Source organism: Equus quagga, chromosome 6, assembly GCF_021613505.1.
Source record: "Equus quagga isolate Etosha38 chromosome 6, UCLA_HA_Equagga_1.0, whole genome shotgun sequence".
Classification (NCBI taxonomy): domain Eukaryota; kingdom Metazoa; phylum Chordata; class Mammalia; order Perissodactyla; family Equidae; genus Equus; species Equus quagga.
The window spans coordinates 44,977,470-45,121,648 of NC_060272.1; positions in this window are offsets into that span (position 1 = coordinate 44,977,470).

Consider the following 144,179-nt stretch of genomic DNA (forward strand, 5'->3'; position numbering starts at 1 on the left):
AAGCAAAGAAATGCTATATTTTTTTATTTTTTTGTCCAAATAGGTAAAACTTCTCTAAATTATGTTTTATAAACAGTTGGTAGTATCTTAAATAATGCATTGAAAGGGCAAGATCCTGAAAACAATTTGGAGGAATGTTGCAAGAGAAAAGTGAAAGATAATAAATGTCCACTATAGGAAATAACATTTAAGAAAAAATAACAGAAATTGGGTTACTTTTTCTTCAGGGCTTGGGTAATAAAATAGATGAATAGATAAAATAACGTTTTCTTTTTCAAGGACAGAAAATACTAATCAAATACTCTGTATAGTTTTTAAACTTTTATATCAATGTAAAAAAAGTCCCCTTATCTTTCAGAATTCCTGGGCTTGGTCTCTTGTTCACTGTTTACTCACCCACTGAAAAATTAACTTTAAAGACTTTAGTTAGGTGTCTCTTGTCTTCCAGATTATGTGGTAAATGCAGGCAATGAGCAAAAACAGATGAGTGCCTGCTCTTACAAATCTTAGATTCTAGTACAGAAGACAGACATTAATTATATAATCACACCACTATATTCACAATTAAAATTGAACTAAGTGACATTTTAAAAAAAAGGAAAAGATTCCGTGAGTTTATGTAAAAAACAAAATTAACCTAGCCTTGGAAGTAGGAGTACAGAAGATAATTTCATTCTGAGAAGGTGAACCATGAACTCTTACAAAGATAGAACATGAGCAAAGACTGTTTCCTGCAAATGGATGAGCAAGTTAAAATGGTCTCTTATTAGGAAGGAATGAGATATAAATAAGGGACGGAAAGAAAGCCAAGATAATGATAACTGCCTGTGGGAACCTGTGGCATGGGATGGGGATGCAGAGGTAAGTAGGACCAGGGCAGTCAATGGAGGATTTAGTAGGGCATGTTAAGTTGCTTTGGTTTCATCCGAAGAACAACAGGTACATATTAGGCTGATCATTTGACATGATTATATTTGCTATTTTTAAAGATTTTATTTTTCCTTTTTCTTTCCAAAGCGCCCCCAGTACATAGATGTGTATTTTTAGTTGTGGGTCCTTCTAGTTGTGGCATGTGGGATGCCGCCTCAGCCTGGCTTGACGAGCAGTGCCATGTCTGCGCCCAGGTTCCAAACATGCAAAGCCCTGGGCCACCAAAGTGGAGCGAGTGAACTTAACCACTCGGCCACGGGGCTGGCCCCTGTATTTGCTATTTTTAAGAAGCAAATTCTGGCTATCAAATGCAGAATAGCCTGGAGAGAGGCAAATTGGTTAGGGGCCATTGCAATGATTCAAATGAGACCAGCTTAGACCAGAGTGGTGCACATACAGATGAAGTGTGAATTATTTGAGTGAGATATATGAAGTAAAATCAACAGGATGGTGTCACAGAGTAGACATGGAAGATATGGAAGAGGGAAGAGTCAAGAATATCTTCTAAGTGTCTAGCTTGAGAAGTTGGATGGTTAATAATATTGTTCTCTGAAACAATACCCTGAACATGGAATAGATTGTGGATGATATAATGAGTGCTTGTGTGTGCGTGTCTGGGGGTGTGTGTTTGTAGAAAATGACTTCAAGTTTTAGGCATGTTGAGTTTGACATTATTTTGACATGTTAAAAAGGGGATGTAGAGTGGACAGAGAGATATATGAGTTTGGATCTCAGATCTGTGCTAGGGCTATAAATTTGGCAGTAATTATCATATACATAGATGGTAATTATAAACTCTGGGTGTGGAGGAGACTGCTTTGGCCATTAGGAAGACCAAAAGTATGGGCTGGGTATCTGCAGACCCAGCACTGAGCTAACCAGGTAATCAGACCATAGAGAATGAGTGAGTCACAAAGTGGACATAGACAGCATTGGCAGATAGCTATGAGAAAATCTAGGAGAGAGTAGTCTCATGGACATTGTCAGAAGGCACTGTTTCAATAAGGAAAGTTTAGTAATCAGTATCAAATTCTGATAGGGATATAAATAAGGTGAGGACTGAAACATTTCCATTGGATTTGGTATCATACTAATTGGTGTTGAATATAGGAAAAGCTGTTCCAGTGGAATGCTATCATCATACACAACATCATCTGGCTTTAGTCAACAATGAAAGATAGAAAACAGTAGGGCAAGGTACTGCATTTTTAACAGAAAATAATTATTAAATGAGAGAACAAAAAAATACCAAATAAAAATACCAAATAAAATACCAAAATAAAAAAATACCAAATAAAACTTAAAAATATGAGATCAATGGAAAAAAACACAACATAAAAAGACCCAGAAGAATTGCTTTTCAGGTAGCCTTTCAGAGAATACACTGTATCAACATGAGCAAAATATGTAATAGACGAAATTCTTTGATTGATCATAGTCTGGCAGACAGCAAGAGAATGAATGAGATTGATTGCTTATAAGCCTAGGAAGCAATCAGTCCAAATGAGAAGAGATAGCAAATGGGTTACCAGAGAAATGTCTTAAACTAATGAAATGGAGTCTGAGAAAAAGCTAACAAAATATTAAGATTACCCACCTTAAAAAAAACGAGGAAAAATATTTGGATATTAGAGCAAAATGTATGTACAAAAGAAATACACAAGAGGAAAACAAAACAAAAACTGAAAAAGCTATGTTCAAAATATGAAGCAAACTATAAACGGTCCTGATCTGACAAATTCATAGAACGTAAGAAGGAGAACTTCACACCAGAAACGTTCTCATTTTCGTGGCGAAGCTGTCGTGACTTTGGAAGCAGAAAAAAGGAAATATAATCACAGACCAAACATGGTTCCCTTGGGTTTGGTGCAAAGGGTATTTGCGTAATAATGCAAATCTATTGATGTTTTCAACATTTAGGATCTACCTATAAACAGAGCATGGAGAAGTAAATACTACTAAATTACACAGAGAGAAAGGAAAAACAAAAGCAAAATAAGAGAAGAAAAGAGGAAGGAAGGTTTGAGGAGGAAACTGTAGAGGAGCTAAATACTCAAATAACCAAGGGGAGAGAGATTTAGAGAATGCTCCTGACATTTGTTGGAACAAAAAAAGAGAGATGTTAAGTATAATATCAAGTTTACAAAGTCAAGCAAAATGTAACTAAAACAGGGAGGGTTTTCTGCCTTACCACAATATATGTGGTACTGGAAAAAAAAAAAAAAAAACCAGCAACAACATTTGTTCTGTAAGATTGCACCCTTTAAGAATAAGGTATGAAGGAAAGAAATAGCATAACGAGAAGTCAAAATCATGTAAGTTTCTAAACTGAACACAGACAAGAACAATTAGACCTTGGGAGATGACCCAGGCTGGACGCTTCCTCAGGGTATGCTAAAAATGGATAAAAACAGTACATTGGGAATACTTGTTCACGGTGAAGAGACATGAAGATGGAAGAGGAGTTTTGGACACAACAAGAGCAACCTGCCAGGATTTGAGGAAGATGGGAGCGGTCTACCTCCAGGGGTCAAAATTAATTTTCTTAAAACTAGAGCTGAAAGTGCTTCCTGCCAGTATAGCGGAGACTGGAGCACTTTTTTCTCTTGTTATGGTTCTCCTCCTGCTTTTCTACCTCCCCCTTCCTATGGAGAAAAAATAAGTATGAACAATTTCCATATTAACACTAACCTTATTCCCCTAAGTACCAACATCATATGAAACAATGGATATTGCAGAAACACGTTGCAGCAGCTTACGTTATAATATAGCTGTCAACATTCTAGGAGGAGGCAGAAAAGAGAATTAGGGTATTGTATGTTATATAAATTAGCATGCATTTTAGCAGGAAGCCAATAGAGATTATTTAATGTAGTAAATAATAGGTAAAATTAAGGAACATGTTATTTAATTAAATCAAGGGAACTAAACCACAAAGATGAGTTAAGAGTAGCTGCCTCTGGGAATTGGGGCTGGGCTATAGATGGCTGCATTTCATTTAGCTCTTCTGTTCTATTTTGTATTTTAATCATTACGTTATTTTGATTAATAATGCAAATCTATTAATAATAGATTGTTATTAATCTACATTAATAATAATAGATTATTATAATCAATAAAAACAAAAAGCATGAACATTACTTCATTGAACAACAAGGCTTTTAATCTCTAATGCGAAGAATCACTATTTGTCTCTGCTCTTGGCCTACTACTTCAACAAACTGGTTATTCTAACTAGTCTAATTAAACTTAGCTATGAAGTGGAAGAGTGTATTGATTAGGAATCATCTGTGCCAAACTTTTCTCTAGCTTGCTTTCGTCTCCGTCCTCAGTGAGCCAGTGATGCAACAGACAAGATTCCAGATTTTTGTCTACCTGAAGGAGAAAGCCTTGGTTTACCCAACTCTAACTTTTTTCAAGGGCTCTTGAGCAAGGACTTAACATGTTTTAGCTTTGCCTATAAAATGAGGTAATTACCTTGCAATATTATTGGAAATATAAAATTATATATAAATTTAAAGCACCCAGTTATAGTAAAGTTAAATAAATGTTAATTATCTTCATTTAAATAATTTTAAAATGTTTTAATTACATTCAGAAACCCTAAGCAAATTTAAAATTGTTTTAGACCTCTTAGCGTAGCAAAATGCTCCTTAGTAAACATTCTAATGCACAATTGCCACGGGCATATAGAGGTTTTAAGATAACTTAGCTTTCTGGTTCCCTCAAAATTGTTCTTTCTGACTTTACATCATGCAGTCTAAGTACTTTGTGCACTTCATGCTCAGGGTCCTAAGAAATTACAGTGTATTCTTCCTTTCAATATTATCCACTTTGAAATAAACAAGTCAGTTATGAGTGAAAGTGCCTCTTTAATAACAGTTTGTCAGCTATTCACTGTTCAGTCAATAAAGGGAGACTGAGTTTGGTAGTAAAACGTTTTTGTTAACAGTACTTCTGATTTTTAAGTGTTTCCTTTTCATAATATTGGCCTTAGCTGGAGAAAAGGGCATGTATTTTGGGAGCATCATATTTCTTCCTGTCCCACAGTTAATGAGGCACATGAAGCATTGACTGGGACTTGATCATGCATACAGAGCAGACAGCCAAGAGCAGGCACATTCTTCTCTCGCAAGGCAGCCATCTGCAGCCCATCCCAGCAGGTTTTCCTTCAGGGCTATGAGCAAAAGGCAAGAATACAGATTGTTTCTCATTCAACATCATTCTAGCACAGCAGAGGCAAGATTCAAGAGGGAAAACTTAAATAAACATGTACAGATGTCTTTTTCCAGGTTATTTTCCATTTTCACAAATCTTGATTTTAAGTCACATAATTAAGGGGAAAAAATTCTCCAATGAAACTAAGTGCATTTTCATACATTAAAGAAACAGGATCATATGTGGACAGGTGCACATCTGCCAGGTCTTGATTTTAATCATTTCCTTGATAGACGTTTCTGGACAAACAGACTCAGCCATGACCAGATGTAGCATGTCTCTGTTAATAATCTGAGCTAATTGAGTCTCCTTTTTGCCATTTGTCAATTATCTATGGATCCAGATTGAAAGTTGTTCTTTCTTCTTTTTTTTCCCACCAGAAGGTTAGAGAAGCATAAACCAAGAGATCAAGAAGGATAAGGAATGTCATTATGATGTGACCACAACTGGGAGTAGAAGAGAAAACAATTCAATAAACTTCCCTTGGAAAGTTTCACACAGATTGTGGATGGCTTTTAAAAGTGTTTCTCCTCTTGATTAAGGGAAAGAGAGGGGAGGAAGGGGATGAAAATAGTAAATGGAACGTAGTCACGGCTGGAGTATAGATTTTCATTGCTCTGAGTGAGTGCTTGTTAGAGATTTTCACCACATCTGATAATCATTTTCTCAGTAGGCTGTCAAAAATTAGGAGATTACATTTCTCATAATCAAGTCTCTATTTATCAAGCATACTACTTAAGAATTTCATTGTTATTGATAACTAGTACACGTTATTCCTTTACAAAACTTGCCAAAAACGATGCATTCTTGCTTAAGAAATGAATCATTCAAGAGCAAGTAACAGAGTTTCAGTTATCAGCTGATTAAAATCATTCAGCAGTGAAAGAAGCAAGTATTGGTGACATTATAGTCTTGAATGAAATGCAGTTGAAATTTTAATATGAACTCGCAGACAAAAAGGAGCAGCATCTTTTCTTTATAGTGGGTTCATCAAACCCAAACTGAACAAATCTCTGAAGGTCAAGTCTATTAGCAGGGAGGTTAGTGATTCAAACTTGGGAGATGTCAATGTACTTGAGGATTACGTACCAGCATTATTGTTCAAAGAAAGTTAACAGTTTTGAAAAGACAATAGTACGCCTGAGTGTTACACATTATGAATTTATAAATTGTTGAATTATATTCATTCAACTGTGTAAAGAGCGAGTTTGCTCCTTAGTCTAAAATGTTTTTCTTTTGGTGATCCTCTTGACATGTGAATGCAGTGGTTCTACGTGTAGAGACACATGCTAATTTTAACTCGATAGAAACGATAAAAATAAGGATTTTCAATAGCAAAATCAAATTAACATGAAAATAGTTAAAATACTGTAAAATGAGAAATGATGAAATGTGCACTGAATTTCTACTTATTTTTTTCCAAATCTGACTCCAGAATTGAAGTATGAGCTCCTCAGGAGCAGAAATAACTAAGTAGTTTTCATCTTTGAATTTCTAGTTCCAAGCACAGCGCCTGACACATACTGGTTGCTAAAATAAAACAACAAAAAAACAGTTTTCTTGGGTAAATTGAATGTATCAGTAGCAAATGTGGACAATGACGGTCTTAGTTTTCTCCTTCCCACTTGGGGAATGAGTAACGCAAAGGTACAAAGAGCAGAAAATTAACTACTATCCTATTCTGAATTCTTTCCTTAGCCTGGATTTATATTTTCTTGAAGGAGATATTCAACTTTAATTTGTGCCACAAAGATAAAATGAAAGCAGAAGCTGTTGCCCATATGTTCTTTAAATGATAGAAAAAATAATACTTGGAGCAAGACAGAATCCCCACAGAGTATATCATTGGTAGTTACAAATTCAATATTCTTTTCTCTTTGGTTTAGACACAGGAACTCCTTGTTTTAAAGAATAATCATTTCTCTGCCATTTTCTTAGAATTTCTTCCCTCCCTTCCCACTTCGTTTCTCCAACCTACTTACTTGCCCTTCTTTTATTCTTTCGTCTCCTTCTTTGCACATTTACACATTTACATGGAGTTGGCAAGAATTTGTTTGAGAGACATCTTTTCAAATTCATTAAGCAAATACATATTTTGGATGTAAGAAGACTATACCATTCATGACAAAGTGGAAAATGATTTTATTCAGGCTATTGCATTAGGGAGAGCACCCCAGATGCTTGGATGCCTAAAAGATCAGAGTGTATCAGTGTGGTGGTTTTGCTTTAGACTCTTATAGGAACCAGTGGCAAGTTATAGGTGGAGTGATTTTACAATTAAGATTGTTTTTTTAAATGGGGAATCAGAGTCAGTCAGGAAATGTTTATCTCTATGTTAAGGAAATTGACAAAGACCACCCAAATAAGAAAAAGTAAAGGTTATTTATTCACAGCTTGCATTGCAAGTCAGTTAGCCACTATCACTTGCATTTGGCAGTGACTCAAAGGTCGATAGGGTAATGGTAAAGCTTTACCATGGAAGAAAGGGAAGGCTTGACGTATGTCCTGTCAGAGGCTATTGGCATGGGAATGCTGTAGGCAAGATAACTAGAAGTGGGGCATCCTATGTGACTCATTAAGGCTGCATATTTGGCTTTCTCTGGTCAGTCCTACAATGAAAGTGGAGCAACATTTAGGGAAAGTGTCATTTATTAACCAAGTTCTGGCTGTGTGTGACTGATTGTTATAGGGGTTATTTTTGGCTTCCTTGACTGATTGTTAGAGACAGTCTGACTTTCCACCAATCTGATTCATAGATAGTAAGTTGGCTTCCTGGGCTCATTGATGCAGAGTGCTGGTCAGAGATCTATTTTATATGTAGTCTGACCATTGTCTGTTTCAGATATTCAGTCACACAGTGTCTAGCTAGTTTCAGCAAGGGAGGACAAAGAGTTAAGCTAATCATTTATGAGACAAAAAATGAAAATGTGGAAGGTCTGTGTCTCACCTTATCATAGGTAAACAAAGGGGTCATCTGTGAGTTTCATCTAAGTCGTATAGGGAAAGATGATTCTTTCGCTAAGCCATTTTCTGGAAGAGAAAAGAATGAGAGATTTCACAAAACAAAAGTTGGTGGGACTAACCATCACTGTTTACTGCGGGCACAGGATTCAGGGAAAGGTCATCATTGTTAAAGGCAACGTATTTTTAACCTAACAGGATAAAAGAAATTTAAGAACTGTCACAGAGCAAGATGAGTTTAATCACTCTTGATTGTATTTGACAAAAGGGACTTTATGAAAATGGGGAGAAAGAATAACAACCATCAAAAATGTGTGTGCGGTTATGAAAATAGAGGACAGTGTTTTTAGCAGCTCTCAGCTCTCTGCCTCAGTGCTCTTCCTACTATATCAAGTGCATAAAGGAAGATGAGAAAGTTTGACATCTGAATATAGAGTAACAAACCTCAGAAACATGATTTCCAGTGGGAGACTTGACTATGTCTGTGGACTGGACCAGTCATCGAAACAAGCTAGAAAGTTAAACCAGAGAAAGATGTTCTAAGCAAAGCTTCCAAAATAAAGGAATCACCAAAAACTAATTTACTCCAAAAATTTTTATCTCCACATCACATCTCACTGTAAATCTCTAGTCCAGCATTTCTTACAATGAACTTTCTCTTTTTATATATTAGATTCAGCATGCTTAGAAAATATGCTAAAATAATATTAGCCTCCCAAAAAGGGTTACTGTGAGGATTGAGCAGCAAATATATAAGAATCACTTCTAGTTGTTGCACAAAGTAATGTTGAATAAATATTACTTTTATTATTTTTTCATGAGTTTCTCAGCAGTGTAGGAAAAAAATGAACTTCTGGGGAAAACTATGCATTTTTCAGAGCATACACCCCCAGGGGTTATCAATTCTGATCCTATGGGGACCTCGCTCTTTTGTTGCCTTTGAGATATTTTAGAACTCTGTAAATTGTAAATAACTGATAGCATTGCAGTATAATTATTGTCTCTAAACATGCAAATAAGTTCTATCAGTGAGGAGTTCAGCTGACTTCCCTCACCCACTGTGGAAGAAGCTGTATTTTTTAAAAATTTTAAAGTGTATTGAAATATTCCCGATCTATAAATATGTCTGTTTTTCAGATTCTCCTTTGATCTGGTTCTAACATCTTACTGATCAATAATAATGAGTTAAATAAAAATTTTAAGACATGTACATTTTATACCTGGGTGAGTGCAATGATTTTAATCTTTTTTGAAATTATGCTTTAACAAAAGTTTATTTTTAAAAGCAATACACTCTCAGATATCAAATTAAATAAATACTGCTTTAATTTTGAAATAGGGAAACTTTCTCATATTAACTGATATGATTGACCTTACCTTTGCAATTTGCTTTATATTTCTTTTTTTATTCCCATCTTTAAATTTTGTATGACTTTTTGAAAAGTAAACTGTATTTTCTTGGTGTTTGTGTGTGTGTGTATAAGTATAAACAGAGCCTCAAGGACCTGTAGAAATATAACAAAAAAATCGATCATTCATGTCATTGGAATCCCAAGAGAAGAGAGGATAGGGCTGAAAAAATACTCAAAGGCATAATGGCTAAAAGCTTTCTCAATTTGGTAAAACATATAGCCCTACATATTCAAGGACTTGTGCAAATCCCATACAGGATAAACCTAAAGAAATCTATGTCAAGACACATCATAGTCAAGCTAATGAAAACTAAAGACAGAGAAAATCTTGAATGCAAAAAAGAGAAATGACACCTTATCTACAGGAGAAAAACAATTTTAACGTACATGCAGTCACCTGGATGCATGTCCAGAGAATCATGCTAACTGAAAAATGTCAACCCCAAAAGCTTCCATACTGTATTATTTTATTTATATAACATTCTTGAGATGACAACATTATAGGAATGGAGAACAGATTAGTGGTTGCCAGGGGTTAAGGAAGAGCGTGAACAGTTGGCTAAATAAGAACAACATGAGGGACCCTTGGGTGGTGGACAATTTCTGTATGTTGTCTGTATCAATATTAATATCCTGCTTGTGATATTATATTACAGTTGTCCCTCAGTATCTGGGGCGGGAAGAGGGAGGATGGGTTGGCTCCAGGATCGCCCCAGATATCAAAATCTGCGAATGCTTAAGTTCCTTATTCAGCCCTCCATATCCAAAGGTTCCACATTAGTGGATCAACCAACGATAAATTGTAAATATAGTACACCATTCACAGTTGGCGGAATCCACAGATGAGCAACCTGCAGATACAGAGGAACAACTATATAGTTTTGCAGTATATTACCATTGGGGGAAACCAAGTAAAGGGTACTTGGGAACTCACCATACTACCTTACAACTGCATGTGAATCGAAAGTTATTTCAAAATAAAACGTTTAACAGAAAAGGAGAAATATAACGGAGACTTACTTGTATTTATCTTATTTCATGAAATGCCTTTTCCTTCTCAAAACATCCCCTTTGCCATAAGACCTAAAGTAGTCATTCTTAACCTTGGATACAGATTAGCAGCCCTGATTAAGTATTTTAAAAAAATGATATTGGGGTTCTATTTCAAAGCAATTAAATCATTATTTCTGATGCTGACGCTACATAATTTTTTTGTTTCTTGTTTGGTTGATTGATTTTTACTTTTTATCATGGGTAATTTCAAATATAAGGTAAAAAGAACAGTGTAACAACAAAAAAATCCCCATGCACTAACCACTCAGCTTCAAAAGCAGTTATTTTGTCCGTCTTGTTTTATTTATGTGCTCTACGATATAGTCTTCTTCTTTATTATTTTCCCTTCCTTTGTTACTTTTTCTTTTTTTTTAATCGGGGGTGAATTATGGTAAATTAAATAGTGGATATCTTTCCATTTCACGCAAATACTTCAGTACTCATTTATGATAAATGGATACTCTATTTTTAGCATCCATTATCTCATATAGATACAATAAAATAGAGCAAAAAAACAGAAAAATTTTTCCTTGTGATGAGAATGCCTAGGATTTACTCTCTTAACAACTTTTATGTATATCATAAAGCAGTGTGAACTATCATCATATCATCATGTTGTACATTACATCCCTAGCGCTAATTTATCTTATAACTGGAAGTTTGTACCTTTGACCACATTTCCCCTAACTCCCTCCCCTAACTCTGGTAACCACAAATCTGATTCCTTTTTCTATAAGTTTTTATTTTTTTTTAATTTCACACATAAGCGAGATTATACAGTATTTGTCTTTCTCTGTTTGACTTATTTCACTTAGCAGAATGTCCTCAAGTTCCATCCATGTTGTTGAAAATGGCAGGATTCCCTCATTTTATTATGGCTGAATAATATTCCATTATATATATATACATATATATATATACCACAACTTCTTTATCCATTCATTCATTTATGGACACTTGCGTTGTTCCCATGTCTTGGCTATTGTAAATAATGCAGCTAGGAACATGGAGGTGCAGATAGCTTTTCAAGTTAGTATTATCATTTCCTTTGGATATATTCCCAGAAGTGGCATTGCTAGATCATATGGAAATTCTATTTTTAATTTTTTGACAGTCTTTCATAGTGTTTTCCATGGTGGCTGTACCATTTTTCAATCCCACCAACAGCACACAAGGCTTCCATTTTCTCCACATCCTCGCCAGCACTTGTTGTCTCTTGTGTTTTTGTTGATAGCCATTCCCACAGGCATGAGGTAATATCTCATCCTGGTTTTGATTTCCATTTCACTAACAATTAATGATGTTGAGCACGTTTTCATGAACCTGTTGGTTTTTTGTATATCTTTTTTGGAGTAATACCTATTCAAATCCTTTGTCCATTTTATAATTGGATTACTGTTTTGTTTTGGTTTTTTTTGCTATTGAGCTGTATGAATTCTTTACATGTTTTGGATATTAATCCTTATCAGATATTGATTTGCAAATATTTTTTCCCCATTCCACTGGTTTGTTGATTGTTTCTTTTGCTGTGTGGAAGCTTTTTCGTTTGACATAGTCTCACTTGTTTATTTTTGATTTTTGTTGTTTGTGCTTAAGGTATCATATCCAAAAATTTATTACCAAGACTCATGTCAAGGAGCTTTTTTTCCTATGTTTTCTTCTAGGAGTTGCATGGTTTCAGGTCTTATATTTAAGTCTTTAATCCATTTTGAGTTAATTTTTCTGAGTAGTATAAGATAGAGATCTAGTTTCATTTCTTAACATGTGAATATCCAATTTTCCCAGCACCATATATTGAAGAGACTGTCTTTTCTCCATTGAGTATTCTTGGCTCCCTTGTCAAATATTAGTTGACTGTATCTGCTTGGTTCTATTTCTGGGCTAGGTACTCTTGGTTCACACACTGGCCCTGTGCACAGAGGGCAAGGGGAGGCCAAAGAAAGAGGCAGACCACTCCAGATTGGTAGGTGACAGGTTTAACAAGCAAGGGAAATAACTTATGAGCCTTGTTTTGAGTGGCTGAAAGATGAGTAGATCTCTGTACCTGCCTGCCAGAGCCTTAAAAGTTTACATAGAGGCCTTACCTGGGTTCATCACATACACAGTCCAAATAGTCTCATCACGCCATTACTGTCTCAAGGCTGTATCCTTGGAGCAGCTTCTGGGAGTGCAGAAGGCAAGTGGAATGCATAGTGAAAGGACAGAGGAGGGGGTGAGAACCCTCCAACTACCGGGGTCCAGCTCATGGGTCAAACTGGTGGTCATGTCTTCTTGATGACCTCCCCCAACAGAAACTTTTCTTTTTCATGATGCTCATACTGTTATAATGCCTAATAAAATGAACAGTAATTCCATAATATTATAAAATACCCACTCAGTAATGTTCCCAATTGTCTCAGATGTGTTTCTTAAAAATATTTAATCAAATGAGAATTTCAATGAAATCTACATATTTCATTCTCTTTTTAATTACTTTAAGTCTCAGGGTCAATATCATGATGACTCTGTCTTTAAACTTTTTTAATCACTTTGTATATTTGAATTAGGAAACAAATTAAGTTCATACACTGTAATTGGCTAGTACTTTTTTTTAGGACTTTATAGGTCCCACAAAGTCTTTTATCCTTATAATTTTGTTTGTTTTCAAGAAACAAAGTTGAGTATTCTGTAAAGTTTCCCAGTCTGGATTTTGTTTATCACATCCCTGTGTTGTCATTTATCATGTATCTCTGTCCTTCATATTTCCTATCAATTTGAAGACTTAATTCAAATAAGATTTGGCTTTTTTTGGTGAAACTCCTTCAGTAATGCTGTTGTACATTTCCATAGGGAGTGATAAAAATCTTTTGCGTGGTGTTAGCAAAAAAAGTTTATCTGTGCCTATTTTCATTATTTTTAAAAAGGCTTGAAAATGGTAGTATTTCATTCCTTCTTCATTTATTAACTGGTAAATGGCTATAAAGAAAAATCTTCCTCTCATCAACTAGTTGGTACTGCTGAAGAAAACTAACTATAACTTTATTTGCCACTTCCCAGAATAATAGAGTTTGTTTCCAGATATCACTCAATGAGATTTTGTTTGCTGTTTTTGAATGCCTTTATAACGTCATCAGTTCAAGTATTTTATGTGTTTGAATCTGACATTTTTTTATCCCTATCGATGCTTAAATATACCAAACTTTTTTCCATGATAACCTATTCAATTTGGCTCCAGCATCCTTTTGACATGACCCTTGTAATGTTCCCTAGTCTTCTTGCTTTTGATATGAGGTTATTCCTAAGTTATTTTATATACTTCCTGCCCATGCCTGAAATCCAAGAATCCCTGGGATTTTATGTGAGAAATGATATTTAGAGGCAGGAGGTGGGTTTTAGTGGGCTTATTCCTTTTGGGTTGGTCAGTGCTTCTAGGTGACTTCAATGAATAGAACTAGGAAATATATATTAAGTTTTAAAACACATGACAAGCTCAAATGTAAAATTTAAATTTAAATTTAAATTAAGAATGATATGTATAATCAGTATCTTTTTCTTTCCACATTTAATAGACACAACATAATTGCTCATTTGTTATCTCAGGAAAATAATTCCATGCTACTACTAGCAATGTGATACCAAAATCAGTTTTAACCCTCCTGCCCCAACCATTAGGGTAATCTCACCAGGAATCCAAGTCTAATTATTGTATTTTAAAGTCACTTGAAGTAATTGCTTTCTTTGTGGTTATTCCAGCAACTTAATATATTTGTTAAACTTTTCTTTTATAAAGAGATTACTTTTATATTCTTTAATTTTCTGTTGAAGCTTAGTTGTGTGATTTAAAGACAAATTTGTCAAATAAAGCACATTCAAAGAAGTCAGGTTTTTATATTAAAGACTTTATTTAGGTACACATGTATACATACACACACTATAGTTTCAAAATGAATTTCTACTCAGATGCCTGTGTGGATAATAAATATTAGGTAAAAAACAACAATAAGCCAGAACCATCTCACTAATGACTCTTTTAAAGAACATATAATGTTACTTAATGGATCTTATCAAATATGTGATGTGCAAATTGTCACAATCCCTTCAAAAGCTATAGTAACCCAATGAAGCAATTTTATGCTTTACCAGGGAATCTGATTATTAGCTACTGGCTAATTTCATTTCTCATCTTAGATTATATTAGGATTTAAATATTTCTTCTAAATACAACAGAATTTTCAATTGATATATTAGAACTTTGGGTTAGCCATCTGTCTCTCATGAATACTAGAATATTTTAAGTAAAAATATACTTCTTTTTCCTATAAAAAAAGTTTTCTATTTAAAAATAGGCTATTTCTTTTAGATCTCTTGGGGGATATGTGTCCTGGAAAAATAATGTGAATTTCTCCTGATACCCAAAATTTTATTTTAAATATGAAAAGTTGTTCAAGTTAGAATTAATTAATAGTCTGGATTTTCATTTTTTTATAATTTTTAACAGGATCACTGTTTCCTTAGCGGTTTCAATTCTTTTTTTTATATAATTAGAAACAGTTGAAGGAGAAACTAGTGATCTCTGAAATTTTAAAAAATGAATGTGCAGTACCAGAGGAGAGCTTCTCATTTCTGGAGTTGTACACCCTTGTACTGACACTACAATACTTACCATAACTATAAGTTAAAATGTAAGCAGCCCTGAAGATGTAAAATATTTTAAGCTATAGATTATAGGTGAAGAGTATGAAATACTATCACTGCCTTCCCCATTTAGGCAACACTAGAAGAAGAAAATTAATGCAGTATCTCAATATAATTTACTTATTAGGTCTAATAGAAAGATCGCTTATGGAGGGACAGAAAATCTTGAAAATCCAAAAATCTGCAAAATTTCAAGGTTATCTAATCAACATGATTTAAAATTTATCCCTGAACTAAGCAATCTATTGGCAAACTGGAAATGTAGAATTATGTTAGATTGAGAATCAAAAAGTTAGGTAGTGACACTTGTAATGAGTTGCATTTATTAAAGAATATAAGAAGGCCATGAACAGATATATTACAATGATACTTTATAATATATTATTGTTTAATTTATCAGTATGTTTGCAAAAACGAATTCTGTCTGGTCTTGGTATATGAGTTCCCATCCAAGGACACAGTTTTCTAACCAAGTCAACAAAGCTGAATACTAGAGTCTCCTGGAAACTATATGTAAATAAATTTTACATAAATATTTGTATATGCATATAAATAAATAATTGGTAGAAATAAAACTCTAAGCTACATAGTTTTAAATCCATAAAACATCCAAAGCTGATAGCTTGCAATGCCTAGAGATGGGTTTTTAATATAATTAAATATTCTATGCAATAGGTAAAGCACAGATAAGAAATACTATTTTACAGTAAAATACAGTCTCACACTAATAAAAAGAAAGGATTCTTTTGATATGTTTCTGATTTACAGAAAATCAAAAGAGATACAATTTTATCATAAAAGCTGCAATGTAAAATTATATAAGATAATGCTGCAAAACTACTATCTAAATTATAATTTTTTATGTATTTGATTTAGAAAATCTTCAAGTATTATTTTACCTATTTCTATGTAGATTTTTAGATAGATAGCTATCTTTTAGATTATAGAAAAATCCATGCCATGGACTAAGAACATGACCTTAATCAAGAAGTTTCACCACATGGTTCCCTGAAGAAGCTTGGATACTGAGAGAGAACACTCTCCGAGTTCAGCTTGTTCACCGTCTCAAAGGGATCGAAGTTAGCATTTAGCTGAATGTAGAGCAAGAATAGACAGACCGCTATGCTGCTCTTCTGTTCAACAGCCTCATCACAAAGGACAAGTTCAACTTAGTGCAGGGTTTTGTGCTTGTCAGAATAGAAATCTACAAAAACATAGACAAATGTCATCATGAAAGCAGATACAGAACCTGTAACCTTCATAGACAGGGCTTTGGAAAAAAGAAGTCATAGGTTACTGCCTTTTGACATCTCCCCACAAACTGGCCATGAAAGCTGTTTCCATGGTGATTTTACATTGAGCTATGACCTCTAAGTCTCTTAGCTATCCAGATTCATCTTCCATTTAATACAACCTTCAAGATACATGTTATTGTGCATAATGTGATATTTGGTTGACAGAGTTTTATTAAACTCATTTTGATTATCCAAGTTAAATAAATGGGGGCTAAAAATAGTTTGGTTGATTTCAGTGTTAAAAAAAAAACTGATAAGGAATCGACCAATAGTTTCTGGCTTAGCTCATGCAAAGTGACAGTGAGACCCTGAGAATGTCAAGTTGCCTATCTGGAATCAGGTTCCTGTTCCATTAACACACGTTTTTGTATGTCTGGAACCAGTCTTCCAGATCAAATATTACAAAATGTTATAACATTATGAATAATTTTTCACTAGTATTTGTTAAGTACATGTTTGTTGACTTAAATTTCCTTGAATAACAGCAACTCACATGCTGAAATATTTGATAATAATAGTTATCAAACAGCAATTTTGTCACTTGAATTAGAACGAAGAAATAGGCCATAACATAGAAAGATACAGTGATTTAAACCCTATCATCATGTGTCTCTGAGAAAGTTGAAAGCTAATCAAATGCAATTTTAATATGAAAGGATGTGTCTGAGGCCAAAGCTAAAATAATAACAGAGAATAAAATAATCAAAATGGAAATAGAACAACAATTAGATAACTACAAAATAGCATGGTTTCTGACAATGTAGATGAGATGACCCAGTCGAATGGCTGTATTAAATCTAAGATAATAGAGGTCAGAAAGTCATTTTATAGGGTTTTGAAGAGTAGAGATTTTCACATTGTATTTGAAATTGAAGCGTAGAATTGAATTTTATGAGTTCATTTACTCGCTTGTACTTTCTGATAAAATGTTCCCTTACAAACCATTTAACACCATTAATTATACATTCTCTGCAATGACATCTAAGATCATTATAGAATTTTCACTAAAGGGGAAAATTCCAATATGAGAATTCCCTTGGATTTTGTTGGGTAAAGGGAGGACACTGGAATCTGAAAATGAACAAAACCAATAGTGTAACTTCCACGTTGCATTAGAAATTGTTTGAAAACATGTCTATAAACTGTTTTACCCAAGATTGTCACACTGGAGCACCCTACAACTGTCTTGTAAGGCAGGAGATGTAATCTCAGGGTGAGTTTCATTATTCACATACATCCATTGAATTATGCAAGAGAGTTTATTTCCCCAGGATGTAGTCATTTTGAAAATGCAGCTGGTGTTACCCCAAAATGTAGTAGGTGATCACATACATAAAGCTTGGCTGAAGAGAAATCCCTTTGCCATTGCCCTTCCTTGGGCATGACCTTTAGTGGACTTTAGCAAATCCAAATGGGCTAAGGTTTTGTTTTGGTTTTCACTTCTTGTTTTCGGTTTGCAGAGAGGTATAGAGTGGTGGCGATACTCCAAACTTTAATGGGCATATGAACCACCTGTGGATCTTGTTAAGTGCAGATAATTCAGCATTTCTATCAAGTTCCGAAGTGGTGCCAAAGCTGCTGATCTGTGGACCACAGTTTGAATAGCAAAGATTTAGAAACAGGCAACCACTGTGAGCACTGCTCCACTCCCATACACCCGGGTGAGAACAGAGAAAAATAGAGGTAGTTGCTGAAAGAGTAAACATGCTGGGCAAAATGTATAGCTTTTGCAGACCCTAGGTGAAAAAAAGTTCACTAGAGATTGTCACTGGAAAAGAGTGATATTAGCTTTTGTAGCTTTCAGCAAAGTGAATATGAATTTCACTTTCATGAAATTAAAGCTAAACATCAACAAAAACAGCGATAACAATATGCGTGATGTGAATGGAGAGCAAAGACGATTAGTGCACCAGGAGGGTCGAATTCTGAGCGCCTGTCTTCTGAGAGTGAATGTAGCGTTTTCTAGCTAGCAGTGTGAATTTCAGAAAAGCACACAAAATAAGCCAACAAACAAACAAAAGAGGTAATAAATAAAACCCAACGGTGTTGTGGAAACTCTGTCTGCTTTTCTCTCTACTAATAATTGTTACTTCAGTTTGCAGTACAAAGGCAGGTTTTTCCTCAAAGTCAGTGCAGTGGGAGCTCATCTCAGACACCACAGGGAAAAATAGAAAGAGAATGTGAAAAGTTTACCAGGTGTAACTGAATGCGAAAAATTTACCAGGTGTAACAACCTCTGGCTTGCTCTGTCAGAAATATACTGAGGAGAATTTCCTCGTATGCTTTATAACTTCCTCTTTGGCCACAACCTTGACCCAGAATAATCACTAAAAAGACTGTATTAGGGCATAGTAATGCTGTCCACGGTAAATCTGCCTGGCCCTGCCCGTGTCCTCAGGTGTCTGTCTAACTTTCTTTCAAACTCATTCCACTTGGAAATGAAAAAATAAATATATGACAATGTTACTTCCTGCATTATATCTAGTGCAAAATAATGTTACTGAATTTATCTTTTTATAGTAAGAGATTGTTTCATACAGAGATTGTTTCATTCAAGTTTCATCCAGACCTCTCAAAAATTTTGAGTATTAATAGTAGGTGTTTTCAAATAAGCTGTTTTGTATGCATTTTATATTAAGTTTGAAGGGTTTATATGCTCCATATGGATTAGTTCTTATAATACATTTTTTCCTACAAGTCTTTAGCATTTCTTTTTTGAACATTTAAAAGAATTACAGTAAAATCTTACCAATTTTTTTTGGTAATTATTAATATTAGTGTTCCTGTGGTAGTGATTTTTAAAATATAGACGAACAAATTATAAGAACAATCACAAATGTGACAGTCATGTAGCTTTTAAGCTCATTCAACAAATAATTTTATTTGATTACAAAAAATTACAAACTATTTCTTGTATTTCTTTTTACACAGAAACAACAGAAAACTCTGTACATGGGTATTCATATTATAACAAGCAAGCACGCCACACTGCATTCAGATTATGTGTAATCCAAGCCTGCCATCTACTGACGATCCAGCAAGAGAAAGCTCCCCAATGACAAGAAATGAATGCATCAGTTTGTAATTGCTATTTAAATTTTAAGTGGGATAAAGTAGTATTGTATACTTTGACCAGTTTTCAGTTCACAATGCTAAGAAAACCTTAGCTTAGTAGTCTAAGAGCAATTAATAGTCAAAGGTTAAAGGTGGTATGAGTAACATGTCCAAATACTCTTGGAATCAGTTTTCTGATCATTAGCACTGCACTAAATCATTCCTGAGAAAATGTGATCCCTAATAAGAAGAAACAATTTAAAGTTTCTTAACTATATGATAATATGCAATGAAAAAACTTGTAATAGAGATTATAAAATCTTAAATTTATATAAAGCCAATGCTTAATATGTTATGGAAAAAACTGGACAATAAAATGATGCATATTGGACAATATATATATAATTAGCATATATGATAATCTTTCTGTTTAAAAAGAATGATGGTGAAATTTATTGGAGACTAAACTAAGACATGATGTGATTCTGTTTGTATAAAACATTTTTCAATATATCTTTAAAAATTAAAATAGACATAATATTCATATCTATGCCACTACCATCTACATATACTTAAACATGCACAGAAAATTATATCTTGAAAAACACATGCTAAATTACTGATGGCGGCTACCAGGAGGATGTGAGAAAGAGAGAAACATTTTTATATTAAGGCATTATTGAAGATTAAAATACATTTCAAAATAAATGTCATATGGCCAACTATGTTGTACTTTATTTTCTTTTGTGTTGTTAAATTTAGCAGTTAATTATAATTTCTTACATGTTTTAAATATTTACTTTTTTCATTGAGCATCTTAATTATAGATGAATTATGAGTTACCAGTTATGAGACATAATTGTCTTTCAGGTTTTTAGTTTTTGTTTTACTTTAGTCTGATCTTTAAATGACAATCTTTGAGATGATAACACTTCTTTAGAAATGCATACAAATGTGAAGAGCAAGTGGCATAGAACAAATCTTTCCTTAAAAGTGTGAGGCAAATTCTAAAAGGTTCAACAACCAAAGACAGAAAATCAACAAAATGTCAATCTCTAATAATTCCTTAGTCATTTGCTGTTATTACAATACTTCGATATGAAAAACAGGCACAGGTTAAGAGTTTTCATTGTTATTGTCATTTTTATGTTGAACGTAAATGAGTGATGTGAAAATGGGCCATGATTTAAAATAGAAAATTTTAAGAATTAGAGGACTTATTAACTAGTTGTCAAGACCCTAATTTTATAAGAAATATAAATCCAGTCTGTATGTTAAAGAAAAGACAATTTCATCTTAAATTTATCCTATATATCACTTTGTATAGTCAGTTTCATGTAACAACAGATTTAATAATTAGTCTTGCAAGTAAGTAATAAATCCAATAAATAGCATTTCTAAATTATCCAGCTACCTTCCAAAATAACAAAAAATACAACAAACAGTATTTGTACAGGAAAGATCAGGAATATATTTTTTGTCCTTAAAATAACTTTTGCCACTCATTGACTTCACATAGAACGCAGGATCAGGCCTTAGGACAACAAGAAGGAGACAGAATAACATAGCAAAGAATATATTGCTGTAGACTCCATGGCAGTTTGTAGCTTGTAAAACTTCTGTAGTAAACTTCATGCTAAAGAGAAACCCATCTGTACCTCATGGAATTAATTAGCAATTGATTTACAGTAGCAATAAATGCATACTTGCTCTTATGATTCTGAAGAGTATTCTTCAGGGACTAAGTATGAAATATAAGTGAAAAGATCCCAATGAAAACAGCTAACTCAATTGTTTTTAGCTTTCAATTTGAAATTCTTAATGATAACGTTAATAACATAGGAAAACGCCTAAGTTAAATAAGACATAATGCTCTGAGTTCACTAAATGCCCATAACATGGATTTATAGTGTAATTTTTCATAAGATACAGATAAGGAACAGAAGTGGGTAAACTGACAAGTTTAACTGATTGCACCAAGTAAAAATACAAAAAATATATTTGCTGCCGAAGCATGCAAGAGTTAAGAAGTATACGTTTTATTTTAAATCAAATTATGACAAAAGACAACAGTGAAACAAGGTTCAATGCCATAGCACTTTGCTGAGTTCAAATTTCATGTCAAGTAAACTCAGGCCAGAGGTGAGGAATACTTTATCTTTGCGATCTATTTTTTCTATTATTTTGAAAAGACAATGCTTTCTAAAGTCAGTTGAATTGAACAAAGATAGAAATAATATATGCTTCTCATTTTTCAGAGCTACTTTGGAGAGTAAGAAATAGATGACTTCTTGGGATAAGGCAACTTTCATAGATATTTTAAGCATACAATTTTGGAACATACAAGAAAGTATTTTGTGGAAATTTAATATCAATTAGAGCAGAAGCCACAATTGGCTGTGGTACACAATTGCTAACATTTGCTAACATTTGCATAAGTTTCTAAAACTTTTTAGCTTTAGTTGCTCGTAAGATGATAATTCTCCAGCAACGGTTGGTTAGGTCACTAACATAGATAATGCATGTAGCATGATGCTCAATGAATGTATTCCTGCTCAATAAAACAGCTCTTCTTTTGGCTTCAGAGTTGATATTTCTAGCAGTCAATTACATTTTTCTCATTCAACATAAAAGTATGCAGGCAACTCAGGCATCTCAGAGAAATATGGCTAACACAAAACATTATTATCAGTAGTCACATTAATATTTATTATAGATTCAAAGTGAAAGTAATGAATTTTAAACTGCAGGGCCCCACCCTAGGAGGAAATGGAATACCATGTTTGTAGAGGTCATATGTTTTTACAAAATGTGCTTCTAAGATAATTTTGCATTCTTTGGTTTAAAGTATATAAACAAAATTTGTATATTTTGTATATAATTATAAGCTTAAAGCTCACAAAACTAGAACCTGCTTTAGGATAAAATGTAGAGCAAAACCTTGTTGAACTACTGATTTTTTTCCTTTTCAGATAAAGTCATAGATTCAAGGGTTTCAAAGATGGCTAAAGAATCATATATGTAAACCATACTTTAAGACTAAATCTCTTTAAAAATAGCTCAATGAGTATAGTCACACTGCTCATAAACTTCTATCAGATGAAAATTGATAATAGGTAAGTTGTAGACACACTCTTTATTCTTTTAAATAGCAAACTGGATAACCAGCTACCAGTTGATTACTGAAGAATAAATAAAATTATGTGAAAAAATCATTCCAGTTATTTCTGCCATCTTTTTTATTTTTGAGGAAGATTAGCCCTGAGCTAACATCTGCTGCCAATCCTCCTCTTTTTGCTAAGGAAGACTGACCGTGAACTAACATCCATGCCCGTCTTCCTCTACTTTATATGTGGGACACCTGCCATAGCATGGCTTGCCAAGCAGCGCCACCTCCCCACCTGGGATCTGAACTGGTGAACCTCAGGCCACCGAAGCGAACGTGTGCACTTAACTGCTGTGCCACTGGGCTGGCCCATATTTCTGCCATCTTAATAACCAGATCTGACAAATACAGCACTTACATGTTTACAAGCAAATGTTGAAGAATTCCATTCAATGTATTTGGTGGCTTAATATCCTGCTTCAGCAAAAAGAGTACAATGTCGATATTAATGGTTAAAATGTGCTTATTACACGCATGCATTGTGAGTATTTTATTGTTTTTCATAGAACTAAAATATTGATCAATTAAGTTTATCCATTCACTGTATTCACTCATTAATAATTTATTGAGCATGTACTTTGTTCACAATTCTACACTAGAATCTGTGGGGAAAAAACAAAATTATCTGGTTCTAAGTGGCCTGCAATTTAGTTGCAAAAATAAAACATGAGTGATTCTACAATTAAACATAATAATTTTCTATTTTCTCAAGAAGCAGCAGAAATAGAACCTCCATGGAAATAAGTTGTATGCTAAATATTCAGACAGTATTAAAACCTCAAACCCTATTCTACTGCTCTTCTTTCCACTCTGTGACTATGCGATAAATATTTAAAGCTGATAAAAATTAAAAACAGTCAGATACCTTATTATTCTATTTTAATATTTTTAAGAGAACTGTGTGCTTTGACTAGAATGATTCTTTCCTCTTATCTAGTGTTTTAGGAAGGGTAAGTAGGTAGAAAAGATAAGGAAGGGCATTGACAAACCTAGGTCTGAAAGTTATAACATAGACCCTGATAGAGTGGCTCAACTAAAGAAGACATTTATCTTTTAATTTAACTGCAAGTCTGGAGACAGGCATTTCTAGGTCTGGTGCACCCATTCAAGGGTATCCTCATGGTACATGACTCCATCTTTTCGACTTTTATCCTCATGTTTGCATCCTCCAGGCTGCGGGATGGCTACCTCACCTCCAGCTTCATGTCCCCATTTTAGCCAGGAAGAAGAAAGAAGGGCCACATGCCTTTTCATTGCAAGCATTTGACTTTTTATTTAGAAGGAAAGACACTATCAGCAAATGAATGCTTACCATTTAATCGCCCAACTATCTCACAAGCTACATCTAGCTGGAAAGTGGCTAAAAGAAAAGGATTTAACTTTGCACACTCTACAGCAGAGGAAAGCAAGGTAGAGGGTAATCTGGTTTCACTGGTGAATGAGCTTAATTAGAGTGTATTTCACAACGAGTATACAAAGTCCAGTGAAAAAGAATACACGGGTCTCATGTTTTTTTTCGCCAAAAACATTGATAAAACTTGCCACTAGCTCATCTGAAAAGCCATTCCATAGAAAGGTGGTGTGCTCGCAGAGGCAGCCTCTTTTCACACGCTCTACTTTATCATCATCATTACTTTTGTATATATTCTTTGATTCCTTTATCCTGCACATTTTCAGAGAAAAATCTCAATGCAAGCCATAATAGCTTTCAAATTGTTTGAGATAGTTTCTGTTACAAATATTTCTTTGTAATGGATTGCTGCCTTATGTGGTAGTTACGGAAAATGGATGTGCAAAATGGTTTTCGTATGGCGAGGGCTCCAGAGTGAACCCAAATTTTCTGAGCAGTTACAATGTAGCTTGTCTAACTAACAATGAAAACTCCAAAAGAACATACTGAAAGATCAGATAGCAGTTTAAAATGTTGGTCAGTAACGACCTTGTAACCATTTAAGCTGTGTGCTAGCTCCAGGGAATCTGGTTTATCCTGGGTAGTTAATTTATTTAAAATGTCTTAGGTTGAAATCAGATCTTAATATATTTAAAAAATTTTAGTCCATGAATGATCATTATTATTTTATAGTCTGCACCATCTTTGGTGCTAGTTTTCTTGATTACTAAACATTACAGCTAACATTTAAATCGTGCAAATGTTATGCCAGGCATTATTCTATATGCATTACTTATATAAACTCATTCAATCTTCATAACATTCTGTGAAGTAGTAAACATTATTTTCCCCATTTTATAAATTAGGGAAATAAAGCACAGGGAAGTTAAGTAAATTTCCCAAAGTCACATAGCAAGTGGTAGGCTGGGACTGAAACTGAGGAAGCTCCAAAATTAAGCTCACAGCTCCTCTACAAGTTTGCTTATCTATAACGTGAAATACAATATTTTTTAGAAAACAGAAAATATTTTTGTTAATGCTTTATTAATTGCTTTTATCTGGACTGTATGGATGACACTTTTATTTAGATGTTTATCTTATGTATAGAAGGAAGACTTTGTAACAGTTTGTCTAAATGTCTGGAATTTAGGAAATGCTTAGATTGTCTCCTTAAATATTTACCGGCCACATGTATATCCCATATTTATGATATTCCTAATTTATAAATAAGTAAATGGTTTTTCTCAATGGGAAACAAGGGTAAGCAAGTTGGGCATCTTGCTATTCTTTTGCGAATCTCTTTGTGAAACTTTAATAAACTGCAGTAGAACCGCCGTATAGTAAATTTAATACAGTGGGAGAGAATAAAACAACATCTGCCACAAAAATATCCATCACTAGTTCCATATTCTCAATGGCTTCTGCAAGCTGGTAATAAGGAGATATAAATGATTTGACTCTGCCAATTTCTAGTTGTGCAGCCAGTGTAAAATATAGGGATTATAAAATGTTCCTCTGTCACATATTTTGGTGGCGATTGGAGTATCTAGTGAAATATGGGATTTTATTCTTAGCACTTTAAGTTAATAACAATAACTGTAAAACTAATATTGTTCTTTCCAGTAATTGCCATCATCCATCATACTGCCGAGTAATGCAGGCACAAATATGTGCCACTTTGTTTCAGTGCAGGCTCCTGGGCAAAACCACGATATTATTACTGAGTCTTTTCTACTTAACACATTATTCAAAGAAATTATATAGTAATGAAATCATATATTTAAAGGGAAGCACAAAACTAAGTGTGTAATAATGGTTTTACGTTTTATAGCAATCTTGCCACCTACTCTCTGACCTGGTATTCTGAGGGTATCAAGTTGTTATAAATATAGTAGAACTCCTTGCAAAATAGTAGGTAATGATAAAGCTTTATCCAAATTATAGTTTCTTAACACATACAATATTTTTCAAAAGAGAAAAAGAAAAATACAGACCGTGAAATAGGCTGTTTTGCCCAGTGCCCAGCAGTCTTACTCCCAAAGCAAAGATATTTAAAAAAATCTAAGTGAAATTATTTTGAATCTAAAACTACATCATTTTTCTATTCTTTTTAAATGACCAGATAGAATTCTGAGTAAAACGAGAAATGAAATAAACAAAAGCATGCTTCTTTTTCCTGACTTAATATTTATGTTTATAGTAACTTTCTAAATGAAACTGGCTTTTTCTTTTCTCTCCAAGTTCTGCTTCTATCCCAGTAGGGGACTGCATTAGTAACAGGTGACTTATTATTAATGTGCACTTTAAAAATAGCTCACCAGTCATATCAAATGCCAACTCCAATATTCATCCTAATTTTTCAAAGTATCTTGGATGTTAAGTCTCATTCCACAATTACTTAAAGGTGAAAGGGCAGGTTGCTATGGAAAAGTCATTAAATTTTCTCACAAAAGACCAGTTGAGGAAGTTTAAGCACAAAGAGAAATTAATATAAGGAGTAGGGGTAATGAAACCAATGGTCACTCAGGATTGGCCTCAGGAAATAGCTGGATGGAAGATCAGAGGTTGTGGGCAACTCAGGGATTCTTTTCTCGCTGGCTCTCTTCTCTGCTTCCTTTAGTGCATCTGCTTTTCCTTATTTTAGTAAATTGGTTTGTACCACATAGGAGAAAATAGTCTCTGATGGTGCTCAAGTTCGTAGTTAATCCCCAAAGGGAACCAAGCCAATTCTAAATTCTTGGGGAAGGAAGTGGTAGGCCTACCTTGGGATGTGCTCCCCACTCCTGGCACATTAATGCTAGGCAGAGTGGCTAGTAGTACACTCAGAGTGTATTGAGTACTCTAGTCTGTGTCTCTGAGATCCGTCCTTTGAGGCCCCAACTTTAGGCTCTGTGGATTTAGAAGTCCTGGATCTCAGAAGTGAAGTTTCCCATTAAACTGTGCAGGGTACGGTAGAATATGCCACCTCAAAACATGTCACATTGGCATAAAAATTTTTCTGAACTAAAGGCACATGTAAAACAGCAGATGTAAGCAGGGCATTCTAATCTACATCTACCCTCTTCTTCCTAAAAACAGGAGATAAAAACTCCAAAGTGAAAGATGCCCTCCCTGTACAGAGAAAACAAAATTCCTAGATGTGGAGTGATAGCTGAGAGAATTCTGTACAAAATAATTGTGCAATATTTGTAACTACCCACCCAGGGGATATCCCTTGTTCCCCTCGCTCTGCGGGCCAGTGGGACTTGCATTCCTGGGTCCCATGAGACTAATAATCTGAGAGACAGTTCTTGGCCAGTTACTACCTGCAGAGCATTGCACAGAAAACAAACTGAAACACACCTCACTCCTACTGTGAACAGGCCTATTTCCTTACCCTGGAGCTCCAGCCTGAACTGCAGGCTTCTGGTTTCCTCCACATCTATGGGCTTACTGACCTGCTCTCGGGGAATGGAGGCTAGTGGACATCACTTTGGTGCTCTCCCTCTACCTCTCTCTTTTCACCAGTATCTTCCAGAAAGGAGCTTATACCTTCATCTGTCACTTGAATTTTTGTGGCTACTGCCAGGGGTAGCCTGGCGCTGGCGGTTAGTGGGGCCTGCGTTCCTGGGTCCCACAGAACTGTAACAAATGGAGAGATAGTTCTTGGCTGGCCAATATCCCCAGGGCACAACAAGAGGCAACAGAGGTACCCAGGATTTCTCTGAAAGAGGCCTATTAACTTATCTTCATAGCTGCAGCCTGAGGACCAGGCTTCTATTTAAACACACATCTAAAGGCTACTGTCATCCTCTCTAGAGACCTCAGAGGTTAGAGCTGTGTTTTCTGTCTCCTTCTACTGCAATCCAGAGCACCACTGTCTCCAGGAGAGATGCTTGTACACATGTCTAGTGCCTTGGTTTTTACGTCTGGTGCCCTGATTTATGTGGCTGCTGCCAAGAGGATGCGCCTTATTTGCGTAGCTCTGGTCGCCATTGGTGGCTATTCTGGAGTACCACTGGAGCTTCAGATCAAACAGAGAGACAAGTCTTGGCTGGCTACCACCTCCAACGCATAGTGAAGATGGCACACTAAAACATACCTCCAATCTTTCTGTGCAAAAGGTCTATTTGTTTGTCCTGGAGCTTTGGCCTGAGGTGCAGACTTCTAGTTTGGCACACAGTTAAAGACCCCTTGAGGCATTTTCCAAAGACGCAAACTGGTGGGCCCCATCTTTGTGCTCTCCCTCTGCCTCATTCCAGGTTGCCAGTATCTCCCAGAAAGAAGCTTGTACACTCATCTGGCACTCTAAGTACTGTGACTGCTTGCCAGGGGACAAGTGTACATCACTGGCTCTGGGGGCCAGGGAGACTTATACTCATGGTCAAAATAATGGTCATAAAGATGCTCACTGATCTCCAGAGAAGAATGGAGGAACACAGTGAGAACTTCAACAGAGAAACAGAAAATATAAGAAATTACCAAATAGAAGTCACAAAACTGAAAACTAGAATAACTCCACTGAAAAGTACACTAGAGGGGTTCAACAGCAGACTAGATGAAGCAGAAGAAAGGGTCAGTGAACTTTGAAGTCAGGGAAGTGGAATTCACCCATTCACAGTAACAGAAAGAAAAAGAATTTTAAAAGGGGGAGATAGCTTAGGGGACTTATGGACAGCATCAAGCAGACCAACATTTCCACTTTGGGCGTCCCAGAAGGAGAAGAGAGAGAGAAAGAGGCAAAAAACTTACTTGAAGATTTAATGGCTGAAAACTTCCCTAACCAGAGGAAGGAAATAAACATTAAGATCCAGGAATCCCAGAGAGTTCCAAATAAGAGAAATCCAAGAGACCCACACAAAGAAATATTATAACCAAAATGTCAAAGGCAAAGAAAGAGTCTTAAAAGCAGCAAGAGAAAAGCCACTTGTTACATACAAAGGAATCATCATTGGACCATCAGCAGATTTTTCTGCAGACACTTTGAGGCCAAAAGGGGGTGGCATGATATAGACAAAGAGCTAAAAGAAAAAACCTTACAACCAGTAATACTCGACCCAGGAAAGAGGTGGTTCAGAACTGAGGGAGAGATAAAGAGTTTTCCAGAAAGCAAAAGCTAAAGGAGTTCATCACCACTAGACTGAGCTTACAGGAAGTGTTACAGGGACTTTTTAAAGCTGACATAAAGTGTGCTAATTAGTAACAAGAAAACATATGAAAGTATAAATCTCATTAGCAAAGGCAAATATATAGCAAAATTCTAGATCTAATTTTCTAAAGGTGGTAGATTAATCACCTAGAAAGCTTGTATGAAGGCTAAAAGACAAAAGTAGTAAAAATAACTATAACTGCAATAATTTGTTAAGGGATGCACAAAATAAAAAGACGTAAACTGTGAAATCTAAAATAAAAAATGTGGGAGGAAGAGTAAAAATGGAAAGCTTTAGAATGGGTTCAAACTTAAGTTATTATCAACTTAAAATAAATGTTGTAAGTTGCTGCATGTAAGCTCCATGGTAACCACAAAGAAAAGCCTGTAGAAGGCACACAAAAGATACAGAGAAAGGAATCATACCACTAAAGAAAGTCATCAAACCACAAAGGAAGAGACCAAGAGAGGAAGAAAGGAACTACAATTAGCCAGAAAACAATTAACAAAATGGCAATAAGTACATAATTATCAACAATTACTTTAAATATTAATGAACTAAATTCTCCAGTCAAAAGAAATAACTGGTTGAATGAATAAAGAAACAAAACCCATCTATATGCCACCTACAAGAGACTCATTTCAGATGTAAAGACACACATAGACTGAACGTGAAGATATGTGAAAACGTATTCCAGGCAAATGGAACCCAACAGAAATCTAGAGTAGCTGTAATTATATCAGACAAAATAGACTTTAAAACCCACACATATATGGTCAACTAATTTACAACAAAGAAGCCAAGAATATAAAATAGGGAAAGGACAGTCTCTTCAATAAATGATGTTGGGAAAACTGAACAGACATGCAAAAGAATGAAACTGAGCCACTATCTGATAGCATACATAAAAGTCAACTCAAAACGGATTATACACTTGAACATACAACCTGAAAAAATAAAAATCCTAGAAGGAAAACATATGGGGTAAGCTCTGTGACCTTGGTCTTAGTAATGATTTTTTTGGTTTTGACACCAAAAATAAAGGCAACAAAAGCAAAAATCAAGTTAGACTATATCGAACTAAAAGTCTTCTGCACAGCAGAGAAAACCATCAGCAAAATGAAAAGGCAACCTACCAAATGGAAGAAAATCTTGCTAATTATGTATCTGATAAGGGGTTAATGTCCAAAATGTATAAAGAACTCATAAAACAGCAGAAAAGAACTAAAACAATGAAATTAAAAAATCGAGAGAAGATCTGATTAGACATTTTTCCAAAAAGTATACAGATGGCCAACAGGTACAAGAAAAGGTACTCAACATTACTCAGTATCAGGGCAATGCAAATCAAAACCATAGTGAGATAGCACCTCATGCCCATTAGAATGGCTGTTATCAAAAAGACAAGAAATAAGTGTTGGAGAGGACGTGGAGAAAAGGAAACCCTTGTGTACTCTTGGTGGAAATGTAAATTGGTACAGCCACTATGGAAAACTGTATGGAGATTCCTCAAAAATTAAAAGTAGAACTACCATATGATCCAGCAATTCAGCTTCTAGGTATTTATCTGAAGAAAACAAAAATATTAACTTGAAAAGATACGTGCACCCCCCCAACCATGTTCATTGCAGCATTATTTACAATAGCCAAGATAGAAAAACAACCAAAGTATCCACCAATGGATGAATGAATAAAGAAAATGTGGTATATATACACACATACACAATGGAATATTATTCAGCCATAAAAAAGAAATCTTGGCATTTATGAAAAAAAGGATGAACCTTGAGGGCATTATGCTAAGTGAAACAAGTCAGAGAAAGACAAATACCATGACCTCAATTATATCTGTTATCTTAAAACATACAAAACACAAACCAAAAAATATGAGCTCATAGATAGAACAGATTGGTGACTACCCAAAGTGGGAAGTGGGGCATGGGTGAAGGGGATAAAAGCTACAAGATATTTCAGTTAAGTTAAGTTAAGATAAGGAGATCATGGGGATGGTCAATAAAACCGCATAGCATATTTTAAAGTTGCTAAGAGAGTAACTAGTAAAAGTGCCCATCACAAGAAAAAAGATTTTGTAACCATGTATAGTGATGGATGTTTACTTGACTTACTGTGGTGATCATTTCATAATATATACAAATATCGAATCATTATGTTGTATTTATTAAACTAATATAATGTTTGATATATATCAATCCTATCTCAATAAATTAAAAAACTAGGTTAGAATCAAAATTAAAAACATAATTTCAATATCTAAAATAAAATAGTGTCTAAAATGTGTATTTTCAAATCTCAATTGTGTTTCAAGATGCATGCGTGTAATTGGTCAAGTGATTTCATTTTTCTTTCCTTGTTTTTCTCATTTATAAAATAAAGAAAAAAATAGGCCTCACTAAAGAAAGGTGAGATAATTATAAAAATCACTTACATTAACTGCAAAGTGCAAGAAGTCAAGGAAAGTAATGACTTTATTATTATTTTAACTAAGAATATTGCTTTGGGAAAACTCACTTCTAAAACAACGTTAGATGGGGGAAGGAGCAGTTATCAAAATCGAATTAAAAAACCTCATAACGTCTACAAAACTCAATGAAATGTTTCTACATGTTATGTACATGCATTTATACAAAATTCTTGATTTTTCTTAAAGTAGCTTAATCACATTTCTAATATGTGAAAGTAAGGTAAATAATGCAGTGAGAAAATATATACTGTATATCATGATGTGTACGTTCATTAAGAGATATGTGTGCATATATTATACAGTTTGATGACATATTTGCCCCTTCATCTCTTTATGGCATGTATCTATGTTTAAGAAAGAGGAAGAAATCTAAGGATATATGCATCCATTTAAAGGTGTATTAGTCTGTTAGGGCTATAGAACAAAACAACAGAGTGGGTGGCTTAAACAATAGAAATTTGTTTTCTCATAGTTCTGGAGCCTTAAAGTCCAATATCAAAATGCCAGCAGGATTGATCTCTGGTAAGGCATCTCTGCCTGGCTTGCAAATGGCCACCTTCTTGCTATATCCTCACATGGGCTTTCCCTGTGAGCACTCAGAGAGAGAGAGAGAGAGAGTTCTCTGGTATCTCTTCTTGTTCTTGTAATAACACCAGTCCTCTAGAGTTAGGACCCCTCCCTTATGACCTCATTTAACCTTAAACACCTCCTTAAAAGCTCTATCTTGGGGGCTGGCCTGGTGGCGCAGGGGTTAAGTTCACACATTCCGCTTCAGTGGTCTGGGGTTTGCTGGTTCAGATCCTGGGTACAGACATGGCACCGTTTGGCAAGCCATGCTGTGGTAGGAGTCCCACATATAAAGTAGAGGAAGATGGTCATGGATGTTAGCTCAGGGCCAGTCTTCCTCAGCAAAAAGAGGAGGATTGGCAGATGTTAGCTCAGTGCTAATGTTCCTCAAAAAAAAAAAAGAGAAAAGCTCTATCTCGAAATATAGTCACAGTGTGAGTTAGGGCTTTAATATATGATTTTTGGGGGTATACAAACGGAAACCACCTTAGGCCTTAAATAAGCTTTAAAAGGAAATAGAGCAAGGCAGCTTTCCAAATTGTAGTATGAAGCATCAAGTTATTTATCAAATACATCATAAAAAATGAAGGTACACACTTCTAAACCCCAATAGAATTAATCAGCCTATTTATTTGTTAATGACATGCATGAGCACGTAGTTTAGGACCTTATAAAGAGTAGTATGACCCAGCCATCTTGCCCCATCTCGTGAAAGTGGGTTGTGTGCATCTCTTTCCAAATCTGTTTTCAGCGACTTCATGTTGAAAGCCTGAAACCAGCACAGTAGCTTAAATAACACAGAAATTTGGAAAAAGCTACAAATCAGGGCTCCCTCAGCATAGCCCTAGTCAGAGAATATGGAGCTGAGGAATTTAAGAACACGTATTTGTAAAAAGAAAATGTACTAATCAAAAACATAAAGTGTTTATTCCATAAAAACAGAATGAAAGGTGATCTAATGGAAGTGGTTAGGGATTTTTTTTTCCTCTAGGGAGTTCTTCTTTATGATAGGACAAACTTTGCAAAAGAGGAAACTTTTTAAGAAGTCAATATTCCCCCAAAATTGCACCTTAGTAATAAAATTTTTCACTGCCAAGTGCAACCCATAGACAGTCAGCATGCCAAACTACCCTATCAGAATACATCTTTTTAAAATCAAATTTCATGTTTTTACTCTTTTTTTTTTTTAAAGATTGGCACCTGAGCTAACAACTGTTGCCAATCTTCTTTTTTTTTCCTGCTTTATCTCCCCAAACCTCCCCCGTACATAGTTGTATATCTTAGTTGCAGGTCCTTCTAGTTGTGGCATGTGGGATGCTGCCTCACCGTCATGGCCTGATGAGCAGTGCCATATCCACGCCAAGGATCCGAACCAGCTAAACCCTGGGCTGCTGCAGCGGAGCGCGTGAACTTAACTACTTGGCCACGGGGCCGGCCCCCTAGAATACATTTTAAGACCATTTGTTCATTTAGTCACAAAATACTGAATCAGGTAAGGTCATATGCTTTGCATACACTAGACATATAAACCTGGAAGAGTCTCTTTCCTTAAGGAGTTTAAAGTCTAGTGGTAAAACAGACATATAAACAAATCAGCATGAAACCACAAATGTAGAAAAGTGTTATTTAAGATCTTGAAAATATGCTGTGGTGGAAAATGACAAGGGCAGATGGAATTGGAAAGAATGTTTGGAGAAGACCTCTTTGAGAAGATGATATTTAAACGGAGGTTTGGAGGATGAAAAGAAGCAGACTTTATGAAGAGCCACAGAAAATTCAGTCCTAGCAGACAGAACAGTGTGAAAGGGCGCTAAACAGGACAGTTCTGGGCATTTTTTATGAACTGAAAGCAGGGTATTTTGGCTGCCGCAGAGGTTCTGACTCAAATGCCTATTGGGGCCAGTTAGGTAAATGAGTTAAGTAGAAGAGTATATTGAGTTATATTCTTTTTACCAAGATATACTTCATTTGCATATTAATGTAATCTTAATTGTATTCTTCCCGAAAGGATGCTCTCTGATTGCATATTAAACACATAGGAATATTTTTCACTAACACAAAGAAATATGCTCTGTCCTAATTTTGAGATACACTAGTCTTCTGGGTCCATCTTTTGTCTTCTCCCTCAACTTTGCAGTACTAAGGACAACAGGGCAAGTTCTATAATAAATGACAAATGACAGTGGATCTTAGTATCAATGTAACAATAAGGGGGGGTGTTTCTGGTGAATTGAGATTACACACCTCTCATAAAGATCAGAGTCACTATACAACCCAAGTGATATTGCCATTAATTAGGAAGGGTCCAGATTAGCTAGAGGTTATGATTTTTAAAGAAGAGATTGGATCTCTATTTTTACATGCAATCTCCACATTTTGCAATATTGGGAATAACTTAAATTAGTAAAAACCAAACAGCATTGTAATTACTATGATCACTAAATAACAATTAAACAAGACCTGAGGAGGGCCTGGGATTTTTCCCCACTTGCAATCTAACAGGTTAGCCTTTTACAGTTTCATCAATGCTGCAAGACACGAGACCCCTATGTGAGGGACAAAGGACAGTTTATTGCTCACATCAGAACATCAGTCAGATTATTAGCATCTGTGTTGGCTCCCCCAGTCTTACTTCCCACTGACTGATGCAAAGGGGCCAGCCAACACTAGCATATACAGTGGACTGCATTACAGGAAAGAAACCTTTATCTTAGAAAACCTAAATCTTTTATAAGGGGCAGAAATCAAGTCTGCCATTTTGCTCTGAGTGTAGATGTCATCTTTATTTTCCAAGGCTTTGAGTAAACACATCGCTCTAGAGGGAGGCTATGTCTCTCTATATTACAAGGCTGTTCACTATATGGACATGCTTGAAAAGATTGCCTAAAACAATGGACAGTCATCACCTCTGCTTGCAAGTTGTGTGAAAACACAGAATTGTCTCTCAACATCTATAGGCCTCTAATTTTCAACCTCTGAGCTAAACAAAACAAGTGAAGGGGAGAGACATTTAAAATAATTTTTTCTAAAGATAGGCAAGAGGTAGATTGTATAGCAGCTTACAGGCCATCAAAAAGAGGGTCCTTTTGTATTAAGTTTAATAAGAATCTATTGTTGGATATTGAGAAGAAGAATGGTATGAGCCACTTTATATTTTCAAGAGAGCATTTTTGTAGTTAAATGGATAATCGACTTGACAGGAACCAAATTGACAGGGGTGGGCCATTTGGGAAAGAGAGCTCTAGATGTCTAGACATGATTTGATGGTTAGAGTGGTCTAAGTGCAGTTGGAGAAAAGTAGGCTGATTTTTGATATCATCTAGAGGTGGGATCTATAGACTTGATTGAGGAATGAGGAGGATAATGGAGATAAAATAATTAAAAGAGACTCACAGTATTGACTTTGAAAATCCAGGACAGTATTTAAACTTACTTATATTTATTTGAAAAGGAAAAATAGTGAAGTGATATGTTGTAGGGGATAAACGAGTTAAGTTTTGGATATGCCATCTTTCAGATGCCTACTAAACATTCATAGACAGAAACAAAGTGGGTACTTGAATATATAATTTGGATATTCAGAGAAGAGTTTTCTATAACACATATCATTTTGGGAGTGGTTGGCATATAGATGGCATTTAAATGATTAATTTTGAATGAAATCATATACGGAGAGAATGGTGAGAAAAAAGAACACAAGGACTGATTTCTGAAAAAAAACCCACCAGTAATGTGGAAAAAAGGGAACCCTTGTGCACTGTTGGTGGGAATGTAAATTGGTGCAGCCACTAAGGAAAACAGTATGGAAATTCCTCAAAATATTGAAAATAGAACTACCATGTGATATAGCAATTCCACTTCTGTATATTTATCTGAAGAAAACAATAACACCAACTTGAAAAGATATATGCACTCACCTCTTCATTGCAGCATTATTTACAATAACCAAGATACGGAAACAACCAGTTTCCATTGGTGGATGAATGGATAAAGAACATGTGGTATATATGTATACAATGGAATATTATTCAGCCATAAAAAAGAAGGAAATCTTGCCATTTGTGACAACATGGATGGACCTTGTGGGCATTATGCTACGTGAAATAAGTCAGAGAAAGACAAATAGCATATGATCTCACTTATATGTGTTACCTTAAAACAAACAAATAAAAATAACAACAAACAAAACCAGCTCATGGATACAGAGAACGGATTGGTAGTTGCCAGAGGCATGAGTGGGGTGGGCAAAACGGGTGAAGGGAGTCAAAAAGTACAAACTTCCATTTATAAAATAAGTACTGGGGGTGTAATATACAGCATGGTGACTATAGTTAATAATACTGTATTGCATATTTGAAAGTTGCTATGAGAGCAGATCTTAAAAGTTCTCATCACAAGAAAAAAAATTTTTTAATTATGTATGGTAATGGCTATTGACTAGACTAATTCCAGCAATCATATTCTTTATGTATGTAGTGGTGAATTAATTCCAATTTGAAGTTACTGTGCCGCTTTCTGTACTTCCAGATTACACAGAATGAAAAAGTTCTGTGCAAGCAAAAGTAAGTCCTGAATGTAATGCATATGATTATTAACCAAATTAAAACAACAAGATTAAAAAAGAAAATGGGAAGGCTAAATCTTACCATATCTGCTTATGATATTTCCAAAAAAAATTAAAAGTAACTTTGAGACTTATTTAATTATTCAGTGTCTTTTTCTTTATTTTATGTTACTTTGATTTGAAAAGTCTATCGTGAGAGAGTCATTTGGTTGAATGAAATTCCATGCAAGTACATGTCAATTTTTGATCTTTTGTACTGAAAATATCTTAAAACTCTGTGGACTTGTCAGAAGGAAAATAGCTACATTATTGAGAAATTCTAATACATTTTATTCTGTTAAAGCTCTGAATTTCCATATGTTTACTCTTGACAAAACATTTTGTGAGAAAACAGTATAACTTATAAAAGACAATTATATGAATGGTATCCTACTATGCAGAATATTGATAACATAAATAAAATATGCACTATATTTTCAGCATATTTTAATTTGTGCAGCTTTAAAAGTTTTTTGCAAGTTGACAATACTATAGACATTTTTAGAGACATGATTGTCCAATTTTCATTTTTAAACTCAACCTTATTATTCAATGTTACTGTGCTGTATTTTATGGAATATATGTGAAATGTCCCATGTAAGAAATTGCACTATTTGCAGAGAGAGCACATTTACTTCAAAACAATTAGGTCTGATTTGAAGTATCCAAACATGTAAATCCATATCTATGTAGAAATGACTTAAACTCCCTTTCTAAGAATTTTAATATTCTAAAAGCAAATGCCCAAACTCTAAGATGCTTAGTCTGTATGGTACGTTTCCTTTTGGAAACAGTTAAGTTAAAAAAAATAGATATATTAGCAACAAAAAATTTCTAAACTATTTATTCAAAGTATACCGTGTTTCTATTAAGTCTTCCAGAATTTTCATGTTGGATGCATATCTATAATCTTCCTACTATGGACCCAAGATGCACTTACTAAAATACTAATAGCTTAGAAAATGCACAACTAGAATACAATACTACCATCAAGGAACAAGTAATCTCATACGATGGCTAAAACAGTGAAAGACTGCAAATGAAATGTAATAAAACATTTACAAGGCAGGTGGGATATCCCCAGAGGATTCACTATCCAGACTCTACTTCTGAAAGTTTGTAACAACTGAAATATCCCTAAGCCAGTCTTCTCTGCGATTTCTAGTTCAGGTACATTTTGTTGTGTTACATGATCCCGGATACCAGTCATTGCTTTTGTCTACGTGGACCTAGATTACAGGAACTCACCATTAGAAATCCTGTGTTATACTTACTGTAAAGTGAGGCTGGTGGGAGTTACTATTTTAATGACACATTATTCAATAACAATTTAGAATTTAAAGTCAGATGAAATAAAGAACATCCATTTATTTAATAAACATTAGTACCTTTTATCACTATAATATTTATTCATATAATAGTGAATAGTGCACATGTAAACCTTAGATGTCTACAGCATTGTCCATGGTACTTGTTTTTCATCATAACATAAAGAATATTTCCTAGAATTATGTAATGATAATGTTTAATGTTTTAAATTCATGGAAAACAGCTAGTGTGTAGGAGACAAATAGAGAAAAAGGAAAAAAAATCAACTATTTTTTGACAATGAAATGATTGGAGAAAAGTAGAGAATGCAATTTTTCATTCATGGATAAATGGAAAGAAGCAGATCGTATTGAAGAAATGCGAGGGAACACTTTAAGTGCAATAATGGTCCGTGCTCAGTGTTCAGGGTGTAGGCCGCAGAGCGCTCATTAGAACTGATGAGGCCTGGCCTTTCCAAGCATTCAACATCAGGATGAGAACTCTGCTCTTAGCTTTAAAAGATGACGAAGTTGTAGAATTTAATTGTTGGTGGTACACTTCCCCTTTAAAAATATGGAACAAAACATTTGCTCAGGACACATACAAAACTACTACCTAGACTATTTACAGACATTTAAACGTCTACCAGCGACATCTTCTTTTTGGCTCTTATATTTTTAACTTTTGTTTTTGTACTTTTAAATCCGGTGATTTATCTGCTTAATTCTTGACAGTACTTGACTTGACAAATGTCCAATGTCAGAAAAAAGAGATTCTTTTGTGTTATGTGCTTTTTTCTAGTTAAGTATAAATGACAATGTATAATCCTTCAGTTCTAGTGATTGACAGATTTGTTAAGGTGTGTGTCTCAGTGTGTGGAAGAGGGATTATCATTTGTTTCTACAAAGGTAAGCCTGTCATTTAACTAGGTCAGTAAACAGGCAGCTTGTATGTGAGTTACCCAAATTGTCCAACTTTAGTAGGTAAAAAAATTCCAGCCTCGAAACGACAGAGCCTGTGGATCCATCATGAAGACAGCTGAAAAGAATGAATTGGCCACGTTGTGCTTCCGTTTGGCAGCTGCATCTAGAAATACACGTAGTTACATTTGTTTCAGAGAGAAAAAGGTTCATTTAATTCTTGTAAAGAATGACAACTTTTGTTGCGTATTTTCACTTTCCAACTTTCTTTTAGAACACTAAGTCCTTCAGATACAAAAATGAAAGGACTCTGAATCAAAAAAATTAATGAGCATGAAGAATTAAATCTATCAGTGAGATATTATGAACCGCTTTATATGGGAAGAAAGGGAGTCATATGTGCTTTCAAATTCCTTCATAGTCAAAAATTGCCACTCCGGTCTCAATTCTGAGTTATTGGGGCAATAATGCATGTCTTTTCTACTTAATGAATACAGGACTGAAGATTATGTGTAACCAATTAAGTCATGAAGAAATTACATAGTAGAGGAAACAGAAATACCTTCTTTTTTTTAAGCCAGCAACTGACTAAAGATTTCTTTTTATTTTTTATCTTGTGCAAATATTTGTGAAGGTCAAGTTATCAATCAAACGTGGCATTCATTTTAAATCCTATAATAAAATCATAGTCTTTCTGTGAGGCACATAATTAGTTAGGGGCACTGTAAAACAGCACTGTTTCTTTTTAATGTTTTATATGGTACATAATATAATAAAAACTTGAATATATTCCTTAAAAAAAATTGTCTCTCTGTTTTTCACATGTATGAATCCATAAGCTAAAGGAAAATAAAGTTTGTTTTGTATTGATGTCCTTTCCTCTCTTCTTTTTGACACCATTGCATTCTGGTCAGCTCTAAGTACATTCTGTGGAGGGATTAATTTTATATCTCTGGGTCAATAGAAAGCTTTCTGGTTCAAATGTTTATTTCACAGTTACTTTATTCAAGACAGGCAGTGTATTCTGTGATGCCCATAGCAATGGAAAGTGGAGAGAGTGTTAGAGAAAAAAACATTGCAAAGGTGAAAGTGGCTTGTCTCTAGACTAGTAATTATACAATTAATCATATGAAGGCATTGTCACTATCCTAGGGATTCATGGCACTGTCTTAGCTTAGAAGAGAGGTTAGGATGAGTATAATCATTGGCATTAAAATCAGTGCTGCCTAGTGAGAACCAGTAAATATACTAAAAAAATAATTCTTAACTTTGGGTTTGGTGTAATAATGTACATATTAAGAAGCATTGTATTTGACTTGTGAATCTCTAAAAGAATTGCCTTATTCACCATAGTTTCCCCCACTATTTATTACAGTTAAAACCATATAACATAGGCTTAATGTCTATTTGTTTAATTAATTAATTGGAATATTAGACAATATTCAAATAGACAAAATTTTCAAAGATCTGCTACATTTAAAAATTATTATATAGTTCACAATATTAATGCCTGATAAAACAGGCAATAATGAGAAATAGAAGAGAATTGACTTTTTAATGGTTTCTTTACAGAAATTATTCATTACAGGTCACCATGGGAACATTAAATAAAATGCTAAAAGGATGCTTAACTATTTATTGCACATGGGATAATCTATCCTTTGGATACGATTTCTTCTCATCATTCATAACTCTGTTTAATTCCAAAACGAGAGTAACACAAAATATGTACATTTGGCAAAAACAAGTCATTATCAAATCTAAGTACCATCCCTAGAATGCTTTAAAATGATAAAGAATACATCACCTCCAGCATTTTCCTTAACTACAGGTAATCACATTAATCCATGACTTTTTATACTTCACTTGCTTATTTTTTAAATTTTATTATGCTAATTATAACTTTTAATAATTTTTGTTTAATTATTTTTGAGGTAACACTGGTTTATAACATTACATAAATTTCAGGTGTACATCATATTTCAACTTCTGTGTAACTACATCGTGTTCACTACTCCATGTCTAATTGCCATCCATCACTATACCCATTTGCTTTTTTACCCTTTTTGTCCTTCCCCCTCCCTCCTTCTCCTCTGGTAACTACCAATCTATTTTTTGTGTCTATGTGTTTGTTGCTGCTTTTTTGTCTTCCACATGTGAGTGAAATAACATGGTAATTGTTTTTCTCCATCTGACTTATTTCACTTAGCGTTAGGCCCTCAAGGTCCATCCATGTCGTCACAAATGGCAAGATTTCATCTTTTTTATGGCTGAGTAGTATTCTAGTGTATATATATATATATATATATATATATATATATATATATATACACACACACCCCATACCTTCTTTATCCATTCACCCACTGATGGACACTTAGGTTGTCTCCAAGTCTTGGCTATTGCCAATAATGCTACAGTGAACATCAGGGTGCATATATCTTTTTGAATTAGTGTTTTTTGGATAAATACCTAGAAATGGAATAGCTGGATCATATGGTAGTCCTGTCTTTAATTTTTTGAGAACTCTCCATACTGTTTTCCATAGTGGCTGCACCAGTTTACATTCACACTAGCAGTGTATGAGGGTCCCCTTTTCTACATATCCTCTCCAACACTCATTATTCCTTGTCTTTTTAATAACAGCCATTCTGATGGATTTGAGGTGATATCTCATTGTGGTTTTGATTTGCATTTCCCTGATAATTAGTGATGTTGAATATCTTTTCATGTACCTGTTGACTACCTATCTAACTTCTTTGGAAAACGTCTGTTCAGATCCTCTGCCCATTTTTCAATTGCCTTGTTATTTTGTTCTTGAGTTGTATGAGTTTTTTTGTATATTTTGGATATTAACCCCTTATCAGATATATGATTTGCAAATATTTTCTCCCAGTTGGTGGGTAGTATTTTCATTTTGTTAATGGTTTCCTTTGCCTTGCAGAAGCTTTTTAGTTTGACGTAGTCCCATTTGTTTATTTTTTCTTTTGTTTCCCTTGCCCGAGGAAACATGATATTCAAAAACACACTGCTAAGACCAATGTCAAAGAGCATATTGCCTATGTTTTCTTCTAGGAGTTTTATAGTTTCCAGCCTTAGACACTCAGACATTCAAGTCTTTAATCCATTTTGAGTTAAGTTTTGTGTATGGTGTAAGATAATGGTCTACTGTCATTCTTTTGCACATGGCTGTCCAGTTTTCCCAACGCCATTTGTTTAAGAGACTTTCTCTTTTCCTTTCTTCCTTTATCCATTGTATGTTCTCAGCTCCCTTGTTGAAAATTAGCTCTCCATAGACGTATGGGTTTATTTCTGGGCTCTCAGTTGTGTTCCGTTGATCTGTGTGTCTGTTTTTGTGCCAGTATCATGCTGTTCTGATTGTTTCATTATTATTTTACACACGTCTTGACAAAACTCATGTGCACTACAAACTTTTACATACATGCATGTGGCAGCATTTTTCATTATTTGTTTTGATCCCTGTTAATAATCATTAATGTTTTAGGTATTTAACAATCACAGATGAAATATTTTTATAAGTTAAATAGAGCCATACCCTTTCTCACACACAAAATTATTTGCTTTCTTTTAATCCTTCTAAAACTTTCTAATTATAGTATTAGATTTTTTCCACCAATTTAATTCATGGATTTACTTTTCATCTTTATCTCTAAGATTTACTTAGGGAGACTGATATATAGTGCAATAGATAGTAGGACAAATTTTATAAAAGATACTAGATCAACTAGACTTTTGGTGGTGAACACAACGTAGTCTACACAGAAGTCGAAATATAATGAGGTACACTTGAAATTTATATAATGTAATAAACCAGTGTTACCTCAATAAAAAAAAATTTGAAAAGTCTAGACAGACTGTGTATAATTTAAAAAACAATTTTGAATATACTCAAGAACATTTGACACTTTGTACATGAGAAAATAAAATTATTTCCTACATGTAAACAGAAATTCAAACTTGAGTAGTTTCCAAGTGCTGTGATCAGCTATATCTGAACAATCTGGGAAATTTTTAAAAATCTAATTCCTGGATTGCGCCTCTGATTTAGTAGGCTGAGGTAGATCAGGGCTTCTACAAGTTTTAACAGCCCTTAAGTGGTCTCATTCCCGATCAGCTTTCCAAAATATTGTGCTATTTATTCTAATAATTTCCTTCAAATTAAAATTCTATATAACTTTAAAATGTTTTGTTAAATTTCATCAAATTTGTTTTTGTATGCTTTTCTTGTTGTTTTATTGGTAATCTTATCTTGAACAAAGAGAGGCATGTGATTGTAACAGATTTTTTTAAAAAGTTGCTACTGATTTGATCAAATAGTCCTGCAAAGTGTGAAGTGTAGGCTCTCAAGTAGGTGGGAAGAATAATGCCTCTCTCTTAGAACAGTATACACTGAATGACTCATGTGAGATTCTACTCACCACCTGTGAAAATGTTTCAAAGCCAATAATCACTTTGTTTACTAAATTGTAAAAAAAATAAAAGATATTACTTCTTCATACACTTATTTTTACATATACACAACTGGGTCTAGTTGGGTTCTCCCTAGAAGTGTTTTCCATCTGAAAAAAAAGAAAAATAATTGCAAAGGAGTGGGGTGTCTGCTATACTCAATTAAATAGATCAATATCTTCTGTCTTGATTCATCGTCACTGACTTTAAAAGAAAATTAATTCATAGATTAATAATTCTTGATTAATAAAACAATCTGAGGTAAGTGTGTATATAGGGATTAGAGGGAAATAAGAATCACTGTTATATTTGTTTTGACTGCACAACGTAATAGGGAATACTCCATTTTTAAAATCAATGATGGAAGTTAGAACCAAGTAATCTGCTTTTGTGAACTTGGGAAAGCGATTTAATCTTTTGTAGCCTAGTTTTCTAGAACTATATAATGTGGATCTTAATAATATCCTTAAGGGAAACTAAGTGAAGCTTACATGAGACAACATACAGATATTATCCAGAATGGGTCCTGGTGTTTCACCATTATCATCATCAATCTCCTGTGTCATCTGTATCTAAGACAAAACCCGCCAATGTAACCAGAGGAAAGGCATTTTGTAGCTCCATAGGAATGCTTCCTGTGTTATGAGTTTGTTTGCTACACGTCATCAATGTCAATCTTTCGGTTAGAATATGCTTTAACATTCTGTGACTATTGTTATGTCATTGGGGAGCAGAATTTACAATTATGTTTCCATATCTTTATCAAATATTGCCAAGCAGTAATATTTGCTTAATGAATATTTAATTATCTAAAACTTGTGGCAATAATTTGACATTGCACATATCATCATGCACAAAGATGTCTTTAAATAAAGATCTTGAATTATAATGTATTCGATATAGATGTATTTAGAGTTTATGATTTTTCCTTCATAGAAAAAGCCAGATTGCTGTATATTTTGCCATTAGATTGCCATATATTTATTTTATAACTTAATGTGTATTCATTAAGTAAATCTAATTGAAATTAAATTTTTCATGTTATTTCCAAGAAATAGTGATTTATAAACTTATGATTAACATCAGAACTGATTTCATCACAATATTCCATAATTAGAAGTAAGTAGATTACGTGATAGGGAATTATATTTCAGCTTTGAATCAAATATGAGATTTGACTCATTCTCTATCCTAACAGTACTTTATTTCTTGTTCTCTATATCTCAGTGGCTAAAAGTGAGATATTCAACTTTGTATGTTATCAAAGAAACTGCAAATTAATTCTTTAGACCATTGCCATTGAAAAAATATTAAAATGTGAAATAAAGGTTATTACTGTGACAAAAACGAGCTCTGAACATTGATAGCCATTTGGGTTTAATATTGTTAAATGAGGCCACATTACTGCTATAATAGTTTACTGTCTAATAAGCTGGAATATCTCATCAGGAATATTATAACAAGATGTGCTTTAAAGAGTCTGTTGGAAAACAATAGCTTGATATAGTTCATTTAACGTTCAGTATGATCACTCTCATTTGCCTTTTCTAGATTGTCTATTTCTGCAAGGGTAGCAATGAAAGCGAAACATCATGTCCTTATCAGTCTCGGGCACGCTGACTTAGTCAGGGTTTTGATTAGTCCCCAAAGAAAGTATGTTTTACTGAAAGATATCATGATTACCAAGAAAAGGAAGCAGGACAGCAAATGAAGTTGGGAGAAATTGCTCAACTACAGAATCGAAATAGAAATCCTATTAATTCAGTGACCTTTCAGCGTCTGTTAAGCATTGGTCATCAAAGTACTTGATATGTTGTAATTATAGTTTCAGTGTCCATTCTCAAGGCTTATGTAAATCGAAATCTATCATTTGGATATATCATTATTTTCAAAATTACAGAGGATCTTTTAAAATAAAATGTACCATTTGATTTTATATATTCTTATATATAATTACATATTTTTTACCTACCATTTCATTTAGAACAAATAATAGCAAATAACTTTAAATGTTTTCCCTTTAAATTTGGATATCAGGTTTTTTCAGAACAAAAGTATATTCACTGTAAAAAGTATGCTTTTTATGTAAAATTCTGTATGTAGGAATACAACTCTGAGTCAATTTTAGAATGTTTCAGAATATTACAGATTTCTGTGCAATACTAATTAGGAAAAAAATTAAAATCTCAATGTCACTTAATTATGACAGTGCCATAGATTTCATAAAAGGAATCTTTTCATTGAAGAGTGATATGCAATTTCACTGACTCATGGTATACCTATTTAAGATTTATATTCCATTACCTCTTCCAGGTTACTTTACATAAAATCCTGCATATTATAGCAGTGTGCAAATTAAAGTTTCCGGAAATCTAATACATAGTGTATTTCTATTTTCAAGGATGAACAAAACCTATGCATTAAAAATACATGCTCTTCCACTGAAATTTTAAGAGGTTTTTCTTTTCTGATGTGTTTTATCATTCCCCAATGTGCAGTGAAGATGTTTGGCTTGAGACTAATAATATCCCTTGCATTTTCAAGGCTGCTTTAAAACTTCTTAGTGTGAAATCTTCATATTTTGTTGATACATCCCTGGAAGAATGCCAGATCTGCATAAATGAACCAAATTAATCATTCCTCACTCATTGAATCTGACTTAAAACTACTCATTCAGTAATATTTGTTGAGTGCCTACTACGTGCCAGTCGTGCTTAACACTGGAGAGTCAGGATGAGAAGAAACAGAGTCTTTTGCTCTTATGCATCTTAGAGCCATCAGTAAGGAGACAGTGATAAAAACAGCACAGTCACGAATCAGTGATGCAGACTGAGAAAAGAAAAGCAAAAATATAATTCGATGAGATAGTATTATAAAATTTTTAAACAAGTTTCTGAGGAAGTGATGCTTGAGCTGATATCTAAAGGATGAACAGCATTTAACTAGGTGAAGTGTCAATGGGCAATGTGCCATGGGAATCATTACAGAAGGAAAAATTAGGACAAAATCCTGTGGTGTGAGGGAGCATGGTACACTTGGGCTATTGAAAGAAGTCTGTGTGTCCTGGGAGGAAAAGAAGTGGAGGGAGAACTTCGACGCAGATCTTTTGACAAGGGCAGTTATCAAGGTGAAATGAGGAATGAGGTGACTCCAGAGCAGAATTTGTAGCTGTGCATTCGAAGGTCTAGTATTACTTTCATTCTTCTCATGCAATTGAAGAGACATGAGTGTATTTGAATGTCCATGGGACAGAGAGTGTAGAGAGACTGATGGAATGCATTAAAAAAGATAAATATGATTGCTAAGATAAATTTTCCAGGAAGAAGGTAAAGAACAGAATCCAAAGGGCAGATGGAGGCCATGAAAGGATCGATTCCTCTTTCAGAGCAGCAGGGATGGGAGCCTGGGGGATTCATTTCTACAGTTCTTCCATGACATTGGGCACCACACCTAATGACTTGAGGTCCTGGCTCAGTCGTCCTGGGGTGACACCAGTGTAGCCTGTGAAATCCCTGCTCACCTGAACTGGGGGTTGGTAAAAAAAGAGATTGCTTTGTTTATTGCTTCGTTTTACAACTTGTTTAGATATTTTCTATAGAGATAAATGTTTTCATTCCCAAGAATACTAACTCACTAACTTGTAATTGTGTCTAGCATTTCATGGAAGGACATTTCCAAGGAATTAAGACCTAATAAGATGCTACAATAAGATACTCAGTATTTCAAAAAGAAAGCGTCTATTTGTAAAAATGGTCATTCCCCCCTGAACTAAAAATTTTAGTCACATCTCCTCTTTCTTCCTGAAATTATTAAATATCTGAGGTAATGACCAGTTCTGCTTCTTTGGCAGTTTTGATTTATGCTAAGGTACTAAAAATTATGTTCTTTCGGGCAATGTCACTGAAACATAATGCTGCTTGAAATGTATATGTAAAATCAGATTTAATTATATTTATATATTTTGTTGTTGTTGTCCAAAGTTCAGGGTATAATTAAAAATTAGAAGTAAGAATGACACAAATATTAGGAAATATTTAAATTACAGGATAGCAACTGTCTTAATAATATTTTCAAAGTTATACTTTCTAGTAATTGCAGATAGTTATGATACTGATCATTTTATAGTTTATCCTCTAATAATAGTGATATAAAATTCATAATAAAATTCAAAATATATTTGTTTCTCAGTAAAGTGAAAAAGCTTTCATTCTAAATTAGTATTATATCAGAAAATTTTATTTTCTCTTTTAAACTTTGTCATTATAACATAGGAGTTATTTCATTTCTCCATTATACAAACATCATTATACAACCAGCCAGCTTTCACAGGAGCCAGCAATACAATTTTTATGCATTTTTACAGTAAACTTTTAAAACTTTATCAGAGAATATCAAATTTTGAGCAACTCTAACCAAAGACTCTCTTACCCAGATTTGTAATTGAGACATAGAATTAAGACCAGTTAAAATATTGATTTTCAACTGACATTTTAAAATACTGTATTTACATTGTTTTAATGTTTCCTCCTGGATTAACTGATCCCCTGCAGGCTGGCCTCTCAGAAGACTGGCCTCTTCTACTACTCTGTTGAAAGAGGTTCTTGCCCAAGACTAGATAATTGATCCTAATGAAATGCAAGACTTGGATACCAGGGCCTTGATCATATCATGGAGGGGTTTTTGCTTCCCTAGCAACAACTGCTGCACTGGCTTACTACATCCTATAGCTGTCCCAAAGTGTTTGTATTTCAGACCCTCCGTAATGCCAAAGGAAGGCTGAGTGCTACCCCCAACCACAAAAACTAAGCTGGCAGTGAGTTACAGTATGGCATACCAACTCATGATCATACCAAGGTAGGGGAAAGGACTTCCCTAGACATGTAGCTTCAAACCTCCTCAGCTCCTGTAGTCTGATAACAAGGTTTTTCAGCTTGCCGTGAGCCACCCCAAAGTGGAATAGCTAATGGTGCGGGGATCATATACCTGCTACTCATCCTGTTTCCTCAGTGAGTGATGCCCCAGCAGATCTTCTATATGTGCTGCCTCTCCATGTGTCTCATATGATCCATAGTCTCCATAAGTCATCTTTCAACTCAACCAAGATATTTAAATATGCTCCATCAAGCAAAATCTGGGCAAGAATATAAAGAGGGTTAAAATAGTGTATTTGTGCTGAAAGGTGAAAAACACCTTCTACTGAAAAATTAAGAAAGTTTGCTGAGTGGCAGAAAGCCACCTTCACACCGATAAGGTCAAGCATGACTTTAGCGGAGACCTACAATTCTTGTCACAGATTTACGTATGACTTCAGAAAGGGGAAATGAGACATGCGTTTCTTTGAAAACAGCATGCAATAGGCAATGTCAAGAAATACTCAAAGGGTGTTCTCGTCCTCATCCTTGCTTACACAAACCAGATAATTCCCCTTTTCTGGAAGTGAGGTGTTAAACAGGACATATGATTTGCCATCATTCAACCGTACGGGGATGGATGAAACATCACCAGTTTGCTTCCCTCTGTCTCTTGCCTGCCTTTTCTACCCAGGCTTAGAAAAGCAAATGCTTCCTTTCCTTACCTCCTTTGCAGCTAAATCTTGCCTGAGAAACAATTAGGGTCAATAAGATACTTCAGGACATCTGAGTACCTCTGGAAGATTTCATTTTCTCAGGTAAAGGATCAGATGCCTTGGCTCCATTCTTACCACTTTATTCCGATCCTTAGGATGCATGTGTTGTCTGCAGCTTGACATGATCATGTTATCATAAAGGAAAGGCAAAGGAATTCATTGATTCTGATTTTGCATAACTGGAGAACTAATTCAAGAATTCTGCTTCTTTTCAATTTCTTGTGGGAGCGAGGATAGCACTCCTATATTTTGAATTCACTGTTGTTTGTGTTTTCCATCTCTTGCTGTTAACTTGTGTTCCAAATGATACACTTCTAAGTGTTAAATTTTGTACTTTTTTTTATTATCTTTCAACTTGATGAAAGGCTTTATAGGTGTTCTTGACAATTTACATTTTATCCCTTTGTCAGTTTCTTTTGCGGCACATATTTTACTGTTGAATTATAAGGATGTCCACTAAAATCTTTCAAGTTAATCTTTAAAATTAATGTTTATGATGTATGCATATACATAGTTTCACATATATATACACATATATATAAAATGAAATATATATAATGTTTTATTCTGAAACTTAGCTAAAACCAAATGTCAAAGATAGATTTTAGACACTTTGACCACAAGTAAGGTTACAAAATCATTTGTATCTTAAGAGGTCAAGAATCTAATGGAAATTGCCTTACAACTGCTACTTAGAGCTTTTATAACCATATCCCAAATTACATGGAGTAGTTATATAAGCCGGTTTTTCTATGGTGACCTTACAGACATCAACTCATTAAAATTGAATCCACTGGACTATCTGAGGCAATTGTTATTTTTCCAAGAAGTCCATTTTCCTCACTCTGTGTATGAATTCATAAGGAATTGATATGTCAACATTTTTATACTTTTATTGGCTTTAAAGTTTGGCTCTGCTCACCAGCAATTCAGATAGTGCTAAATTGGGCTGTTGTCAATATGAATGGTAGGGCATTTGATATTTCTACAAGAAATGTGTCTTGAAAAATGTAAGTATTAAGTCATGCTTTCTTTCCTATTTGTGTAGAAGCAAACAGAAACCTTACTAATAAACTTATTCAGAATATGATTCTGAACTGGTAGATTTATCATCAGGACTAAAAGCACAGTAGCTGCCAAAGACAAATTTCTGTGTGAGAAAATATAACTATAACCCAAACTCATTCCTAATTCAACAAAAATTTACTGAGCTCCAAACCTGTATCAAATACTATGACTCCCTTCAAAACCTCTATTGTCTGTTGGAGGATAGGGAAAAGGAAATAAGCCATTGTACATTCTCTAGCAGGATAGATGATGCTTTGGGAACACATAAGAGGAACACTGAATCCAGTTTTGGAAATGGAGACTAGAAGAGGTAGGAGGTAGATAGATGAAAGGAGTGAAAGGGATGAATAGATACCAGGGTGAGGAAACAAAAAGGTGTAACGCATTCTGACAACTGCACACTATTTAGTTGAAAATATTCCCTTCACTAGGCGAAAGGAAGACGATGATAGATGAAGAACGGTTCAGGAAAAATTCATAAAAGGCTTTGTATATTATGCTAAGAGACTGGACAGTATTTGTAGGGCGATGGAGGACTATTAAAATGTTTTAAGAAGGAGAATGACAGGATCAGGTTTATATTTTGAAATGTCTGGTCACAGTACAAAGCTTGAATTTTAGGTGGGGTGAAATTGGAGAGAATTGACTAGAGGCAGGGGCACCAGTTAAGAGGTTGTTACATCAATTCTGGTAATAGGTAGTGGTCTCCTAAATTAAGTGAGTATCAAAATAAAGATTTGTGAATGGATTTGAAAGCTAAAGAGAAAGCAAAATACCTGAACACTTGCATTTTCTCTGTGATATAGATCACAAGTTAAAGATGATGGGAGAGAATAGACTAGACAGACTGAAAAATAGATGTGTAGGAGAATGGAGTGATAATTGGGTAGCCTGGAGTTCTAATTCCTGTCATAAAATGTGACTTTTCAGATGGGACTTTCCAGGACCTTTGCCCCTAAATACTAACTGATATTAAAATGTCATTGTTTTGGTATTTGTTTTCAAAAGTGTCAATTTGGAAACCTACCTGGTGTCAGGCATTCAGCCTTTCATGTACATTTTCCCATTTAGACCTCTTAGAAAGTCAGTGTTTTAGGAGTTATTTTTCCATAAAGCAGAGTCGTTCCAAAATCTGGTATATTTAGCATGTGCCAGAGGAGGAACTTACCTACCATTTTCTGATTCTAAATCCTTTGTGTTTGTAAAAACTTTCTAGTTACTAAAATAAGTTTCCACTGATCTTGGAGGACTCTAATTTTCATACTTATCAATATCTTTCACTGGATAACATGTCAAGGAATTTTTCATTAAGTGAGAAATCTGTGTGGGAACCTCTAAAATCCATAAATAAAACACAAATCTGGAAATCTCTGTGGTAAGTTTGACAGTAGCATATGGTTCATAATAATTTTTAAATGAATTATAGCAAGGCAACAGTGCTATAACACCATTCAGGTATTGGTTGGGTGCTATACATTTAATTTTCAAAGTGTTACTAAAATACTCAATTTTTCTTTGAAACAACAAGAAAGGAGATTACGAGACTACTGTTTCTTTTCTACTTCTGTAAAATGATCAAAATTTTACTTAACATTCATTCTTTAATTCACCATACTCTGAATGTGGTAGACAAGGTTTCTATACAAGTGAAGACTTCTGATTTTCTTTCCAGTGTAGACAGACACATTGGCAATTTCACATATGGTAAAAGTACCTCTTGGTGGTGGTGGTGCTGGTGGGAAAGGGGTTGGGGGCTTTCAATACCAATGTTCAGGGACTGCATAGTTAAAAACCAAACAAAACCTGGGCAAAAGATGCCTTCCTTATTAGTATCATTTTTATTATCCAGGTTCATTATGCTAATGACTAAGTCCATTAGCAGTAATTTACCATCTAACTAACCCAGCAGGTGAGTTCAATTTTGACTCGTGTCCTGTTAGTGTTGTAGAATGTTGAAAGGAGATAGGTGGGGAGAAACAGTCATAGGAGGTGAAGCACTGTCTTGACAGCATCATGGTTTTATAATCCTAAATCCAGGCAACTGCTCTAAGATGGCACTTGAAACCTTCTCTTTCCATCTACTTGGTACCATTTGTAGTTAAGATAATTAAAGATGTTAGTGCAATTTCAGCATAGTATCTTGTCCACTGGCCAATTCCTTCTACCCTCTCAAACTGAATAGTTATCCTAGAAAATAAAGTTCTTGAGATTTAAAACTTTGGGTTCTAGATTGGATATGTAGCCATTAGATCTGGTAAGGGCTGATGTTAAACAAACACAAAGTAAATATGCTAATTCTAACATGGCAGGATTTTAGGCCATGGGACCAAAAACTTGCCATACTGGCTTCCAAGAGCACCTGGTATATCTGGCCCTAATTTTTTAAAGCATCTATGTGTCTTGCAACCAAATCATAATTTTGAACCATCCTAAAATTAGAGGGAACTTAATATTCATAAAATAAACCTCATTCCCACATAGATGGCCCATTCACAAAATTCCTAAAATATATTCAACTATTGTCTGAGCAACGTTGGCCAAGGGAACTATTACAAAATGATTATCTTAATTAAGAAATATTGCTAACAATTAGAAATATGATCCTCCTACAAAGCAAACATTTCTGTCTCTGGGTTTCCCAAAATTTATCTTGAGTTTTTTAAATTAAATCTATCTAAAATTCTAGCATATGCAGACGTGAAATTTTTCCTCTTTCCTCATGGAAATAAGGGAAATAAAATTAAATCAGTTTGAATTGAATTGGAGATTACACTTGAAGATAATATACTAATTATATCCATGAGTACAAATTTTGCTCATATAAGATTTTCAGTTTCTGACGCAATATAATATAGTGTATAAGAATTTGGGCTTGGGACTCAACCTTATTTTCATATATTAATTTTGTCCTTTACTACCTGTGACCTTGGAAATTACTTAAATTCTTGCTTCTACAGCCTCTTTATCTTAAAAGAACATTAATACCTACCTCAGAAGTCAATTTATGCATTAATGTATATAACGTGTCTGTAATTTTATTCAAATTAAAACTAAAATATCTTAAAATATGAATAAAACATGATACATATGCATTAATGACAAATGCATATTTACATTTTCCACCTAGTTCATTTGAGGACGGGTTCCAGTGCCAAAATTATTCCATATTCATGAATCCATTGTAAACTATGATCTTGTTGGCTACCAGTCAAAAGTGATTATCCCCCAAAATTGAGAAACATCCAGATTAAACATAAAAAACTAAGAAACATGTATCATGAAGAACTAGAAGGTGAAAAACATTTTTATACATTTATATAATAAATGTGTAATAAAATGGAATAAAAATTATAAAATTCAACAAGACCTTCTAAGGTAAAATGTGTGTTACTTTATTTTTGTTATAAATGATGTTTGGAACTTGGCCAACTATTGTAGTGAATAAACTGGGATGTAGTTATAAAATTTCTTGTATATTGAAACCTGTTTTCTTTTTTTCTTTCTTTTTTTTTATTTTATAAGAAAGGTGTCTTTATTACTTGATCTTTTCTTTTTTTAAAATTTTTTTTTCGGATGTACATCATATTTCGAATCCTGTGTACATTACATCATGTTCACCACTCAAACACTAATTATAGCGCATCCCCTCACATGTGAGCCTAATCACCCCTTTTGCCCTCCCCCTCCCCCCTTTCCCAATGGTAACCAGCAGTCCAATCTCCAATGCTTTTGGTTTTTTTTTGTCGTTTTTATCTTCTACTTATGAGTGAGATCATATGGTATTTGACTTTCTCCCTCTGACTTATTTCAGTCAGCATAATACCCTCAAGGTCTATCCATGTTGTCACAAATGGCCAGATTTCGTCATTTCTTATGGCTGAGTAGCAGTCCATTGTGTATAAAAACCTGTTTTCACAATGACATTGCATCTAAACTGCACGCTCTCTATATAGGAACTCATCTCTTAGTTTTACTTTCATTTATATAAATGAACACTTGAAAATACAGTTGTTCTGTTCAAGTTAAAAAGAAATTAGAGACTGTAGGAAAGATTAGGTGTGCATATATAATCAATAAGATGTAAACCTTCCAACTTTTAAACTATTGCCTGCAAATTACCAGTACAATGTTTGAAAATCATTTTTCTATAGTTTTAAAATGCTGCAATGTCATCAATTGATAAGAGGGTAACTGATAAAATATGTTGAATTAACTATAAGGTTTGGGGCTAATATTTGATTCTAGCTCAAACTCACACACACAGAACTTCAGTCCAAAGAGAATAGGATAGTTTTGGGTTTTGTACTTGTGTTTTTGTTTTTCTCCCTCATTCTTTGGATTGTTGGCATAGCCTCCCTATCTAGGTCAAGATACTTTAAAACCACAGCATTGATCTCCTGATTTCAATGTTGTCTTATCTTTTCAACACACAAGATTACTTGACTTTTTAGGTCTTTCACTCTATGTCTTTTTTCTCCTCTTTCTTGTTCTGTTTAGTTTTATTTATGAAGCTATTTTTCTCTTGCTTAACTGATGCATGATGAACTATCTGCTGAATTTGATTCTTTTCACACCAATACATGAATAGAAGGATGTGTGTATTCCCACATATGCATAAGAATATCATATGCCTGCTGACATTTGGAGAAATATGGGATAGCTTCCTTGAAGGAAATATTTATATATAAGATTTATTTATGAATTTAGAATAATATATCTTCAAAAAAAGATGTTCCTTGTTTTTGAATTCTGCAAGATGGTATTTTAAGAAAGATACTATGAGATTTCTCTTGTTGAAATACTAATGAAGATGGGAGTAGATCAATGTAATTAGATGACCCAGAATGGAATAAAAATTATTAAAAAAAGGAATCTTGGAACATCAGGAAGGAAAAAGGAACAATGAAAAGAGCAGAAATGTGAGTACATAAAATGTACTATTTTCTTCCATATGAGTTTATAAATCATATGTGATAATTGAAACAAAAATTATAGCTCCATCTGATACACAAGACAGTAAAGTTTAACAGTGAAGGAAACAGGAGCTGACATCAGCAACATGGCGTAGTGAGCAGTTTTCTTTGTTTCTCCCCCTTCAAACTACAACTAATTGGACATTCATCGGTCAACTAAGGATATCCACACAGCATCTCAGGACACCTGAGAGACCCGTAATGCTATGCATCGGAAGGTGGATGGACTTCCCCCCAGGAGGAGGTGGAGATAGGTGAAAACTCTCCAACCTCCGGACAGCCTAGTACCTGCAAGCAACTTTCTACTGGCTGACACACTCATAGCATTACCACAGCACCAAGGGCAGGCATCCATGCTCATTGGCAGCTTGATGGTGGAAACAGGTGACTACACCCCTACCTGAGCCCCCTGCAATTGCTCCATACCCCAGTGGGAAAATCCACAGTCCCACAGCAGCCAAAGGGAAAGCCTCTACTCAGTATTAGCAGAGAGGCCCTTCCCAGCATTCAGAACGCTGGGAGGACCCAGGAACAAAAGGAGCTTGGCCCAAGCAGCAACCCACCAGCTGGCCACTTCTAACACTCAAAGTCCTGCTGTGGCCCGAGGGGGCAAAAGAGACCCAGAGAGACCATGTGAGTGGGTGGTGGCAGGTTGGAGTCCCAGCGAGGCTGCTCTGCAGTCCAGGGGGAAAATCCACAATCCCACAGCAACCACAGGGAAAGCCTCTGCACAGAGTTAGTGGAGAGGCCCTGCCTGGCAATCACAAGGCTGGAAAGGCCTGGGGCAGAAGTAGCACAGCTGGGTGAGCTAACCACAGGCTGAAGTAGATACCCATAGCTCTGCTGTGGGCCATAGTGGACAAGTGAGGTCTTGCAGGCCCTGACAGTGGCAAAGTTATGAGTCTACATGAACCTGCTTCTGGACACTGAAAGCCCATAACACCACTGCAGACCCTAAGGAGACAGCATGTCTAGGCTGTCTGTGACAGTAGGCACCAGCAACCTGAGGCCCCCTTGTGATTGCCCCCACAGCTGATGAGAGACCAGGGCCACTGTGATCACGAAGTGAGGCCCAAGTCTGGTTAGTAACAGCTGACAGGGATCCTGGTCAGTGCCGATTACACAGCTGCTGCCCCCCTCCCAGAAGAAGCAAGTGGAAGCAGTAACTAAACTCTATCTATATGTGGAGGCATAAATCCATGCCATCAAGCAGTATGAAAAAATATATTAAATCTCCAGAACAGATGGAAAATGACAAGTACCCAGAAAACAACCCCAAAGACACTGAAATCTATAACCTAAATGACAATGAATTCAAAATAGCAATCATTAAAAAACTCAAGAGATAAAAGAGAATACAGATAGACAACTCAACGAGTTCAGGAGCTATGTCACAAAAGAGCTTGATACTATAAAGAAGAACCAATCAGAAATGTTGGAGATGAAGAACACAATGGGGGAGATTAAGAAAAATCTGGACTCTCTGGACAGTAGGGTTGATAATACAGAAGACAGAATTAGCAATTTGGAAGATAGGAATATAGAAATGCTGCAGATAGAGGAAGAGAAAGAACTAAGACTAAAGAGAAATGAAGAAACTCTCCGAGAAATATCTGACTCAATTAGGAAATGCAACATAACGATTATAGGTATAGCAGAGGGGGAAGAGAAGGAAAAGGGGGCAGAAAGTCTCTTCAAAGAAATAACAGCTGAGAACTTCCCAAACCTGGGGAGAGAGATGGAATTCCAGGTGACAGAAGCTAATAGATCTCCAAACTTTATCAATGTAAGAAGACCAACTCCAAGGCATATAGTAGTGAAGCTTGAAAAAGTCAATGACAAAGAGAAAATACTAAGGGCAGCAAGGCAGCATTTCTCAGCATATACCCTACAGGCTAGAAGAGAGTGGAATGATATATTCAAAATTCTGAAGGACAAAAACTTGCAGCCAAGAATACTCTATCCAGTGAGAATATCCTTCAAATATGATGGAGAAATAAAAACTTTCCTAGATAAACAAAAGTTAAGGGAGTTCATCGCCACAAGACCTTCCCTACAAGAAATGCTCAGGAATACCCTCATATCTGAAAAAACAAAAAAAGGAAAAGGGTTACAAAACCCAGAGAAAAGGAGATAAGTAGAAAGACAAAATCAGAAAGTTGCAGCTCTCCATCAGAACAGGTTAGCAAAGGCTAAGTATAACATTAAAGATAAAAGGAAGGCAAACACCAAGAATAAATATAATCTCGTCATTTTACCCACAAACTCACAACACAAGAAGGAAAAAAAAATCTGACAAAACAACCTAGAAGGGTAAGAGGAAAGGGATGGAATGGCTTAATCTAAGGAAATAAGAGGCTATCAGAAAATGGACTATATTATCTATGAGACTTTTTATACAAACCACATGGTAACCACTAAATAAATATCAACAATAAAGGCACAAATTACAAATAAGAAGAAAGCCGATATAGAAAACTACCTACCTGAATTGGTAATTCAAATGTCATGGGACAAGAAACAAAGGAAATGCAAGAGAACTGGAAAACAAGTGATAGAATGGCAGCATTAGGGCCCCACACTTCAGTAATCACTCTAAATGTAAATGGATTGAACTCTCTGATCAAAAGACACAGAGTAGCAGGATGGATTAAAGAACAAAACTCAACAATATGCTGCCTCCAAGAAACACACCTCAGCCCCAAAGACAAACACAGACTCAGGGTGAAGGGATGGAAGACAATACTCCAAGCTAATAATGAACATAAGAAAGCAGGTGTTACCACACTTATATCAGACAAAGCAGACTTCAAAGCAAAACAGATAAAGAGACACAAAGAGGGGCAGTTTATAATGATAAAAGGAACACTCCACCAAGAACACATAACACTTATACACGCACCCAACACAGGAGCACCAAAATATGTAAAGCAACTATTAGCAAAACTAAAAGGAGACATTAACAACAATACAATAATAGTAGGGGACCTCAACACCCCACTAACACCAATGGACAGATCGTCCAGACAGAAAGTCAACAAGGAAATTATAGAATTGAATAAAAAACTAGACCAGATGGACTTAATATATATATATAGAACACTCCATCCAAGAACAGCAGGTTACACATTCTTCTCAAGTGCACATGGAACATTCTCAAGGATAGACCATATCTTGGGAAACAAAGGAAGCCTTGACAAATTCAAGTGGGTTGAAATAATATCAAGCATCTTTTCTGACCATAATGCTATGAAACTAGAAATCAACTACAAGAATAAAGCTGGGAAAGGGGCAAACATGTGGAGACTAAACAGCATGCTACTGAACAAACAGTGGATCATTGAAGAAATTAAAGAAGAAATCAAATATTATTTGGAGACAAATGAAAATGAAAACACACCATACCAACTCATTTGGGACCCAGCAAAAGCAGTCCTAAGAGGGAAATTCATTGCAATACAGGCTCACCTCAATAAACAAGAAAAATCTCAGATAAGCAATCTCAAATGACACCTAACAGAATTAAAAAAAGAAGAACAAACAAAGCCCAAATTCAGTAGAAAGAAGGAAATAATAAAAATTAGAGCAGAAATAAATGAAATTGAAACAAAAGAGACAGTAGAAAGGATCAATGAAACAAAGAGTTGGTTCGTTGAAAAAATAAAATTGACAAACCCTTAGCAAGGCTCACTAAGAAAAAAAGAGAGAAGACTCAAATAAATAAAATTAGAAATGAGAGAGGAGAAATCACAACAGATATCACAGAAATACAAAAGATCATAAGAGAATACTATGAAAAACTACATGCCAACAAATTGGACAACCTACAAGAACTGGATAAATTCTTAGACTCTTACAACCTCCCAAAACTTGGGCAGGAAGAAATAGAGAATCTGAATAGACCAATCACATGTAAAGAAATTGAAACTGTAATCAAAAACCTCCCCAAAAATAAAAGTCCAGGACCAGACGGCTTCTCTGGAGAATTCTAGCAAACATTTAAAGAAGAATTAGTACCTATCCTTCTCAAACTATTCCAGAAAATTGAGGAAAATGGAGCACTCCCTAACACATTCTATGAAGCCAACATCACCCTGATCCCAAAACAAGACAAGGACAACACAAAGAAGGAAAACTACAGGCCAATATCATTGATGAACATAGATGCAAAAATCCTCAACAAAATTTTGGCAAACTGAATATAACAATACATTACAAAGATTATACACCATGACCAAGTGGGATTTATACCGGGGACACAGGTATGGTTCAACATCTGCAAGTCAATCAATGTGATACGCTACATTAACAAAATGAGAAATAAAAACTGCATGATCATCTCACTAAATGCAGAGAAATCATTCGACAGGATCCAACATGTACTTATGATAAAAACTCTCAATAAAATGGGTATAGAAGGAAAGCAGATCAACATAATAAAGGCCATATGTGACAAATTCACAGCCAACATCATACTCAATGGGCAAAAAGTGAAAGCCATCCCTCTGAGAACAGGAACAAGACAAGAGTGTCACTCTCACCACTCTTATTCAACATAGTACCGGAGGTTTTGGCCAGAGCAATTCAGCAGGAAAAAGAAATAAAAGGAATCCAAATAGGCAATGAAGAAGTGAAACTCTCACTGTTTGCAGATGACATGATCTTATATATATAGAAAACCCCAAAGAATCCACTGGAAAACTATTAGAAATAATCAACAACTACAGCAAAGTTGCAGGGTATAAAATCAACATACATAAATCAGTAGCATTTCTGTACTCTAACAATGAACTAACAGAAAAAGAACTCAAGAACTCAATCCCATTCACAATCGCAACAAAAAGAATAAAATACCTTGGGGTAAATTTAACCAAGGAAGTGAAAGACCTCTATAACGAAAACTACAAGACTTTCCTGAAAGAAATTGATGACAACATAAAGAGATGGAAAGACATTCCATGCACATGGATTGGAAGAATAAACATAGTTAAAATGTCCATACTAGCTAATGCAATCTACAGATTCAATGCTATCCCATCAGAATGCCAATGACATTCTTTATGGAAGTAGAACAGAGAATCCTAAAATTCATATGGGGGCAAAAAAAGACCCAGAATTGCTAAAGCAATCCTGAGAAAAAAGAACAAAGCTGCAGGCATCACAATCCCTGACTTCAAAACATACTACAAAGCTACGGTAATCAAAACAGCACGGTACTGGTACAAAAATAGGTGCACAGATCAATGGAACAGAAATGAAAGCCCAGAAATAAACCCACACATCCACGGACAGCTAATCTTTGACAAATGAGCTGAGGGCCTACAATGGAGAAAAGAAAGTCTCTTCAACAAACGGTGCTGGGAAAACTGGACAGCCACATGTAAAAGAAGGAAAATTGACCATTCTTTTTCACCATTCACAAAAATAAACTCAAAATGGATCAAAGACCTAAAGATTAGACCTGAAACCATAGGCTTCTAGGAGAAAAGATAGGCAGTACACTCTTTGACATCAGTATCAAAAGGATCTTTTTGGACATCATGTCTTCTCAGACAAGGGAAACAATAGAAAGAATAAAGAAATGGGACTTCATCAGACTAAAGAGCTTCTTCAAGGCAAGGGAAAACAGGATTGAAACAAGAAAACAGCCCACTAATTGGGAAAAAATATTTACAAGTTATATATCCAACAAAGGGTTAATCTCCATAATATATAAAGAACTCACACAACTCAACAACAAAAAATCAAACAACCAGATCAAAAAATGAGTAGGGGACATGAATAGACATTTCTCCAAAGAAGATATATGGATGGCCAACAGACACATGAAAAGATGCTCATCATCACTAATCATCAGGGAAAGGCAAATCAAAACTACACTAAGATATCACCTTATGCCTGTTAGAATGGCAAAAATAAACAAAACAAAAAGTGACAAAAGTTGGCGAGGTTGTGAAGAAAAAGGAACCCTCATACACTGTTGGTGGGAATGCAAACTGGTGCAGCCACTATGGAAAGAAGTATGGAGATTTCTCAAAAAGTTAAAAATAGAAATACCATATGACCCAGCCATCCCACTACTGGCTATCTATCCAAAGAATTTGAAATCAGCAATTCCAAAAGTCCCTTGCACCCCTATGTTCATTGCAGCATTATTTACAATAGCCAAGATGTGGAAGCAACCTAAGTATCCATCAACTGATGACTGGATAAAGAAGATATGGTGTGTATATATATACAATGGAATACTACTCAGCCATAAAAAAGGATAAAATTGTCCCATTCACAACAACATGGATGGACCTTGAGGGTATTATGTTAAGTGAAATAAGCCAGATAGAGAAAGATGAACTCTGTATGACTCCACTCATAGGTGAAAGTTTAACATGTAGACAAAGAGAACCGATTGGTGGTTACGAGGGGAAAGGGGGTTGGGGGGGTGGGCACAAAGGGTGAAGTGGTGCACCTACAACATGACTAACAATAACGTACAACTGAAATTTCACAAGGTTGTAAACTATCATAACTGTAATAAAAAGTAAAAAGAAAAAAATGAAGGAAACAAATCTAAATGGAACTAACTTTTCCACAAATTACTCAAAGTGGCAAAATAAATATGTATATCGTAATATCCAGAGCAATCGTTATGAAAGCTATACAGAAATATATTCAAAACCACAATAAATAAATGAATATAGAATCCTGAAAAAAAAAGTTCAAGTAACCTTCATGAAAACAAGACAGGAGAAACACAGTTATGAGAACCAGAGGAAACAAATTTTTAAAAAGGTAGACTTAAACATTAGCATAGCAAAAGTTATTTTAAAATTACATGGTCTAAATATACCAATCAGGAGACAGAGATTAGGAGAGTGGATTAAAAAAAAAAACACCAGGGGCTGGCCCCGTGGCCTAGTGGTTAAGTTCGCTCGCTCCGCTGCAGGCAGCCCAGTGTTTTGTTGGTTCAAATCCTGAGCACGGACATGGCACTGCTCATCAAACCATGCTGAGGCAGCGTCCCACATGCTACAACTAGAAGGACCCACAACGAAGAATATACAACTATGTCCCGGGGGGTTTTGGGGAGAAAAAGGAAAAAATAAAAAAAATCTTTAAAAAACAAAAAATAACAAAAACAAAAAACACCACCTAAGTATAAGATGCTTACAAGAATCACACTTCAAATTGAATGGTAGATATAGCTTAAAAGATGGAAAAACATAACTTCCAAATATTAATCATACAAAGCAAGAATGACTATATTAATATCTAATAAAATAGACCATAGCACAAAGAAGATTATTATAGATGAAGAGGGACATAACATAATGATAAAAAGATCAGTCCACCAGAAAGTCAAAGGAATCCTAAACGTGTACATATAGTAAAACAGATCCCCAAAACACATGAAGCAAATGTTGACAGAACTGAAAGGAGAAACAGACAAATCCACAATTAACACTGGGGACATCAACAACCCTCTGGCAGCAACTGATAAAACTACTAGACAGAAAATCAGTGAGCAAATAGAAGAGTTAAATAACATAATCAACCAACAGGATCTAATTGTCATATATAGGACACACAGCTCAATAACAATAGAATGTACATTTTTCTCATGTGCTGATGTGTTATGGATTGAATTGTGTCCCTCTAAAAAAGGTTTGTTGAAGTCTTAACTCCCAGTACCTCAGAATGTGATCTTATTGGGTAACAGGGTGATTGCAGATTCAATTAGTTAAGACAAGGTCAGACTGGGGTAGGATGGGTCCCTAATTCAGCATGACTGATGTCCTTATAAAAGGACATGAAACACAGATAGAAACACAGTCAGAATGCTATGTGAAGATGGACGATTGGAGTGATACATCTACAAGCCAAGGAAGGCCAAAGATTGCCAAGAAACCACTAGAAGCTGGGAAGAGGCAAGGAAGGATTCCCCGAGAGGTTTCAGGAGCAGTATAGCCCTGCCAAATAGGATTTTGGAATTCCAGCGTCTAGAGCTGTGAGACAATAATACATTTCTGCTGCTTTAAGCCGATCAGTTTGTGGTAGTTTGTTACAGCAGCTCTAGGAAGCAAATTCACCACGAAGCATTCAAAGAGATAAACCACATCGTGAGCTCTAAAGCAAACCTCATTAAACACATTTAAAAGTATTTAAATCATACAGCGTGTGTTCTCTGACCATAATGAAATCGCACCAGCAATGAATAGAAAGACAACGGAAAATTTTTAAACACTGGAATTAAAGAACAGACTTTTCAATAACCCATCGGCAAAAGGTGGTGTTAAAGGAAGTTAAAAACAAATCTGAATGAAAATGAAAACATGAAATTCATTAAAGCAGTGCTGAGAGGAATCTATGTCGTTAAAGGCTTACACTAGAAATGAGAAGAGGTCTCAATTCAATAACTTGAGTTTATCTTTAAAAAATTAAAAAAGAGTATAATAAACCCAAAGTAAGCAGAAGAAAGAAAAAAATAAAGAGCAGAATTCAAGGAAATTGAAAATAAGAAAGCAGTAGAGAAAAATCAAGTAAACAAAAATGTGAATCTTCAAAATAAAATTTAAAAGTTGATAAACTTCAAGCAAGAATGACAAACTTACACAGTGAAAAGACACAAATCACCAATATAAGGAATGAAACAAGCATATCACTATAGATTCTGTAGCTATTAGGAGGAAGATAAGAGGACACGATGAATGGCTTTGCACTCATAAATTTGAAAATTTGAAGAAATGGACCACTTCCTCTAAGACCATAAAACAACACTCAACCAAAATAAAAACAGAAAATGCAGGGCCAGCCCCATGGCCAAGTCTTAAGTCGCATACTCCGCTTTGGGAGCCCAGGGTTTCACCAGTTCGGATCCCGGGTGCGGACATGGCACTGCTCATCAGGCCATGCTGAGGTGGCATCCCACATAGCACGACCAGAAGGACCCACAACTAGAATATACCACTATGTACTACAGATGTTAGCTTAGGTGTCAATCTTAAAAAAAAAAAAAGATAATGTGACTAGTCTTACAACCATTTAAAGAATGAATTTGTAATTTAAAAGCTCTCTGAAAAAGAAATCTCCAGGCTGAATTCACTAGAGAATTCTACCAGGTATTTAGCAAAAAATTAACAACAATTTTGTGCATCCTATTCAAGAAGATATAATAGGAAGGACCACGTCACAATTCTTTTTATGAGGCCAATATTACACTCATGCCAAAACTAGACAAAGAGTGAAAAATACAAAATTGAGGACTAATATCTCTCACAAACTTAGACACAAAAATCCTCAACAAAATATTAGTGGACTAAATCCAACAATGTATAAAAAGCACCATACACCAGGGGCTGGTCCCGTGGCCGAGTGGTTGAGTTCGCGCGCTCCGCTGCAGGCGGCCCAGTGTTTCGTTGGTTCGAGTCCTGGGCGCGGACATGGCACTGCTCATCGGACCACGCTGAGGCAGCGTCCCACATGCCACAGCTGGAGAGACCCACAACGAAATATACAACTATGTACCGGGGGGCTTTGGGGAGAAAAAGGAGAAAAATAAAAAAATCTTTAAAAAAAAAAAAAAGCACCATACACCAATGACAAATTGTGATTTATCCCAGGTATGCAGGGTTGGTTTAACATAAGAAAATTAATCAATGTAATTTATCATATTGACACCCTAAAAAGAAAAATTAAATGATCATATTAATTGATGCAGGAAATCATTTGACAAAATACAACACCCACTCATGAAAAAGCTCTCAGAAAAGTAGGAATAAAGGGGGATTACCTATGCTTCATAAAGGGCATCCATCAAAACCTTCAGGTAAAATAATACTTAATGGTGAAAGACAACATTTTCTCTCCAAGACTGAGAACAAGGCAAGGATATCAACTCTCACCACCACTCTTTGTCAACTAAGTTCTGGACATTCTAATCACTTCAATAAAGCAAAGGGGAAAAACGCATGCAGATATAAAATGGAGAAATAAAACTATGTTTATTTGCAAATGATATGGTTGTATACATAGATAATCACAGGAAATGTACAAAAATAAACTCAGAGACTGAATAAGTGACCTCAGGAAGGTCACAGGATATAAGAGTACACACAAAAGTCAACCACATTAGGGACCAGCCCGGTGACGTAGTGGTTAAGTTCGCAAGCTCCGCTACTGTGGCCTGGAGTCCAGGGTTCAGATCCCGGGCATGCATCTACACACTATTTCTCAGGCCATGCTGTGCTGGCATCCCACTTACAAATAGAGGAAATTGGCATGGATGTTAGCTCAAGGCCTCACCAAAAAAAAAAAAAAATCAATCACATTACTGTATTACTATATATAAATGTATATGTATATATATCATATGTTACATAAACCATATATAATTATATATTGCAATACTATATATCATAATGAGCATGGCAAAACTGAAAATAACTACATGACACCATTTACACTTACTCTAAAGAAAATTAAATACTTAGGTATACACAAGAAGTGTACAGTTTTGGTATGCTGAAAGTTACAAAATATTGTTGAAAGAAATCAAAGAATACCTCAATAAAGGTAAAGATATATTGTGCTCATGGATTGGAAGACTTAACATAGGAAAGATGTTCATTTTCCACAAATTAATCTGTATTTTTTTAATAAAATTTTTTTATAAAAGCCCCAGCAAAGATTTTTGTAGTCATTGCCAAGCTTATGCCAAAATCTATATAGAAAGGCATTAAGTCCTAGAATAGCTCAAAGGACCCTGACAGAGAAGAACAGAGTGGGAAGAATCACTCTGTCTGATACTGGACTAATCGAGACAGCGTGGCATTAGTGGAGGGACAGACATATGGACTGACAGAATAGATTACCTAGAAATAGATCCACACGAACATGTTCCACTGATGTTTTTTGACAAATTTGCAGAAGAAATTCAAAGGTGAAGGCATCATTTTTTCAACAAACGTTTTGTTGGACTAATTGGATACCATGGTGGGCATGCAACTTGACATAAAATTCATATCTTCTACAAAAAATTAATTCAGAATGGGCTACAGACTTAAATGTAAAATGCAAAATTAAATGAATTTTAGAAATAAAAATTTTGGTAATACCTTCTGGATCTAGGGCTAGGCAAGTGGTCTTAGACTTGACATCAAAATATGATCCATAAAAGGAAAAGTAATTTGATAAAGTAGAACTCATAAAAACTAAAAACTTTTTTTCTATGAAGCCCTACGTGAAGAGAATGAAAAGACAAGATACAGAGTTAGAGAATATGTTTGTAAATCACATATCTGAAAAGGATTAGCTCTAGAATATATAAAAACATTTCAAAACTCAACAGTAAAACAACAAAAGAGAACTGACTAAAAAATATTCAAATGACAAAAGTGACATTTCATTTAAGATGATATACAAATGGTGAATTAAGCACATGAAAAAATGTTCAGACGTACTAGCTATCAAGAAATGCATATCAAAAACAAAATGAGATATCATCACAAGCCTATTAGGATGGCTAAAGTAACAACAACAGCAAAAAGTGACACCACCAAATGCTTGTGAGAATGAGGAGAATCTGGATCATTGGTACGGTGTTAGTGGAAATGTAAAATCATACTGCCTCTCTGGAAGACAGTTTGTCAGATTCACATAAAGCTAAAGATGTAATTACCATGTAACCCAGCAATTGCACTCCTTGAAATTCACCCCAAAGAAATAAAAACTTATGTTTACAAAAAATCCTGTACAAAATGTTCATAGTAGCTTTATTTGTAATAGCCTAAAATTGGGGGGAAAAAGATGTTCTTCAACAGGTGAATGGTTAAACAAACTAGTACATCCATACCATAGAACACTGCTCAGCAATAAAAAGGAACAAACCGTTGACAGACACAACTTTGATGAATCTCCAGGGAATTACCTTGACCGAAAAAGTCAATCTCTAAAGGTTACAAAATGTATGTTTCCATTTATGTAACATTCTTGAATTGACAAAATCATAAAACTGGAGAAGAGAGTAATAATTACCAGTGCTTAGGGAAAGAGGGTAGCAGAGAAGGGAGTGAGGTGATACCAGTGTGTTTATACAAGCATGACAGGAGGAATCCTGGCGGTGTTGGAACTATGCAGTATCTTGACTGTTGTGCTAGATACAAAAATTTACACAGGTGACAAATGTGTATGGAATTTATACACACACACGTGTATGCAAAAACACATAAGAATACGTAGAATTAGAAAGATGTGAATAAGATGAGTGGATTGCATCAACGGTAATATCCTTCTTGTAATATTATAACTACAGTTTTGCAAAATGTTACCATTAGAAAAAGTATATGAGGGATCTCTCTGTATTATTTCTTGCAACTGTATGTGAATCTACAATTATTTTAATAGTTTTTGAAGTTTTTTAGATTATGAGCCTCAGGTAGGCAAACAAATTAGCAAGGGGCAAAATAAATTTAAAAGGTCCTGCAGAATTAGATGGGATATAATATACTTCAGGCAAATTCTAATAGCTCAAATAAAGCAGAGAATAAATAGAATTTATTTAAGAAAATTACATAAATGCAGGCCTTTGTATGATTCGTTTAAACCAAATTCATATTTCTATTTAACTATAGGTATTTTTTCTTACATATAATTTGCCTTAATAGCTTGCACATACAGTAAATACAGTCATTCCTATCACCTGCAAATGGAGCAATATAGCTTATATATTCAATAAATCTTGAATAAACTGTAATTAAATATATGGCAAATTGTATTTGTAATAGGAGATATTAATGTGACTAACGTCTTCAACCAAAAGAATAGGTTTTTCTACTCTATTTTGTTTGTTACATTTTTAGTTTACTATATAATCCTGAATATTTTTTATCTGAGAACAAAAATAGGTCAGGAAAACACAAACTCTCTTAAAAATATATGAATGATGAATACTACATAATTCTGGTAAAGGATATTCTACAACATCATACCATGAATTTAACTAAAAATATGTATGGTAAAATATAATAGATTTTTAAATTTTATGATTAAATGTGTTGTTGAAATAGAAGTGTTATTATGTAAACCTTTGTTAAGAAAGAAGAAGAAATAAGAAAATATAAAGCTACCACCTCATCTTTACAGTAAGAAACACAGGAATTATAAACCAGAAAACAATGAAATTATTTACTAACAAGGGATGGGGTAACAGAGTGGAGGGGACATAAGAAAGAATGACACTTCTCTGAGTCTAGCTTTTTTTGTTGCATCATTTTATGCCAGATATTAAGGAATTTTCTTAAAAAAAGTGTCTGGCAAATATCTAAAGGACACAGGGAACAGTTAGAAGAGTCTTTCACTAGCCAAATCTGGGAAACATCAGAACACCATAGTAATTTTGGACAGTAATAAAGTAGAAACCACTCAAAGTAAGAATTCATGACTCCAAATTAATGATAGACACATAGACAGACAGATCAGTAAATAAAGAAGGAAGAGTGTGAGCTTATAGAGTGATGATTGATGACTTCTAAATGTAGTGAGAATGCTGCAATTGGAAAATCATCTTTTTGTAAATATCACAGTATACACCAGTAGAGGCGAGAGTCATCAATGGTTGCTAAATCCAGAGGGAAGGATGAGCGGCAGGATATTTGTATGATCTGAAAGTGTCTCTGCACAGAGAGCATATTAGTTGTAGGAAAAATGCTATCCAATGCATACTAGACTACCTGGTCAAAATAAATTTCACCAATGAGGGTCAAAATATATATCGTATACCTTCCTTCAATGCTCTCGTTTCCTTCAATTCTTCAAACTTCAGTGAGCATGATTATTAACAATATTATTTGACAATATCACATTCCTTTGGTGGTCTTTGGTGCACTTGGGATTATGTTCAAATTCCTTACTATGGTTTACAAGATATTTCAGGACCTGGAATATTTCTCGACTGCTTCAGATTGATTTTCTACACTGGCATATCTCGCAATCACTAATGAACTTCTTTTAAGTTTCTAGAATGTATAATGTTCACTCTACATTTTCTCCTATAGCATTCCCTCTGCCAACAAAAATTGTCTCCATACTCTGTTGGCGCTAGAGAGACCATGAGCCTAGAATTCCTTTTTATTCCATTTCCCTGTTTATAGCTTCTCCATAATTATACATATATGTTTTCCCTGGTATATGTTTTCATTGCCTCCTCTAGACCCCATAGGTGAGAGAGGGATTCCCACCCTAGGACACGTGGATGTCTGAACACACAACATCCAAGACTGGACAGATGAGGTTGACAGAAGTTTATTAGTCACACGTACTCACAGCTCAGGGGCAGAGATGACTGCACTCCATGTAGAACCACACAGGGGCTGTCCTCGAGAACAGAGTAAACAACCAGGAGCTGCGTGAGGCAGGCTTTGTAGTATCAAGAGGTGGAGATGCCCTTTGATTTCCATGGAAGAATGTGATTGGGTTGTTTGAATAATTCTGCAGGCTGGCGGGAACCTGAAATCTGCTACTCAGGAATAAGTGGGAACTGCCTGCACCTGGTTCATGTGATGAATGCTGTTTGACCAGGGAAACTTATCCATGGGAGCAGACAGGGAGGGGAACTTGTGGTTAGGCATTCAAGTCCTCCCCATTTTACCAGATGTAAAGGCAGAACAGCATGTTACTTACTCAACTAAAAGTTTGTAAATTTTAATTTTCCTTTCTCCCCAGACCATGCTATTCCTTTGAAAATGCCACCCCTAATCAACTCAGCCATCCTCTGGGCTCCTAAAACACCTGTGGCCCAACCTATGCATTATGAAAACAGTACTTTGTACTTTGTGTTTTCGAAACACAAAAGCAAAATTTATATTGAATTTATTTGTACTTTCAAATCAACTTGTAATTTATTTACCACAATGTTTTCCAATACATATTTATGAGTTATTATTTAGCACAGGCTGCCTATAATATTTGATATATATGTAAGATGCAGTAGTATTATAACCACCCAGGGTTTCATTTGCTAAAGCTTCCTGATGATACTAACTTGTCTAGAGAGTAAATAAAGGGAGAAATTCAAGATGTCTAAATCTCTCAGAATATTAAGCTTGAATCAATGATTGGAGAGCATCCAACCATCCACTCATCTACCAAAAAAAGAGCAGTTTGTTCACACTTGGAAAAGAACAGAATCCATTTAAGGGATTGACAGGTACAGACTCAGAATTCTGTTTTAGTATAGGCATTAAAAAACCATATACAAAAAAATCCTGATGAAAAAATAATAGCAAAATACAATACACTTTGATTTGAGTACAAGTAGTCCCATATTAAAAAATAAGGCAATAGTGGGGTACTGACTATAGGAACAGATTGTTATTGAGAAACCCATATTCTGTCGAGCACTTAAAAGGAGATAAAATATTTGTTTCAATGTTATAAGCAACATTTTTGCTTTCCTTTGTTTATAAATGATTTAATTACATTTTCATCTTTTACAATAGTAGTTTCATAATACTTATTAAATTGTATAATATGTCACAGTATGTTTATCATTGCAACAGGTATGTACTTCATATGTCAAAAATTTATTGCAGTCCTTTCTATTATAATTAGCAGACTACTGCTTTTTTTTCAAGAAAGAGTCAAATGGATTTTGTTTTACCATCATTTGAAATATTCAATCAACTATACTACTGCATAGAAATTTTGAGTTTGAGTTAAAACTAGTAGCTGTGTATTATTTATGACTTTGAAACTTCTGAAGTGAAATGTACAGTTTCTCACATTATGATCACTTTTTAATAAAGACTTGAAACACTTTTGATTTGTGCTTTGAGGAAAAACAATTTAAATATATTTTTTGATGAGTGTACTGACATTTCAAAGATGACATCTTAGGAAAGACTTTTCTTTCAAGTAATTTTTTAAATGACATATTTATATCTTCCACTTGAATGTGTCTCTGAAATGATCTCAAAATGTATTGAAATTAGGCCAAGACTATGATCATAACCTGACCAATCGTCTCCTGAAAAAATATCCAGAGCTCTCTTGCTCATTCACTAATATTTCATAATAATTATTTAAAGTGCTTATGATCTGAACATCGTATTCTGTTAAATGTTGAGGATAGAGTGGCAAATAAGGCAGGTATGACTAATTTTCTAACAAATTAAAATCACTTGAAATATTAAAGAAAACTTTCTTAGGAAGATCTCAATCTGCTTTGAAAAATTTATTTTACATGGAGAAGCCACAATATTAAAAGAAAGAAAGGAAAATAGCTATAGGAATCCAATGCCAGTCAGTAGGAGATGAGTTGCATAGATTCAAATATTCAGAGAATTATGGGACATAGATCCCACATAAATACGCAACTTTATTCTTCCCACTATTAGTATTAATTTATATTCTTTAAAGTAAATAACGTAAAATAATTTAATTTAGGGTAGGTTATTTTATGTTATTAGCACCTTGCGATATTTTACTAGAAACACTTTAAAAATGAGAAGAATCCACCAAATTTTGAATAATAAGCTTTATTTACTCATACTGCCATTATGATGGAGATTATGCCATCAAATTTTGCATAATATTTCCAATATTAAGCTAAGATTATAGTTGCTCTGATACTCAGCAAAATACAGGAAATTTCAAGGAATGTGCAGTATTTTAAATTTCCCAAGTGAGGCCAGTCAGCAGAAAACACACTAAACCAACAAAAGCAACAAAAAATAAATAATAGCCAATAAAACCAAAAACACACCAGCAGATGTCTTTAAAAGAGAACATGTTAGAAAATAAGCAGCCAGTATTCAAAAATACCATCTATTTCTGCTTAGATGGGGCTTTTAACAGTCGTGGAAGTTCCTCTGGAAATGGTACAACTAATCCTACAGGGATAACACTGGAAATGGTGTAGTTGGTGGGTCACAGAGAAACGATCCAATCATCTGGCCAACTTCAGGGACTATTTTTGTTTTGTTTTTTAAAGATTGGCACCTGAGCTAACAACTGTTGCCAATCTTCTTCTTTTTTTTCTTTTCTTTCTGCTTTTTCTCCCCCAATCCCCCCCAGAACATAGTTGTATATTTTAGTTGTGGGTCCTTCTAGTTGTGGTACATTGGATGCCACCTCAACATTGCCTGATGAGTGGTGCCATGTCCTCGCCCAGGATCCAAACCAGAGAAACCCTGGGCTGCGGTAGCCGAGCGAGCAAACTAAACCAGTGGGCCATGGGGCTGCCCCTCAGGGACTATTGAAAGTAATTATCGGAATGTGGTTATAGCATTATTTTTTACGCAATTACATAGGGATACTTTAGTTTAGCTTGAAGTTACTTTTTCGTTCTTTCAGTGTGGCCTAATTCACTAAAACAGATGAATTCAGAAGACAAAGAAAGTAATAGAAAAGTGCAAATGTAATTCACCAGGTTGCGATAATATTTTGGCAGGCTAAATTTCACTCCCACAGTGATTTGAATGAAGAGCTCTAAGAGAAATTGTCTGGGTGCGAAACAACCCCAAACAAATTTTGTGAATGTATTAGTCAAGCAACATACTTGCAAAATGAAATTGACAAATTCAACGCACACCTATTCCCCAAGTATATTGGAAAGTAGAGTCTGTGAGTCAGCTTTAAATGACTTATGAGATAGGGATTCCATCTATGTTTCCTATATTTTCCATTCTATGAAATATTTTAAGGCAATTCCACAAATGCAACAGATCTATACTGTATTTTTCTCAATATGTGAATCTTACGGTTGTTTTAACTACTCTTAAATATAATTGCTCTGGAGAAGCTCACAACAGCTCTTTTACAGAATAATATTTAAACAGGTCCTAAAAGAAGGATATTGTGAGGTGGTTTCACCATTAAGATATTTTCACAATGTGTAAAATATAGGTGAAAGTGTGGTTAGCAAAATCACCCGCTCTTTTACATAGCAAACGTGGCTCTTCATTCGCACCCCCATTCTGGATATGGATCACTAGGAATTAACAAACCCACTCCCCGTATCTGCAACATACACATTCCTCTATCCCTCCAACAACTCACTGATGTAATGCAATACGGTTAGGCAGCTACCCCCATCTGAGCAACACAAACAATGAGACTGGGGGACTTTTCTGCACTATGCAGAATCCAACCAAGATCTTCCTTCTCAGGGGTTGTCAGAAACAAATGGAAAAACCAAGGTTCTGTCCCCAAATAATAAAGAAACACTGACATCAAAGAAGTGACAGCTCCTGGAATAGGCCCCTTCCCAACACATGCTGTGACCAAAAACACATCTGAACTCGAATGCTGTGACCCAGAAAAGTGTAGCTCAAATGGCCTGTCATTCCTATCACCCTAAATAGGTCCCCCCCGGGCTGATATTTATTCAGTCAGCACTGTTCATTTTGAAAATTCCAGCAATGAGGAAATTTGGGTAAGAAGAGATGTGGCGACTACCAACAGACACAGAGCAATTCTAAAGCACAAGCTGGCCAAGAGGCCACTGGGCAACAGTCTGGACTCAATTAGGAACTCTCTGGGTAAATGAAAGGTAGAACTCTATATTACTTATAGCTGTAAGACAGGAAGCCACCAGGCAGGGCCAAACAGGGTCTTGCACCATGGGGCAGAGTAACAGCAAGCCGGAACTGTAGGGAGCAGCTTATAAATAGGAAGTAGGGTGAGGTTAGCTAGGTTTTGCTAGCTCCCTGTAGTTTGTCTAATTTGAATAATTATACTTGCTCAGGGGCCTATGGTGCTGTCCCTTGTTGCCTGGCACCTGGCCCGGGGGTAATCAAGGTGGGCACATAGTGACCCTGGGGTTTGAGAGTCCTATCAGAGAAGTGGTTGAGTGTGAGCTTCCCAGTTGTTGGAGAAGGGGAAATGACCAGCTTTCAGCCAGGGTCTCAAAACTTTTTTTTAATTCCAGAGAAAACCCAATCTCTTGGAATCTCGGGAAATTTACAGGGGCAAGCATGGACTTCCTGGGATGAGAAACACCTGGGTACCCAAGGTACCACAGGCTTCTCGTCTTAGACTCGTTCTTAAGGAATCTGACTCACACCACCTATCAAGCAAACCCCAATACTGGTAAACAATTCTCTTCCCTCCCCTCAGAGTCACAGTGCTGCACGGCCTTGCCCCAGAGACCCTGCCAAGTGCAGGGGAATGGGCTCTGCACCAAAGGCTGTGCCAGGGAGGGGCTGTCCAAGGCTGGAACTGGGGAGTGAACTGCCCATGCGCAGGCCACAAATCTATATCCTTCCAGGAGCCAGAATGGACATATACTTGCAGTGATTTTATAGTCTCTCCTCAAGGAAAGACTTGGTGTTCCTTTATAATCAATGAGTTCTGTGTTTACAAACTGGCTGGGATCTGTAAACTGAGGAGGGATTGGGCACAGCAAACTTCTGTAGGCTTGGAGAAAGCCCTGGGGCACACTATGGAATGACACACACAGGTTTTTCACTTAGGTGAAAACTTACAAGCTGTAAGGTGAATCTAACCTTTTATAGAATCATCTCCGACAGGTGTAGCTACAATCAAGTTGAGTTGAAGGCATGTGGTGAGGGCACTATAAGACTTTTGCTACAAGGACTTGCTTAGACCCATTGTAATGTAGGACAAAAGTAACAAATAAATGAGTTGACAGGTGAATTTCTTTGTCCTTTATGAGATATTTGTATCCTTACACAGACATGGTTTTTATGACATAATTTTCACTGATGAATGTCTTTTCAGATCCTCTCCCCTCTGCATAAGTGATAATATGATGGGTGGTTTCTCTGGTAGCCTTATTTGAATCTCTAATTGTCCTGGAACTTTCTCAGCACTGCTAATGCATCTCCTTCATTTATTCACAGTTAGTAGTTGCTTTTATTAATGTTATTGAGGAAGTGGTTTGGGAGGCCAGGTTTCCATCTGTTGTTACAGGTATTGGTGGGGAAGGAACCAGAAGGATTGAGATATTGTTACAAAGTATGTATAAACTTTCCTCAGACCTCGGGAAGATAACAAGCTACGTTCATTTATGAAACATATGCCAAAATAGTAAACTATGAGATTTTTAATGTCAGTTTAATGGCCTTAAATTTTATAGTAACCCTAGGTTTTCTCACAGTACCTGAGATGAGAGATGCTCGAGAAGTGCATACTGGATAAATGAATGAATAATATCCAGCTTTCTTTACACCCTTAGCTAACCCTGTCTTTCAACATTCCATTCGCCCAAACCCTTGCAAACTGCACTACCAAGTCTCCTGAGAACATCAGTGCTCCAAACTCCATTTCTCCACATTCATTGTCCTTTACCATTTTCAAATTCTTCCTGTTGAAAATTTCTTTGTTTTTGAAGGCTTTGATTAATTTTTTTCACAGAGTCTTCAGAGTCTTCTTTCCCTACCATAAACCTCCACCACATACTATACATCTTTCATGGAACTGATGGAGATGTTGTACCTTTAAATTATAGCTCTTTTTATATGTATTTGACATTGCCTATGTTTTTCTCTTGTTTTGCTTTTTGGTGGGACTCTTTTGGAGAATCTGTAGAGTATAAAAAGGATGATGGTAGTAAGTTTGGGAAATATTTTATAAATATAAAAATGTTATTTCTTTGACTATGGTGAGCAGGCTGTTATGCAACAAATCATTTGCTAAACACTGGGGATGCAACAGTAAGTCATACACAACCATTGTTCCCATGAAGCATACTCTAATGAGATAGACATATATGAAATGTACAATAACTCAAGCACTGGAGAGACAGTACTAAGTTTTATAAGTGAAAAGTATGAGGCATCATAAAAATTTATAAATGGAGACAAAGAAAGACTTCCTGATGAAGAGTCATTTAAATTAATGCTGAAAAACTGAGTAAAAATTGTTGTCTCAATCAATTCAGGCTGCTATAACAGAATAACACAACTGGTGCCTTATAAACATCAAAAATTGACTTCTCACAGTTCTGGAATGTGGGACATCTAAGATCAAGGATCTGGCAGATTCAGTGTCTAGTGAGGACTGGCTTCTTTATAAACAGCCATATTCTTATTGTAACCTCACAGATGAAGAGGCAAGGGAGCTGTCTAAGGTACAATTCCTATCATGAGGGCTCTTCCTCATGACCTAATCACCTGCCAAGGGCCCCACCTCCTAACACAATTACATTAGGCATTAGGTTTCAACATATGAATTTTAGGGAGACACAAACCTTCAGACCATAGCAATTGCCAAGCAAAGGATTTTGTTGTTGAAGTTATTTTGTTTTGTATGGGACAGTGATGGCTGAGTATGTTAATATAACATTTGGGAAGATGGAACTTAGCTCCTTGGAAGAAAAGGTAGAAGAAATTCTGGCTGGGGCATCGTGAGCTTAGGAGCGTTGGGGGGAAGCTAATCCATGGCTCCGTTGTGTAAAGGATTTTGGACGATGCTACAGATATTTCACATTCTAAGGTAATTATTTGTAAATTTTATCTAGAAATATGTCTATCACAACATTAGTACCATTGCAAAAATTAGGAAAAAAATTTCTAAAATTGAAAAATAAATGATTCAATGTATGTTACATAATATGATAAAATATTACATTGCTGCTAATATTGTTTATAAAATATTGAATGACACAAGCACTAAAGTTTAGTTGAAAAAACACTAAGAGACAAGCGTGTACACTATATAAACTTACATAGTGTAAGTTTAACTACATAGCAATCATATATGTATAGGGAAGCACACAGAGAAAAAAGGAAGTAGGTAGAACAATAAACACTGAATATTTTGAACTCATTTCATTTTTTATTTTCTTCTGTAGACTTTTTGTTTTCTAAGGTGAGTAATAAAAGTAATATTCTTATACTTTGTATTTTAGAGAGAACTTCCTGCATGTTTGTTAATATCACAATCAAGTATTTTTGGAATGCACTATTCAACATATTTCCTAAGTAACTAAGACATCATGATGATCATATAGAGCCCTGGCCCTCAAGAAGATTCACTTTATCAGAGTACATGATTAATTCACATATAATTCATACGACAGGTACAAATGCATAAAGTAATTTCAAGAGGGCACTGAGAGGGAAGAGAAATATCGAAGTTTAGTAAAAGTACACTCAATAAATATAGAGAATATTAAAGAAGTAAAGAACTCAGAAGTAGGCTGAACACTCCCATGTTTTAAACAAGGAAACTAAGTCCTGGGATGGTTAAATTATTTGTACAAATCATAGTGGAGTGAGGAATAAAGTCACACTAGAAATAGTAGGGTCTTTGTTTTATTTAAGGGCCCTAGGGTATTTGGCTAATACACCAGAACTGGAATTAAATTGCACATGTGGAATTTGCTCTGACCAATCATCTTATTTTCTGTTTCAGGTGATGCCAGGTCTAGAAATATTAGTAAATAGATGTCTTATTTCCCCATATGTGTCTTCTTTAACTCTACTACACTACACCAACAAAATCATATTATTGCACAAAATAAACTTACAAAAGGCATATGCTGCCTTCCACACTAATTCCCATCATTTTAGGAGTTAAGAACACAAGTTATGTCTACATGTCAACTAGAGTGCAGCAAAAGCATCAATTCTTTTGGCTATCTTCATTATGTTTTTTTTCTTTTTTCAAGATTGGCACCTGAGCTAACATCTGTCGTCAATCTTTTTCTTCTTCTTCTTCTTCTCCCCAAAGTCCCCCAGTACATAGTTGTATATTCTAGTTGTGCTGTGTGGGGCGCCACCTCAGCATGGCTTGATGAGCTGTGCTAGGTCCGTGCCCAGGGTCCCAACCAGCAAAGCCCCGGATCACAGAAGCAGAAAGCACAAGTTAACCACTGGGCCACGGGGCCGGCCCCTGGCTATCTTCATTATTGATAGCTGCTGTTGGGACTGAATCAATATTAATACAATCTACATCAACCATTAAAACAGCTTAAATGAGGAGATCGGTCATGCTGTGGAACAAACTTAATTTGCACATGTGACCATAGCATTAGACTAAATCTGTTAACTTTTAAAAACTAATAAATATTATATTTTCAATGTACATGTTTCTTTCTAGAGCTGCATAATCTTTTCATTGTTCTTTTTGTCCTGCCTCAAGGTTTTCTTCCTTTTAGGTGCAGGAAGATCAAAGACTGAGATAATATATTTAAAGTAAAATTTCCTTTTTTTTAACCCTTTCAAAGAATATTTAATTTCTTTGTTAGTGTTCAGCAAATTTTCTTACATGATTGCTGCAATGTCAAATGAAAAATTAATTTTACAAAGCCTATATAAGCATTTAATTATAAATTTTATATAATTAAATTAAATGATTATATGAATTAAAATATATTAAATAATTCTCATTTGAATAAATGTTTCTACTGACACACTGTGAGCAGAATTTTTAAGTGCTATTGTTGAAATTAGGAACCGTATTGCTAGTGCTGATTGCATAAAACTTTTCTTTTTCAAAAGTTTATGTACGGCCAGTAAAGTTCAGATCAACTTCCTAACAGAGCATGTTTAGGTCCTCTCCCCCTTACATAATTCCTTACTTCCACCTGTGTCTCCCCATTATTAAACCCCTCACTTATCCCTGCCTTTGGGAAACAGATTATTTTCTCTGGATAGACTGCCTAATAGTTTTTAAGAGCCCGATGATATCTTTGTCATAACCAATCACAAGATGTTGAGTTTAGAGTCAAATAAACTGACAATATAATGCAATGTGAAAAGTGACTTGACAGAAGCAAAGCTTCAGGGCCAAGGAAGAATAAGAAATACTCCCTAACGCGAAGAGTAGGGGATTAGTAACAGCTTTCTGAAGGAAAGGTCCTTCAATACAAGTCTTAAAGGCTAAGTAGAAGCTAAATAGGCAGCAGCTATTCAGGCAGGAAGAGCAAGCAGCAAGTTCAAGGGTGGAATTATGAGGCAGCATCTCTATATTTGTGACTAATAGAACTTCCTTCCATTTACTGAACTAAAATTGCTCTCCTCTTAGTCTCTGCTAATTGTTTTGAGTCTACTTCTTTCGGGCCTTAAAGACTTCAATTGATTTATTTTGTCAACTCCCTTGCTGAAATCCGGTTAAATCTGTCTCCTCGCATTTCCTTAATATAAGAGTATATAAATTCTGCTGGTGATGAAAATGAGTCTAGTATAATTCGAACCAGGGCTAATTTATTAGGATATGCTAATGATAAAAGAATAGGTAAACAGAATTTGTTTAATAAATATGAGAAGTAAATATATAGTAAAATAAATGAGAGAAGATTATAGTGCATAAAGGGGCAAGAAAATGTATAGTGTAAGACTCCGGCATGAAGCCCAATGGCATATTTACATTTTTGTCAAGTTCAAGAATGCTTACAATTCTGAAGGATATGGTTTACTGAAAGAAATGGGAAAAGTTGAAAATATTTAGGTGATGCAGCCACTGAAGCCACAGATAATTAAGGGGTGATCTAGGAACACATACAATCTCATAAGGCTAGAGGGTGGCGCGTCTGGCCTGAAGTCAGCACCCAAAGAATTTACTTAGCGAGGTGAGAAAGAGAGAAGCAGAAAGCCTGATGGATGCGAGGCTGCTGAGTGACGCCAGGAGCACGTGTGCCCCAGAGTGCCGGTTACAGCACTGCGGTAAAGAGTAGATCGGCAAAAATGTAGAAGCCATGGAATCAGAAGTCTGAAGGAAGTCTCCCGACTCAGAAAGCAGAATTTGGAGGCAGAGAAGTAGAGCAAAACACAGAAAAATGGAGGGAGTTAGGGGACACGTGATTGTATAGCGCATGAACCCTTTGAGTATTATGGACATCGTACTACAGCACAAGACAAGCTTCTTCTCAAAAAGGCTTAATTCCATAATATATATATATATATGTATATATATATATACATATATATATATATATATCAGTGATGGGTCATGAGGGCAACATGCTAATGTACTACATTTAGATTAATGTATACCTTTGAACAGAGAAGCTGAGATGCAGTGTAATGAAACCATATGTAAGGGAAAAAAGTTATTTTGAGTTAAAATACACTATCCCTGAAAAGAGCATTTCCTCCTGTGGCTCCTTGGTAGAATTGGTTTTGAGAGAATGTTATCTCTTTCCATTGAGAAATAAAGGAGAGAATTATATCTTAAAATATATAGAATCTTAAAAGAATTGAAGTAGAGAAATATGTCTGGAAAAAAATAATTGGCAGTTAAAAAGGTATTGATAACATGACTGTCTTCTCTTTGTAGCTGTTATAGCAGGCCTCAGCAGCCCGAGACAATCATTTATATTTCCTTATTCTTTTCAACTAATAGCTGGAGTCTGCATTTACCAAACTTGTCAAGAAGTCCACATTGTCCTTCATGAGGCTTACTTATCCCCAAATTGTTCTAGAAATTCAGGGTTATTCAATCCAAAGGGTAAGTCCTTTCAAAGCCAGGAAGATTGGAATTGATAGGATCAACATTAATAGCACTGTTATTATTGCCACATAGCATTGACATTAAAAATTGGAGGCCTGGCCCCGTGGCACAGCAGTTAAGTGCACACGTTCCGCTTTGGCGGCCCGGGGTTCACTGGTTCGGATCCTGGGTGCAAACATGGCACCGCTTGGCAAGCCGTGCTGTGGTAGGTGTCCCATGTATAAAGTAGAGGAAGATGGGCATGGATATTAGCTCAGGGCCAGTCTTCCTCAGCAAAAAGAGGGGGATTAGCAGCAGTTAGCTCAGTGCTAATCTTACTCAAAAAAAAAAAAAAATTGGTCACACAGTTCATTGGAAACTTATCTGATGCTCTGTTGAGCCTTCTCTGTTCTAGGCTTTAAGGCTCCAAAATGGTATTTCCTAGTATGATTTCAAGACTATAGCAACTTTAGTTTACATATACTCACCTATCATTCTCAAGATACAAACATGGACTGTTGGAACTTCCAACTCCAGGCACTGTCCCCCACCCCACCCACCCCTGCACCCAAACTAAGAAAAACAAAACAGGATTTTTGATAAGCTTGGGTTACCATGCCAGAATCCTGCTGCCATTATGTTGAATTACCCTGTGCATCCCTTTATGACAATGATTCTCAGTGGGTACTCTTCTAATTCACAGAATAATATTTACCTCCAAAAGGGAAGTTGTACTGGTTTATTTTCTGGAGGACAATTCTTGAGACCTCTTTTTAATTTTTATCATCTGCTCATTAGAAATCAATGCAAGTATTTTGGCGGAGAGAATTTTTTTCAGGCCACATCTGTTCCTGTGCTCTTTTCCCCTTGCTTATTATAAATGAGTAAAATGGAACATTGAACATCAGGACCGATCGGGCATAATCATATAATCAATTTAATTTTTGGTCACAGAGTGGTTTTTTTTTTTTAACTCATAAAGGAAAAATGAAAATAATTCTTCCCCTTTCTCGATAGGAAACTGGAGCAGGTCCCATAATGTTTTGGTCTCGTTCAGTTAGCCAAAATTCCTATGGTCACTGCAAATTACAGAGCACATAGTCAATTGAATAATTAAAAGTCTGGTCCAAGATCTTTAATCAGCACTTCAGTCTTCAATCAATAAGAAGTTTTCTTCTCTCCCCTAGTCAGGCTTATTGCATGTGGGAGCCAGACTTCACAGAATGTATGGGGTTGCTTCTCATTTTTCACTCACTTCTTCTCCACCTGCTAACTGTTGTCTCTGACTCTTCTGGGTGTGATAGACAGTAGAGAAAGAGGAGAAGAGGAGAGGGGAAATTTGTACCTGGCTCGCTCTGTGAGCTAGGTAGATGCTTAATACGGACTTTTTCTCTTGGGTGATTTTGTGGGTCCTCTGAGACATCCACCCTGTGTTCCTCTGGTTGCACATCCCTTGCTGAAGGCTCTGCCTCTGCTTTGGATGCTTTGGTCCCCCTCATTCTCTGGTTTTCCAGTGTTTACTTACATATAGACTTTTCTGCTGTGGTGCATTATGCCAGAGCAACTCTATCCTGATACTTGCAGAGGCTTCTATGTTAAAAATCACATAACATTAACGCATTCTTACACACATATGCATCACTAATAAAAAGCATGATTAATAAAAAGGTTGATTCTTCTCATAATGTAGAATCTGTTCTGAGATTACAGGATATCAGTTCTTCAGGTCACAGAAACAATGCCATATTTGTGAAGTTCTGCCTGACTTGGCTCTTTGTTGCAAAGACTGGATTCTCTAAGTCCTGCCCCATACATTTAACTTGCTCAGTCTGTGTTTGATTCCTAGTTGGATCCTCAAATCTTATAAGGGCCACAAGCCCCAATTTTTTTCCAGTTGCTTTGTCACTCCACTCCCTCCTCTCTTTACGCTCTTCCCCCAGTCCAGCAGTTCTTAATTCTCACTACACACTGGGATTGCCAGGGGAGATGTTTAAAACTACTGCAGCTCACGTTCCCTCCGCTCCATGGATGTACTTAATAGTGCTGAGGAGGAGCCTGACTTAAATATATTTCTAGATGCTCTTGTGATCCCATGTGCATCCAAGGTATTAACTACTGCTCTGCTCAGTCCCCATGGTTCCTGGTTTTATTCCGACTCAGCATTTGCTTTCCTGCTTCATAGTGAGCACCACCTGCTTTTCGCAAACAAATTAACCCCAAGCCGTATTTCTCAAAAATTTCAGATTAGTAGAAATCAGGCTATCTATCAATCTATGTCTCTATTGAGAGAGAATTGTGTGATTACAATAATAACAATTTTGAAAAATAACCAGATTCAAATCATTGCTCTATATTCCCCTCATTCCCCCTCATTTAAGTATTTATTAAACTAATTCCTTTCCATATGTTATGAGCCAAATTGTGGCCCCCTAGCCCCCCAAATTCATATGTCAACCTGCTAATTTCCATTTCCTCAGAATGTGACTGTATTTGGAGGTAAGGTCTTTAAAGAGGTAATTAAGGTTAAATGAGGTCACTGAGTGGGCCCTAATTCAATATGACTGGTGTCCTGATGAAAAGAAGTGATTAAGACAGACACACACAGGGGAAAACCATGTGAAGACGCTAAAGGAAGATGGCCATTTGCAAGTCAAGGAGAGAGGCCGTAGAGTGCAACTTACCCTGCAAACTCTGGATCTTGGACTTTGAACCTCCAGAACTGTGAGAAAATAAATTTCTGTTGTTTAAGCCATTCAGTCTGTAGTGCTTTGTGATGGCAGTCCTAACAAATTAATACACCATACATCTCAAATACCACTGATCTAATTCAGGCCTTAATAATTTCCAACCAAGACTATTGCATTCACCTCCCAATTATAATAGTAGCATGCATGCTTCCAATCCATTCTCTAAAATGCAGTCAGAGCAATCTGTCTAAAATAGAACTGAGATTATGCCATCCCTATTAAACTTTTCAAATGACCTATCTCCCTGTACATATATTGCTATCTTGACTTTTAAATTTATTTTCTAATACCCAAATGTTTCTATTTCCATATACCTAGATCTTTTTTCTTTTCTCCACTCAATTTATCTTAAGCCTTCTACAAATAATAATCCCTTCAATAGTTTAAAATTTAAACTTATTTAAGATTCATCTCAGGAAAACTTCATAGAACATCTCTAATCACTCTATATAATGATCCTAGTTGAGTCAATATATTTGCTGTGGTACTAAAATATCCTGTGCATAAATCAACTGTTACATGTATTTCATTATATTAAAGTGATACGTTTATATGTCTATCTTTACTTAAAGAGTATAAAATTCTTAAGAGATCAACTATTTCTTATTCTTCTTTATAGTTCCAAGTTCTAATGCAGTATTTAAAGTGAAATCACTTAATATTTGTTGAAGAAACACTGCACATGCTTGTATGGGTCTATGTTCACTAAATAATAGCACAGATTACCAACATCCTTGACCTCTGAAAGATAATGCAACCTCAAGGCGACTGCTTAAAAATTTGAATTAAAGTTTATTTTGACAGCATATGTCCTTTATTGACAATTTCTTTAAAGGACAGTTTATTCTTTTTAATAGATCTTGAGTTCATCAAAAGAAATAAGATCATGGATGTATCTTGCACGGTGTGTGAACCCTGTAAAACTGTCTGAAAAGTTTAGCGTGTCCTGCTTTCGGTTAAGTGCTCTTAGTGAACAGAAGGTCTACAGTTTTCTTCCAGTTGTCAGGTTTTTTGACTCAAAAATTTTACAAACTGTACATTATGTATACAGTTCTTATATTTACATCAAGCCAACAGTAACTAGCGATATAAACCACACTATCTTGAATCTTCCTTTGATTTTTCAGTTCTCCTCTTTCACTGAGGAGTACTGTCTTCAAAAAAAAAAAACATAACAAAACTACATCAGCACAATCCTTTTGAAAGCATTTTTTGTGAGGGAGTTTTAGTGAGAATGCTGCTTATTACAACAGGCTCCCATGATGCTTCCCATATGAAAAATGTCTTGTATGAACCCCACTATTCAGCAAATATTTGTTTCCTAGAGACCAGGCACTTTGCTTTATATCAAAAATATGTTGGTAAATAAGACAGAGTTTCTGCTCTTTTGAAACCAAAATTCTAGAGAAAAGGAGACATGCAAACAAGTAACAACATCTAAGAGGAAAATACACAAACATTTGAAGTAAGAAGAGATAGTGACTGAACAATACCCTCTATTGGGTAGCAAAGAGAGTACCTCGAAGCAGATGACATTTAAGCTGAGACCTGAATAGCAAGAAGGAGATAGACATATAAATGTTAGAGAAAGATCACTATATGGAGCCGCTAGTAAAAACTCACTAACATGGAAAGGAATTGACACATCCCGGAACCAGAGAAAAGACTAGAATGTCTGGAGCTTGGTGGGAAGAGGAAAGAGTAGCAGATAATGAAATCTTGGAGGTTGACTGAGAGAGGGTCAGACTGGACATTGTAGACCTTGGTAAACAGTTTAGAAGTCATTGTAAATGAAATGGAAAACCAAGAGATGATTTTCAATAAGAGGCAATGACAAGATCTGATTTCTACTTTTAATAGAACTCATTGGTTTTTCTGTGAATAATAGGTTTTATACAAGCAATAGTAGAAGGAAAGAGAACATTGAGGAAGCAATTGAAGCATATCTAGTTAGAGGTGACAGTGATTTGAAATTGAATGGCAGATGTGGAAAATAAGTGGTTTGATTCAAGACATATTTTATAAGTGGCACTGATTGAACTTGCTGATGAATAGGGCATGTGATATAAGGTGAAGAAAGGAATCAAGAAACACTCCTAGATTTTGCATGGGCATCTGGGTGATTTCTGATGCCATTTAACAAGATGTGAAAGACTGGGCCAGGAGTAGGTCTACTTGAAGTGTAGACATCCGAGTGAAAATGTAAAGCAGCCCTTTGCACATATGGGCCTTGAACTTAGTGGAGATATACAGATGGCATACAAACCAAAAAGCCTGATCCTTTAGAAAAACATGTTCATAGAGAAGAAAAGGAATGGGTGACAGAGTTATGAATTATTCCAAAGTTTAAAGGTCAAGAAAAAGGGAAGGAACTAGCCAAGGACAGTGGGATGGAGCAAAGAGTGAGGTTGGGGAGTGTGGTGTCACTAAAAAATAGAGAAAATTATGTTTAAATAATGAGAAATTGATCACCTGTGTAAGGCCAATAAAAAGAAGGCAACATGGGATTTAGAAACATTGAGGTCACGTGTCTCCTTCTCTTTAAGAAAAATATTTTTAAAAAGGGCTGTTTTTCTCAGATCTGATTAAAAAATTAGAAAAAATATTCTCATACTGAGAGGAAGCAATTCCCTTGTAGCTAAAACTGCTCAAGCATACAGATGGTATGTTGTAAAATACTTTACTTAGAGCTCATAAAAAAAGTCATAAAGTTAGTCCTAGTGAAGGAAAGAAGCAACTTGATAAGGGGTTTAATCAAAAGAAACAGACTTGTTCTCTATCCTAAAGGGCACATTTTCTCTGTTTGGCCATCCTTCAATTCATTGTAAAAGATAGCTTTCATGTTTTTCATTGAGACTGTCTTTAAGCATTGAATATTTTTAACTTCTAAGATTATATTTCTTTTTTAAATTAATAAATGTTATTTTTTAGAGCAGTTTTAGGTTCACAACAAAATTGAGTGGGAAGTACAGAGAGTTCACATATATCCCTTGTCCCCACACACGCACAACCTCCCCCACTATCAATATCCCACACTATAGTAGTACTTGTTACAGTCGGTGAACCTACACTGACACATCATTATCAACCATAGTCCACAGTTTACATAAGTAACCACGGTTGGTGTTGTAGATTCCATGAGTATTCACAAATATATGAAGACATGCATCCATCATTGTAGTATCATACAGAATGGTTTCACTGCCCTAACACTCTGCTGGGCTCTATCTTTTCATCTCTCTCTCACCCCTAACCCCTGGCAACTGCTGATCTTTTTACTGTCTCCATATTTCACCTCTTCCAGGACGTCACATAATTGGAAACATACAATATGTAGCCTTTTCAGATTGGCTTCTTTCACTTAGTATTATGCATTTAAATTTATTCCATGTCTTTTCATGGCTTGATAGCTCATTTCTTTTTAGTGCTGGATCATATTCCATTGCCTGGAGGTACTAAAGTATATTTATTAATTCAACTATTAAAAGACATCTTGGTTATTTCCAAGTTTTGACAATTGTAAATATAGCTGATATAAACATTTCATGTAGGTTTTTGTGTGGACAAAAGTTTTCAATCCATATGGGTAAATACCAAGGAAAGCAATTGTTTATATTTATTTTTTAAAAAATAATTGTTATTTGTGAAAATTCTATAAGATCAATTGTGTTTGTTCCTACCACCCAGCATTATGTTGTGGTCACAAAAGACGTAATTTTTCATTTAAGTTTTTAATGACATTACCAAATAGGTAATTTTATTTTCTCTTTCTTTTTTCTCAGAAGAGCAATGCAATGTGAAACTGGTTTTATTTTATCCCATGGTTGTTACAATTAACTATACCCATTTTGCAGAAATTGAAAATGACATTAAATCAAAATAAGGATTCTTTGACATTGTCAAAATCCTTTTAACCCAAAGGGGCCTTACAGCTTTACCTGCTACTCCAGCAAAAGTTCTCTTGGCAAAATGGCGAGTATGGAATCCCAATTGGAGAGGGAGAAAGTTATCTGAGAAAGTATTGTCCTTAGATAACTTAAGCAAATTTTCTCTGAAAGGGGAAAGAAAGAGTGTAGAATATAACTTTTTTCTTCTAAAGAGAAGAGATACCAGAAAACAGTATTTGTTTTTATAGCTACATGTTAGGAAAAACTTTTTTTCATGCGAGCTTAGACAAACTTCATTAACAATGAGCAGTATGTAAAAATATGTTTTTTCTTTACCAATATGTAAAAGTATGTTTTTCTTTTCCATTTTGACTACCAGAAGAATTTAAAGCCCAATTTGAGCCTCATGTGTGCCAACTGTATGCAACATTATTTCCCCCATAATTGTGATAAAATTTCTAAGAAATTATTCTTTAATTCATGTTCTTTTCTGACTATCATTCATTTTCACTTATATTTTATCATTTTGTATTATGTGCTTCTGTTATATGCCATTCCACCCATGTGAGAAAAGATAGAGTATAAATAAATAAAGACACCTTGAAATGTGCTCCTTTCTAACAGGTAATGAGATAGTAATACAGGAGGCATCCAGAGGTCATTTCAGGGGCTGCTCATCTAGAAGTTGCTCCCTATTGTAATTCACTGAAAAGGATGGTCTCACACCAGCCCCTTCTCAACTGTATCTTCTGAAATATAACTGGGGGCTGAAAGGGTTCCCATTTCTTTCCTTCATGCTTTTGTCCTGCCAGTCATCCCCAGTCTAAACACATAACAGATTAGATGAAGGCTTAAAAGTTTCTTTTATTGAGGGTCCATCTGTATCTCAACACAGAATAGAATATATGGAGACCAGAGATAATTTTTTCAAGCTCTGTAGTTTTCTTTTATTAAAAATGTGGTACAGATCTACCTCTTAAAAATAAGGGGAATCCACGTGGGTACTTCTTTTGTTCAATCCCCCTCTCTCTCCCTTTTCTCTTCCTGCAAGGGCAAATAAGTTGATATAACTCCCCAGGGCTGGCTTGGTGGCGTATTGGCAAGTTTGCACACTACACTTCAGCAGCTCAGGGTTGGCAGGTTCAGATCTAGGTCACGGACCTACACACTGCCAATCAAGCCATGCTGTGGTGACATCCCATATACAAAATAGAGGAAGACTGGCACAGATGTTAGCTCAGTGACAATCTTCCTCACCAAAAATAAAACGATACAACTGTCTTAGTTTAGCTTTGACTGTGACCCCTCAGAAACAATAGATCTAGAATTACTGTGCTAAGCAATCTTTGACTCTTTCTTGGCCTTTCATATATCTAAGATGTACAGTGTTAAGTATTAATGGTACTATTTTGACCATTCATCATGGTGAATAAATATATAGATGAGTAAATATACATCTCCATATATATCTCAAATGATTTATATTTGTCATTATTCAAGCCAGTAGGTGGGTAGCTAGACCAACTATGCTTTATTATTTGAGGATTCCCATACAAGTGTCTCTATCTAGCCCTCCAGAATAAGTAACTCAACATGGCGTTCTTCTGCTTAAAATATTTCTGCTGTATACATTGCTTTTAGGAGAAAGACAAACTCTTTCACTTGTTTAACAAGGATACCCTTAAGCATCTTTATCCTGCTTATTCTTCCTACCTTTGCTCTTACTACTAGATTTGTTACAAATTACAGGATATACCTATATTCAATTAACTTCTGGTCCTTTAATGGGCTATGCTCTATCTCAGCTCAGACTTTGAATATGCACTTAACTTGGACTACTAATTGCTTGTCCTTGACATCTCAGCCACATCATCTTTTTACATAGGAAGCCTTTTCTTAACATATCTCTTCATCACTACTCACCCCTAATCTGATTAGCTACCCAAACTTCATGCATATCCGTGTCACAGCACTTAACACCCTTTTAAATCTAACACCTTTTTAAATCTACCTTTTACTTGAACATATTTTCACTTCCATCACATTTTGAGGGGTAAATCTTGTTTAGTTTATGGCTGTATCTCCACAACATCCAACAACCAGAAAATAAACATTAAATGGCTTCACAAAAATGTATCGAACTCAACATTTATTGAGATAAATATATGTGCAGAACAGAGGTGAGTAAATTTAGTGGTCCATTCCAGACATATTGCTAAAGAAAATAGATGTATGATTTGGGGAAAAAGCTCTTTCTAACCAACATCCTCTCTCTCTCGGAGGCTGAAATGATTTCTTTTTTTCTGTTGCCTACATTTCTACCAATCTAAAAAATCTATTACTAATTCATTTAGATAAGAGTAGCACACTCCTTCAACATCTGAATCCCTACAGAATGATTAGGTTGAGTACTCATTCAATGTCTGTTTTCAATTGCTTTCCTCCTGTTGTTTTTCTTATTATAAAGAGATTAGCAAGCCTAATGCTGCTCAATATTATGATATAAACTGAAATCTATAGTAATTTCAAGATGAAATTCTAGAAAACTATTTGTTGCTGGGATTCAATATGTTTAGAGATATTAAATATTTAGTGTAAAAAAATCTCATTGGCATATTTTTCTACTTAATAAAATATGTACAGATAGAGATTTTTTCCTTGGGACAAAATAAAGTCAATTTTATCACAAAATAACCTTTGTAAAAAATTGACCAAACTTGAAATATATTTATTTATCCTAAATTAACACTCATGAAAAAATAATTGCTACCAAGTTTCTAACCATTCATTGAAGGCAGCCACAGGGCAACGTGCCTGATGTTTATCCCCACCACTCCACTAAAATGGCTCCATCAAGGATACATTTAACTTTCACATTGCAAGAGCCGTTGATCATATCTTAATCTTTATGTCACTGAAGTAGTCACTCACATTTGAACCAGAATTCTAGAGTGAACACGGGCAGGAGGAAAGTGATGAAAGCACATTTTGAGGCACATAATACTGCAGCAAGAGTTTGACTTTGCGATCTTTCCAATTGGAAACTTTGAGAGGCTAGAAGAGTGCAACATGTTGTCAGGCCTGAGTCCCTACCTCATGTATTTCAAAAGGTTGTATAAGTCAGCCAGCCTGGTAATCCTCAATCCCTACTATATAAAAACCACAGAAAAGTAGAGCATGGATTTACCAAATTCATAGACCCCAGTATAAATAACTTCTATTTTTGGACCTTAGCTCAAACAATTTCAATAATGTTGAATCATCTACTCCAGCTTAAGTAGCACTTAACTGTATCCGGTGTGTCCATTTACACAATGGACTAATTAGTAGAAATCTAATTCTATTCGTCAAAGAAAATGAAGAACAGAAATCAACTTTTCCTTTCTTAATATTTTAATTCAAAAAAGTTTTTTTCTAATTCCTGTCTTGTGAACTATTCCTGGCTAGCAAGAGTTTTACAAAGAAAAGTCCTGTGATGAATGTGGTCTTTTGACCTCCAATCAGGCAGCTTTATTTTCAGATAAGTCTTCTTAAAATACCAGAATTGCTCTGAACAAGCATTTTGATTGAATATTTTATAATGTATCACCAGTTTCTATATTAGGATATAATTCTAACTCCTTTTTGAACTTGTTTAGTTTTCCCATATGTGGACAGGACCTCTAGATTTTCAAATCTAAATGTCCGATGATGAAAAAGACAATGGGCAAAATTTCTTTGTGATGGTATGCTATTAAAAATTTACAGATTTGCTTCAGGGCATCATTGGGAACTGCAAGACTCCTTCTAAATGCTACAAATAAAGGAGTTGTCAAAACACAGTGTTTGCAGTTGCTCTCCTTCCATTTTTACTGAATAAACCTGAACCAGACTTCCATTCCCACCACTCTTGTAAAAAGGCTCTGTCTTTCACATTGCAATAGCCATTGGTCATATCTTAATCCTCATCTTATTTGACAGGACACTCACATTTGAACCAGAATTCTAGGCTCAAATGTCCAAATGCTTACTCTTGTTGACAATTTCCATTGGAAATCTGATAGGAATTGTAAACTTAACCTATCTAAAACTTAAATTTTGAACTTTTCTCCTAAACTTCTTTATTCTGCATAGATTCTTCCAAAGCAGATAATGGCAACCCTATTCCTCTAATTCCTCTCAGGAAAAATTCTTGGGGTCAGTTTTAGTTGACATCTTTCTTCCCCTTGCCCCAGCTATTCGTCAGAAAATTCCATTGGCACTATTTTCAAAATATCTAGAATTTTATCACTTCTCAACCCCTCTAAGGCTATCTCTGGTCCAAACCACCAATGTGCCTCACCTAGATTACTGAGAGCCTTAAAAAGGTCTCTTACTTCTATCACTGCCAAATTACTGCATGACTTCTTATCTCACTTTCTTCATTTCCTTACTCAAAATTTATCCTCATGGTCATGCCTATCCTGGTAACTTTATATAAAATTTCATCCAGATACTCCATATCAGACACACACACGCACACGTACACACACACACAAATACACATATATCACTTTCTATCACTTTTATCTACATTCATTGTTCCCTGTAGCACTAATTACTATCAACAGGCAGAGGATGAGATATCAGTTACACACCTGCCAGCAAATAAGGAGGGGTAAGGCTCCAAATTCTATATTAATTATAATAATAAATGTTGTCTGCTTGTAAATTTGGTGTTTCAGATACCCATAAAATTTCACTTTAGTTTATAGGTCACTGCACACACCGAACGACCCAACAGAGCCTCATCTGCATCTAACCACATTTCAATGACAAGAACCTGGACTTTAAGACTGAACTTCATATGGTAATGGGAAAGGACTCTTAGAGTTTGGGGAGAGATTTAATGTATTTTACATGTGTGAGGAAAATAAATAATTTGTAACCTGAGAGTGGACTGTGTTCAATTAAAGATGAATAGAAATTCTTTGCCCTCTTCCCATTGAAATGTGAAGTCCAGTTTTTCTCCCTGTGAATCTGACATTACCCAGTAATTTATTTTGGCTAATAAAATAAGAAGTAACAATGTTTAAATTAGGAGACTGAGCCTTAAGAATTCTGTAGATTCTGTCTTTGTCATTTGAAATGTACCTTTTTGGAATCCAAACACCGATGCTTTGAGGAAGTGTAAGCACCCGTAAGCAAAGGCCCATGTGGAGGAGAACTGAAGCTCCCGGCCTACAGGCCCACCAGAGGTCTAGCTGGAAGCCATAGAATAAGGGCATTTTGAAGTATTCAGCCTCTCAATCCTTCAACTAAAACCACAAAAAGTGAAAGGACTGCCAAGTCAGCCCACAGAAATATGAGATATGCTGTTTTAAGCCACTTTGTGGTGAACATTTTATTACCTAGCAATATATGACCCAAAAAATGGTATTTCAGGGATCCATACCTCCTTCCATTTTGTTGCTCTGCTATCTTCTAGAAACATGGTGTCCTTTCGTGGATTCTCTATATCCAGGTAGGAGATGAGAAAATAGAGAAATGGGAATCATAAGGGAGACATTTTAGGAACCATACTTGAATGCAGCACATCTCTTTTGCCCATATTCCACTGGCCAGAAAGTGATCAATAAGGCCACACGCAACTAAGAAACTCAGTAATGTACTCCAGCAGTGCACCTGAAGAAGTGAAAAATCACTGGCACTTTCCATAATAAGATAGAAATACAACCACTATACTACGTTCTCTCCGTAATATAGGAAGTGAGAGTATTTGCAAAGTATGATGGTGTAGATATTAAAGTAGGACGCTTGGGGAAAAGATCATTAATTTGAAACAAATCTTTGTTAGAATGAATGGGAACTAACTGTGGAGGCTTCTCTGGAGTTCAGTTGTGACTGTAGATCCTAATTTTGTAATGGCACTGATAGAAACAGTTCTCCTAATGAATACTCTGCTTAAATCAAGGGCAATTTAAGAAAAAAATAAGATTGTGCCATTGAACTGGAGTTGAGTTTTTAGAAAAAGATGTGGGATATTCAAGGAATATGAGAGAATTACATTGGCTAGAGAATTGGCAGGTCATGTCTATGGTGGGGTGATCTGTCATAGAAAAAATAATGAAGACAAGAGGTACAGAGATTAGTAATGTGGAGTTACAAAGTTATGAAACTCTCAGTGAGGTAAAACATCACATCCAATGGGATTAATAAAGTAAAAAATAAAGGAAGAGATAAGCATTTGAGGCTACAAAATTAATTACTTTAGAAGTGATAAAATCATGGCTGATGGCAAGTATCCATTTCAATAGGTAAGTGAATTGGGCTGAAGTGGAGTGCAGAGCAAGATTATATATTTGAAAAAGTTATAAGACTGTATAGGTCATACCTACACATATTGAAATAACTCAAGACCATGCCAAGACTTGGGTGGGATTGTTGTTACATATAGTCTCAAATTTTGTTAGAAGTAGGCAAGGGCAAGGATAAAAGCATGTATTTTTAACAAGGTGAAATAGTGATAAAGAAAGAGATACTTGATATGAACCTCAAAAGAAGAAACTGTTTATCTTTAGGTGGTTGAGTGATTATCTAAAAATTATGGTGGAAAATCAGAGAATGGTGACCTGATAAAGCATTTCCACTTCCAAAGCCTGAAAATAAGTCAATTGTAGAATTGTGAATTGTGTGTGTGTATATGTGTAATCCTGCATTGTTAGGGCTGTCTGAATAATATTTACTGAATCTTGGTACCAGAACTAAAAGAATAAGCCTTGGAATGCAATTTATGGCTGATTAAACATAGAGATTTCCCTCTCAGAGATGTATTTTACATTTCAAGGGAGTGGGGGCTGACACCCAGGACTTACCTTTCCCCTGGAGAAATTTAGTTACATTTTCAATTAGAGTAAGAACTCTTTCTTTGGAGCAAAGGGTTTTCTTCATTCTTGTAGGAGGGGAGGGGAAAGGTATATAAGCAGATAACATTCATATTTCTGTGTTCCTCATCAACAGTACAGACCCTATAGGTGTAAGATAACATGCATTTCTCAGCATGTTGGCCCAGGATCAGGAACTGAGGCAAAGGGGAGATGACACAATTATTATGTGAGTATTAATAATTCATCTGTCCAATACAGGAACCTCCTGTGTGCCTTTAGGATAATATTAATTACCCTAAGAGCAGTATAACAGGGGATGCCAGGTTTTACTCATGACCTGCAGGAGGAGGGAGAACAATATGAAGTCAAAGGTATGCAAGAATTTAACTATGGGATAGGGATTCTGAACGTCAGCATGAGATGTTTTAGAGAAGGTAGAGGAAACCCAAAAGAGTATGGGACTGAGAATCTAAGGTGGAATAGATGACCTTGGGAGGTCTTTAAATGTAGATGGTTACTGAAAGCGCCCCAGATACAAGATGTCATGAAATGAGCTTTATTCAAATTTTCAACAGGAACTGATACACAAAGTTTCTGTGAAGTGGTCAATCACAGCAAACTGAATATTAGTGAGAAATTGTTGTGCCCCTAAATATGTCTCAGACGGTTGCACAGATAAAGAATTTAGACTCTCTCTGAATCCTGGCCTCATAGTGAAATAAGCACCAATTTTTAGGGTGGAACGAGTCACAATTAGTCGAGCCCACAGTTGGCTGTACTTCAAAGGAAATTCTAGCCAGATCCGATTGTACACTGAGAAAATGAGGTTCAGCTTCAAGACTGGCTGATCAGGTTTTTTCCTTCGTGAGGAAGGGGGCGGTCAGTATCCCAGACCGGGAGCATGATGGAGAAAGGCATGTGCTGCCATACAACGCACATAACTTTAGAGGACAAAATTTCCATTGCGTACACAGGAAAGAATTTCAGAGCCACAACCCATGAGTTATTTTCAGAAAATTTTCGTTGCAAAGAGTGAGATTTCTTCATTTGTATTTCACTTAACCAGAATACTAAATCCCTCTATTCTGCCAATAAAGTGTGTATGTACTAATCTGAAATCAGGGAAAACTAAAGGAAATGGTTTCTCAATTTTGATTCCCTCTGCGTGGTGGTCAATCAGCAACACGGGGGTTTCTTTAAAAATGAAAAAAGAACTATATTTTATTAAAAAAGAATTCCTAATTAATTCTAGAACACTGTCCTGAGGATTAATGATCTAATTTATTGAGGTGCTTATAACCCTATCTGATCCAATGTCAGCATTATATAAGTGTTTGTTGAATGAATACAATGTGAAAAGCCTTATATCTTTCATCTGAAACCTCAAAGAGACAGCTATTTAGTTCACATCCTGTGGTTCAGGAAGGAATTATTCCTGAAGTTTCAGTTTGGAATTCTTAGTTCCCTTTGAGAGCAAGTCTGTGTGTGTGTCTGTTTTGTTTCTTTCCTTAGATTTGACTTTTCTAAATGAATTATTCTAGATTTTTAGTTAATAACAAAATCTTGTCTCATTATTCAAAACAATATATCAGAGAATACATTTATATTTCTGGGATTCCTACCTGAATTCAATTGTCACAAACAATTAGCATTTATGATAAAATTTTATATATTATCATTTAAATTACCTGGAATTCTATACCAATACCTAGCTACACATATGTGAGAGGTTTATATTTAGATTTTCTTTCTTTTTTTTTTCTTTTTGCTGAAGAAGATCCACCCTGAGCTAGCATCTGTTGCCAATCATCTTCCTTTTTTTGTTTTTTTTTGGTGTGAGGAAGATGTGCCCTGCTCTAGCATCTATGCCAATCTTCCTCTATTTTATTTTATTTATTTAATTTATTTATTTTTGGTGAGGAAGATTGGCCATGAGCTAACACCTGTGGCAATATTCCTCTATTTTGTATGTGGGATGCTGCCACAGCATGGCTTGATGAGCAGTGTATAGGTCCACACCCGAGACCCAAACTGGCAAACCCCAGGCTGCAGAAGTGGAGCATGCAGACTTTACTACACCACTGGGCCGGCCCCAGAAGTCTCTTAAAATTAAAATTGGTCATATACACACTACTAATTCTGAAGAAACAAAGGGAATCTGTTTAGAATGTTTTGCATATTTTGGGTTAATTAAATGCAGGCATCAAAATTTAAAATAGCTTTTCTCTGGTGCAGAGATGTGAACACTAATTTTAATAATTAAATTGAATGAAGGTTAGTTTGAGTTCCAAGTACGAGTTTCAAATAAAGGTAACCAATGTTTCTTAGGTAGGAAAAAAGAGAAACCTTTAACAAAGTTTATATGTCCCTCAACAAAAAGCATAAAGTCAGTAAGAACCCGAAAGACTCTATTTTCAGTGTAGTGCACCGAGGTTTAGCTCCATAACTCTCATTCTGGCTAATTGGCATCAAGCAGTTAAACTTGCTATACTACACTAGAAACGCAACAAGTACAACATCAAGCTGCGCATATACTTCAAATATGTTTAATATCCTATTGCTCTACTTAAGCTTTACTCACCAGGACAAGCTTCACTGAGGTTGCTGTCTTCTAAACAGAAAGAGGAAGATCACATTGAACTTTTTACTTTGAACAGCAAGTGCCAGTGAGGAAAACAGTCAGGCTGTGTGGACAAATGACTCACTGTTCTCACAAACTAGCTTCCTACACATAAATGCTGTATTATTTTTCTATTGCTGTGTAACAAATTACCAAACTTAACTGTTTAGCAACACACTATGAAATTCTGAATAACTTAAAAAGAGTTTGATTCTTTTTTTTTATCTTTTTAATCCATGTTAAAATTCTCACAAAGTTAATTCAAGTACAAAAGTTATTATTGTGCACACTGATGATGTTGTGAAAGATAAATAAGATACCACATGTGACCTCAAGGAATTCGAGGACCTTGGAATATCATCAGAGATATTGATATGTAAACAATTTTCTTATTTGCCGTGTTGTACCAGAATATCACAAGAAGTTATATTGTTTACACATCATTATCACAAGATATTTCAGAATGTCATAGCATGTTTGTGCATACATCTGGATTTCAATGTGTTCCTAGTCAATCATAAGCAATGGGTAGATTTAACCTCTCCTCATCTATAAATCATGATAATACATACATTGCAGAGTTGCTTTGAGAATTCATAATAATCAATTTAAAGTGCAAGAAACTCAATAGTTACCCTATAGTTAAAAACTATTATGATACTTTACACTCTTTTTCACACTTTAAGAAGCTAAAAAACAAAGTTTACATTATAGTGAAGGGAACCATGATTTGGAATCAGGTAATGTAGACCAAAATTATACTTGTGGATTTGGACCAGCGCTACTTTTTCTACTGAATTACGAAACGTTTGGATTTTTCTCAGCTTACTCCTTCGCCCATTCTCTCAGCTGTCTACATACTCTCACTGGAAAATCTTGGCTACTTCCAGGGATTTAAATGCTAGCTACAGTCTGATGACACCACATTTCTATCTTTACTCTCTTTAGTTTATAAATCCAATAGCCTATTGACATCTCTACCTGGATGTCTCATAGACACTTCATGCCTAAAGCTGAGTTTTTCTTTATCTACCTGCAATCCTCAAGTTCTTAAATATTTTTCTTCCCCTCTTACCATCTGTTCTATTATACATATACCTTCTGTTGTTAGAAACACATGTATTTTCTTTTGCATCTTTCTCTCCTTCATCATGTAGACCAAATTCCTCATTAAACTGTGTTTAACCTCCAAAATATATCTCAAACCTGTCTACTCTGTCTTCATTTCTCTGAACCTTTTCCAATCTATCACCATCTCTTGGCATGATTATTGAAAGAGGTTCCTAACTTCTTACACTTCTACCACTCTAATTTACTTTCAGTTCAATCTCAGAATATCTAAATTTAACATTTATAAAAACACCATTAGATTATTTCCTCCCTCTGCTTAAAATTCCTAACATCAACAATGGTGTTGGGAAAACTGGATATCCACATATAAAAGAATGAAGTTGGAACCATACCTTATACCACATACAAAAATTAACTCTAAGTGGACTAAAGACTCAAATGTAAGAGCTAAAACTATTAACCAGTTATGTGCACTAGTTATGAACAGAATTTTGATAGACAATGCATTTTTTGTTAACTTTCTTGTTCTCTCTTGCTGCTACGTGAATCGACATGCTTCACGTAGGTACCAATCCTTCAGGAAAGATTTTTTAAAGAGATGTGGAACAGAGCCAAGTAGAGCTTAGGGGAGCTAAGCAGAGGACAACACAGTGGTAGCTGACATATGAGCAAAAAAATAAATTTTGTTGTTACTAACCTCTATAATTTTAAGTTGTTCGTTACTATCACAAAATTGACTACCACAAACCTACAGGAAAAAAAGCCATACTATAACATGAGTCAAATCTTTGTACCAGATGCCAAAAGTTAATTACCTCTAAAGCTATCCTTTTGAAGCCATCTTCTCTAAGTATCTACTTAGTGCTTATTCTCACTTTAGTAAACTCCCAGCAAGTAAAGCATACACCAAAAAGACAGAGCTTAATTTTACACATTTCATATGATATCTACTCCTTTTCCTGATTCCATAGACCAAGGCAAGGGATGCTTCTTGCCTCCAGAAAGTGGAAAAGGCAGGGAAAGGGATTCTCCCATGAAATCTCCAGAAGGAACTTAGCTCTGCCAATGCCTTGATTTTAGATGACTGACCTGAAGAACTGTAAGATAATAACTTTGAGTTTTTCTAAGCTACATAGTTTGTGGTAATTTGTTTCAGCAGCAATAGAAAACGAATATAGATTTTGGTATCTGGAAGTGGGGTGCCGCTGTAACAAATACATAAAAATACAGAAATAGCTCTAAAATTGAGTAGTGGGTAGAGGCTGGAAGAACTTTTTGAGGAACATGATCAAAAGAGCCTAGACTGCTTCGAGCAGACTGTTGGCAGAAATATAGATGCTAAAGACTCTGCCAATAAGGGCTCAGAAGAAGTGGGAATCAGGGTGGAGAAAACCTGTATCATCTTAGATAATATCTAAATCATCATCAAGAGACAGGATGTAGAAATATGGATGTTAAAGACTGGATGTTAAAGCCCTACGGGTGAGGGCTCAGAAGGAAATGAGAAACATGTCACCGGAAAGGGGATTCTTGTTTATAGTGGCAGAAAGATTAGCAGAATTGTACCTACAGTTATGTGGAAAGTAGACCTTCTAAGTGATGATGACTTGGATATTTAAATGAAAAGATGTTCAAGTAAATTGTTGAACATACAGTCTGGTTTCTTCATGCTGCTAATAGTCAAATGCAAGAGGAAAGGGAAATATAGATAGATTAAGCAAAATAGAACCAGGACTTAACAATTTGAGAACTTCTCAGCTAACCAGATTGCCAAAGATGTTAAAATTAGGAGATTCACTGTCAGAAAAGTGTTCTCTAGAGAGAAAACAAACAGCGTGACTGGACAACTTTTTGCTAGTGCCTTAGAAGGATCAAAAGTCCAAGTATTCATTTACACACACATTTCACTGAGAAGTGGATGTGATACAGAGGCAGAGAGAGAAAGAAAGAAACATGCAGAGAAAGAGACAGACAGAGAAACAGAGACTGGAAGAGAGGGACTGGAAGAAGTTATTATGTTGCTGGATTTGAAGAAGGAGAAAGGTAGCATGAGCCAAGGAAACGTAGACAGCTTCCATAAACTAGCAAAAGCAAGGAAATGGATTCTCCTAGTGCCTCCAGAAGGAACCAGACCTCCTATCATGAGGACTTCAGCCCTGTAAGATGAATTTGGACTGCCAACCCCCAGAAATATAACAATAAATTTGCATTGTTTTAAACCACTAAATTCATGATAATTTGTTACAGCAATAACAGGAAACTAATATAGGCGCTTAACATGCATATATTTAAAATATATTTCAGTTATTAACATAAAATTATCTTACTAGTCCTGTTGATATTTTTCTAGGGAGAAAAGCTGGTTCTGAGTTCCCTGCTCCATAAAACCTTGAAAGATCAGCACAAAACTTTCTTAATTGATCACTCAAGTAGTTATTTTTTCTCTTATAATTCTAAATATCTTAGAAAGTTAAATTTTTGCCACATCTATACTTAAATGCATACACTAGACTATTATGTTATATATGTATTAGTATGAATATATAAAAAATTAATTCAGTTATTCTTTTTCAAGTAAATTGAACACTTATTATTTGCAGGTTTTTGAGAGAACACAAATAACAAGATGGTAAATAAGAAGACTTCTTAACCCTCTGATAAGTATGGGAATATATAAGGGAATTGAATTTATTGCAAAAGTATATTTCATTACTCCAATTATTAAAATAATACTGTGAATAAGAATAAGTTTCAGAATTTAAAAAAATGATAAAAAATATATGAGATGAACTAATTTTTAAAAAATTAAAATAAAACTAGTTAGTAAAGAAAAAGTCTGTGAAGTATCTAATCATAAGGCATGTAAGTAGTCTAATCATAATTTGGATTAAAACATTCATGATAATCTTAAATTTTGCTCTAGCTAATCATAAAAAATGAACCACACCATTTTGACAGGGATACAGATGTTAGCTTGTCTTGAAAGTGTATTAGATTTGAATGTTGGAACCCTTCTGCACAATAGAAATAAACAATACTAATTATAATTTAAAACATGACACAAGGTCTAAAAAGTGTCACTCATGACTTTAAGCTTCTATTGGTTGGGCAATGGATCTTATCTGTTTTAAATCTTTTTATATTTAAAGAGATTTTTGGAAAAAATGTTTTCTGTTCTGTAATGTGATGACTAAAAAAATATAAAACATAATATGCTATTTTTTTACATCTGGGTATAGTATAATTATGCTACATAAAGACAATGTGGAAACTTGTATAAGATGAAATGAATTGACTGGCAAGCTTGTTTTACTATAAACATGGGGCTTTATTATCAGAGAAATCAACATTTCAGTTATAAATATAAATCATTATTATCAACATATGGTTTAATTTTCATTTCTATTAGAATCCGTACAACTAAATTGATGATTTGGAGGGCTTTTTTTAAAATCAGAGTACAGTCATATGTCGATTAATGACGGGGATATGTTCTGAGAAATGCATCATTACGCCATTTCGTAGTTGTGCAAACATCTTAGAGTTTACTCAAAAAAGCCCAGATGGTATAGTCTACTACACACCTAGGCTATCGGGTATAGCATATCGTTCCTAGGCTACAAAACTGTACAGCATGTTACTGTATTGAATACTAGAGGAAATTGTAACACAATGGTATTTGTGTACCTAAACATATCTAAACATAGAAAAGCTACATTAAAAATATGGTATAGGAGCCGGCTCCGTGGCCAAGTGGTTAAGTTCGCGTGCTCCGCTGCGGCCGCCCAGGGTTCGGATCCTGGGAGCGGACATGGCACCGCTCATCAGGCCACGTTGAGGCGGCGTCCCACCTCCCACAACTGGAAGGACTGGCAACTAGGATATACAACTGTGTCCGGGGGGGGGGGGGGGGGGGGGGGAGAAAAAAAGCAGGAAAAAAAAAAGATTGGCAACAGTTGTTAAAAAAAAAAATATGGTATAAAAGATAAAAAATAGTACACCTGTATAGGGCACTTACCATTAACGGAGCTTGTAGGACTGGAAGTTGCTCTGGGTGAGTGAGTGAGTGGTGCGTGAATGTGAAGACCCGGGACATTACTGTACATTATCATGGAATTTATAGACACTGTACACGTAGGCTACACTAAATTTACAAAAATATTTTTCTTTCTTCAATAATAAATTAACCTAAGATTACTGTAACTTTTTTCTTTATAAACTGTTTAATTCAACATTTACACTCTTGTAATAACACTTAGCTTCAAACACAAACACACTATACAGCTGTACAAAACATTTTCTTTCTTTATATTCTAATTCTATAAGTTTTTTCCCATTTTTAAAATTTGTTTTTTCACTTTTTAAACTTCTTCATTAAAAACTAAGATACAAGCACACACATTAGCCTAGGCCTACACAGAGTCAGGATCATCAATAGCACCGTTTTCTACCTCCACATCTTGTCCCACTGGAAGGTCTTCAGGGGCAATAACACACAGGAAGCCGTCATCTCCCATGACAACAATGCCTTCTTCTGGAATACTTCCTGAAGGAGCTGCCTAAGGTTCTTCTTGAGGAGGTGTAACTATTTTCAGAAATATATCCATAGTGGTTTACTTGGTTTGTTACTTTTTTCACCATAGATTTGCTTGTAATCAGATAATGAACCATGAACATTTCTCTCTATCAATGAAAACCTTGTCGTGTTTGAGCCCATGTTTTCAAACTTTTAAAGGAGCTTGCTGAGGTTTGCAAATGCTTCTCCTAAAGCCTTCACTGAATTTTCTTGGGGGTTCTTCCTATTTTCCTTCTGCACTTTCTCTTCCCTTGCCTCTTCTTCAGCTATGTGTTCCTGTTCCAGTTCCAACAACTCCTCATTAGTCAATTTCTCAGGAACCACCTGGAGGAGCTCTTCAAAGTCATTCTCATCCACACCCACGTTTAAGTCATTTGCCATCTCAACCACAGTCTTGTTGATTTTTGCAACCTCCTCATCCTTGACAAATCCTTTGAAGTCACGGACAAACATCTTGAGTGTCTTTTTCCAGATGCCATTCATACACTCCTTGGTGACATCACCCCAAGCCCAAGCAAAGTTCTTGATGCAATCATAGATGTTGTCATCCTTCCAGAATTGCATGAGTGTTTTCTCAGTGTCTTCCTCAGTTGTAGCAATGGCCTGGGCAAAGGTCGTTCTCAGGCCTTAGGCCTTAAAAGCTGTTATATCCCCTTGATCCATTGGTTGGATCAAAGAGGTGATGTTTGGAGGGAGAAATGCAGCATTGATATTGAGATAATCACCAATAAAAGGAGGAGGTCCAGGAGCATTATCAACAATAAGGAAAATCTTGAAAGATATGTTATTCTCCAAATAGTACTTCTCCATTTTGCTGGCATAGCAATTCAGGAGAGTGTCTTGGGAGAGGAGCCAGGCTGTCCATGACTTCTTATCTTCTGTAGTACATTGACGTGTGCTTATTGATATGCTTGAAGGCCCTGGGGTTCTCACTGTGCCAGATCACAAAGGGTTTCAATTTGTAGCCTGCTACATTGCCCCCAAGCAAGACTGTTATCCTGTTCTTAAAAGCCTTGAAACCTCGCATTAACTTGGCCTCCTTATGGATGAAAGTCCTTGCAGGCATACATTTCCAGAATAGGAAGTTTTCACTCATATTTAATATTTACTCTGGCAAGAAATTTTCCTCCTTATTTTCCAGCTTATCTAGAATTTCCAAAAGTTCTTCTGCTGCCTTCATATCAGCACTCTCAGACTCACCACTCTCTTTGACATTATCTAATAAATAACAATTCTTGAATTGTTTAAACCACCCAGAGCTAGCAGTAAATTCAACATCTTAGGGTCCAGCCTTTTCTTTCAAAATTGCAAACAAACTTTTTGCTTTGGACATGATCGTCATGGTGCTGAGAGGGATACCCTTCTGTGTCAGGTCTTCAACCCAGGTTATTAGAGGTGTCTCCATGTCTGATATAGGCCCTTCTTGAATTATTGTTAGTCTTGTTGCCTTCAATGAAGCAGATCCTTTAATAACTTATATCATTTTGTTCCTATTCTTCAAGATCATAGCTATGGTGGAATGGGACATACAAGACTGACGAGCAATAGCCAGCACTTATTTTCCACCTTTGTAGTCCTTAATCACTTTTAATTTTGTTTCTAGGTCAATCACTTGACATAGCCTCTTACTAGCAACATTAGCGGTGGATTTTGTACACTTAGGGGCCATCATGGAACAATATGAGATTAAATCAAGCACAAGAGAAATGAGGCAATCAAGAGAAACAGTAAACACAAGATGAGGTTGCTGGCAGCTTAAGACGACATACTGTTTTACAGTACAATTTTTTTATAAGTAGAAAGACTATACTCTAAAATAATGATAAAAAGTATAGTAAACACTTAAACCAGTAACATAGTCATTTATTATCATTATCAAGTATTATGTACTGTACATAATTGTATGTGCTATACTTTTATATGACTGGCAGCGCAGCAGGTGTGTTTACACCAGCATCACCACAAACATGTGGGTAATGCGTTGTGCAATGACGTTATGATGACTACAATACCACTAGGCAATGGGAATTTTTAAGCTCCATTATATTCTTATGTGAGCTCCATTGTCTATGTAGTCCATTGTTGACCAAAACATCACTATGCGGTGCATGACTTAATGTTGGAATTGTCAATCACAGCTTATTTAGTTGAGTGCTTATCGAAATAGTTACCAATTGACGTAATTTGTTATGAAGATTCTCAACCTGACTGAATTTATGATAGATTTATTTGTATTTAAGGACAGTAACAGATCACTTTATAAATTAATATATTTAGTTATTGCCATACATAGTGCATTTTTACTTAAAAGTTATTTAACACAATCTAATATAAAGAGAGGCATATATATCAATGTTGTGTTTTTTTTGAGGAAGATTAGCTCTGAGCTAACATCTGCTGCCTGCCAATCCTCCTTTTTTTTTTTTTTTTTTTTGCTGAGGAAGATTGGCCCTGAGCTAACATCCCTGCTCATCTTCCTCTACTTTATACGTGAGATGCCTGCCACAGCATGGCTTGCCAAGTTGTGCCATGTCCGCACCTGGGATCCAAACTGGCAAACACCAGGCAGCCAAAGAGGAACGTCTGAATTTAACCACTGCGCCACCAGGCCGGCCCCCAGTGTTGATTTTTAAGACCTTTTTTTCATGACCAAGTTATATAAAAAGCAATATTATAGTAATTAAATGTTCTGCATTCTATCACTTTTAAAACTTTCAATATTTTTTCTCTACATAATTGAATCCCATAATATGATGGATAAGTTAGTTTTGAAAAAGATTTCAGCATTTAATATCTGTGCTTAGTTTGGCAATTGCAAATAATGAATAGATTAACATGATATTAAAGTTGGTAATATACCATCTTTATGTTTAGATGATATTAGATAATAAATATATTTAAGTAAATTAAGTCAAAGAGCAATTTGTCTCAATGATAATTTCATTGTTAGTTTATTTAATTTTTCATTCACAACAGATACACTATTGTTTCTGCCAGTTATGGTAGACTTTGGAATATAGCACATGATTTAGCCCCAGAAATTTCAATTACTTCAAAACAATTTCTCAAAGATAAGATTTGCTAATGGCCAGAAATGAATTTCTTGAAATATAGGAAACAAAGATTTTTGGAAAAAGAAAATTGTTCTCTTTTTAAATCAAGAGAGTAAATGACTGATAAAAAGAGAGAACACAAAGTTAATAATATATATTTAAATGATCAATTATGGCTACCACAAGATACAATGCCATCTAAAATTTTATATGCAAATATTTCCCAGAACATGATAACTTAAGTGTCCAATGTGCCTTCGTATGTTTTAGCGTAATACAATAAATACACTACCCTGATTATTTCTAGAGAGAACAATTATACATAGCCCTGAAGCTCCTATAAAAGTAAATATTAAAAAGGAAAATATATACACAGATTCCCATGATTAAATAACTCTAGGCATTCTAAGCAATTATAGTAAACAGAATGACTAGAAAACTGCATATTTCAAGAGTCATACACTTGTTCTTTCAAGCATGCCTTTGGCTTTAAACTTCCAGACTAGTTGGGGTTTATCATATGCAAGAGGGATCAAGAATTTAATCTTCACTGTAGACTTTCAAACATTTTCTAGGGAAAACATGAACTTTAAAAATGTATCGCACTGCATGAACTGCCCAAGAGTGGTTTTCTTATGTTATATGAACACCCGCACATTGGAAGTAAATATAAAAAATCTCTATTCTCACATACTCCTGGCTTTAAATAGTTTTTCAGTATTATATAACCTTTGCATGAACAGGCCATTAAACTCCAGCAAAATTATTATAAAAAATGGATTAGCTTGAGGAATTTTAAGCAGTGCCTCAAGAACACAGACACACACACACACACACACACACACACACACACACTACAACTAGGGGATATTGAAACCATTTTCTAACCAATATTTTAGCTTTATATTTAATCTAAATATATTTAAGTAAGCAATATAGTTAGCTTTAGAGTAATAAAATATATTATTTTTCAAATAGCATGGCAATTAATTCAGAAAATAAAATGAAAATTCCATCAAATATATAATTTGACCAAATATTCTATAATGCCTTTGCTTAAATATAGAAATAAAAAGTACAAGTTTTCCTTAAATTATGCCTTTTCATTCTTTCAATCACATTCCACACCCTCATATCTTTGCATTTTAAAACTTCTGTTGAAATAAGAAGAGATTTATTTATGTATGTGTTGGTTTGTTTCTTTCCTGACTACATGTCAAATCAGGGGTTGTGGATGGAAAACGTCCTATGGTGTTGGATGTCTGATGTGACTTTGTCCACGATTCCACAATGAATTTAAGTGGCTTTTTAGGTGTTCAGTGTATATATGCCTGTATAATGTACATTCACTCTATTTCTGAATATGATTTGATGCAATAAATTGGAAATTTACTAACTCTATAGTTATGTAACCAATATACATCTAGTACCAAAAATAGTAGATAATTTTAAAGTGGATAACATGAATAAAGTGAATAAAATAATACATGCAAAAAATCAGATTTCTAAACAAAAATATGTACAAATGAGTGAATTATAACAAGCAGAACTTCTTATTTCAGTGTTGTTAGATCACTAAAGATAAGTGAAAGAATGGGACTTCATTTTTCTGAAAGCAACAGAGAGAGCATGATCAACCTGATTAGGTGACTGGCACCTGATCTCTACTGGCAGGAAAAATTCACTATATCAGCTTCTTTCAGTTTTCTCACTTGTAAATTAAGGTACGAGACTAACACAGCTTTTCCAGATTTGTAATAGATGTTACCTTCAAAATAAGTTTTGTGGTAAAATATATTTTGTGAATAGTTGGATTAAGCCAAGTTAAACACGTTTCCTTACAACGTTTTCTTAAATGCTAATTGCTCGTGAATAGGGTTGCCTGATTCAGCAAATAAAATACAAAATACTCAGTTAAATTTGAATTTCAAAAAAACAATGCATATTTGTGTGTCCGATAGTACGTATGTCCTATATAATTGTGGGGACATTATTATTCTAAAAAATTATTCGTTATTTATCTGAAATTCAAGTTTGGTTGGACATCTTTTATCTAGAAACCCAATTGTGAATATTCAAATTTAACTGGGCATATTTTATCTGGCAACCTTATTTATGAGTATCCACAGAAGGGCTGTAGCTTTCCCCAATCAGAAGCCTGTTTTTGCAGAATAGTTGATGAGGATGCCTTCAAGAGTGCACCTAGTTTGGAAACACTTCTAATCATCATTAACTCTATTTAGCTGAAAAAACCTGAATGGAAGTTAATTCAAGAAAAGGGGAAATAATATTAACAGCTAATATTTATTGGGTACTTAGGAGAGGAACCATACATGAATTTCTTCATTGACTCCATGCAACAATTGTTATAATTCTTATTTTTCCAATGAGAACTTTGCAGCCCCAGGATGCCGACCAAATCTATCAAAGCTTCCCAGTTTGTGGGGGTGGGGTTGAGATTTGAACGCTGGCCGTTGTGACCTCTGCTACTACCGGAACTTCACCCCACCACAGGCTTCCTCTTTACTGTAGATTTCAATAGTTATAATAAATATTTTCAAATCTAATTGTGTATACTTTATTTTATAGAGAGAGAATTATTTGTTTTGATTTTATTTTTTAGGTTTTTGTGTTATTTTTTCAGTAATGGATTTATAAGTATCTAGTTACCATATAATTGTTTGTTAGCAAATCTTAGCAGCAATAGTCCTGTGAATGTGTGGTGGTGAGCCTTAGCTAAAACAGCCAATTCATCTTTTCACTAACTTAATGGGAAAAAACAAACTTCCAAGTCAACCTAAAATGGAATTTTTTTAGAAAATTAGGCAGTCTTCTGCATTTAATGTGGTTTATGTGGATATTTATTTAAAGCTGTAAAATACAGAGGCAATAGAATGGGTTATGTAAAAACTGTTCACTCATGCACTCTGTGTCGTAAAATTGATGTTAAACTGCAAAACTAGAATATACAAATTTGGGGTTGGGAGGGCCTTACTTCTAATTTCTTGATTTTTCTTATACCGTAACAGGGATATATGGCATTATTATTATACACATTTTTTCCTTGCAAAAAGAAATTGCAAATATACCTTCTAAATTCGTTGTCAATTAGTCACTTCAAACTGCTTTACAGAAAGGAGAGGACAAATCCTGAATTCTGGATGACTAGGTCTGTGCCATCACTTACCAGATGCAACTGGGGTCTTAGAGGCATTGCTACAGATATTTCATAGGTATGAGGATATAATGGGAGATGTGACAGGCGTAATAAGAAAGTCTTCAGGCTACTTCTTAAATTACAAGAAATGAGAAGCCAGAAATCGTTAGCATTACTGAAATAGGACTTTTTATAGCTGGATTGTCCTTTAGCCTGCACACAGTATGCATCCACGGTTGAATTAACACTGCTATCTAGTCATTGCAGAGAATTTTTGAATATAAATTCAAAAATGGTGGAAAAACTTACCAGACTAATTTTCTTCCTTAATGATATTCAGGAACTAAAGGGAAAAATAGACTATAATAATGCTAGTATTTTTTTGTCACACATTTCCTGTTGTTACAGAACTTCTAGTAGAACAAGGTTGGTATTTTATTCAAGAAAGTGAAAGTATAAAAACTAAATAATGTAAGTTTTTTATATGGTATAACTTACATGGAATTATTATGAAATGTCAGGAATAGACGGAAGTAAAATGCTCTGTTTAATAAAAAAATAAAAGATAGATATATGGATGGTTATAGATATTTTAAATCCTTTTAAACTACAGAGCTCAAGTATGTTTTAAAATAAGCATAAAAATCACACAGATCAACAGTATATCAATAATCCCAATGAATATATATATTCACAAGTAACTTGGTAATATGATAGTGACAAATAAAAATGGCAAGCAATAGGATATATTGGAGTATATGAGGAAGCCATTTGGTATAAACCTAATTCGGCCTGACTTCTTTTTTTTTTCCTCCAAAAGGGCCTGACTGGCTATTGAGCACGCATTGCATATCTGCTTAGACATTTCCTATGGCCAGAACAAAGGCCCTTGAGATAAAGATACAACTTCCCCCCAACATTAGCATTTTTCCTTAGGCTAGGAACTGATTGCTGCACTCACCTCCCAGCTCACCTGTGACCACCCAGCTGGAGACTACAGACTGCCACCCTGCTGTGTTCACTGAGACAGAAGACCTACCTGCTATTTCCATCAATCGCTGTGCCGACAGAGTAGTCCCGCAACTATTGTAAAAGGGACATTCCAATCATATGTGAAACATCCTCTTTGAGGGTATATAACGACCCTGTATTCCCCCCCACCTCTTTGGAGTGCTCTGTTCCTTTGTGGAAAGACTCTCCCGGGTTATAATCTTCAGATTTAAGCTCAGAATAAACTCACCCAAATTTTCATTTATAGATTGGATATGGATTATTTTCGTCGACAATAGTAAAATGACTTGAACTTATTACATGAATACTGTATAAATAATAGATTATGTCCACCTAAACAAGCAGGTATATCAAGTATATGTAGCAACTATCAAGTCCTAAATAAGTCAACTGTAATCCTTCCTGTCAGCCTAGAACCTGTTGCTAAAAATAGCATCTATTACTTGAATTATTTTCCTACAGCTTTTCCTCAATAACATTAATAATCATAATAATATATAAATAACTATATCTTGACGATGTTTTATTTGCTTGTATTTTTCTCCCATGGAGTGTTTACAGGGTAGTTTGAGAAGATTGTGAGGGGTTGAAAGAAGATACTAGCACAGTAAAAACAGTAGAATAATTTCACCTAGAAAATTGACCAGGCTAGACAGTTCACGTATTACACAAGGAACTCTGAAAAGAATCATATCATTGGGATGGGCTTCTGCCAAATTATAAAGAAGAAAACATGCAGAAAAAATGTGTCTCGATTTTTTTCAACATACTGTAGAATTGAAGACATAAATAATAGTTCAATTGGAGGAAGGATCTACTGTCTATAGAGAATGGACTCTATATAATTTTAGCTGCACTCCTACAATTAACAGAAAACCCTTTCCAATAGCATATGTAAGTTATGAGTTTATTTATCTAAACCTTAGATAAGCTTTAGGTGCTAAAGCAGTAGGAAGCTTGGGGATATGTGCCCAGAGTTCAAGGGAAAAGCACAGAAGCAACTCTTTTCATCTTTCTTGTTAACTCGTGGCTTTCAAATTATAGACAGAAGAAGGCCATTTTAACCTCAGTTTTAGGTCTGGAAAAAAAAAGGGAAAAGAAAGGAAATGGAAAGGCGATGTCTCCTAATAAAAACATATCTTTTACTATGCATTTTTTAATTTTTTAAGGATACCCTGCCCAAGCACTTTCACCTTTTCTTCATTGACTGGATCTCTTTTACATGATCACCATAGGAGCAGGAAATGTGGGAAGGCAGTTATATTATTTTTACAGCCCTAATGGTAAGAAAACGAAAAGGAGGGAGAAAGATTGTGCACGGCTTTAAAGTAACAGATTCATACTATCTTCCAAAGGGGTACTCTCAGAAATATATTAAACTTGCCCTTTTCTGTCATTACTGTCATTTAATACCATTTAAAAGTAAGTATTGACTACAGATTTGCTATTTCTCATTTTAAACAGAATAGAAAAGTAAAAAGGATTTCTTTTAGTTTGTTTGTCCCCACATTTTCAGAACCCTCATTGTTACATGCTCCCTAGATGAGAAGAGAGAATAGTTCTTAGCTAAAATGATGAAAATGATGATAACTTAAGGAAATTGTGGTATGTGTGCATGCGTGTATTTACAGAATTTTAAATTATTTTTTCCTGGAAAAAATGTCCAGTCAATAAACACTCTTCTGAGATAAAATTTGCTACTGACTGCTCATACATTTTGTACATCTTATTATTAGCTTCCAATTAAAAGCAGTTTCACAGAGAATCCTGGATTTGTATTAAAAACATTAAAATTTCATCATTCAAGTCTGCATTGAGTTTTTATTTTTTTACAATTTCATTACATAAGAAATCAAATACTCCTTTTCAAGTAGTTTGAATTTCTTGAACTTGGCTTTATAATTTATAGATGAAAGAGAATTCTTTGCCTATTCCTCTATTTGATATTTAGGGGGAAAATATGTTTGCTTAAAGATTCTGGGCTATATTGAATCCTTAATGAAATTAATAGTCTTGTGCAGAGATCAAGGATGGGTGACAGTCCTACCTACATATTTAAGTTGTGAACATTTTTTTTTCCGTACAGACCTGTGATCACTGTAGCCACCTGGTATGAAAAAGATTTCCATGCAAGTTCTTAAACATGATTCTTTTTCATCCTGTTGAGACATTTCCTGAATATTAGCAGAAATAACTCATCCACTCACTTGTAATAGAAATGTCAAGGTAAGTATTGTCAAGAAAAAAGAGTGCTGTTAGTGCTGAAGTGTTCCAACTGCTCTGAAACTGCCTCTCAGAATACGTGCAAGTTTAAAAAAAAAAAGCGAACGTGGGGACCTGGAATTGGCCACCCCAAGATATGTCTCTTTGGCATCAGGATTATTTGAGGCTGGTTGTTTTTGATAAACTGGGACAGGGAAGGAGGCTCTGAGGAATGGACCTTGCCCTTTGTTAGGACACATTTACATTTGTAAGGTAAATCTCTATCTGTAAAAGGTGCCTCCCTCTCTGTACCAGGAAGAAGAAAGGAGATGACCTTCTCTCCAAAAACTCTTAATCAATACCAAAGGCAAGGACTTAAATCTGCATTTTATTGTGCTTGTCTGGTAACCTCCTGTAACTGACTTCCCTCCCCCTCCCAACTTTGGCATTTCTTTAAGGATTAAGCATCTTTCCTTAGGCTAGGAACTGATTGCTGCTGCGCTCACCTGTGACCGCCCAGCTCCAGACAATAGACTTGCCTCCAGCTATGCCCTCTGAGACAGCCGACCACTACCTGCTGTGTCCATCAAGCACTGTGCGGACAGGGCAATCTTGTGACTATTGTGGGAGGGACATTTCAATCACATGTCAAACACCCTGTTTGGGGGTATATAACCACTCTGTGCACCCCACTTCTTTGGTGCCCTTTCTTCCTTCGGGTAGAAAGGCCCCGGGCCATGGTTCCTCATAAAGCTTTGTTTAATTTTCTCTTACTATTCTGTCTCATGTGAATTTAATACATTCTCCGGCCAGACGAACCCACATTTGGGAAGAGGAAATGTCCTCCTCCCCTACACGAACATCTTCATTGTCCTATACAGACTTAGAATTAATGCCTAACTCAACTCTGAACTCAATTAGAAATATGTGGCATTCATCTTCTCATATTTATTTAAAGATTCAAAGCAGGTGTGATTAGCTATGCCTATTTGATAGGTTACAGTAGGGTATGTCTTTAGTTACCCAGATGGGGTGTTTAAGAACAGAGAGAGTGCAGTGGATACTTAACTGAGCAGCGAGGTATTTGGATATGGGTTCAACTTAAAAGAAATAAGAACTGTCCTGCAGTTTCTTTTTGACAGTAGTTTCCTGGATTTGATTCCAGAGCTTGTATCTAAATCTCTTTCAGGCAAAAAACTTTATACATGTTCAACTAGAGAGTAAATAAAGTTTTTCTTCTAGATTAAAAATAGCAAGTTATTGCTCATTTATACCCGGAAAATCAATCAGTAAAGATTTTGTGTTGGGGGGAGGGCTAGTGAGCCTTTGATTATATTTGAGATTTATTTTCAAAAAATAAAGCCCTTCCAGTTTTATTTCTCAGCAGGCAGAGAGCGCTCTAGAGATAAAGAAAAACAATAGTTGATATTTTCAGGAAAAGACTATAAGGAAACTTGAAGATCTTTGTTAAAAGAGAAGTTAGACTTCTGAATGCCATTAGTTATGCATCCCTCACAATGATTTGAAGTCTAATTTCATTTTAGATTATGATTCAAAGGTGGCACTTCATTGCTTTAGAAATTGAGCAAATAGACTAGCTCCTTCTCTTAAACTCTTGCTAGTATGCTTATTTCAATCCACCAAAGCCTCTTATTAAGTGTAATATCTCAATCTAACTGCTCCCTTTTCATACTGAACACCTACATATCTTTTAAATAAAATGACCAGGACTTAACTGAAACTGGCTGTCCCTTGAGAACACTGGTTCCTTCTGTTGCTAGAAGCCATGTGGCTGGGCACGCATGGGTCAGGTTGAGAGGCAGGGCCTCAGGGCTTAGATTCTCTTGGATGAACTCTAGTGCATTTGTTTGAGCTGGAAAGGAGAAACGGAGGAAGGGAGGGAGGGAAGGAAGGAAGGAGAGAGGAAGGAAGGATTCTACTTTGAGCTCATGCCATCTGTCTCATGCAGGTTTCTGGGTTATTTCCTTGCATTTATTCACAACTTTACATATCAAGTGTGAACTAAATTGTCTTCATTCACAGTCACTTACAAATGCATCAGCATCACACTCATTCTTCTTTCTATTCTTAGTGAGATGCAGATCCATTCAACCCAAGCCAATTCCTATAACTTTCTCTGGATCTCTCCCATTCATCACCCCAGGAAATGGTTGACCAATTCCTTGCTTGAGCTTCAAGGCAACTTAGATGTCACCTCTCCTGTGAAGCTGATTCTTACTAAACCAAGTTTAAATTGGTATCTTTTTTTTCTTTTTTTTTTCTGAAGAAGATTCACCCTGCGCTAACATCTGTTGCCAATCTTGCTCTTTTTGCTTGAGGAAGATTCACCCTGAGCTAATGTCTGTGCCAGTCTTCCTCTACTTTTTGTATGTGGTTTGCTGCCACAGCACAGTTGGTGACAAGTGGTGTAGGTCCATGCCCAGGAACCGAACCTGGGCCACCAAAGCAGAGCACACCAAACTTAAAGTTTGGAACTGACCCAAATTGGTGTCATTTTTATTGTTTTACTGGCCCAAATTGGTGTCATTTTTATTGTTTTACTTCTTTGTAGTCTCATCTCTCCGTGTGTTTGCCTCTATTATAGTATTTGTCACTTTACGTTGTACTATTATTTTTTTCCTAGCATTTTTAATACACTTTGAACTAAGAGCAAGGAACGACTCTTATTCAACCAATTTCACTCAGATGCAGCAAAGAATCTGTTCAATAAATTCTTGTAGAATGTTAGTGAAAAATAAGCAAATGGATGCTCCAAATGGTTAATTACTCTCCTTCTCTCTTTTATTGGTAAACTGATAAGATTTAAACTCTGTGGAGTAAAATGCAACACACGGAATATGCACATCTAAAAAAACATTGAAATTATTTGCTTATCTTAACAAAAATTTACAAAACCATAATTACTAAAAATTAACTACTTTGGTTAGACCACTTCATCCATACAGAAAAATCTCTAATAGGGTTATTGACTGAAATTTTACTGGAAAGTATTGGTAAATTTCCCTAACACTATCCTCCAAATCCAAATATACTAAAATATACCTAGTCTTCTTTAGAAACAAATGATGAATTAACAAATAAAGAATACAAATTGTATTTATCTACTGATGTTTCAGCCTTAACTGTTAATAGAGTTAGCATTCATTGCCTAAACTTTCAGTTACTGCAAAAATAAGCAGATTGTTTCTTGTCGTTAATTTTCTACATGCATTATGAAGTTAACAGACATCTAAAGAAAATCTTCCTATGGTTTTAAAGGTTTAAAATCTATACATGTTTGAGTCATCAATAAGGATAAAGAAGTAAATTAGAAAAAACCTTGCAAATTGACACAAATACTAAATTATCAACTTAACAGTGTATGTGAGAGGGACTAGCTATTAGTTTCGCTATAAAATACACAATTTTATAATGATTTAGTGTGTAGGACATCAGCATTTATTATCTGCCAGTGAATTGCGTTACATGGCACCACAAAAGGCCACAAAACAGGAAGAGATTACACGATTTGGAGATTTAAATCAAGTATAAATTATGAAAGATTGTTAATTATAAAAGACAAAAATGTATTAAAATATTAGATAGAATGATACAAAATCCACTCTTCCTGGAAGATGTGAGAGACATCGTGTATCAGCTCTTTTTTTCTTTCTTAAATAGTAGAAGGAAACAACTCTTTCGCCTGTGTAAAATTGGAGATATGATGGTTTACGTAAAAAGAGTGAGGATACTTTATCGGTTCATGTAACTAAACTGCAGGAAAGACAATACAGCAGCTGAGACCAGCAACATCTCAGTCTAGGACCTTAATTACCGACATTTTTTTCCATTTTTGACTATTCAGCTTCTGTTTGTTTGTTTTTGTTCTCTCAAACCATCTTGCACCACATGAGTATAACATCGGATAGCACAGCTCAGCCATATTACATTGCGTAACTTCACCCCGAAAAGGTACTGGATCTTTCTTTTCCTTCCTGATTCAAAATTCGTAAATATTCGCTCAGCTTACAAACACTGGGGTCTCTATACTGGGTTGAAAGGGTTCTCTGGGCTTCTGATACACCTTTTCATCTCTTAGTGTCTGTAAGAAGGAGAAGCACTTGATTTTATATGAATAGTGAGAACATATAATTAGCAATCAACCCATTCAGTCAGTCATTCATCAGTTTCCTCACATACGACATGAGTGCAATAAAAATGTAAACTTTCTAGCACTAAATGCCATAATAGAAGGGAAGTGCTTATCAGAATGCCTGTGATATAGAACTGAAAATATAAGTACCACCGTTGTTATCATTAATATTATATCATGAAAAGGCAGAAGGAAAAGCAACAAAGTCGAGAAGAGGCTTCATATAGGTAATAATGCTTGAACAGTTTTTTAAAGGGCAGGAGGGCATGGCAGCAGCTCAAAGCTAAAGCTGGATTTACATTAGAAGTAGCATCACACTGGAGAGCATAACTATTTTATGCTCTCTGAATCTTAGTTTCCTCACTAGTAAATGTGGATAATAAGAGCTGCCTCAATGGGTTTTTGAGTATTAAAAACATCATATGAAAAGTACCTGATACAATATTAGCAAAGTGTACCTGTTGTAAGAATTAGATATTTTATTAATAGGCGTTTACTCCATGTACAAAAAAACGAAAAAGAAAACAGGAGTAGTTTGCCTGTCATGCCTAAATGCCCTGGTTATTGCAACGTTGATGTGAGATGGTGCTTATGAAAGACCTTCATGAAATACAAACTACTATAAATAGCAGGTATAATGTATAGTTATAAAATGTTTATGCAAACTTGGTGGTAGTTTAACTCAATTTTTGCAAGCTTTTCTCTTTTCTCTGCGTATTTTAATATTTATCTTGCAATAAATGCTTTGTATATTTGTATGGCAAAGGCAGACTTGGCTACTTTATATAAGGTTTTGAAACATTTTGTTTTCCATGATAGAACTAATATTTACCCAAAGGACCAAATTAATCGTGACTTATTGCTGACTTTGGAAACAAAAAAAGTGAGAGCCTGTGTTAAAATGAATCAAGTCAATTCTGTTCTGAAACTGCAGGTTCTTCCAAGTTAACAATTCTGTTTCATAAAACACATCTGTTAAAATATTAATGTTGAACTTCTAAGTTCTTTCGTGTTGACAAATAGCAAAGCACAATTCCATTTCACATAGGAATTTCAGTTAATTAAACACCAGTTGATTCATTCTATGCTTCAGTGATGTTTCATGGTCATAAAAATGTGAGAAACATTGGATGTTGGATATTCCATATTAGAAAAATGTCAAAACTTTTTCTGCTTTAGAAAATTAGGTGCGTATTAAAAGCTTTTGAACTGATAATTTAACCAATGATTTCCATTTAAACAGTCATATAGGAACAAAACATGCTAACTGTCACAAAAGCATATTTATAATAAGACAACATAAGGATTCCTACAAAAGCATTCTCTTTGGGACCCTTACGGCTTAGTGGAACTATCAGAGGACGAGAAAGCTGTAGATATTTTTCTATATCAGATTTACTATGTGTAAAATGTGAGACTCTGGCAGGTGACTTCCTTTCCTATGCCTCAAATTTTTCCTCTGTAAAAAAGATATAATTGAAGTAGATGATGTTTATGATTTCTTGCTCGAAAAATGTATGTTTATGAAATATATGACATTCAGTTTTGTTACATTGAAACACTGTTTATTATCACCCTCATTATGATTTAAAAAACTATCCCTACATTTTTACTATCTAATATAAATGGATTAATAAAATAATAGGAAGGGATGATATTTTATATACCTCTGAATAAAAAGCAATCACAAAACAACACAAACATCTGTGATTTTTAAAAAACAATATATGGCAAAGTAATGAATATATACCAAATCCGGAATAATATATGTACAAAATCTGAAAACAAATTTATTGAAGTTTTTCAATTTTTATTAATTTCCTTTCAGTAGTGAAAAATATCACTAAACATTTATATTCTATTGTACTTTTTGAAACTAAAGGAACAATAACATGAGTATAAAGTGAATTTTCATTGTTTCTTATCCATTAACGGGATGAATAGAAGCAATATGTCCACGTTTCATTAGGATAAGAGATACCTATTTCACCATGTAGCAGAAAAAAGATCTTAGATAAAAGATTTTAATTTGTCGGGAAAAACTCTTCTGAGTGATTCATACATGTATCAGTATATAGACGGGGACCTTTCCCATCCCCAAATTTCACTACAGCCTCAAAGCTGAGCAAAAGGTGCAATAACTATGACCAGGTTCTAAAGAACGATGCTAGACACAACTTGTTTGAGCTAATCAAGAGATGCCCCAAATTGTCATTCCTCTATTAGCTGCCATCACACATCTATGTTTATATAAGGGGAAGATCAGATATTTGAGGAGATTCTTCAAAGAAATCTGAATTGAAGAGAATGATCGAGTGTTTTTCTCTCTTTTCATCCAAGAAGGGACTGTGTACTTCCCCTCATCTTTTTCCTCAACCTAAAGTAGGTGGTCCTAGGAAGTCACTCATAGACATCGGGATTGCCATATGAGAGAAGACTTCATCGCACATCCTCCCTAGAGATATGTGCAGAACCATAACGATCTACATACTCATTCACCAGGTGTGGAGACATGAAATTGGTACTTATTTCGCACCTGGGAAAGCTTGAAGTCAGGGGGCTGCCCATGAACAATATGGGTGAGCAGTTAGCCAATGCTGTATCTTCACTATCCTGTAAATGAACAGGTGCATTCTATTTATATAGAGAAAAAAATGGACAAAGAGGAAGATGGCCATACCAAAGTCATTATTAAGGAGTCTATTCAAGATGGCAGCCAGCTGCGGTGAGGGAATCCCTACTGAAAGGGGCTGTGATTGAAACTCTACTGGCAGGAATTGAGAGGTGGATTTTAAGAGGTCATCTAGAGATTATGTTACCTATCACATCCATTAAGGAAAAAGTAATTGCACTCTTACTTGTCTTGCTTCTCCCTTCCCTAACCTGGAGCAACAAATGTGCACTCTGGGAGAGAGATGGAATAAGGAAATTGAAAGAACAGACCACATTCCTGCAACTGCCTACTCCCACCTCCACAACTGCTGGTTTCCACGCCACCGGTCAGGCCTCAGATGAGCAAATGGCAGAACCTTCTAAGTGGACATGAGTTTAAAGTTTTGATTTAATCTGTTCATAGATAAGCCTTTGTTTATGGTTGCAAGTTACTAAGAAGCTATAAGACTTGTTTGAGATGTTATTAAGAATCAAAGATTATTAATACAACAAAGTATGTTTAACACAGTGGTGGGAGAAAACTCTGTTTCTTGATTATAATCTACTAAATGCAGCCCCTAAAAACATACATTTAATCATCAAAAGAAACCTATGTTAGAGGTATCCCTGTCCCAAATTTCAATTAATAAAACTCATAGCTACTAACTGTTGGAGCTTAATCAAGACTTAAAATCCATGTTTGTTGATCTTCAAATCCCTTGCCATATTTCACCACTCATTTATTAGTTCCTACCACAATTTTATAACTCATCATTTTTATTTTATTTATTTTTGACCATATGAGATGGATGCTCAGAGAACTAACTTTCCAGATCCTCCATCAATTTCCAATCATGTTAATCCAAATGCATTTGAAAGTAATTTCTCACATTCATCCTTGCTTTACAGCAAGATCAGCCTTCTGACTGTCTCATACATACTCCTGTCTCTGACTTTGCTTGGCTGTTTCCTTTTGTGATGGCAATCTGAACCTTCCTGTCTCCCTAGTCTAAAGGTATATGATTTTAAGATCCAAATCAAGTCAAGTTTCCCAAGCCAGCTGAGCTCAGCTTGACCTGTTTTTGTCCATGCTCTGGTTATGACATTAAGAAGCTAGCCTTTGAAAGAAATGTAAAAGAAATATTTAAACCATTTTTAAAACATAATCACACAATCACATATACCCATTTACATCAACTCATTTACTAGTCAAACATACTTTGTTATTGTCATGTTGTTTTGTAGTGCAAACTTGTGGTGTCTAAAAACAGCAAGAAAGACAGAAAGCTGATCCTGGAAAGATATCAAAATGACGAGGTGTTTCATGATTTGAAAATTTAAAGCATTAAAAATACTAGACTATACTTTGGGTGGTGAACATGATGTAAACTACACAGAAATAGAAATATAATGATGCACACCTGAAATTTATATGATGTTATGAACCAATGTTACCACAATAAAAAAAAAAGACAAAAAGGAAAAAGAAATATTAGACTATGTACGAAAAAATATTTACAATTCTAGAGTGGAAGTAGGGAATATAAATATAATATCAGTTTTAGTTAGAAAAAATAAAAATCTGTATCTAATTATCAGATGGCCACCATCAATTACAGAACAATGTTTTACATACGTTTTATTTTCCTTATAAAATAAGAGTACTTTATTTATTTATTTATTTTTAAATTTCTTTTAAAGATTGGCACTAAAGATTTTAAAAGATTTTAAAGATTGGGCTAACAACTGTTGCCAATCTTTTTTTTTTTTCTTTTCTGCTTTCTCTCCCCAAACCCCCCCGTACATAGTTGTATATCTTAGTTGCAGGTCCTTCTAGTTGTGGGATGTGGGACGCCACCTCAACGTGGCCTGACGAGCAGTGCCATGTCCACGCCCAGGATCCAAACCCTGGGCCTCCGCAGTGAAGCGTGCAAACTTAACCACTCGGTCACGGAGCCAGCCCCAAGAGTACTTTAGATTACACACATATGCATATATAAGTGTGTGTATACATGTATATATACATATTACTATCATTCAGGTATACTGATTAATGATTACTGACTACCGATTACTGATTAATAACTGAAATGTGCAGTCCATATGCACAGAGAGTATATAGCAAAATAACATCATGAGGAAAAACAATCCAAATGTTAATGCTGACAACACTTTACATATTGGATTTCTTTTATCCTTAAATATGCTAAAATAAAAAATTTCTAATTAGTTGTTCCATATATACGTATATACACACATATATATCTCAGACTTTTAAAAATTGGACAAAGTGATTGATTGACTATAATAATAATAACAATGGATACCTTTATCTCAATTTGATCACACGATGTTATTAGTTAAAGAATGTTTAAAGTAGTAATTATATTATCTTGCTTGTGGATTCAATCTCCGAAAAAATTTATGTTTCTCAAATTTACTCACCAACAGCACACAACCCCTGCCCTGAATGTACCACAGTATGTTGCTTGCTTGGTTTTCTTTCTGCTTTTGGAAATATGCAGAAACTCCTGCTAAGACACTAATAAAAGTGGAAAGAGAAAAAAGAGAGAGAGACAGAAAGAGTGAGATCCCAAAAGAAATTAACAGCCCTCTTATTGCTAATTAAAAGCTCTTTGCTTTCTCTCCACATGGCCAGTACAGCTGTTTCACATCCTATCACTGCAAAAGAAACACATAAATTCAAAGACAATGTTGAGAACAGCACCTGGTTCTGGGTGCACCTGCCGTGATGAGAGTATATTTCATATTGTCAGTAAATTAACATTTTCAGGGGCCCCAAAAGATGATTTTTTTTCCTCATTCAACTTCTTCCACTGTCCCCAGTGGTAAAGAATCAGTAGTTTTGCTTCCATTTTCGATACTAAATATATCATATTGTTGTTTGCTTCACTGGGGCAGACACCTGCCTCCTGCTGTAAATGCTGTGTTCCAGCTCTGAAAGATTTCCCCAGGGCTTCCCATTCAAGTATTGGCTTGTAACTATGGCTTAATATCATGTCAAAATCTCTTAAGGAAGATACAGCCTGTCAAGTCATTTCAAGATTGAACCTTCATCTACTGAGATTCTGAAAATGTCCTTTGAGTGTTTGAAGCATGAGCAGACAAATAAAAGGCTAACAAGTCATTTGTAAAGATAATAGCTAACAGCATGCATTCTCCTTTCCCTCCCCCTCTTTCCATTAAATGTTGATAAAGAAAAAGAGAGCAGACTGCAGGGCCCCAGTCTTCGTTATTTATAAACAGGTCAAAGGAAGCTTAAAACTCTAGTGTTTTAGACGTGGAAGGGAAAAAAAATCTCCAACACTCTGTGAGGGTTCAAGCACCAGTGAAACATGGATAAGATGTCAGTTTTCTGAAGGAAATACTTCTATGGGTTTGGGATAGAGATGCTTCTGCTAAAATGTATTTACGAATTTTTAAAAAATATTCATTTTATTAGAAAAAATAAACTATATCCACTTGTAATCCCACGATTGCTGTAGGGAGATTGAGGAGCAGTAGGAAATGCTTTATGAGTTTGGATGATCAGCAGATCCTATAGATCTTGGCAGGTGGGAGGGTCAGTTCTAAATATTTGAATTGATTCCATCTAAATAAATCACATAGGTGGCAGGTGAGTAATTTTAATCTTTGTATTTTGAATAAAAAATGTAGTTAGAGGAGGTGGCTGGGTGGCATGGTGATTGAGTTTCTTGCTTCATTTTGGCAGCCCAGGGTTCATGGGTTCGGATCCTTGGCACAGACCTACACACTGCTCATCAAGCCATGCTGTGGTAGCATCCCATATACAAAATAGAAGATTGGCACAGATGTTAGCTCAGGGCCAATCTTCCTCACACACACACACACACACACACAAATGTATATATATAGTCAGAGAATAAACATTTTCAGTATAGAGAATAAAAATTTAGTACCTATTCATTCCACTAATGTGGCCCAGGGTTTGCTGGTTTGGATCCCGCATGCGGACCTACGTACCACTTATCAAGCCATGCTGTGGCAGGCATCCCACATACAAAGTGGAGGAAGATGGGCATGGATGTTAGCTCAGGGCCACTCTTCCTCAGCAAAAAGAGGAGGATTGGTCGCAGATGTTAGCTCATGGCTAATCTTCCTCAAAAAAAAGAAAATGTAGTGCCTATTAATTCAATCATCTCTATCATTACATGGAACCAAAATGTCGTATCCCTCATGTGTAGGACATTTTAAAAATATTTTTTATGCATACGTATAAAGGCATTTTAAAAGGGGATCTTGCTATTTAAAGATTACTTAATTTTCTCCCTTTCATAAGAGTTACAACTGCATAGGTTGGGTACACTGAGTTTGAAATCCCCTTCTATTTTGTGTAGTTGATTACCTATAATCAAGAGTGACTGATACTGATAATTAGGCACCACAGTAAAGCATATGTAACTTTTCATCAAAATGTCCTTCCTGAAAGTACAGGAGAGAACAAAAGTTTCTTTACAAAACAGAATAACTTGCCCATGCAAAAACACGTTGACTCAGTTTGGGATTATAAGGGGTTTACCAACCTTCATAAGTAGAACTATCTTTAAAACGCTGGGAAGCAGGAGGCCGAGGAGCAACAATTGTGTCTTAGACAATGACATCAGTTTCTCCTTCCTTTTTCTGTGGTCATTTACTTCTTTCATTTAATCCAAAGTTATTTTATACCAAAAAAGTACAGTAATTGTGTTTCTCTATATTACTGTGTTATGTTATTTATCATCTAGCAAGAAAGGCAAGACCAGCTTCGGGGTTCTAGAGGTAATTTAACATTCTATCCTTAAAGATCAATGATCTCTCTGATACTGGAATTTATGTTAGGCTCAAAACGATATTGTTTAATATAATCATTTATATTACTCAGTGGTTATTCTGTAAAGGCATCCAAAACCTCAATATCGTGTGACTCTTTGAAAATTCATGTGAATTCTCATTAGAAATTAAGTGCAATTGAATTAATTATAAAGATATTCTATAACTTTGAACAGTGTATTCATTTGGAATAGAAAAATAAATCATGCTGTTTTCTATCAGTAATAAAAGAGATCTCCAAAATTCTCTTTTTCCAGACTTATAATCAGTCCAAAATCTTGTCATTATTTTCTCTAAGGGTGTACAGTTTCAGTAAAGTCTATTGTCAGAAACTCTATTGGTTTAACAGCATAATGAGTCACTGCTAATTCTAGACTAACCCAATAGTGTCATTACCCTGATCGAAAATCATTTTTCAAAACCCAAGCTCATAGATACAAAGAACAGACTGGTGGTTGCCAGAGGTGGGGGATAGGGGGTGGGCAAAACAGATGAAGGGAGTCGAAAGGTACAAACTTCCAGTCGTAAAATAAATAAGTCACGGGGCTCTAATGTACAGCATGGCAACTAGAGTTAATAACACTGTACTGCACATTTGAAAGTTGCTGAGAGACTAAATCTTAAAAGGTCTTATCACAAGAAAAAAAATTCTGTAATTTTGTATGTTAATTAGATTGTGGTCATCATTCCACAATATATACAAATATCAAATCATTATGTTGTATACCTGAAACTAATATAATGTGTATCAATTATACCTCAATAAAAAAAAGACTGATGCAATAAAAAAATCATTTTTCGAATGTTTTCCTTTTATGTTGCAATCATTTCAACAAAGGAAATCCCCGCTGAGTACACTATTGTTAAAGACATATCAGTTGCATGCTATTGTTTGTTAAGTTACATGTGGCATATTAAAAGTGGCCTCAAATCCTTTCACAATACCCACTAAGAGATGGGTTCTCTGTGCCCTCCCCTTAAGTTTAAGTGGGCTCCATGACCTTTTTGACCAAGAGAAATTTACACATCCGATCTTTCAGAATACTTAAATTTTGAAACTTGGGCTGTTATATAAGAAGTTCAAGAGCACTGTAGTGAAGATATCACGCTATGGGGAAGCCCAAGCTGGCCATGGAGAAAGGTCATTTGGGGTGTTGAAAAGAGAGAGAGAGAGAGGGTCAGGCCAGGTTTATACTTCTAAAATCTACCTTCATTCTCCCAAGCACTTTTGTGCAGAAGTGATTTGGCTTAAGAGATTGAAATCCAGCCTTCCTGAGAATCAGAATGTGATGTTCCTAAAGAAATCAACTGTTTCCAATGGGACATGGAAAGACCAACAGAAAACAATGTCTCTAACATGACCTAACAAAAGCCACGCTCAAGCCGCAAAATAACCAAGAAAATATTCTCAAGGGAGAGTGTTGATGTCATACAAATAGTATCCACGCCCTACTTCCTTCCACATCTTGAGCTAAGATTACTGAGATACTCAATTGCTGAACTGGCCCCCTTTCATGACAACATTCAGTCCAAAGTGGGCCCTGCTTCCTTGATCATTCATTAGAATCAGTCAACATAAGCCCAAACCTTATAAGAGCACCCTCTCTACTACCATTTTTGAAATGCAACGTGGTTCCTCTTGTGTGCATTCTTCCTTGGCACAGCAAGCTAAGAAACCTAACTATGAATGCAAGTATGTTCTTGGTAGATCTAGCCAGTTGGCCTTTATTAGTGGAGCTTTCACTGCAATTTGGCTGAGACCCTTGCTGACATAGACTAGGATTCTCTATTCAATTTCAGAGGGAGATCCCTTGAGTATCTCACCTGCTTAAGGCCACCTTGCTTTTAGTGAGACAACTTCTGCACTGAATCTTAACTCTGAATATTTTCTTGAGAGCTTTGGTCTTAGGCTTATTTTATTTGTCACAGCAATAAAATCTCGAAGGATGTTTTGATTATCTTATCAGATTTGTGCTTATTTTCTGACAAACCATGGATTTGCCCCAAACCATCCTGTCTGCCTACTTACTATCTGAACTGCTGTTTGTATACAAGAATTAAGGTCATGGAAAGTAGGACATAGATGGGGGTTTTATAAACCTGTATTACAAGCCAACACCAAATAATAATGAGTTCAGAAGTTCTTGTCAAATTAGCATCCTATGATTTTCATTTCAAAACTTATTAGGAATTTCTTCAGTCTGGATCTGTGAAATTTGTTTTGAGAGCAGTCTCTTCTCCACTCATTTGCCTGTCAGGAGATAGCTATCTGACCCAAAATAAGCACACTGGATAATTTTCCTTTTGACTGACCAGCAGCAATTTCTCCTGGGTTTGTCCACTAATAAACTTGTGCTACCTCCTGGAAGAACTCTGCCTCCTATGCTTCTATATTATTTCTATTGTTGTGTTCATCTTTTTAAATGACCTAACTTTGGAGAATTTCCAATTGCAGTAGCAATTGGAAAATTTTTGACACCAATAAGATTGTTCGTTTGAGAAGTACCTTAGAACAAAAAAGAAGCACTCATATGGAAATTCTATGTCTTATCTATGTGAAAGTGAGAGACTTTGTTTAACACAGGAGACACCCTCCTTCATTTCCATTTTCAGGCAATAATAAGAACTAGTACTTTAACAGTACACTCTTGAAGGTATCATCAAAGGCCAGGGTCTTGATTAAACCATCTCCGTCTGTTAAAATTGCTGAAGACATAAAAGCTTTCTCTCCTCATTGCAAGGAAAGATAATCAGCTTTTTACAGGGGCAATTACGTGTATATTTATATTTGTGTGTCTGGCTTCCTCTAATTCACCCCCACCCCCTTTTTCTTTCCTCTTTCTCTCACTCTTCTCTGGGAAACTTTAATAATTAATAAGATAAAATTCCTCTTAATATGCTATTTCAAAGTTTTGTATTTTAAAGTACTTAGGCTATCTGAATATTGACTCATCTTAAAATTTGTTCAAGCTAGTTCAAGGAATACAACTATATAAAATTAATCCACACTATAGTCTCTGAATATCATACCTCTGATTATTGAGTTTGCACATATTAACTTGTATGGTTTGTGTAATTCCCTTTTGCAGTGATTACAAAATTGACAGCAAAGAGAAAGAACCACTGGCGCAACTTACCTTGACTACAGCCTCATATGCATTATCTTTAGCAGAATCCTGAAACAGTTTTAAAATATCCAAGTCTAAGAATGCCCTTTGGGTAGCCTTCAAAATGAGAATTAGATTCATGACAGAAAAGTCTATCAGTTACAACTCACAAACAGAGCAGGATTTTCTCATGTTGGAAAAGTGATATCTGCCATCAACATAGTAACTGATAACTCTCAGGGTACATTTAGATCAATCAATTTCCCTTCTCAGGAAAGGAGATTTTTACATAACTCAACCCAAAAGGGAAAAACCTGAACCTCAATTTGAGGCTCCCTCTTTATAAAGGAAGCATAACACATAAAAATCAATTAAATTCCCCAAGGTTAAAAGCCCTGCTATCTAGTAGGTACTCAACAAATAAACGCTAATGTTCCGTAAATATCCTCAGTGAAAGTTCTAAAATATAAACCTACATTTTCTAAGCTCCAGTCTATTCTTGTCCCACTACACTTTGTTCCCATTTTGGTTCTTATTTTTGAAACTTGCCTGAATGTTTCTTGGTTGAATGGTCACTAAGCAAGAGGAGGTCAAATCCAGTTTCAGACATTAAATCTGGTGTGATCTCTTATATGCAACATAATGTATAAACCCTGCTTCTCTGCTCCCTGATTCTATAACTGAGATTTTACTGGCATGATATTTTTGCCTGAATGAATAAGGTAAGGTGGTGTTTTCTGGAATATATATGTATATGTGTGTGTATATACGTATTTATCTACTCTTTATTTACAGTTGCTTTCCTTCTAGAATCAAACATACATATATATATATATATATATATATACATACACATTTACATGAAATGTAGACCCTTAAACCACATATATTTGAGTTCAATTCAATAAAAAAATGATATAAGGCATGCATTTTAAAATACACCAAACAATAGCAGATTATAAATACAAACAATAAAGCCTTGATTTAATATGGTAATATATCTTCTCAAGGAATGAAAGAACTTTGGAAATTGGTAAGGCTCCATCTAGTTTTCAATAGCTTGGATGTTATTTCTCATTGAAGTCAACATTTGCCATTTTCAGATTTGCTCCAAGAGAGGCAGAGAAGGCATCCTGAGAAAAATTCTGAAAATTAACAGTAACAGGCAAGGAGGAAATACAGAAAAAAGGAGTTGAGAATAAAATAAATCATGTTTCTAAGAGGCACTCCTAACTTTATTGATTCTAAGATTCTATTCTAGATTGAGAAATATTTTCTTTCCTGTATATTATATTTATTTAATAAGAGTTTGTTCTTTTTTCCTTCCAATCTTTGCTCTCGAGATCATATTGAAATTCATTATTTTAAAATTCTCTGTCTCTTCTCTTCCTTCCTCTCCCTCCAAACAGTGCCCCACATTCCTGTAGAGTTCCCATAGTTTCCGTGAAAGATAACATAAATAATTATTTTTATCATTCACCAGCTTCTCTATTTTCTGGTCAATAATAGGGAACTCATAATCCACTTCGAATTATTCATTGCAGTACTACACATATACATGTATATCATATACATATATATATACTTATATATACACACACATATATGTATATACTCACACAACTAGTACAATGGTATTACTGAAGTGAGTATTGAGATAGGGTTTAGTTTTTCAATTTGTAATTTATTTTACTGACAATAAGGATTTAATTTTACTTATGACCTACCAATTAATACAAATATAAATAAATGTTATTTTAATCCATTCTATTCCCCTGATGAAAAAAAAATCCCCACTTTTAGTTCTACTGGCATAAGAAAGTCTTGATTATTATTGACTTTTAGTTTCATTGTCATTGCTGAAACATTTATCCTTAAAATAATTTATTACTTTTCATTCAGGTGATTCTAGTAATATTTATAAAGGGAGATAAGGAACATCAGCTGACTGCTGACTTCTCTGGATTTTATTTCTGGAATTAAATAACCTCTTTTAGTTACACTGTAGAAGTGAAATACCATTTATCAAAATACTGCTTGCAGGGATGTAAATGATAATCAACAAAGAATTTATAAAGACTATATTTAAAGGGATTTTCAGTTTACTGTATTCATACCATATACACTCATAACTCACTCTCCCAATCCACCACTAGATAATTCCACTGGTTTCTGGAGGTGGATAATATGGATCCATGACTCTGCACTACCGAAAAGCAGCTTTCCCTTTAGGTTACCGGTGGTGACTTCTTCTCTGATAACCCACAGCAATATCCCCTAAGATTTTCTGATAACTTAAAATTTTAAACACTGACACATACATACACACACTTCTCTCTTCACAAAGGGCTTCCTATGAGTTCATAGCAGTCAATTTTACCGAGAACATACAATTAAGATTGCTAACAGCTACCTAAAATGTTATTAATCATAAATTCCTGCCGTAGTTTCTTTATATTTAGGAAGGCAGAATTAGAAGCACACTGTAAAATTTAATCCCAGGTTTTGTAGCTCACCTAAATACTGTTTTTGCTATCAATCTCTCTGAGTATTCATAAGTTAAACCAGCAGCCATAATAAGTGAATATTTAAAACATTGTAGAATAAGTTTCTAAGAATACAAAGAGATGTGCCTACATGTGTTGCATTGTTATCAAAGAAAAATAAGCACATGTTAACTACCTAGAACAATTTTTGATAGTTTACATTATGTAGAAAATCCCTTATTTTATTAATACTTTTCTGTAAATAGCCTGGTTTCTATTCCAGCTTCTGTCTGCTTGGTAAGGTCAGCATGACAGAGTTTCTGTGTCTCTGTAACTTTTGTTGTAAAACTAGGTGGTTGGCCTAGCTAATGACTATGTGACCTTCAACTCTGACATTCTATTATTTGTGATAAGGTTATATGTTTTATAGGTTTACATTTTTATGTCTTTGACAACTTCATTAATGTCATGTTGTATTGTTTATGTTCTATTTGTTCTTCAGGAGTATATGTGTTTTGTATTCAAAAGTGAATAATAAATTTGAATGCAAAGTGCTGATTAAATATTAGATGTAGTTGTTAAGTTAGACATAATGTCCATTTGTCTATTTATCTATCTATCTTCTAACATAGGCAAATATAAATATTTTATTGTCATGCTTATTGCTGGATATAAGGACAAAAACAGTTCTTCAATTGGAAAATGTATTATGTAAGTTCTTGGTTCATTTTTGTTTTCTTTTCACTTTATTCTTAGTCATTTTATTACCATTTTTTCTTCATAAACATTATTGTTTTATATATCTTTTCTGAGCATGTGTGTGGGATAGCTTCTTCCTGATTGCTAAGCAAACTAATTCTGCCTTTCTCAAAAACAGCCACTAAAAATGAAACTTTCTAAGTACTTGCCTAATGGTGATTGTGTTGGTAAAGTTTAAAATGCTATGATAACCTTAAAATAAAAATCAGGAAGCTTATAGAACAGCCATTTAGCCATCCTTTTAGCAGGTATATTTTATGGTTGAACTATTTGATTGCAAATGTCTACTATAAATCCCTAGAGTAAAGGCCAAATTGCCTTCACTTGTCTTCAAATGTCTCTGAGCTAAAAACACAACAGAATCCCTCAATAGACAAATATAAAAGTGATGATACCTCACAGAGGCATAGATAAATTATTGTTACATTTTTTTAGACTTTCTCATTATCTACTCATGTGATTAAAATATAGCACATTTATAGATAAGCAAATGCTTATTACCCTACATATTCTTTTAAATAGGCTTACTTGTCATATTTAACATGAAATAACTCGATTCTACAGGCCCTGAGAACTAAAGTTTGTAAACTATTCAAATAGATTGTTTTTTGCCAATTTAAAGAAAAATGTAAAACATATTCCTGTTATCTACAATATTAAATCTAAATGCCCCCATCTAATTTTCCAGAAATCCTATCATCAGTTTATTTTCTGTCTTTATACCATACTCTGCCTCAATATTGCAACTCAGATCAATCTTGTGCTTGATATGCTTATTTTTGCCTTTTATTCTTGGTGAATAGGTATAGACAAGCTTCCTGCTATCATGGAATTTATAATCTAATAGGGATGTCCAGTCAAAACACCAACACACAGGCAAGACAATTTTAGAGAATGACAGCTTCCATGAAGAAAACTAAGTTGGTGATGTGGTAAGAAATTAGATGCGGAGGAGGAATGGCGATGGATATTGTTGATTGTGGCCTGCAATACCCTTTCAGAAAAGATGGTGAAGTTTGAATGACTATAAGAAGTCACTCATGTGAAGATCTGAAAGAAAAGCTTACAAGAGCAAAGAAAGAGCTTAAGTCCTACATCAAGTGCAAATTTTACTTCCTACGCAATAAACGGAAATCTACTCTGGTTAGGCATAAGAGGTCAGGTGGAATCCTAGAACGCAGTCAGAATGGAATGAAGTCAGAAATGCATGTGGAGGCTGGCTTATGTAGAGCCTTATATTGCACGGTAAGTCTAGTTTTACTCCAAGAATAAAGAAAAGGCTTGTAGAGTTTTAAGAAGGAGAGTGACCCAATCTGACTTAAATTTTTATATAGATTACTCTAGCAGCAAAAAAAGAAAAAGAGAGAGAGAGGATTTTAGCAAGTCATGAATGTAAGTAGAAAAAGCAGTTAAAATCAATTGAAGTTTTCCACATGAGAAATAATCATGGCTTGAGTTAGGATGACAGTAGGGGAGAGGGTGAGGGAGTGAACAGATCATAGGTATGGTTTGGAAGTAGAGTCAAAAGAAATTGCTCTTGACCTGCAAGTGATGGAAGAATAAAAGGAAGGAAGCTGAGATTTTAGGCTTGAAATAATGGATCAACGGTTGTGCAATTCACTCACATTTACGAACATAACTAAGGGTGTTAAAGGTTGAGGATGGGGTTTAACCAGACCCTGGAGATCACTCCAGATGGTCATTTTGGAAAATGATATTTGTAAAAACCACAATGGCATTCATAGCCATAGCACTTTACTAGTTGACTTAGGAAAGGATTGCAGTTAAAGATCAGAGACCCAAAAATCAAAACGTGGAGGCCCTTGGACATTACATGATTTTGATGGAAAGGAAGTGCCAGCAGTAGGCAGTGAGTTAGGAAGGAAACCAAAATAAAACACATGAACTATTAAAAAAAAAAAGTTTTAAGAAGAATGAAATAGTGAACTGCATCAAATACTGCTGTGAGAGCCAGAAAGGTGAAGACTGGAAAGGAATTACTGATTTCTCTGCTTTCTTTCTTGGAAAGACTCCTGTCTCTATTTTTTATCAATTCACATGGTTCATCCTTGAAGACATTGTTCAATCCACACTGTATTCATTTACCACTTCAGCTTTATGCAAGGAAAAAGTATTGGAGCTTGCTCAAGAATATCTCACATCCTTTACTTCATGAATTTGTTGAAGAAACACACTTTTCCTTAGGTTAGAAATGAATCAGCAAATTTTATTTTCTTACATGAGCATGTAGAGAAAAAGCCAAGAGAAGCTACTGATAAACTTTCTTGAATGTATCTGCTTAAAATACGAGTTTGGGCCATTTATATTAGATTTGGTTAGCCAAAGAACAATTAATGAAGGCTTAAGTAGTAAGTTAATTACCATTATACTAGTTTGTTTATTGCAACTTTTTAAATTAATTGAATTGCCTACAACAAACATTCTAACAAATTGAACTTCTATTAACAATCATATTTTGAGTAAATTCAATTACCAATAACAATTATGTAAAGAAAGCTTTCAAGTAGTTAGAGCCTCAAGGCTAAGATTACGTGTCATAGAGGACAAAAACAAAACTTTAACAGTTTAAAGGAGAAGAAAACTTTTATTTTTAGCAATATTGTGTACATATTCTGTTGAAAAATCTTTCAATAATCACACCAAAAACAATTGCATAAAATAAATACACATTTTTAATGCACTGTTAAGATTAAAATAATAATTTTTTTAAAAACCAAAGGCTAGGGAGAGAGGGAGAAAGAGAAGGAGGGGGAGTCAGAGAGAGAGGGAGAGAGAGAATAAGAATGTTTAGATGATGCTAACAGTATGGCCCTTCTGTAAGCGTCTGCTGATTTCAATAGCCAAGAGTCTGGAGTTTTATAGACAAAATGAAACAAGAGTTCAGGCCTTGGGGGAATGGCAGAGTATCAGAAGCTCCTATCTAAAGCAAGGAACTGGACCTCTGAAAAACTGCACTTCACAAAATTATGTGGAAGAAAATATATCATTAAATGGCAAAGAGAGACAAAAATAAAGCTTTTCTGCTTTTCCTAGGGCTTTGTTTAAAGAAAAATAAACATTTCCATGAATATATACATATAGATAGAGATATACACACACACACACACACACACACACACACACACATAGATACACGGGTCTGAAACTGACACAGGTTTGTAATTTAAAGCTAGTAACCTGCATAGTCTGAGGTATCCCAAATTGAGAACTAAATATGAAATGTTTCTGGAATAGTAGACACCAAGATACTAAGTTGAAATACCAATATTCTCTTGATGGGCAACAACTGAGATTAAAACCCCAAGACTTCCTATAGGAAAAAACTCAGAAAACACTAACTCAAAATCCAAAATTACTGCACACATGAGAAAAAAGTCATCACAATGGACAATTTACCAAAACAACCAGAGAAAAATCAGATACTCATGTTCTAGATAAAATTAACTTGTTAAAATAGAATGAAATAATCAGAGTTAAGAGTTCTAAGGTATATGGATTAATTGGAAAAGGAGCAGAAATTTTAATTAACTTTAAAGATTAATAAGCAGGCATACTAGCATTTTAAAGGAAACAATCATAATAATGGCTGTTGAATATATAGATCTAGATATTCCATACAGTAAGATATGAAACTAAATTATAAAAATAAAATCGAACAGACTCAAAGCAAGACAGCAAAGATGCAAACACTGTAAAAATAAGGTAGTTAGAATGTGAAAATTAAGTTACTAGGAAATAAAAATCTAAACATATCAGTATCACAGTGTAGGATAATGATGTCAGCATGCTACAAAGAAATGCTAAACATGCTAAAAGAAAACATGAGCTAGAACCTATACTTTGGCCATATGTCAGACTATAAACCCTTTAAAAATATAACTAGATTCTGTTTTTGTTTCCCCAAAACTAAGGGAAATCTCTGAGAGTGGTTCAGAGAAAGATTCCATGACATAAAACCAGAACACAAAACAATAAACAGTACACAATGCAAAAGGAGGGTGGCCAAAAAGCCGAAGGATAATATAAGCTATTACATGTCGGGTCTAAAGTTCAATCTGCTAGAAAGTGGAGGGATATGGACCTCAGCACCCAACTTAAATCTTAGATGTTTGAGTGGGAATAAGATGGTCTCAGGTCAGCAGTAGTCCTTGGTAACTGGCAGAATCCAATGGAAATTCACCCAGGAGGAAAGTTTCTCCAGTTGAAGCCTTCCAAATACTGAAAGATTAAGTCTCATTAAAATAAGATATTTCAATAAAATATTATAAAACACACAAGGAAATAAGCCACATGAGTCAGAATCAACAAAATCAACAACAACAAAAAACATATTTAGATTCCCAAATAATTCTGATGAGAGAAGTAAGAGATCTAGAAAACAACTGCTGAAAATTTGAAAGAAATAAAATGTAGAAAAAAATGAGCAAGGAAAAGAGATTTACCAAAATCGCCAAGCTGACTTGGGAAAAGATTTAAATAGAATTTTATAAATGGAGAATAAATTGTTAAAATTATACTCAATAGACAGTCTAAAGAGCAGACTAGGGACTGCTGAAAGGATATTAGTAAGGTGGAAAGTAGATCTGAGGAAATTATCCTACAGGAAAATTTGGTATAAAGGTCAAAAACAAAGGTGAGAATAAGAACATATTACATAGTTCTAATAAGTCTCCCAAACCTAGAACTAAAGAAAATGTAGAAAAAGCAATACTTGCAGAATAACTGACAATTTTCCATAATTGATGAAAAATATAAATTAATAAATATAGAAAAGCACAGTATATCAAACATGAAATATAAATAAAGCTGAAAATAGATAATTATACTAAAGCTCAAATGAATTATAGACAAAAAGAAGATCTTACCAGAAGGCAAAGGTTAAACAAAATCATCTACAATTTAATCTGTAAACAAAATTCTCAGAAGTACAATGGAAGCTAGAAGAGAGAATGATAGTACCATCACATTGCTGAATGGAAACAACAGTCAATCCATAGTCCAGAATTTTCTATTTACCTAAAAAAGGTAACTTGTGTGTGAAATAAAGAGAATTATATACAAAGAGAGAAAAATAAATGATCATTAAGAGTCACGTACTAAGTAAATTTCTAAAAGACGTGTCTCATTGAAGAAAAAAAACAAACCTAGAAATATTTTTGATATAAAAGAAAAACTATAAGCAAAGTAATAATCATGTCAGCAACTCTAAATGGTCTGTCTCCCTAAAATGAATATGATATTATCAATTTATTAAATTAAAAGAGAAATGACGTATAAACTGGACAGAGAAAATGTAGATTAACATGTAAATTGAAGGGCATGCATTTTCCTAACAGTGCATTTTAAGTCAATTTTATACCTTCTAAAAAATATTTTACTAGCATATATTTCCTCAGTCCTTCTACTTTCAGCAAGTTGGAAAGTAGACACGTAAATCAGGATGTAGTTATTACAGTTCTCCATTCTTGTATTTTCAGGAAAGAAGTAAGATACTAATCGATTTCAGGCTTTGTTAAACCCACAAGGTAAAATAGAAAAGCAAATCACTAAAAAGCAAAAGACTAATTGGAAAGAAAAAACAATACAGGAATAAAAAATAATAGAAATAACAATATAAACAGAAAGCACAAAGAGCCTAGAAATGAGTGCAAATTTCTTAATTATATTATGTGTAAAGCGAACAAAATAGCTCTGTAAAGACAAAGACAAAGAACAACAAAAACTCAAGTTCTTTGCAGTTTAAATGAGACGTAATTAAAGCAAAAGGACTCCACCAGATTTATGGAAAGTAGGAGTGAGGAAATATGTGCCAGTAAAATAAGAAAAAAGAAAAACAGTGGCTTCAAAATAATTCACATTGTTAGGAAAATCATGCCCTTCAAAACATCAAAAATTTCAATACAACAAAAGTAATATGGTAATTTGGAATTTGCATGTACCTCATATAATAATCTCACAATATATAAAACCAAATCTGCTGGAACTGCAAGAAGAAATTGTTAAATTCACCATTAATGTGGGAGATTTCAAAACACCACTCAAAATTCTCAGTAGGTAAAATATAAAAAATAGTACCTTGCACTAGAAAATGTACATTCTTTCCTTTTTACAAGAGTAAAGTGTATTACAAGACAGTGTATTAAAACGTAGGGGAAATTTTAGATTTCAATGAACTGATCTCATGCAAACCACATCTCTGAACTGCAATGAAATTAAATTGGAAATCTCTACAACATATGAGGAAAAATTTTTGAAAATTAAGAATAACTTGTCTGAATAGTTTGTAGGTCTTAGGAAAAAATATACTATCAGCTCCTCCTTAGCCTGGCCATTTTGGTGACTTCCCAGAAGGCCCAGAAAGAAATCAGTCAGAAAGAATGACTGAGCCCTGAGTCAGGGCACACAGCTTTAATTAGGCCAGAAAACATGGGAAGACCTCCAGGAGTGGTGAGCTAACCATCTGGCTGTGGCTATCTGGGTGCATGTGGGTGTACAGCTGCAGAGTGGGAAGGGCATAGCAATGCAAGCTCTCATCACGTGCTGCACTCATATTCCCCATTCCTAAATCTGCTCCTCCTACAGTCACCCCCATTTCAGTAAATGATACCAGCCTCATCCAGCCACTCAGGCCTCAAATCCTGGAATCATTGGGATTCCTCTTTTTCTCTCACCCCTACATCCAAACCATCAGTCAACCTTGTTGACTCTATACGGTCCCAATGTAGGCAGAAGCTGACATGTTTCAGGACCACCACCTCAGTCCAAACCACTGTGATTTCTTGTCTGGACCATTGTGGCAGCATCCTAAGTAGTCTCCCTAAGTGTGTGTATGTGGTGTACATTCCCCAGAATGTTACCTATTTCAGAAACTGGCTTGTGGAGGTCATCCAGAGGGGGAGAGACACAGATAAATATAAATATGGTAGCAATAATTAATATTTTTTAAGACTAGAATACTAATCATAAACAAACATAAAAAAGTATAGTCTTTAATTTTCTGTAGTGACTGTATCATAGGAGGAATCATATGAAAATTATCCAGGTGTCTTTTATTTTATTACTAAAGTCTTTGCATAAGATAATTATATCATAGTTTTTATAAAAATTTCCGTTGTCAAGCAGTAAAACAGAAATGGCTGATGTATTTTTTGGGTTTGGAATTTTCTTGTCTGGTGATCGCTGTTGAAATAGGGGGTATTTTCTGAGACATCTAGCTATTTTTTCTAAGCTTTATTATTTTAAGGAAAAGGTGGGTTTAATTTTTTGATAGCAGTTAATCAGAACAAGATCATAATCCTTGGATATTGTCATCAATACAAATATTCAACTATTTTCCCCTTAAATTAAAAAAAAAAAGATGTTTTTTAACATCTGTTTGCTGAGATATAAAATATCCTACGCCTTCCCCAAAAATGTCTAAAAATTACCTGTAAAACATTTCGTTTTACCTAAATTTCTAGAGTTATGAGATTTAAACTAGTATAAACTGAACTCGAGCTCTATTTGTGTGTTGTGTTTTATTAAGTTACTTGAAAATCATTCCAAACACATTTTCTGGGAACAAGTTTTCATATTGTAATTTTGGACATATTTCCCCACCCATTCATAAAATGAATTGAATTGTAGCTCCTCTAAGGACCACTAAATAAATGAAGACAGTTTATAAATTTTTCAGAAATTCCTCAGAGTCCCAAATATGTTTTGTCATTTGTTTTGTCTAAGCTTTTTAATTCTCCTAGAATTAAATAGAAACAGCAGAGACTGCTATGCCAAATAGCTCTCACTATTTGAAACTGTTCTCTTGTGAACTAGAATGGTTTTTAACGAGAGTGTGTATTTAGAGATAATTAATTAATACTACAATATTTTGATGAATAAAGATGGCAATAATTAACAATAAAATACAGTGTGCCAAAGCACTGCACAGTAGGACACCATAAGTAGGATCATGTAATAGATTCAAATAATGGGACCCTCTGAGTACTACGCTCTTGAAATTTACAACAGATCCAGAGCAGGAGATAGAGGGTTTTTTTTTTTGCCAACTTTATTTAGGCACAGTTGACAATTAAAAGTTGTATGTATTTGGGGCTGGCCCTGTGGTGTAGTGGTGGCATTTGCATGCTTCACTTCAGCAGACCGGGGTTCGCAGCTGCAGACCTAGTACTGTTCGTCAAGCCACACTGTGGCAGCATCCCACATAAGATAGAGGAGGATCAGCACAGACGTTAGCTCAGTGACAATCTTCCTCAAGCAAAAAGAGGAAGACTGGCAATGGATGTTAGCTCAGGCCCAATCTTCCTCACAAAATTTTTTTTAATAAATTGTATGTATTTAAGGTGTTAAATTTGATGTTTTTAAAAATTATCTTTAGTACTTTTTTTATTAAGGTCACACTGCTTTATAACATTGTGCAAATTTCAGGTGTATGTCATTATATTTTGGATTCTGTAGAGACCGAATCATGCGCATCACCAGAAGTCTAGTTTCCATCTATCACCATACATACATGCCCCCATACCCCTTTCACTTTTGATATACCTATACATTGTGAAATTGTCTCCATAATAAAGCTAATTAGCATATCCATCACCCCATGTAGTTACTATTTTTTCTGCATGTGTAGTGAGAATACTTAAGATCTAATTTCTTAACAAATTTCAAATATACAATACAGTATTATCAGCTATAGCCATATCGTTGTACATTAGATCTCCAGAATGTTTTTATCTTGCATAACTGAAATTTTGTACCCCTTTCACCAACATCTCCCCATTTCCCACATCCCTCAGCCCCTAGCCACCACCATTCTACTCTCTGTTTCTGAGATTGACATTTCTTGATTCTGCATACAAGTGAGATCATGCACTATTCGCCTTTCTGAATCTGGCTCATTTCACTTAGCATAATGTTCTCCAGGTTCATCCATGTTGTTGCAAATGGCAGGATTTCATTATTTTTTTTTTTTTTAAGATTTTATTTTTTCCGTTTTATCCCCAAAGCCCCCCAGTACATAGTTGTGTATTCTTCGTTGTGGGTTCTTCTAGTTGTGGCATGTGGGACGCTGCCTCAGCGTGGTCTGATGAGCAGTGCCATGTCCGCGCCCAGGATTCGAACTAACGAAACACTGGGCCGCCTGCAGCGGAGCGCGCAAACTTAACCACTCGGCCACGGGGCCAGCCCCTCATTATTTTTTTAAGATTGAATAATGGCCCATTATTCCACATACATATATATCACATTTTCTTTATCTATTCATTTGTTGACATTTACTCTGTTTCCACGTCTTAGCTATTGTTAATAATGGTGAAATGAATACGGAAGTGCAGATATCTCTTCCAGACACTGATTTCATTTCCTTTGCATATATACCTAGAAGTAGGATTGCTGGATCATATGGAAGTTCTATTTTGAATTTTTTAAGTAATCTCCATGCTGTTTTCCATAATGATTGTACCAATTTACATTCCCATCAGCAGTAAACTAAGCTTCCCTTTTCTCCACATCTTTGCCAACACTTGTTATTTCTCATTTTGATAATAGCCATTCTTACAGGTGTGAGGTGATATCTCACTGTGGTTTTGATTTGTATTTCCCTGATAATTAGTGATGCTGGGCACCTTTTAATATATCAAGGTTTATTTTTCTACTAAGTTAGTTCATGGTTGATTCTAATGATGCTGATGGAGAAAATCATCTTTCTCACCTTAAACCTTAAATTGACCTTAAAGTCAGTTTTAGGATGCCAACACTGAAAATGAAGAGTAGAGAAGAAATTCAAAACTACTACATTAATCCCATATATGGTCTGTGGGTTCGTTTTTGTACTTTTTTTACTGTAAGTCATATTAACCACATTTCAAGAAGTAAAATATGATAAGTAAAGTACTATCACCTTTTTTAAGTGTGAATACAATCCTATAATAAAAACACTTGATAGAATGTGATATCCTGTAGCATAAACGCAAAATTGGAAGCTTGGACTGTCATTAAGATACAGTAGATAATGAGTGATACAAAGAAAACTGTCATACAAAATTTTACAAACTAATTTCACAAATCTAAAATCTCCTCACCTTATCAAAGATTTAAAATGGTTGAAAGATTGAATATTGAGAGAGAACATGAACAAGGATTCCTAGGAAAGCACTCTTCTGTGAGTACCTCCATTTTCAGTAGGAGTACCTGACCCAATTTTCTAACTAGTGAAAGAACTTTCAACAGGATGGGTAAGAGAACTTGACACGTGTCCAGGAGTTAGGGAATTGTCCAATTTCAACATGGGAAAGGTAAAAAACGGGGTTGACTTTACTTTCTGTTTTGGTCATACAGCAAAGGATTGTTGCTGCTGTGTTAGAATCAGCTTGCACCAGAGAGTTTTGGGGCAAAGTGATTATTTGCCTTTAAGCAGATACCTTCAAAAGAGCTGAGTCGAAGTCATTACAATCATCTGATAGGGCAGTGAGGAGGGCAATGGGACCACTAGAGAGCGCCTATACGGGGTAGGTCACTGGGAAACAAAGGGCCAAGGAGAAAGCTGCATGTCCAACGAAAATGAATCTCCTGTGTCAGGAAATGTGTAACTGAGAGATTCCACATGCACAAAAAAAGAATCATCTTTAAAAATCTCCCAAACTTAAAGAGCATAAGACCACGTTCACAGTCCTGCTTGATCAAGAACTTTCCTGCCAGATTTCCCATTCTTTCTGCCTCTCTGACAGTCTGACCCTGAGTGGGCAAGATGAGGGAGACTGGGTGGAAACAGAAGGCAAGATAGAAGCTGACCACACCTCTATCCCAGCAGCAGACCCCAGCAAGGAGAGAAATGCATAAGTGCCCTTAAATAAAGCAGGAAATGTTGGTAGCTACATGGTTCTAGATGTCCTTAATGACTTAATTGAGGCTGTATTTATGCTTCAAAACAACTGTATACTTATTTATTGTGAATGAGCAGAAAAGTATGAAATTCTCTTAATCTAAAGGTAGAAGTAGTTAGTACTTCTTCATAAACACATTTCAAAGGTGATTATAGAAAAATAATGGACAAAAATGCTTCTGAATATAGCCTAAGTCCTGTTCATTTACTTTATCAGATACGTATGCACGTTTATTTATACATTTGTGTATATATTTCTATACAATATGAAAAGTGTTAATGCATTGCTGCATTAAAAGCGTTAACATGAACTGATGGCTTTAAAGATCTCATATTTACTCTGTCACTACTACACAGCCAGGGTTTTTTGATCATTATACTTAATGTGCATAGCCAGCTACCAGATTTTGTGCACCTCTTATACCAAGATTTCATTCTTTTACACCAAAGGAATCTTGTCACTCTGAAGAGTCGTTGACCTCAGATACAGAAGCTGGAAAAATATAAAATGTGCACAAAATATTTGTTTATATGTAATGAAATATTTGTTTATATGTTTATTTGTTTATATGTAATGTTTAAAGTGCTAACTTTTGGGGTAGTATTGGAAATAACAATACTACTTAAAAATAACAATATTATCAGAAAGTGTCTTTCTGGAGAGAACTTCCACCACCAAAGAAATGAGAATTTGAGCATAAAAAAATTTTTGCTCTCTCTTTCTCTTATAATTTCAAACCTATCAAAGAAGCCATTAGTTCATGCTGACATCATAATAAATTAAAATTTACTCCAAAGAATTTTCCATATATTCTCAAATGCCTTACCTCAACCAACACAAACTATTTAAACTTTCTCCTCATATTTCCCACATCTTCTGACAAATAGTAGAAAAATAGAACTAGAAATAGGAAGAAATATATGAATTAAATTTTACATAATTTGTTTATTTACTATTATTAAATATCAGGTTTAAGTTTATTTACTATTTTTAAATACTTATATCAGGACATAAGTATTAGGGTATGTTCACTATCTAAAATTGGAGCCACCAAATGTGGACCTATTAACAAGATTCCAGCCGTTTTACCGTTTCTTGAACATGCAGAGCCTGTTATAAATTCATGGGATTTGCACTGGCTGTTTTCTAGGCCTGGAATGTATTCCCACTAATATTTCTCAGTTGCTCTTTTTCAGGTCTCTGCCCAAATGTTTCTTTCTTATGAAAATCTTCCGTAAACAGGCTATTTAAAAATCGCTATAACTAACTCCTTGCTATTCTTTATACTATTACTCCATCTTGAAATTGCGTTACATATGTATTAATCTTTAATTTCTTTTTTCCCTATTAGACTATAAGCCTCATGAGAGAAGGGATTCTGTTTGTCTTATTCATGCTTGAGTCCTAATTGCCTCAAATTGGTGCACAGGTTCTCAATAACCACTTGCTGAGCGACTGAGTAAATGAGCTTCCTCAAAAAGTCATGTTTTATCCTAATCAATTTTGTCAGGCTACTCAAAATTGTGTACTTATGTTTGCAGCTGTTTAGACTACATAATTCTACAAAATGGGTTCCTGTTTTACTAAAAAGATAACTAAAAAGCAATCATATTCAATTCTAGGAGGTGGAAATTTGAGGATGCATTTGATGGCCAGCCTTTGTCTTCGGTAGATAGATAAAACCCATATAATTTTTCCACTGATTAGATACAGGAAAAAGAAACACTAAAAAGTAGATATAGTCATAAAAAGATCTCAACGATTCTTTCTCAGGCCTCTCTCTCAATTTGGAAAACAAATCAGAGAAACATATCACGTAGAAAAGAAGCTCAGGAAGACATATAAAATACACACTATGCTTTCTGCATTTGAATTGGCAACCTTAGAATTCTGGTGACATTCTTAATGGCATCCATTTGTATCAACCTCTGTGATGTTTAAGACAAGTAGTAACTTTGTTGTGACCATGGATGTAGGAACTTGGGGGTCACCCTTGGCTCTGTCACAGGGTGTCTCCAGAATCAGCAGTGAAACAGGGCCACAGATTAAGGAAAGCAACTCCCCGTCTGCATTTTATCGTTTGAAATATTAATTTCAGTGTTTCTTTTTTACAGCCATTACAATCTTTGTAATTAATCTTAGCTTACAAAGTCCTAAAAAAGTAGAATAACTTCCCTGTTATGAAAGTACATTTGCTTTGTCAAAAGATTATTCATTAGTTTAGTTCTTATCCTTCCAAAGCCTTGAAAAAGAACACAAAAACTCCCAAATATCTGCAAAAGTAGTTTTGTATCAAAAATTCAATGTAACATACTCTGAGTGTTCTGAACTCAACTGATTATAGAAAATTGCCTTCTTCTGATGAAGTAATCTACATCTAGATTTTGTCACCACGGTAAAAACAGCTTCCTGTAAATTTGTTTTACAAGGAAGTTGGTACTTTAGAAATGATGTTCACTTCTCTTTAGAGAAGAATACATCTTTTGAAAAATGATTTTTTTTCTGTCAGGAGCCTGCTGCTCAAAATTTCTTAAACTACAGTCAATTATTTTTTTTTAATTTCCTTTTCCAATTGTTGGTGTGAAAAAGATATTTTAGTGTATTAAGTAATCTATAAGAAAATGAAAACAACAGATTGGGATCCAAATCAGTAATAAGTGAATCTTATATTAAAATATCAGTTTTATACATTTGAAAGTAAAATGTTTCTGAAAAATGTTTTTGATTAAATTGAATAATAAAATATAAAATGTATACACTATAAAATATAAATCTTCCTCATAACAAATATTCACTTCTTAGCAAGTTTTGCCATTTTCTTAGCTTGAAATCATCTGGCAATTTAAGCACTCAAAGCTTAAGCTTTTGATCTGGTCAAGGATGCATGACCACCTAGGGACAGGATCCGGCCTCCTGAGAAAATCTTGCCTGCTGTTCCCCTGCTCCTTCAATTACAATGAGCACTGTGAGTCATCGTGAGAGTTAAAACTGAGTGAACAATGACTCTGCACGTAATTTTTAGAACTTATTTTTTCCTGCATTTTGCAGCTCAAACATAAGGCAGCGTGGTATCGTAAAGAGTTTGGCTTTGAAGTCAGGCAGACTTAGATTTGAATATTGGCTCTGCCTCTCATGGACTTGGAGATTTTAGGATTTAATTAACTTTTGAGTCTTTGTTTTCTCATAATAGACATTCAGTGAAAGGTAGTTATCATTACCCCTGACTCAGTAAACGCATAGATCACTTGGAAGACTGGCATGTGGTTGCCTACATATAAATGAAAAAGAAACACAGGTAAAATGTAAAACATAGTGAATTGTGAGATAAAAGTAATACAAATATGAAAAGTTAGACAAGACAACCACAGAATTCTTAAAGTAGCATGTGACATTTCAAAGAGAATCATAGAGATCTT